The sequence below is a fragment of the Amblyomma maculatum genome, chromosome 7 (assembly GCF_055883805.1).
Source record: "Amblyomma maculatum isolate TAMU_Amacu chromosome 7, ASM5588380v1, whole genome shotgun sequence".
In the NCBI taxonomy this organism is placed as follows: Eukaryota; Metazoa; Arthropoda; class Arachnida; order Ixodida; family Ixodidae; genus Amblyomma; species Amblyomma maculatum.
Window position 1 is genome coordinate 126,116,569 of NC_139350.1, and position 144,179 is coordinate 126,260,747.

Consider the following 144,179-nt stretch of genomic DNA (forward strand, 5'->3'; position numbering starts at 1 on the left):
GCACCCACGCTTAGCCGTGCGTGGCATCGCCGTGTCTGGGGAAAAGGGGATCCTGGTGGTTGAGCCGATGCCGAGTGTTTGGACCTTTAAGGCCCCTCGGCGGAGGCAACACACCACTTTGGCCCACCCTTCCCATAGACGGCACCTCCGGGCTGACCCACCCGGGGGGAACCGGCAGTCGCCTTTTCCTATCCTCCCCTCCATCTTTCACTTTCCTATCTTCTATCCTACAGCTCTCCTGTCTTCTTCTCTCTTCTTGGATTCTTCCTTCTTCCGGGCGGCTAGGGTTAACCGTGTGTGGTGTAACTACACTGGGTTACCCATATTAGGTTATAGTTACTGTGTACAGCTGGCGAGGGTAGGACTTATTTATTTAACTCCTGCCCCGTCCCCTTGTTGGGCTCGATGGTGGGTGGCTGGCACTGTGACCGAACAGCAAACTTACTTTATGGCTTCTTCAAGACAAAATGATCGCCAAACAAAGAAAAGGCGGACCGAAGTAACCTCTCAATTCTTTAATGAAAAACTAGAAATATTCCCCAAGTTCCACGTTATCCACAGTGAAAAACCAGAAAAGCCAGCCCGCATGGTGTCTCCCTTCATCGTGTCCAAGTCTCTCACACAAGCCCTGGGTCCAGGATACAAAGTATCCAAGCTGGGCAGTGGGGACCTCCTGCTTGAAGTCAAAGACAAAACTCAATATGACAACATTCCAAAGCTTGAGTCGTTTGGGGACATCCCAATTGTAGTGTCTATGCACACATCATTGAATACTGTCCGTGGCGTGATATCTGAGAGCGATTTCTTGAGCCTCACAGAAGAAGAAATGCTTGAGGGGCTTAAAGAACAGCATGTAACCAATGTCCACAGAATAAAAATAAGAAAAGATGACAAAGAAATACCCACTAAGCACCTTGTCCTAACTTTTGCCACCTCCACACTCCCCGAATCTATTGAAGTAGGATATATCAAAGTGACTGTGCGACATTATATCCCCAACCCCAGACGCTGTTTCAATTGTCAACGCTTCGGTCATGGCTCACAGAGCTGCCGTGGCCGTCCAAAATGTGCAAGATGTGCTGGAAATGACCACACCTCTGAAAACTGTGCAGCTGTGCCACGTTGCGCCAACTGCGATGGGGAGCACCCTGCCTACTCCAGATCATGCCAAACTTGGAAAAACGAAAAGGAAATCATAGCCATAAAAACAATAGAAAACATCAGCTTCAAAGAAGCGCGCGAAAAACTGAAAAAGAAAAACCCATTCGTTTTTACAGCGAAGGCAGACTACTCCAAGGTGGCGCGTGGGGGCGACACGCCACGCTTGAATCTGGCTCCTGTCCAGGCAATGCCTCAGACAGGACCACCCCCGCCCCAGGCAGGGACAGCGAAAGCTTCCTTGCCATCTGCAAAACAGGGCCTACCGGTCTCACAACCGCCAGCCCAAAAGGCTTCCCTTCAGAAGAAGCCTGAAACACAAGCACCCGCAGCTGACCAGCGGACGTCCAGCGCCTCCGAGGAAGCGATGGACACTAGTCTTAGTTCGCCGCCGCTTCTGCGCCGGCACAACTCCCTTGAAAAGAAAAAAAGGGACAAACCCCGAATAACGGGCCCTGAGAGACCCGAAACCTAAATTTTTAACTCTCAACAAAATCCACCTAATATGGCGTTCCTCATTCACTGGAACTGTCGAGGTCTAATTAACAACTATAGTGATGTAAAAGATCTCTTAAACACGTTCTCTCCATTCGTCATCTGTTTACAAGAAACAAACCTAGGACCTGAATATAAAAACATCCTAAAAAATTATAAAGTCTTTCGGTGTGACCGGGAGCAGTCTGGTAGATTATCAGGAGGTGTCGCTATTGTTATCCAGAGTGGTGTTGCAACCAGACAAATCAAGCTCAAAACTAAATACGAAGCCGTAGCTGTTACCACTTTGCTTTTTAAAACGATAACGATATGCTGCTTATATCTTCAACCTCATTCACCAGTAAACCTCCATGACTTAGAGGAGCTTTTAGACCAGCTGCCAGAGCCTTATCTGGTAGTTGGTGATTTTAATGCCCATTCATCTTTTTGGGGCAGTGAATTAACAGATACTAGAGGCCGCATATTAGAAGATTTTATATTATGTAACAACATATGTTTGCTGAACACCGGAAAGCAAACATACTGCTCACCAAGGTCTGGAAAAATGAGCTGTTTAGATCTATCCCTCTGCTCGCCATCGATTTTTAATTATTTTAAATGGGACGTGATAGACAACCCGTATGGAAGTGATCATCTACCTGTTGTTATTGAGCTTTTATCTTCTCCATCAATCATCCCTTCTAAACCACGTCGCTGGAAGCTCCACCTAGCCGACTGGTCATTGTTCAAATCAGAAGCCAATTTAGAAAACATTTTTTCAGACAGCCTCAGTGTAGATGAATTAAATGAGCTTTTCACGACCCGTATCCTTGCTGCTGCTCACCTTGCTATCCCCCAGTCCTCGGGCAAAATACAACCAAATCATAAACTGTGGTACACACAGGAATGTAAGGAAGCAAAAAAACAACAAAATAAAGCCTGGGGTGTCTTTCGCAGGTACCCAACGCACGAGAACCTATTGAACTTTAAGAAAGCATGAGCAAAAGCCAGATATATTCGTCGCAGCGCAGAGAAAACATCTTGGAAAAACTATGTTTCATCTATAAACAGTTCCATCACATCCAAAAGGGTATGGGAACAAGTTCGCAAACTAGATGGTACCTACTCCCCCTACACAGTCCCTCTCCTAACCCCTCCAGGTGTGCAAACTAGCTTGCAGGAGCAGGCAGATATACTCGGTGAGCATTTCTGCAGAGTGTCTAGCTCTAACCAGTACACAGAATCATTCTTAAGATATAAAATCACAGCTGAAAAACAGAAACTCCCAACTAGCGGTGGCAGCAACGAACTGATTAACAGTTTAATCACATTACAAGAAATTCATAGAGTTCTATCTACTGGCAAAAAGACTGCCCCAGGCCCCGACGAGATACATTATGAAATGTTGTCCCACCTCTCTGAGCCATCTGTAGAAGCCCTTCTAAAGTTTTTCAACAAGATATGGGTAGTAGGACAGATACCGGAGGCGTGGAAAAAAGCTCTTGTTGTACCATTTTTGAAGCATGGCAAACCACCAACTTCGGCCAGCAGTTATAGGCCAATATCATTAACTAGCTGTCTAGCAAAATCATTTGAGAGTATTCTTAATATTAGATTAATGTTTATCCTAGAATCCCAAGAGCTTCTCGATATTCATCAGTGTGGTTTTAAGAAGGCATGTTGTACAACTGACCATCTTGTCCGTCTGGAAAATACCGTCAGAGAAGCATTCATACACAGACAGCACTGTCTAGCGGTCTTCTTCGATCTTGAAAAGGCATACGACACAACATGGAGGTTCGGAATATTGCGTGACCTTGCAGACTTGGGCATCCGTGGGAGAATGCTAAACATCTTGCGTGATTTCCTCTCTAACCGCTCATTTAATGTTCGTCTAGGCACAACTATGTCAAAAACATTTATCCAAGAGAATGGCGTACCACAGGGATGTATTTTAAGTACTACATTGTTTGTTGTAAAAATGAATAGTATAAGTAAAGCAATCCCAGAGTCTGTTATGTATTCACTCTACGTTGATGATTTGCAAATTGCCTGTACATCATCCAACATATCATCCTGTGAGAGGCAAATACAGATAACATTGAATAAGTTAGCTACATGGGCAGACAGGAATGGGTTTAAATTCTCCCCTCAAAAAACAGTAGCTGTTCTTTTTTCACTGAAGAGAGGCCTACAGACAGATCCAACTTTATACCTAAATGAAGCTGAACTGCCAGTAAAAAATAAACACAAATTTTTAGGTATAACTTTTGATAAAAAATTAACATTCCTGCCTCACATAACTAACCTTAAGAAGAAAGCTTCTAAGTCCCTCAACATACTCAAAGTTCTCTCAAAGAAGCACTGGGGATCCGATCGAACATGCCTTTTACCTATTTACCGCTCTCTTGTACGCTCCAGTTTAGATTACGGTTGTATTGTGTATGGCTCCGCGAGGTCATCATATCTAAAGCGATTAGACCCAATACATAACCTCGGCTTACGTCTTTCTAGTGGTGCATACAGAACATCCCCCATTAAAAGCATCTATGTAGAAACAAATGAACCACCCCTTGCCGACAGGAGGAGCATGCTTACATGTGAATACATACTCAGGATAAGATCTTTACCAAAACATCTCTGTTTCCCCTTAGTTACAAAGTGCCCTTCCAGAACACTGTTCATAAACAAACCCCATGCTATCAGGCCTTTACTACTCCGCTTTGAAGAAATATGCAAAGATTTAGGAATACTGGATGCACTTCCAACTGTAGCCCAGAGACAGTATCCATTTCCGCCCTGGTACAGCCTTCCCTCTACATGTGACCTCACACTGACAGCCTTCCGAAAAAATCAAACAGCACACGAACACATATTACAGGAATACCTAGCACTACGAGAGAAGTATGTGAACTTCACAGAATTTTTCACAGATGGATCAAAAACAGCAAATTATGTTGGATGTGCTGTCGTGCAAGGCAACAGAGAAAAAGTTGTAAGGCTACCTAACAGTGCCTCAATATTTACTGCAGAATGTTACGCTGTCTATGTAGCTGTAAATAAAATTATGCAACAGGACTGTGAAAAGAGCATAATCTATACCGATTCTTTAAGTGTGCTTACGGCATTACATTCCAAAAATGCAGTTGAGCCTATAGTAGGGAACATCATTCACGGCATAGAAAAAATCACAACGCAAGGCCAAACCATAATGTTTTGCTGGGTTCCTAGCCATGTTGGGATAGATGGTAACGAAGTAGCCGACTCATGTGCTGCACAAGCTCGAACTAAGAAAATAAAGAAAATCCCAATTCCCTACAAGGATTGTATTAAGTTAGTAAAAAGAAGCCTGATAGATAAATGGCAGAAAAAATGGAATAACGAAGAGCAAAATAAACTACACACAGTAAAACCCATAGTAGGAGAATGGAAATCATGTACACAGAACAAACGCTTCAGTGAGGTGATTTTGTGCCGTCTTCGAATCGGACATACACACTTGACACACAATTTCTTACTGAGAAAAGAGCAAAAACCATTATGCAAAGAATGTGGAGGTGAGCTCACCGTGAACCACATTTTGATCTCGTGCACAGAACTTGAACAGTTAAGGAAAAAATATTTTACTCCATTCTATAATGAACGCATCCCATTCCACCCCTGTTTACTATTAGGAGACAACCCGCTTGTTGAAATTTCATCTGTTTTTAGTTTTCTTAAAGAGTTAGGGATCCTAAATCAGCTGTAATTTTCTAAACTTTTCATTTTCACTCATAAAGAAGCTCAGCAACCTAGTGTTTGGCGCATGATGGCCATAGCAGCCTATGTGCCAAAAAACCCAACCCAACCCAACCCATATATATATATATATATATATATATATATATATATATATATATATATATATATATATATATATATATATATATATATGCTGGAATGTTGCATGGCGTCAGCGCAAATGGCAGCACGGTAAAAAAGACCACACGTCAGCTTAACAACTGTCAGTATTTCGCATTGACTGTTTTACATTTTACTTTCTACTCTATGCCAATGAAAGATGCGACTTTCAGGAGCAATAATCTGCTATCGTTAAAATATAAAAGGAATACTATTTAGTGAGAATCAGGTAGACTATTAAGACAGATGTCAGCACTGCGCACAACGTGCCAGATAACAACGCACACTATTTTACTCACCCCATTCTGAACGGAGACAGTGTTCTGTAGATATCTGGCTGAATGGCAGGGAGCAGGGCAAAATGCGCCACGTAAAAGAGGCCACAGACAACATCCTTGCACGAAGGAGATGAAGGATGCGAGCCTGCAGTGTAAGAAACCATACGAAAGTTGCTTGCAGATTGTGCCGCTTCTACCGCACAATGTCCCCAAAATTAATATATACTACACCATATTATGACAGCAGGCGAAAGCCACATTTGACGAAACCAAAAGTTGACTTAGGTGTGCGGTTGAAATTTCGTACCAATACGAATCCCAAAAATGAGCTGCGCCGCAATGATCCGCCTTACATTGTATCCTTCAGATGATGGCTCTTTCGATAAGGCATCACTCACTGCAGCGTACACTGTCTACAAATCGTTTAAAATCAGTACTCACAGAGTGCAATCAAACTCGCAATGCACACGGGCCTCGCAAACAACAGCAGAGGACGAACAAGAGCTGAAACGCCGACGCAACGAGAACTACTACAATCATCGTCGACTTCGTCTTCGAATCCTCTGGACGAGAGAGGCAACCCAAGTAGTCAAGGACGCTAATGAATACTAAAATTATAAGGAGAAAATAATTGCAAATTTTTTTTTATCGCTTTAGTCACGGCGCTTCTATTCTTTCTCTTTTTCTGCGCTGACCGAGGGCTTGGGGATTGCGCCGCAGGGCGCGCATCTTCAGCCGGATAGAATCTTCAGTTTTGATGTCCCGGTTATAGGGCTCTTTTCGGGGTGGGGAGCAGGAATCACACACGAAATAGGGTCAGTAATAGATTTCATCAGAGCTGGATGCCCCTGCTCCCCCGACGGTATTGAGGCTGCGTCTGGACGCCACTGCGATGATCTGGTGCCTGAGGTAGGAAATTATGCCCAAAGCTGCAGGCAACCCTCGCCATCCTCGCAACAGCGCACGTGTAGCCGTCATTAGCGCGTCGTCCCCGCATTCCAGTTTGTCGTTCAGCGAATTTCTGGTATCCGGTTTTCAGACAAAAGGCGACATGAGCAGCAAAATTGTGGAGAGGTCGGTTGTTCGCAGAACCACGCGCAACCCGTATGTCAAGTTCCGGCCTAGGCAATTTAGCCATCACATTCGCTTACCCACGGCCGGTCTCGAGGGAGAGCGCGCTACCGGCCGTGGCTCACTATGTTTTTTTAAAAAAAAAAAAAAAAATTTCGTAGTCTGTGCACCATCACATTGTCGTGTTTGTGCGCCGTCGACGTAGTAAAGACGTACGCGCTACTGTTAAACGGTTAACTTTGTTTATTCGCCAGACAAGAGGGTGCGACCAGCGTCGGCCGAGGCGTAAGCCGAACTGCCAGGCGAAGAACGGAGGGAACGGAGGCCGGAGATGGGGATGGGGCTTGCTTCCCAGAACTAGAGGAGGGCGAGGGAGCCCGCCGTGGGGGGCATCCCGCTGAGCGCAGGCAGGCGGCGAGTTCTCCCGGTGAAGCGCGAAGAGGGGTGCGGGCCTGTCCATTAGCGCGCACTGCTCCGGTCACAACAGAACGGACGAGGACACAGCACTTCGAACACAACACTTCCTTCCCCCTTAAAGAGTTACCTGATAGCGTGCAGGGAGTCGGTGAGGACGCGTGGAGACTGTGCGCACAGGGAAGAACCACTTGTAGGCTGGATGTTGCCCGCTGTGCTTTGTAGGTCTGCCCTGGGTGCAGTCTTTTCTTCTGTGGAGAGACGCCAGGCTATGTGGGAGGATGGTTCAGATCTCCTCGCTGCTGCCGGACCGCTATCGAAAGGTGACATAAATCCACGCAGCTGTTTGAGGTGTAGGTTTGTCTCTGTTCCATGTATATTGACGAGCCAAGAGAGCAGGCCTAAGCGTCTCACAACAGTAGCTTCCTGCCAGCGTGATTTTCTGAGAAACTGGCGGGCGAGGATGCGTTGCCCCTCAACAAGTGTCCAGCAGTGCGGAATCGGTTTTTCTTCCCGGGTCGTCTCTGTTTCTTGCTCGGGCAGAATAGCCGTGAGCTGAGTTCGCATTTCGCGATCGCAGAAAACGTGCAAGGCGGTGCTGCAGCGACCCTGTCTCGTCTTTCTCAAGGGCACGTTTTAGCTCAGCCACGTAGCGTTCGGTTTGTTCGTTTGTCGCTGGGTGTTAGGGGGCCGATGTGTCTGATGAGATCCAGTTGTCGCGATAAAACTTGAGAATTTCCTCAGACACAGACGGCGTTCCGTTGTCCGACACTACGTTACGGGGAATTCCGAACGTTGCGAACAGTGATCGGAGGTTGTCAATGACTGCTGCCGAAGTCGTCTGTTGCATTTCCTTTATCTCAACCCACTTTATGTAGGCATCTACGACCGCAAGGAAAGCGTAGCCTTCAATTGGGCCTGCAAAATCAACGTGCAGGGTGTGCCAAGGTGTGTGTGGCTTTCCCCATTCTGGGAGAGGAGCTTTCGACGGATTGCTCCGGCTGCTTTGGCAAGGTTTGCAATTTCGGACTGTTGTTTCAATGTCGTGGTCAATGTTAGGCCACCACATATAGCTTCTAGCACACGCTTTCATGGCAACGATGCCCCTGTGTCCAGCCTGTATGAAATACATAGCTTATGCGCGAAGCTCTCTCGGAATCACAACTCGGGATCTAATAGGATGCAGTCGCGGTGGGTTCAATCGGTGGGTGCAGTCGGGGTGTAGCTCGCCTCCGGTAAGCGTCAAAGTTATCCCCTTTGAGTTTGTGCACATTGCCTTGTTGAACAGCTGTGTAAACTTGGCGGAGAGTTGCGCACTTCTGCGTAGATGCTGCAACTGTGCATGCTGTAAGCGGAGGTTCTGTCAGTGCTTCGAACATAAGAATGTCCCCGGGTGGAGGCGGTTCGTCAATTGTTACGTGCAGTCGCAGGCGACTTAACGCGTCGGCATTCTGATGTTTAATCCCATTGCGGTAGACCAGATCGTAGTCGTACGCTGAGAGCTTAATGAACCAACGTATCATTCGCGGAGACAATGTCGGTGGCATAGGTTTTTGTGGTCCCAAAATGTCCAGCAGCGGTCGATGATCAGTTATAAATATCACCTTTCGGCCGACAATGTACTGATGAAAGTGTGTCGCCGCGTAGACAATGCCTAGCCCTTCTTTGTCCAGTTGCGCGTAGCTGCGCTCCGCTTGTGACAACGTACGTGAGGCGAAGGCAATCGGGGCCTCCCTTCCTTGGTCGTCAGTCTGCGCAAGAACCGCGCCGACTCCATACGGAGGTGCGTCGCAAGACAAAAGCAGGGCCTTCCTTTCGTCGTAGTGGCTGGTTTTCATGGCGGTTTTTCATGGCGTCGAATGCTTCCTGATGGCGTGGTGAGCATGCCCATTTCACATCTTTCCGCAGCAGCTGGTATACGTCGTTGGCCACAGTAGCTCTTTGTTCTAAGAAACGGTGGTAGAACGTTCAGAGTCTGAGAAACGCCGGTAGGTCCTGTTTGTTTGTTGGTGCCCGTGCTTCGGTGATCGCTCGCACTTTGTCTTCGGTCGGATGGATACCTTCTGCATCAATTCGGTGTCCGAGAAATTGCACCTCTGACACCGCAAAACAGCATTTCTCTTTGTTTAAACGCAAATTTGCGTTTGCTAGCCTTTCAAGAATGTGCTCCAGGCGCACTGCATACTCTTCCGTGGAAGCGCAACTAATTGTGACATCGTCCATGTAGACACAAACTCCTGGGATTCCCAGAAGTACTGTCGCCATGAACTTCTGAAATATGGCCGGGGCCGCAGCTACGTCAAACGCCAATCTCTTGACCTTGTACAGGCCTTTCAGTGTGTTGATTGTCAGTAATTCTGACGTCGGTTCGCTCACCTTCAGTTGTTGATAGGCCTGGGTGAGGTCCAGAGTGCTGAAGAATTTTGCACCGTGTAGTACACTGAACACTTCTCCAGGTGTCGGCAGAGGGTAAGACGACTCTTTAGTCGCAAGATTTACGGTGCTCCGGTAGTCTCCGCAGAGGCGTATGGTTCCGTTCTTTTTGCGAACTACAACCAGTGGTGTGGCCCATTTAGAATATTGTGTCGACTCGATGACACATTGCTGCTCCAGTTTGTTCAACTCCATTTCAACTGAAGCTCTGAGCGCCAAGGATACCGGCCTGGCCTTCAAAAACTTCGGTTGCGCGCTGCCTAACAACTCCAGTGTGACTGGGGTCCCTTCATTTCCTGGAATCTTTTCAGAGAAACCTCTTTCGTGTTTCTCCTGCAATTGTTAAATCACGCTGTGGCTCGGCATTTGGTGTATGCCGCATATCGTCACCCCTAATGGAGAAAACCAGTTCCTCCCTAGAAGGCTTGATCCCGATCCCTTCACAACAAGCAGATGTAGCAAATGGGTCTGGCCGTTGTAACAAACCCGCACGCTGGCAGAGCCCAATAGTGGCAGGTTTTGTCCTGACCACGTTCTCGTACTTAATCAGTTTGGGATGTACGGTAACTTCGGTAAAAATCTTCGGCCGCGTGCCGAGATTCACGGTGTTCAGGTCATACAACGCTAATGATACTGCTCCGTAGGCATCAGGTGGCGGCCTGTTCTGTGAGGCATCGACGCTGTGGTTAGGCTGAGAAGGCGATGTTATCTTGGCATGCTTCCGCTTCGTAATGCACGCTTTCTCAATATGCCCTTGCTTGTGGCAAAAATTACACGTGCTTGACTGGAAACGGCATCCATGGGCATTGTATTTGCCGTCACATTGCCAGCAGCGTTGTACATTTTTCACCGATCTTGCAACAACAGAAGGTTTGCGTACGTGATTGCTTGTTTGATGTACCGGCTCGGTGTTCCAGCGTATCTGTCTTTGCTGGTGACCGGCGCTCTCCGCTCGTACGGCGATGTCGTAAGCTCTGTCAAACATGAGATCTCTCTCAGCGAACAGGCGCTGCTGTAGTTACTCGTCACTCAGTCCGCTCACAAATCTGTCACGTAACATGACTTCCAAGGGAAGCATATGATGTTAAAAGCGGCGTTTTCTTCCTGCCCGGTAGCTGTCCTGGATGTGGCCAGCATCCCAAAACTGCAGTCAGCTGCAAGCTTCTTGAGCGCTGCTACGTAGGCGCTCACAGTTTTGCCTTCCAGCTGATCTCGTCGCTGGAAGCGGGCTCGGCTGTAAACTTCTGATGGTCTCGGGTCGTAGTGCTTTTGAAGTGCTGCAACGAGGTCTTCGTAACGCACTTCCGCTGGTGTGCTTGGCTGAATAAAGGCGCCGACAGTGCCGTAGGTCTGCTGTCCGCACAGCGTTAGCAGGTTGGCCCTCTTCAAAGCTGGGTCTGTGATGCTGCTAGCCTCAAAGTAGAACTTTAGGCGTCCAACCCACGACGACCATGATGAACTGTTGAATTCTCGTATTAACCCTTGCGTAGCCATGGCTTGTCAATAGCGTTTCGTAGAGCGGGTCAAATCCACGTCCTCGTCGCCACTCGTGTTTGTGCGTCGTCGATGTAGTAAAGACGTACGCGCTACTGTTAAACTGTTAAATTTGTTTATTCACCAGACAAGAGGGTGCGACCAGCGTCGGCCGAGGCGTAAGTCGAACTGCCGGGCGAAGAACGGAGGGAACGGAGGCCGGAGATGGGGAGGGGGTTTGCTTCCCAGAACTAGAGGAGGGCGAGGGAGCCCGCCGTGGGGGGCGTCCCGCTGAGCGCAGGCAGGCGGCGAATCCTCCCGCCGAAGCGCGAAGAGGGGTGCAGGCCTGTCCATTAGCGCACACTGCTCCAGTCACAACAGAACGGACGAGGACACAGCACTTCGAACACAACACACATGTAATCTTGTGTCCATACGTTGTTGACCCTGAGGTGTATGCACACTGCTAGAAAGGCACATTACAGATGAGTTCAACCGCATCATCGTCTATGCAATATAGAAGTCCTCATTTCACACACAACAGCAAGGTTATTCAGAAAGCACATCACAGATGAGTTCAACCGCCTCACCGTTCATACAAGAAGTCCGCATTTCACACACAACAGCGAGGTCATCCAACTCCCTAACATCTGTTGAGAATCAACTGGCTCGACTGGCGACTATGTTACAATGCAAGAAAAAACGTGTACGCTTACTTCCCTTTAGCATCTCATTGCAGCGGATACACATTATAAAGGGGGTCTGAAAATGGTATCATACAGGTTGGTATACACCTCATTAAACTGATTTCATGATATTCATACAAGTAAAACGAAACACAAGAGTACAAGAATAAAGCTTAGCAACCTTACAGTGTGCAGAAAAGGGTATCATACTATGTTTTGTACATGAATAAAACTTACTAGCAAGCTCCCAGCGTTATCCATCAAGACACAGGATAGTACATATCCCACACATTGGGATGCAAAATCAGCTCACGGTCTGGCTCTGTCGGCAGTTCGGAATTTTCGTCCCTGTTCTATTCCAGTGCCTGCGACCCTGCGACCTGCGAATAATGCAAGTCACCCTTGGCAGTGCTGCTGGGTTGAATGTCACCGTCTTCAGCATTTTGCAGCGGTAAATGTTGAGCCTCTGTCAGAATGCCGTGGACGATTTCGGGATCTATAGAGCTTGTTATCGCAGGTGGGTATAAGTCATCGCAACTATTCTCAGCCGGTGCGCTCTGTGTGCGAGCTTCGATTCTGTCCTGCTCTGAATCACTTTGAGAGGCCCTTTCTTGGTAGCGCTTGTCTGTGAAAGTTGGGTGCCTCCCTTCACAGCTCCGAACACGAAATGTTACGGGGCCTAGATTTTTCACGATGCGGTAGGTGCCTTTTCATTTTGACCCCAGTTTATGTGACAGCTCCCTTTCACTGTGCTCAACTTTGAGCAAGACCCGATCTCCTGTCATGAACTTTGCTTCCCCGGCTTTTATGTCATATCTCGCTTTCCCGACTATGGAGGCGGAAGCCAAAGCCTTCATTGCCATCTCGTGAGATAGCTGCCGTCGCAACGCCAGCTCTGCACGATAATCGTCCATGACGGAGTACTTGGGACCCCCACATTTCTCAAATGTCTCTTGCATCGTGTATGGGTCTCGGCCACACAGTAGAAAAAACGGCGTCTCATGAGTACTCTCGTGGACGGCGGTGTTGTTTGCGAAATTTACATACGGGATCCACAAATCCCAGTCTTTCTGGTCGCGTGCCACAACATGGGAGAGCAGCTGCTTAAGAGTCTGGTTCAGCTGTTTTACTGCTCCATTACATTCTGGGTGGTATGCTGTTGTTTTAAGCTTTTTGACCTTTAGAAGCTAACCCACTTCTGTCATAACCTTGGAAGTGAAATTGCTCCCTTGGTCAGCCAGCAGCTGTTTGGGCACACTGTGGGGCAAAATGACTCTCTTAACAAAGCTCCTCGCTATTGTTCGTACCTTCTGGTCAATCATTGGAATGGCTTCCGAGAATTTTTACAGATGATCGGGGAATACCAGCACGTACTTGTTCCCATTACTGATTGTCGGTAAGAGTCCGATAACATCCATGGCCGTTCTCTCAACTCACAGCGATATGGGCGTTATAAGCACTGTCTCAACTATTCAAACTCCTGAAGCGGAGCGCGCTTCCTCTTTTTCGTTGTTTTTCGTAACTGGCAGGATTCGCACTGAACGCAGTACTCGGCAATCGACTTTCTCATTTCTGGCCTGCAATACTTCAATTTTTTATCTCATTTTATTGGCCTCGAAGTGACCGGTGTATGGTGCGTCATGGTATGCACGTAACACATCTCTAACCAGGCTGCGCTGTACAATGTATCTTTCTCTGGTAGCCGCATCTGGCCTTTGCGTCGGGTACGGGCGCACGTTTAAGAGCAAGCCAGATGCGCTCAATGCGTATCCCCTTGAATACTCCGAGTCGCCGGCTAGTTTATTCCTAAGTTTTTGAAGTTTCGCGTCCTTCTGTTATTCCTGTTTCAGCGTTTCTTCATCAATAACTGGCATAAAAGCTGTGGTCCTTACTTCAGAGGCTGGTTCCGAGCGCACCCGACCCAAGGTATTCGAGTTTGCGTGCACTTTTCCCGCTCCATTCTTTATTTCAATGTCACAGCCTTGAAACTGAAGGTTCCAGCGTGCCAGTCGTGAGCTAGGATCCCTGATGTTCATAAGCCACTTAAGAGGTTGGCTGTCTGTCACTATTTTAAAGTTGCGACCATACAAGTAGCAACAAAAGTGACGGACTGCCCATACAACAGCCAAGCATTCTTTTTCTGTTGCGCTGTAATTTTGTTTCGCCTTATTTCGCAGATGACTTGCGAAAGCCACTGGATGTTCATTTTGTTCTAACCTTTGCGACAGGACTGCTCCAACTGAGCTCTACGACTCATCGGCTTGAAGGATAAACTCCTTTCTAAAGTCAGGGTACCTAAGTATTGGCGCTTCAACGAGCTTTCTTTTCAAATTCTCGAAAGCAGCTTGTGCCTCGGTAATCCACTCGAAATGTGTGTGCTTTGTTGTTAGAAATGTCAGTGGCTTAGCCACTTGCGCAAAGTTTGCGATGTGTTGTCTATAATACCCCATTAAGCCCTGAAACTCTCGCACCTGTCTGACACCGCTTGGGTCGGGAAAGCGAAGAACCGTTAAAGTTTCTCCTCATCTGGTTGCACGTCATTGGCAGACACTACATGTCGAGGTACTTTACTTTCGCCTTCAAAAATTGGCACTTTCTCGGCTTCAACTTCAGCCCGGCGCCTTTCAGTCTTCCCAGCACTGCTTCAAGATCTATCATGGGCTGCTCGATCATAGAGCTATAGATTATTATGTCATCCATGTACACGTGACATATGTGGCGAGTCAACCCCTCGAGCGCAACGTTGGCGTTTCGCTGCCAGACAGCACGACTGTTTACTAATCCCATAGGCATTCTCGTCCATTGATAATCACCACTGGTCGTGTTAAACGTCCTTTTTTCCTTATCAGAAGGATTCATTTCGATTTGCCAGAAGCCAGAGGCCAAGTCCACAGTACTTGGCCAACCCCGACTGTGACAAGGTCTCTTGGAGATCTGGCAGCGGATACGGGTGAACCCTGGTGAGACTGTTTAGCTTCCTGTAGTCGACTATAAACGGAATGACCCATCTGGCTTTTAAACCAATAGTGCAGGCGAGCCTCATGGGGACTTGGAATGTTCTATGATTCCGGCTTTCAGCATACCCGGCACTTACTTATCCATCTCATCGCGCTGCGCATACGGAATGCGGTCGGCCCTCAGATACACAGGAGATGCGACCCGTGTGTCTATGTTGTGTTTGATTGCCCCACATTGCCCGAAGTCAAACTTGCGTCGAGAAAACACTTCAGCGTATGCCTTGATTACCTTCCGCAGTGAAACCAAGTCCTCCTCAGGTATGTGAGACACATCAAAGAAAGATGGGATCTCATCATTTGTCAATGACTGGCAATGACCTGTGATCGGAAGCACTTTTTCGTCTTTTGGTTCTTCCACAGCGCACAGATATGTAGCGATATTCTTATTTTGGGACAAAGATATTTCCTCTTTAGTGAAGTTTGCAAGGGGGACGGGAACGCAGCATCATTCGTCTGGCTTCACTAGAGTCGCGTACCCTATCAATCCATGTTCCAAAACAGCACCAACTTCGACGACGCCAACCTGCCCTACGCGCACAGGTTTCGCCAACTTTGCCCAGCAAACAATTTGCGACAAGGCCAATACAGCGCAAGGGCACGCCAGCCTCATGGATATGCGTTCGGGCGCATCATCTAGGACAGCTAGCGCTTGAGGGATCTCTCTACTGGATTCAGCTCGCCAGTTTTTATTAGGAATTTGGTACTCTTGTAGATCCATGGCCCCCTCAGTTGTTAAAATATTAATTTGCTGGGCCGATATGATGTCCGGTCCGATTATTCTGTCTACTGGAATTGCAGACACATACGCAATCACAGAACAGTGATGAAAAAAGTTTTTTTTTCTAAGGAAATTTGCAAAAGAAAAACAGCCATGGATGTCGATCTTACTCCCAGTGATGCCTGCAAAGCGCCCATGCGAGCTTACCGCGCTAGTAATTTTTTCAGGACATCGCTCTTGCACCTCTTGAAAGCCCGTTCTGAAATGAGCGAAATGCGCGAGCCCGTGTCAACTAGCATTTCAACTTCACTCCTGTTTATGCGGCTCTGTACTGCCGGACTAGTTTCCTTCGAATATCGTACTACTGTACGAGCATCTCCAGAGATCGCTGTATCCTTGTTTTGTACACTCTATATCTTCCCGTCTACAGCGGATCTACTCACCGAAACTTCCCGTTGCTTTTCTTTAGCCTCTTCCAACCCGGAGTCAAAGGGGCAACCTACTCGTTTTTTGGAATGGACTGTTTCTTGGAGTGTACACGCTCAGCGCAGTTACGAGAAAAATGACCATTTCGGCCGCACACAAAGCATGCGGTACGTGAATAACGCAGCCCATATGGAGCACTTGACTGTGGTGCTGTGAGCAACCGCTCAATGTTCTCTAATAGTTGTTTCACTTCCTCTATCTCTTTGCGAGACGAGCTTTCTTCCCTGTCGACGACTCGCATCTCAGACATGCCGCCGCTGAGGAGTTCGTTCGCTTCCTGGTTGACAGCGCAGGCGACCGCATCGTCAAACGGCGAAGGATCATGTGACATGACATGACATGACATGTGACACAGTCCCTCAGTGCATTCGCAAACTGCGATCTCATTTGAGCCTGCAGCAATTATTTCTTAATTTTGCTTTTCTCGTCGTTTGCTTCAAGTTTATCGGCCATTGTTGCCCGCGTTAGCTTCTGTACTCGCGTTGTGAAGGATCGGACGTCTTCGCTAGGCATCTGTCGGGCATCCATAAACCGCAGCGTACGCAACCTCAACGGCTCCGTGTCAAACCTCGCGATCATAACCTCTTGTAACTTGGAAAATATTGTCGCTTGCCTGGCCGCTGCATCATGCCACACAAACTTTGGCAGCGCCTGCCATCTTACACTTACAGAGACACAGCACATGACTATCGGCACAAGATGCGATGCTGATAACTTGCTCTACGGTATTAAGAAATTTGCGAACAGGTCCGGTACCATCAAACATAGGGATCAAATGGCTAAACGCTAGCACACTCGACCCATGCGCCATGACCGGATCTTCAGCATTCGCTTTCATTTCAATGCCAGCCTAGCCAGTAGGCCGGATTCCGTGTATCCTTCCTACACACCGTGGCAAAGGGATAAGTAGATCCGAAAATACCGCTGCTACCATTGTGATGTCCCGGTTATAGGGCTCTTTTTGGGGTGGAGAGCTGGAATCACACGCGAAATAGGGCCAGTAACAGATTTAATCAGAGCTGGATGCCCCCGCTCACCCGACGGTCCTGAGGTTGCGTCTGGACGCCATTGCGATGATCCGATGCTTGAGGTGGGAGATGATGGCCATAGCTGCAAGCAGCGCTGATGGTGATGGTGTACACGCGTCGAGTTTAATAGACGCGCCGCCAGTACTAGCGAGCCGTCTTCGTATCTTAAGGCAGTCGTCCCTCGGGAGACGAGGCTGGGTTGACTGGCTCTAGAGCATCTCTCATTCCTCTCTACTACTACTACTACTACTACTACTACTACTACTACTACTACTAAGTTCTTTGGTGTATTTTTGGGGCGGGGATACTAGACGCGGGTTATGCCGGCCTATGTCGTGGCGGCACTCTTGGCGTCCAGCGGAAGGGGAGATGGGATGTGGGGAGGGGGGGGGGGTCATCGTCATGGAGCCACTCTCGCCGTCGTCTACCTCTTCGCCAGCACCATGATCCGCAAGTACGGTGGGAAACTAAAGATGAGCAGCCAGGCCGGTCTCCTCCAGGAAGGCCAGCAGGAGCCGGTGGGCTACCAGGGGGTTCTTGGCCGGGAAGAGCACCTGGTCCTCCGTTGGAGCAGGGAGTCCAAGAGCCCGGCAGCCCACCTCCATCTTTCGACGGTGGTGGGCGTGTGCTGCGCACACATACAGGAGATGTCCCAGTGTTCCCGCATCGCCACAGGAGGGGTATGCAGGGGAGGGGGCCGGGCCATGGACATACATCTGCGTGGGAGTCCAAGAGCCTCTGGAGCGGAGGCGTAGGAGAAGAGCTCGCTCCCTGCGGGCAAGCTTGCCGGAGAGGCGGTGGAAGGTCCTCCCCTTGGCGATGCGCCGGTCAGGGTGCAGGGCTTTTACCCCCTTCTTAAGGGAGAGCCTGGGAAAGTCAAAGATAGATACACTGTCAGATGCACTTACCTGATTGGAGTGGGCTGCTCTGGCAAGTGCGTCGCCCTCATCGCTGCCCTGAAGGCCAGCATGGCTCGGAATCCAGTGCAGCGACAAAACGAAGGCAGCATCCTCCAGGGCCTGGAGGTGCGCTCGGAGATGACAAGCCGATAGCTGGGAGCAGGATGGCTTGATTAGGAGCTGCAGCGCCGGCCTCGAGCCGCACAAGATGGCATAGGGGCCTGGGGTCTGGCCGGTCTCAAGGTAGTCCGCCGCCAAGTGGAGTCCCGCCAGCTCGGCTGCAGTAGAGCTGCCTGGGAAGGAAAACCTGCAGGAGTTGGACAACCCCGTCTGTGGGGCGTCATAGCAGCTGCAGGCTCGTCCGTGGATAGCAGGCCCGAGCCATCGGTGAAGAGGAGGGTGCTCCCTTTGCACTCTTCTAAGAGGGCTGCAGCAGCCTGGCCCAGAGCAGCAACAGGGGAGCGGCGCTTGCTGACCACATCCAAGTCGAGGGTGACCTGTAAAGGGGAACGTGTTGGCGGCGGGGGAAGGATGGAATACCCTGGGGTCGGTCCGATGAGGTCCGTGTATACAGCTGTTAGTTGTCCCATCCGTGAGTGGGGGGCACTGCGCAGTCGTCCCAAGAGGGAAGCTCCGTCAGAGGCGTGATGGAGGTGGTCCACATGTGTGAGGCCTTGTGGCATGCCATCGTCGTCTCGGCGAAGAAAAAGACGACCGCCTCAGCACGCCTGCAATGAACGCGAGAGCTTGTTCTACGTGGCTACAGGACTGAATGCCGGCGGTTCGCTTTCTGTTTGTCTCCTGGATAGCGGGTCCTGCCAAAATATATTTGCTGAGACCCGATGACGAGTTTCCGTGGTTAATCTCCACAAATTTGGTGACCCGGAGGTGATCCGAATACGCAAGTTTCTGATGCGTGTTCTGCACTGCAGCCTCCATGCAACTGCAGCCTCTTCACGACCTTCTCTCGGGCCACAGCAAGCCGACAGCTCTTGTCGCTTGTAGCGATACCGCTGACCGCGCATTCAGCGGCATCAAAGCTGCCATCGCCGGCGCCATGCTCTTCGTCCATCCCAAATGTGATGCGCCCACATCCCTCATGGTTGACGCATCGGACACTGCTGTCGGCGCGGTCTTGCAACAGTTTGTTGCTGGCGTTCGGCAGCCAATCGCCTTCTTTTCCAAGAAGCTTCCGCCCCCTGTCCTCCTCTACAGCATCTTTGGCAGAGAGTTTCTTGCAATATATTCAGCCGTGAACCATTTCCGTCATTTTCTTAAAGAATGCACTTTTCATATTTTGACTTACCACAAACCTCTGACGTCTGCGCTGGCATCCAACAGTTCCTCCTAGGCTCCTCGGGAAATCAGACAACTCGCCTATATTTCCGAGTTTACCTGCGACATTCGTCACATCAGCGGCAAGTCGGACATAGTTGCCGATGCTCTTGCTCGCGCTGAAGTCAATGCGAGGGGTAAGGGACGGCCGATCATCGACTTCACAACTATGGCTGCTGCTCAACGAGCCGATGCCGAGCTGCAACGGCTTCGCACGCGTGACATCTCTCTGGTATTGGAGGACGTCTTGCTCCCAGACTGCGCCGTTCCTCTCATCTGTGATACGTCGACCGGTCGCCGTCGTCCCTACGTGCCTCCATCACACCGCCAGACCGTCTTTGATGCCCTTCATTCTTTGGCCCATCCTGGCATACGCGCAACTCAGCGCCTGGTGACGGCTCTTTATGTCTGGCCTTGCATCAATGTCGACGTTCGCCGCTGGTCGCGCACGTGCCTCAGCTGCCAGAAAAGTTAGGTGCACCGACACACTGCGACTCCTCTTGGATCCTTCACGTCCTCGGACGCCCTTTTCAGCCATCTGCATGTCGATATTGTGGGTCCTCTTCCTTCCTGCGGGAACAACCGCTACCTATTAACCTGCAATGTCAGGTTCACAAGGTGGTCTGAAGCGATGCCCCTTCTGAACATAATGGCGGAGTCGATCTCAAGAGCGCTCTTCACACTCTGGATAAGCCGCTACGGCGTTCCTTCCACCATTACGACTGATCGTGGTCGTCAGTATGACTCAGCATTATTTGCTAACCTATTTAGGCTCTTCGGTGTCAACCACTTTAACACTATCTCTTACCACCCTACTTCGAATGGTATCATTGAACATTTTCACCGGCAGTTGGAAGCTTCACTTATGGCGTCCGCTTTCTCTGCACCATAGATTGAGCGCCTACCCTTCGTCCTGCTTGTTCTGCGCATCGCACTTCACAGTGACTCTTCCACTTCTGCAGCAGAGGTAACGTTTGGCGTCACTCTCCGAGTCCCTGGCGAGTTCTTCGGGCCCTCGCCACCCACGCCTTCTGAGGTCACAAATTATACCTGCCGACTACATAGCGTTACGGCAATGTCAGTCCACCACGTCAGCGCCAATATTCCCCTCGTATCTACGTTCCCCCGACCTGCAGCAGTGCATACAAGGCTTTCTTCACCACGACGCCGTACCTCTACCCTTATGGCCGCCATATAATGGTCCGTACCAGGGACTAGATCCTGCGACGGTTCCGTTCGGGGACTGGTTCCTTTCGCCGCTTCTAATTGGTTGATGCGTAACGTCCGACGTGACCCCCAAAACGTCCGGAGGCGGCTCCGCGCTTTTCGCCTAGGTCACGGGCGGGGCCACCGCTCCGAAAGGAACCGTTTTGCCGGCCGGCGCAGGAACCGCGACGAGTTCGTTCGCTTCAAGAGGGAACCACTCTGCGCTCGCTGTGGCGCCTCATGGCCATAGTCGAGAGACGGCGCGCGCCGCAGCTGCTTGAGTACGGCCGTGGTCGTTTTTTGTTGGAGGGGGGGGGGGGGGTGGGCAGCGCTTTGCGGTTTTAGTAAACTGACGCAGTAAAATGAAAAAAAAAAGAGGCTATGCTTTCTACAAGTTTGAGGAGGTTTTGCGGCAACACTGGCTAAGACTGTGCCGATAGCGAAGGGAAGGGGGGATGAAGGGGTAGGCTGGGCTGCCGTCAGAAGCGAAGGTACTCTACGCGCTTCGATCGCTACTTTGCGATCGAGAGCTCTCGGTCAACAGCACTGCGACGATTTGAATCCGGCAGTCGTAGAGACAAATAATTCGCGTCCGTAAGTGCGCGGGCTGGGTTTTTGTCCCCTTCTACATCAGCGGAAGGGGAGCAGACGGTGGCTGACTGGATCGAGCGCGGTCGGATTCCCTGTGTAATCGGCTGCGTCCTACATTGAAAGCTATTCACGAAAAGTTCGCGCACACTCACGACGCTTGAGAGGCTGATAAGGCTACGGACGCTGCCCTGCTACATAGGCAGGCGCGGACGCGGCGGCACGGTGCCGGTATCGAGCAGCTCATTCGTACTCGCAACGGCTGCAGCAACTCCTCGATCATAGAGCTAGCGTGATTCGGACTGCATACTACGGTCGTCGTGACCTTGTTTTTAGGATATTTGCCATTCTGTGCGAAATACAGAACTTACAAAAACTTCACAGTGAGCGAGGAAGCAGACGCCGCCGCGCATGCAACACCATCTAGCGGCAAAAAAGGTAGTCACGAGCCAAGAAAATTGCTCGGCAGTTGTTAACAGGAAGGTTCCAAGAATATTTCGGTCTATATTTCACTAGTTAGCATTATTATGTAATTATTGGATTTATTTTGTGCTTAACACCGCTTTGGTACAAGTATTTGGTAGCAGAAAAAGCCACATGCTCGTGGTGGACACGCCTACGATCTGGCGCTATAGTTGATTGGCCGCTGTCTTTCCCATCTTCTCCGCGAGGTGGCGCCCGCTGTCTTGCTGATGTCAAATTGACGTCATCTTGAAAGAGAACGGTTCCTGAAAGGAACCTCCGCTGGATGCGGTCCCAGGTGCTCAGGTGTACTCCTAAACACTTTCTACTGCATATCAACGGCTGGGCGGACACGATCGTCATTGATCGCCTTAAACCAGCCTACCTTGACTCCGATGTCATCTCAAACTGTGCCACTGCAATCCCTCCCGATCATGCCACTTCTCGCCGCGTACGGTTCACACGTCCAGTATCCGCTTTTCGCCATTCCCCTTCGCTCATGGCTTCATCGCTAGAGGGGGGCCCTGTGGCATGCCATCATAATCTCGGCGAAGAAGTCCACAGCCTCAGCACGCCTGCCAAGCACGCCCAGTTTGTTCTGCGTGGCTACAGGACTGAATGCCGGCGGTTCGCTGTCCCCTTGCCGCCTGGCACAGCGGGTCCTGCCAAAATATATTTGTCGAGACCCGATGACGAGTGTCTGCGGTTTATCTCCACAGCCTCTCTGGAGGAGCATCAGGGTCAGGAGGTAGACACCGGCTTTCGCCAGCGTTGCCGCAATCCTAGAGCAGCGCGTTGCTCCCAGCAGGCATCAAATCTTGCGGGCACTGTCCAGGAGGTTCGCTCTGGTGGGCCTGAGGGAGACAAAACGAAAAGCATGCAGAATGAATGAGGTGGCAGCCGCCTTGAACAGCCGGATCGCCCATGATGTTGTGCAGCCATTTCTCCCTGCAAGGAGATGTTGGGCTGCTCGGCCAAGCCGGTTCAGATTATCCAGGTAGGCCATCTCCGCAGGGAGCCACGTGAGGCGGTGGTGGATCACGAGCCCCAGGTACTTGGCCTGGCGTCTCCAGGGCAGGCTGGTGCGGTCAAGCACCAGGGTAGCAGGGTAGCACGAGCCTCAGCCCGTGCTCCCAGTGGGTGGACCAACAGGGCCTCCGACTTTGAGGCGGATAGCTTGAGCCCCCTGTTGAGGAGGAACTGCTGCACTGAGTCGAGAGCTCGGTGCAAGGATAGCCTGGCTGAGACCATCTGACTCCTTGGGGCCCGGACCCAGAGCGCCACATCGTCGGCATAGATGGAGGTCAGCAATCTGTGACGACGACCGTGTTTGATGGCACTCGGGTGGCCCACCAGTACCAGGTTGAACAGCAAGGGGCTGAGAACAGACCCCTGGGGCACTCAAGGTGTTGATGGGGCGAGGCGAGCTCTGGGTCTGTCCAAGCCGGGACTGCAAAGAACAATTGGAAATGAAGGCCGTTATGAAACGCCGCAGGTTAGCTGTGACCCCCAGGTCTTCCAGTGCCTGTTCGATGCCTGTTTGACCACCTGCCTGATGTGGCAGGCGGTCAAAGGCCGAGTGGATGTCCAGGAAGGGGAGAAGGGCGACGTCTCCCACGTGCTTTGCCTCCTCCAGGGTGGACACTACGTCTGCGATGGAATTCGCGGCATACCTGAATCTCTGGAACCTGAACTTACTTTCAGGGAGAAAGTTTTTTACCCGGGCAATCCAAGAGAGACGCTCCAGGGCTACGGACTCCATGGCCTTGCAGGCTGCGGACATCAGAGACACTGGGCGGTAGGAGGACGGCTGCTAGAGGGGGGGGGGGGGTTCTTTGTCTTGAGGATGGGGACCCCGATGGCCGTGGTCCAGCTCTCGGGAAGGGTGCCGCTCTTCCAGATTTCGTCGAACGCCTGCAGGGGGTGGGCCTTTTCGGGGGTGTCAAGGTTGCGTAGCATTTGAAGGGTGATCCCGTCTGCACCGGGAGCTGTCATTTGTTTAGACCAGTTGAGGGCCCGAGGAAGCTCGTGGGTGGTGATGGGATGCGCCAACTCGGACAGAAAGAAGCTTTATTGAAGTTTACAGCCTGTATGAAGTGAATAGAATACGTTGACCAAAAAAAGAACTGACTGTGCAGCACGTGTCAAATGCATGCAATTGTACATAGTCTAAAAAATATAAATGCTGGAAAGTATGTTACATCTGCATTTCCCTTGCCAAGGGATACTTTGCGAGTATGCTCATTGATTTCAGTATCTTTAATAATTCAAAAACCTCCGATAGAACACCATCTCGGATGGGACATGCAAGAGCTATAAACTAGAAATACATTCGTCTTTTTTAATCCGAATTCGCAGCTCATTAACGAAACCGCTCGCAGGCAGCATATATGCGTGCCTGGGCTGGGGAAAAATATATATATACGCGTGCTAAGGTTTTTATGCGAGCATGTGCAAATCTTACTGAAACTGACTGGAGAGCTTCTGCCCTCAGGAACGTGATGATCGAATTGTGACATTGACGGCGCTGGTTAGGTAACGACAAGGTATGTTGCTCGGCGAGCTGGTTAATCATTGTCAGAGAAAGAACGCGAGCAAGGAACGGACAAGGATAAGGCGGAGACACACATGCAAGCATGTGTGTGTCTGCTTTATCCTTGTCCCTCGTCTGCTAGCGTTCTTTCTCTGAGTTAGGCAACAGCGATGACTATATAACGACGCCCATGCCCAGTAAAGGGGCGCGCTAGGTTCCGTTCGTGAGTCACACACATGAAACTGATAGGATATTCTAGCATTTCGTCAACAACAAATTATGTGGCATATGCTCTGCTAATAATCCGCCGCGTTGGTGCTGTGGTTAGGGCACTCGACTACTGCGCCCAAGGATGTGGGATCAAATTCCTGCTGCGGCAGCCGCTTTTTGATAGAGACGAAAAGCAAGGCGCCCGTTAACTCTGCGATGTCAGTGCATGGTAAGATCCTCAGGTGGTATAAATTTTCAGTCCTCCACTACGGCGTCTCATAGCCTGAGTCGCTTTGGTACGTTAAACCCGAAAACCAGTCAATTTCTTTGCTAATGCAGTTGAAGTGTCTATTTCAAAACATTGGTTCCGCCTCATCCGCGGGCGGCGAACGAGGCGTCAGACGGACAGAGTGGACGGAAACCGCTGGGTAGCGAGTCCGCACCACCCAGCAGCTCCAAGACCGCAAAGGAATTTAGCAGGCGACGGTATTTAAAGCCAACCACGCCGCATTGTTGACCGGGTTGCCTCGATGGCCAGGGAGACGAGGGTATCCACGCACCCTATTATTGACACTGTCAAAGCGCCCCTACTTCGTCAAAAACGAAACGAAAATCCCTGGTTACGTCACTTAGAAGACGTAGTTCTGCTGTAAAAATAGCAGACCACCCCCATATTTTGAGAGGGAAAACGTGCGCTGCTGTTTTTGGCTCGCGAAGGTTGCACCGTCCATGGTCGAGGCGGAGCCAGTAAGGGTAGTCATGTGGCGCTCGTCCACTTGCGGACTCCAGCGATTCCATACGTCTTGTGAATCGGTCTGATGTGATGTAAAATCCTATTTCAAATCAACCCCGCCCCCTCCTATCCACCATCCCGACGCTGCGGCTGCACTTTGAGAAGATAAAGAGATTAATGCAGGCGGTGCCTGAAGAAAGAAAGGATTTTGATACCCTATCAGAAAAACGTGTCGGGGCATACCAGAATAGATTTTAATATGCACAGCTATTACACTGTTTACGAACATGCCTGGTTAGATCTCCCGGCTCATTCTATACTCTTCGTCGCTTGATGAGGCGGCGGTATCTGAATCGCAGGATATACTCTGATCGTCTCGATATCTGAATTACCAACGCTCCCACTAACGCCTTCTTCGCTATACCTCAATTTTTTGCACGTTTTCATGCCGCCTACTCGGAACCTCTAGACTCGACACCGGCACCGTTGTCGCCCTGGTGCAATGGGCTCAGGCCGGAGGGAGACGTGTGACGTCATGCGCGCCTACCGCCTACGCGGGCGCCGTCCGCGGAATGGGAACAAGTGCTAGAAAATAACGCCACCCGCTCATAAATGCGTGAAACAAATACGGCAGTTTCAGATAATCCTACCTTTTGAAGGTAATTTCAGCATTTTCAAGCAAGTCTTAATTTCAGTGCAGTGTACCTTTGCGCTTCGCTTTAAGAACACACGCGGTAGAGCCTAATTACCACCATCGTTACAATCTGCAGGTATTCAGGAATGAGATCTGGCACAAAATTTGGCAAAGTGTTAAATGTCTTTACATTGTTTTGGGCTGAATAATCTGCGCAGTATCTGTCTCACGTCTCAACGAACACCCGCTATTCCTCATTTAGAGGTAACATTGCCGTAGGTTGAAATCCTTATCTCAAAATAGCCTTCAACTTCAGTTTAAGCCCAAACTTCTCACTCTCTTCTTGTACGCGCATCAGAAGTCTCTTGAGTTCCACTTCCCTTTCCGCCATTAAAGTGAAATAATCCGCATACCTAAGGTTGTTGATATGTTTTCCAGCAATCTTCACTCCAGCTGAAGACTCGTCCAGACCGGGCTTCCTCATGATGCACTCTGCATATAGGTTAAATAGGCAGGGCGACAGTATGCAGCCTTGCCTCACTCCTTTCTCAATCGGAAACCAATCAGTAAGACCATGCCCAGTTCTGACTGTGGCCTCTTGCCCTTCATACAGGTTCCTAAGGAGACAGATGAGCTGAATTGAACTCCCATCTCTTGGAGAGCTTGCCACAATCTGCTGTGATCTACGCAGTCAAACGCTTTCGCATAATCAATAAAGCAGAAGTAGATGGGTTTCTGGAACTCTTACTTTTTCCATGATCCAGCGAAGGTTGGCAATTTGGTCTCAAGTTCCCCTGCCCTTGCGAAACCCAGCTGGCACGTCTGGAAGCTCCCGATCCACATACTGCTGCAGCCTACCTTGAAGGATTTTCAACATCACCTTGCTAGCATGCGAAATAAGCGCGATCGTGCGGTAGTTGGAACAATCTTTGGCACTGCCTTTCTTTGGAATGGGGATGTAAACCGACCTCCTCCAATCCTTTGGCCACTGCAGGGTTGTCCAAATCTTTTGACATAATGTATGCAGAATGTTAACAGCGACGTGGTTGAGGTTTTGAAGCAACTCAGCTGGAATACCATCAATTACGCTAGCTTTGTTCTTAGCAAGGCTGGCTAAGGCCCATTCAACTTCACTCTTCAGGATGCCCGTCTCGAGATCAGTAATCACAATTGTCTTATGTTGGGTTTGCACATCCGGGTCCTTCTTGTACAGTTCTGTGTATTCCTGCCACCTCTTCTTTAACTCTGAGGCTTCAGTGAGGTCCTTGCCTCGTTTGTCCTCTATCACGTCCAGCTTAGCACAGAAGCGTCCCTTGATATCTTTGATTGTCTTATACAGAGCTCTTGTGTTCCTTAATTGGCTGTTGTCCTCAACTGCTTGGCACTGTATGTTCAGGAAGGCATTCTTATCTCTCCTTGCTATTTTCTGAAAATCCGCATTGAAAACCTTGTATCTTTCTCTTTCGCCCATAACTTTTGCCATCTTCCTTTCTCCAGCTATTTGCAAAGCCTCTTCAGATAACCAGTTTGCTTTCTTGCATTTCTTTTGCTTTGGAACTACCTTAGTAGAACTTCTTGTATTGTATCACGAAGATCAGTTCACATCTCTTCAGGCTCTCTGTCTTCTAGGTCAAATTCTTGAAATCGATTCCTCACTTCCACAGCATATTCTGAAGGAATTTGATCCAGATCATACCTGAAAGGCCTTCTAGTTTGCTGCGTTTTCCTGAATCGAAGCTTAATTTTGGCAACAAGAAGGTGATGATCGCTGCCACAATCGGCCCCAGGCCCTGTTTTTACTGCTTGTAAAGCGCTTCTCCATCTCTGCCGGCAAAGAATATAATCGATCTGATTCCTGTACAGACCGCCCGGTGAAGTCCATGTGTACAGGCGCCTCTTGGGCTGTTGAAAATGAATATTCGCTATGGTCAGGTTGTTTTCTTGACAGAACTCTACTAGCCTCTGCCCAGCTTCATTTGGCTCACCAAGACCGAACTTGCCTGTAATTCCATATATTTCTTCACTCCCGACCTTAGCATTCCAGTCTCCTATGAGAAAAACGATGTCTGATGATGGAGTGCGGTCTAAAAGGCATTGCAGGTCCGCATAAAATCTCTCAACGTCAGCTTCTTCTGCAGTAGTGGTTGGTGCATAGACTTGGATAACTGTTATGTTGAAAGGGTGACCTTGGATCCGAGTGAAATTATTCGGTCGTTTTTGGGGTTGTACCCTAGCACTGCTCTGCCCATTCTTCTGTTCACTATGAGAGTGATCCCATTCCTTCTCTTGAATTCGTGCCCACTGTAAAAGACATAATGGTCGCCGGAGTTAAATTCTCCCATTCCGGTCCACTTGAGCTCGCTGATACTCAAGATATCAATGTTCAATCTGTCCATTTCTCGCTTGACGACATCCAGTTTGCCTTGCATCATAGATCTTACATTCCATGTTGCTATGTGATATATCTCCTTGCAACAACGAACTTTCCGGTCGTTTCTCGACACATCCACAACTGAGCGTCCTTTTGGCTTTAGCCCAGCCGCTTCATTCGTCCTGGTGCTACTAGGAATCGCCCTTTGTTCATCCCCAGTAACATGTGATACGCCTTCCAACCTGGAGGGCTCATCTTCCGGCGCCATATCATTAATGCTATTGTGACTGGCCATAGGGTTTTCTTGGTAGGAAATACTCAAGTGGGTTGCCATTACCTTCTCCAGTGAATCACATTTTGTCAGAACTCTCTGCCGTGGCCTGTCTATCTTGGGTGGCCCTACACAGCAGAGTTCACGACTTCATCGAGTTTCGCAAACCCCTCCGCCACGACAAGGCAGTGATCCATGAAGGGGAATACCTAGGGTATTCCCTTCTACCTAGGGTACACACTTCCTATAGTCGCTTCAGCGTCGCTAGCTCCTTAAGGTGATAGTCGCTGCAGAACAAGGTCAATCATATATCAGATATGCAGTGACTGGTCTGAAGCTGTCTGAGAGCTGCTTCTTTCGCTCGTTAGGCTACTTGTTATGGCACTGCCGGGGGCTTAGGAAGGTTCTTGGTTATTTGCATATATAGTAAACTGAGAGCTCTGAAATTTCTCTGCAGGCCAGGATTTGCCACGTTCGGAGGAAGCTTAAATTAGTCGCATGGAAGAAATTGTCGGCGTTCCGGCTGAATACATTTGCCGACGAGTACATCACTTCCTAATGCGAAATTTGAGCGCAGCTCATTAGCTGTTTCACCTTTTCGATAGGTTGAGGCAAAGATTTTGAGCAAGACATGTATGTACAATTACAGAATTTTTCATTTTTCACACATATTGCTTCAATAAATACTCCACTAACAGTTTTTGACTGTAATGAAGGAAGCATGGGGGTCGGAGAAATGAATAGAGCAATTAAGTTATCGCGAGGTCGAGGGAAGCAGTGAGTGGGCCCACAGGAAAGTTGCGCGGCGAAAAGATAGCAGCGACTAACTGATGCCGCTGTCGCCGCACGTGGGTCTGCGTTTCGGCATGGGATGCACGGACCGTGAACCGCTGATTTCGACCAAGCTTCAGCAACCAAACACCTTCGCCGACACGCAGGAAGAGGGGGGGGGGGGGAGAGGGGCAAGGAGCGCGGGCTGCTCCTGCTGCAGAGCTGGTTACGAGGGACAACGTCAATGGCGACGGCTACGACGATGACGAAGCGAAACGCAGGAACCGGGGCCAAAGAGCTGTGCTCTAAAAAAGTACTTCGCTTAGAAGCGCGGACGAAGGATAGCGTCTGAACGAGCGACCATGCCCCGCAAGCGGAAAAGAATGCAAACTGAGGAAGAACCATCCCGACCACAGTTCATGACAGCTCTGACACAGTAGGAGCAGTGTCTGTCAAGAGTTAACTAAAAAAAATGTATTTTCCATATAACGCAATTTCTTCATTTCAGCTCATTAAAAGAGAGGCTTAAAACCAGAAATGTGATGCGCATACATAATACAAGAGAGTACCAAGAACACCTCGTAATTTTTTTTGTCAAACTGACTGATATTCACAAAACACTGGCAATCAAAACGCACTCAAAAGTGAAGTAAAGGAGCAAAAGTTGGCCACAGACAACCTTATGACCTTTGTAGTTATGCCATCGGAAGCAGAGGGTGCGATCAAATCTTACTCTCAAAGCTCTTACTGCACTCTGGGCCACCTCTCCCTGAACAACGTATTCTCTGTTTCCTTGTGGCGCCATTTGGCTTGCGGTGTTTTTATGCCTGCGATCTATGGCGCTGTTGCAGAAAGTTTGTTTCTATGGCACCGTCATCGGGTAATACATATGAATTTCGATTCCTTCCAACAAGCTTGAATCAAGCACCTCATCCGAATACCACACCAAATCTGCGGCATCTTTGGGTGCTTCTTGCACTTCATAAATGCGTGCATGCTTGCTTTACATGCGTCGTGCGTATTTGCGGCTCCAAGGGCTAAAACGCTCTTCGACATGGTGTTCATGACTTCCATTTCGAATAACTCTCCAGTAACAACAAATTCTGAAGACATTCAAACTATTTTGTCGTCAGGCTATTTCCACAGCCTGCCGCGCCACCCTATTCGTAATTGGTTGGCGCCTGATGGCCAGCTCGCCAACGCCTTATACTACGTTATACTCGGCATGTTGCCGAATCGCTCAGCGCTCCACCAGGGCCATACCGACTGCTACCTGTCTTTCAGGAGCATTCCTACAAGCGATATCTGCTCTCCAAGCAACGGTGAGTGGGCATCACCACCGGCCCAACACATATTTTCCTGGTGGTGAGGTGGCCTCGTCTTTGACGGCGCGAAGGAAGGCTTTAGTTCGGCTGCCACATGCGACCCTCTCTTCAGCGAAGTTAATGACGATCTCCTCACAGTCGGCCTGTTTCGCAGCTCGAGCTGTGCGGGATTCCCGCCGCCTCATTTCTTGTTTTAATGGTGAATTGGCTGGCCACAACTTAAGGCCTCTAGAGAAAGTCAATTCCGTACCACTTCTATATCAGGAGAGGAAATTAAACAAATTATGTGAACCAGCGATATAAGGCAGAAAATGCGCTAGACAAGTAAGACAAGTGGCACATATAATACTGCGGGTCTGCGCCGCCCGCGTCAACATGGTGGTTGGTTGGGCGTTCCGCCGGTAGGCGACTTCATGCCCTCCTTGCCGACTGAGTTGCCGTTTAAGAAAATATTCCTATACAAACGCTTGTGAGTAAAATACTTCTCCAATAAAGATAGAGGTTTGCCACAATTAGCTTAGATTACAGCTGGACCAAAATAATAAAACTTGGCGAACCCTCTTTACAAATGCTTTCAAACTTTCTAGAATGCAAATGAGGACGCAGCGAACCTATATATTTATGCACAGCGCACATGGATCTCATGCTAATGAAATTCCTAAACTGACAAGTGTTCAGTGTTTGGACGTATCTTTTAGCCTTGCATGCAATTTGCATGCCCTTTGTTTAAAGAAGACGATCCCTTCAGGAATCAACAGCTCTTTGTGTTGAACTCAGTTAAACGTGAACGGCGGTTTGATTGATATACATTAGATTTGAGCCACGGTTGCCCTCTATATATGCACGATGACATATAGTTTGTATTGCGGTTTTCATGGGCGACTGAATAAGTTTTGTGTTTCTGGGGCGTAGTGGAAGAACACAATATTCAGTCCAGGGCCATGTGAAGTGTCTGAAATATTGTGGTATGGTCTGTTTTTCATACTTATATTCAGCATTAAATGTCTCGGCTCTGGCTTGCGGACAGTTGTCATCTTACTTCGCGCCACTCCTTTAATTAAGCCACCATTACAATAGTAATGACAGTAAGCGGAGGCAATGCACTGAAAAAGTACGGAAGGGTTGCCACCACCCGCTGATTACCCTATGCCAAAACTCTTGAGAAACTGTTCTATCTTTTCTTTTCTATCTTTTCTTTTCTTTTCTATATTATCTATCTTTTCTGCGACTGCAAAACGTCACATTTTTATATCACCATACTTATCAAAGTTGGCGATACAGCGCTGCAGTTCAAAATAGCTGTGACTGTCGGTCATCGATCCCGCCGCTAGTCTCTCTGCAACCATGGTATAAACAATTACTCTTTGAAGTTTGGGTGCAGGCTTCCTCATCCTGCAGTTACTCTTCCCGCCTGCAAAACTAGATTTTCGGATATTAACGGTCACCGTTGATCTTGAAAAGACTAAAATTCGCTTATAGGGCCCACTCATTTCAAGAGAAAGAATGCTTCAAACCGTTTGGGCACATAGTTAAGGTGCTGCTGTAAAATACATTGTGAGCATCGGTAAAGATTACCGGGCAGTAAAAAAAAAATTAGTTGTGGCTTAACTCTCGTTAACCCTAGTTGAATTGCGATAGCAACGGCAGAAGCTTCTTCGGCCTGCTACATTATACCCCTATCACACCCTATCAGTGTAAGGTGCTACATAACTGGGAACACCTAAGCTCATCCTTTAAGAGAATGATGCGAGAGCGTATGTTAGCAGTCTTCTTCTTTTTCGTCTCCTCCTCGGCTGTTTAAAGTCAAGCGTGGCCTCCGCTGGGACAACGCGACGGCTCGAAAGCTGGCGCAGTATTGCTACCACAATAGAAGGAGCGAGTCTTTGAAGCAGCTTGATTTTAGTGCTAGAGTCCCTGTCTGTGGATGTGTAGAGTCACACTGGCTGGGCTCTAACCACAGTGCATCGAATGCCGAGTCACACAGTTCGCACAAAGAACACTCACATCATTTGCCTGCTTTTATGCTACAGTATAACTCTTAATACCGCGCAGCGCTGTGCAGTATTCCACAACAAAAGCATTGCCAGTGTCACACTGAATAATTTAGTGCACGCATTGGCGAATTATTGCCTCGAATTTTATTGCCAGCTAAAAACTTGGGGCCCTGGCAGTTTAAGCATCAGATTCAATTGCGTATGGTTCGAGGCGCAGCACTTGGGCAGTTTGTTCAAGACTGCCTCGCGTCTGTTAATTGCAAAAGTTTTGTGATTTAGAACCCGGCTCCCAATATTTGTAACAGAGTGCGGAGAGGGTTATATTGGCGGCAGAGGAGGAGGAACAGATGTCTTAGGTATTCCATACTGCAAAACTTCCCATAGGATACAAGCATCAAAAAAGGCGGTTCGAGTAGGCGAAACTTCGTGTGTTGACAAATTGTGCCAGTCCCAATGGCCAGTAACGTAAACCGTGCTAGAGCACCAAACTTGGATGTTATAGATAAACGTATTACAGCCCGTTTACGCCAAAGTCATTGAAACAGTTCGTTAACAAACTCATAGATATACCTATGTCACACATAAGCAGCTAAGTAGAATGCGAAACGTAAACACTTTGCAATACATTATGGCGATTACGGACATCGGTTTTTATAGGGCGCTTCCGTATAGCGCCGCCATGTGTACACACCCGGAAAGTGGCGAGGAAGACTGGTCACTTTCTAAAGCAGAGTTTCTCAACTGATATCATCAAAGACCTCTCTATAAGGGAAGAATGAGGCGTCAAATACTAGGGAAAGCTAACAGGTAGGAGAGGGGATAACTGGAAGTGCAGAGGAGGTGACTTATGATCGGAACTAGATTTGGATGGAAAAATAAAACTTAAATTAGATTCAAGAAGTGCACCTGAAGTGAAAAAATAAGAAAATGAATTATAATTGGAAATCTGAATGCATCACCTGGAATTTGGAGAAAGAATTGGATAAAAAAAAACTGGACACGTGCAAAGAGATACCTTTGTGAAGCAAACCCTGGCTGGGGGTGGTGGTGAAAACTTTTATTGTTTAGAAGAGGTGACACCGGGTTCCGGTACCGCTCGCAGGCGTCCAGGAGCCCGATGTCACCCTAAGAGGAAAGGGTTAGTAGACAAAGCGGTTCGCCGCTTCGGTTGCTAGATGGACAATGTTGGCCTGTGTCGCCGGGTCTTCGCTATGAAGCGCGGTCTCCCATGCTTCTGCGTCCTTGAATAAATTGTAGCCCGAGGAGTGGCTGCACTCCCAGAGGATATGTTTTAAAGTTCCTATATCGTTACAGAATTTGCAGAATTGGTCCTCCGGATTTCCACTTTGCGTGAGGTATCTCCATCTGGGAGACATGTGGTTCTTGGCTTGCAGGCGGCGCCAGGTGACTGCCGTTGTGGATGTGAGGGACCTATCTGGGGGTGGATATTTCCGCCGTCCTAACTTGTAGTGCTCCATGACTTTGTTGTAGGTCGCGAGCGTCTCGACCTTAAAGTTAGGTTGAGGCCGGCGTCCCCCCGGATAATGAGTGCTCGGGCAAGGGCGTTGGCCGCTTCGTTTCCTAGTATGTTGGTGTGAGCGGGGGCCCAGGAGTGATGTTATGTTCGTTGTTCGGCAGGTACAGAAGCAGAAGACGAGAATAGTAAACGATGATCTGATGATGGTCAGGAGGAGATATATATTTACAGATGAAAAATATTATTTACATTGGCAAACAGTTACAGTAACAAGTCACACAGACAACTGCAACTTAAGACAAAATAGACTCTCACACAGAGAAGTCCCTTACAAGCCCTTACTTTTCTACCGAGCATTTCGGTTAAAGCCTAGGGACTGTAAATACGTGCTAAGCACGGAGCCTCAAACTTGACTGACAAACATGGTCCGAGGACCGCTTTTTGATGACAAACATCAACAAAGGACCGAGGGCGGTCACCTTCGGTGATCCGCCCCGAAAATAAAGCAGCCAATCAAATTATTCAAAAACATGCCACAACCCCCGTGGGTTGGGAATAATCTCGGACCCAGGTCCTTAATTACTTCAAATAAAAATACAACATTCAAAACACACACTCTCCGCTCGCCGGTCCCCAAACCCTCTCACACGGCACCTGTCTTTGCCTCCCCTCCTCAGCGTGTTTGCGACGCGACCTTGCAGCTGTGCCTTTGTGAAAGAAACGCCGCGGCGGATCTCGAGGCGAGGTCACTCAGCCGTTCCGTTCGAGGAAAAGGGAGTGGGCGGGCACTGTCTCAGGGCAGTGTACAGTCGCCGTCGCTCGGAATGTCCCGGGCACAGCGAGAGAACGCTGGGCTGATTGCCTACTTCGGGGGGGGGGGGGGGGGGGGGGGGGGGCAAGTGTCGCGCCTATTGTCGCCCTCTGCTGACCGTAAGCTGGTTCGCAGAAGCGTGCCACTGTTGATCCCGGCTGCGTTCGCGTCTTGGCGACGCCTTGGGGGAAAAGGAGAAGAAAAAAAAAACAGCGCATCGACCGCCAGCGCGACTCCACGTGCGAGTCGCTTTTCACTGCGGCCTTACACGCCCCTCCCAAGAGGGTAAATGAGCTTGGAATCCGGTCATTTCAGCTTAATACAACAAAGGCCGCAACAACCCGCGAAGAAAACAAAACATGTAAGACACTTCGCACGTGAATGGAACACCAAATGAAACTCGCGACACAAGATGGGTAAAACACAAAACAGATCACACATTCGCATTGGCGGACCGGACAGTGTTCGTGAAAGTTCCGCGCGCGAGCAATTGGATGTCCTCACGTCAACTTCACGTGCACTCCACCGGTCACATCACACACTGCACTGTCTTTACACCACTTTTTAGTGCCGCCAAACAGTTCCGTGCACGCCACCCGCTGGGTAAGCAGGAACCCTCACGCCTGGTGAGGCCAGCATGGCTATGCCAAACAACCAGATACAAAATTGGACAGTGAGGCTTTCTTCGTCCCTGTACTTTGCGCAAGATTTGTACGGGGGCTCCAATGACGAGGCTAGCCCATGCAGTTTCCTGCGCTGGCGAAGTGAGTTTAGCACGCTCCTGCTGCTATACGCCGGAACGCTATACATCTCGTGCGCACCTCGGCGCCCGCGTTGTCGTGTAGCAGTGGCCTTTAGCGCCCGCTGCACATCGTTGCCGCCTCTCGCGGCGCCAGCACTAGAGATCCTTGCACTCACTGTCAATGGGAGACTGCTTCCCAAAACAGAAACGTCTTCGCGCCTTACCTTCGGCGGCCTCGACTTTCTGTGGCCGCGTACTGCTGTCGTGCCTACACGAATTTTGAGAGGGCCACCTGCGTACTCCTTGCTACTACTGTGCTGTAGTTGAGCGCGTACGCTCACCTGATCAGAGATATCAAGCTGTCCAGAATCCGCTACTGCGCCCTCTGTATCAAATGGAGCGGGCGCCCTCACCGTAAGCTTAGCCTCGACACCTGTTGCGCGTAGATCCACACACGGGGCGCACTCCGTCTCCGTCGGCTGATCAGCTCGCACTTCGGAAGCGAAATTTCTGTGCGCGGGATCCACGCCGTTGTTGTCGGGCTCCGACGGCTGATTGTCGCTATCCCGCACCGAGCGATATGCTAAGCCTTCTTCAGATGGTAACTTCTGCTGGTCCCCGTTCATTTGGATTAGCTCCGTGTCGAGATCTTTTCGAACGGACTCAACAGACTCAGCCATAGCTGATACTGGCAAGGGGTCGTCAGCATCTTCGCGAATTTCTATCCGCGCCACGAAACTGCTCGGGCAATTCGTTTCGCCGCCTAACGCTAGCTCCTCTAGCTGCGCCTGTGGGGCTGCACTAGCAATTTCCGCCGCTCCCTGCCCTGAGCTAGCAACGCTTCGCTCGTCCAGGCTATCTGTATTCGTCGAATACCGGGAGGGGCAGCCCTCAACTGCACTAGTGCTTTCTGCCACGGGGCCAAGGTCTAACTGTCGCTGCTCCGTTGCTTCGGACGCAGTTTTAGCCTTTCCGCCGCCGGCGTGCTCACGCATGAGCGCTCTCATCAATCTCTCTTCCTCTCTTAGAATTTCCCGTTTTTTTCGCTCAAAATCCAATTCAAGTTGCCGAATTACTAGACGCTCTACCTCCGTCAGGGGATATGCGAAAGCTTTGCTTTCAATCATATCTGGCGTCCTTACTGCCTAGTACCTCACTTTCCCTAGCACAAGCCAAGCCAACCTCGACCAGACGCGAGAAATCCCACTCACCCGTCACCAGCGTCGCTGCGGGTAGTAGCACCAAGCCCGGGAGTCACGCCTTGGCTGGTCGTCCTCGGCAGGTAGCTTGCAGTCGTCCTTTGGCTGCCGCTGCTGCTGCCCGAGGCCTTGTTGCTTGCTTCTTTGTGGTAGGGCGCCGAATCCTGTCGTACTGCGCCAGTGATGTTGTGCTGTCTTCGAATGCAGTGAAGAGCTAGTGGACGATAATCTGATGATGGTCAGGAGGAGATATATATTTACAGACGAAAAATATTATTTACATTGGCAAACAGTTACAGTAACAAGTCACACAGACAACTGCAACTTAAGACAAAATAGACTCTCACACAGAGAAGTCCCTTTACAAGCCCTTACTTTTCTACCGAGCATTTCGGTTAAAGCCTAGGGACTGTAAATACGTGCTAAGCACGGAGCCTCAAACTTGACTGACAAACATGGTCCGAGGACCGCTTTTTGATGACAAACATCAACAAAGGCCCGAGGGCGGTCACCTTCGGTGATCCGCCCCGAAAATAAAGCAGCCAATCAAATTATTCAAAAACATGCCACAACCCCCGTGGGTTGGGAATAATCTCGGACCCAGGTCCTTAATTACTTCAAATAAAAATACAACATTCAAAACACACACTCTTTCTGCTCGCCGGTCCCCAAACCCTCTCACACGGCGCCTGTCTTTGCCTCCCCTCCTCAGCGTGTTTGCGACGCGACCTTGCAGCTGTGCCTTTGTGAAAGAAACGCCGCGGGGGATCTCGAGGCGAGGTCACTCAGCCGTCCCGTTCGAGGAAAAGGGAGTGGGGGGGCAAGTGTCGCGCCTATTGTCGCCCTCTGCTGACCGTAAGCTGGTTCGCAGAAGCGTCTGTTGATCCCGGCTGCGTTCGCGTCTTGGCGACACCTTGGGGGAAAAGGAGGAGAAAAAAAAAACAGCGCATCGACCGCCAGCGCGACTCCACGTGCGAGTCGCTTTTCACTGCGGCCTTACACCAGGTTAGGGTGATCCCTCTGTCTATGTTGCTTTTCGATAATATGTTCAATGCGTAGTGTGATAGTTTGCCTTTGCAGAAATTCCTTATTGCTGATTTGCTGTCACTGATCATCACCTTCGCGTTCGTACTAACGCACGCTAGGGCGATCGCCGCTTCCTCCGCTGCCGTGGCGTCTACTCCGCTTGTATATATCTTGCCTTGCTCTATTCCGGACCCGTCGACTACCACCGAGACAGAGTTCCCGTCATCGTAAAAAGCGGCGTTTGTGTAGGCAACCGTCTCGGGTGGCATTCTGCTTAGTTTTGTTACCAAGTGTTTGGCTCTGTGCTGGCGTCTTTCCTGATCGTGTTGTGGATGCATGTTCTTGGGTATCGGTGAGATCGTGAGGGCTTTCCTAATTTTGGACTCAATGTTGGAACGTCTGGTGTTTAGTGCCTCTGTTCCCTTGTAGTCCTACCCAGCTTAGAATTTGCTGCCCTGTCTCAGTTAGACTTAGGCGTTCGAGTTGCGCCGTTCTCGTTGCTTCCGCTATCTCTTCCGATGTGTTATGCACCCCCATTCCCTCTAGTGCCAGGGTTGAGGTCGAGATTGGGAGCCCCAGTGCTCGTTTCGTGAATTTCCTTATTATGGCGTCTAACTTGTTTTTGTCTGCTTTTTTGATGTTAAGGAATGGGGTTGAGTAGCAGATCCGACTAAAGATAAAGGTCGGGACCAGCCTCAACTTGTTCTTCTCCTTTAGCCTTCTACCTCTGGCCGAGATTCTTCTAATGATGCCTACCACTTGGTTTGCATGAGCGTGTAGCTTAGCTATATTCGTGGGATTGTTTCCTGTTTTGCTTATGAGCATGCCCATAATTCAGATCTCATCTACTTGCACAATTTCTTTCCCGTTCAATTCTATCGAGATTCTGGGAGGAGATGCGTTGGCTGTCCTCGTCCGAGGCCTGATGATAAGTAGTTCCGACTTCGTCGGGGAGCAGCTCAGCCCCTTATTTTTGGCATGGAGGTCTATGATGTCGGCTGCCCGCTGGAGCCTTTCCTCGATAGACGCATCGCTGCCCTCATTGAGCCAAGCGTTGACGTCGTCTGCGTAGACGCTCGTTTTTAGCCCTTCGATACTTCCTAATTTGCGCGGGAGGTCCTTCATAACTAGATTAAATAGGAAGGGGGATAAGATGGCCCCTTGTGGGGTGCCCCTGTTTCCTAATTTAATCTCTTCCGAGCTGAGGCTCTGCATATGCAGAGTTGCTGTTCTGTCTTTGAGAAATGATTTGACGTAATCAAAGGTCCTCTTCCCTACGCTAATATCTGACAGGCCGTCAAGGATTGCCGAGTGGCTGACATTATCAAACGCTTTGGTTAAGTCAATGCCCAATATTGCTCTTGTATCTTTGGCCTTTTGTTTGTCTATTATATCGTGTTTGAGCCTTAGCATGGTATATTGAGCGCTAAGGTGCGGTCTGAAACCTACCATCTCGTGGGGCCAGATGCTGTTTTCTTCCGCGAATCGAGTTAGTCGCGTCTGAATTACCTTCTCCATTAATTTGCCTAGACACGAGGTCAGTGAAATCGGCCTGAGATTTTCTATACCAGGGATTTTGCCCTTCTTATGGATTAAAATTATTTTGAGATGTTTCCAGTGTTTAGGGACGTCCCCGGATTCCCAAACTTTGTTAAAATATGCTGTAAGGTGAACTATAGAGTTGTCGTCTAAGTTCCTAAGCATACCGTAGGTTATCTTGTCTGGCCCAGGCGCTGTTTCTTTTGAGGTCAAAGAGCGCGGCTCTGACCTCTGCTGCTAGAATGGGTTCGTCCAGTAGCGGATTCTCCGCCCCCTGATATTCTTTATCCACTGCCGAAAATGCGGGGCCTATATATATGTCTTTAAGTCGGTCGATGAGCTGTTCATCGGTTCCGTCAAATTTGTATCTGGCCTTGATTTGCTCAATGTTGGCGTGGGTTTTTGTGTTGGTGGGGTCTATGAGGTGACGCAGCATCCGCCACGTGTTGGGATGGCTCATATTCTTCTCTAGCTCGTCGCATTTTTGATTCCACCTTTTCTCTACTAGTTTGAATGCGTGGCTCTCTATTTCTCTATTGTGGTCGGCTATTTTCTTCCTGAGCTTCCTGTTCCATTTCTGGCGCTTTAGCTTATTCTCGAGAATTGTTTTTCGGTTCCACATATTTCTAAGTTTGTTGTCTAATCGGAATGGGAGGTCATCTCCCTCTATTGTTTCGTTGGCCTGTTTTACGTGTGAGACAACGGTTGACGTCCACTCTATTATGTTTCCGATTTCGCCTAAGTCTGCTGTTGATCTGATATCCCTGAATTTGTCCCAGTCAGTTACAGTGGCCTGTTTTGAATTATGTACGGGCACCCCTAGTTTCCTATCAATTTGGATTTCGATTATAAAGTGATCGCTGCCAAGATTTTCACCCGTGTTCTTCCACGACGTTTTGCCCGTCCTGTATCCTAGTGTTAGGTCCGGTGATGTGTCACAGCAGATGCTGTTGACCGTTCTGGTTGGCTCGTTCGGATCCGTGAATAGCGAGCGGCCTGTCTTCTGAATCGCTTCCCACAGCATTCTACCTTTCCTATCGATTTTGGAGTAGGCCCATTCGTGATGATTTGCGTTAAAATCCCTCACTATGAGCAGAGGGCATGATTTTGCTGTCCTCAATGCTTTCTTAAATGTCGCCTCAAACTGTGCCTTTTTGTGACGAGGGGGCTATAAGCGTTCAGGACGAATATGCTTCCCCTATTCTTTTTGCCGGTGAGAATTTCTACGAGTACGGCCTCCACTTCATCCGTACTTGCGTCATGTTCAATTGCCGCAATGTTATTCTTGACTAGGGTGGCTACTCTAGATTTGTCCCCTCTTCCGCTGTCGAATGTGCGATACCCTGAAATTTTGACTGGGGGTTTTCCTGTTTCTTGTAACGCCACAGCAAGCGGAGGCTCTCCTTGATTTAGAATGTGCTGTTGCAGCAATGCTTTTTCTTTTTGAAGCCCCTGCAGTTCCACAGCCAAATTATGGTCCCTGTCTTGTCTATGATGAGTGAGAGAACGGGGCTTTCGGCCTCGAGGGAGGCTTCGGATCGGGATGAGCTCTTTCTTCGCCTCCTAGCACGGTCAGAAGTGAGTTCATTTGATTTGTTATAGCCTGGACTTTCTTATCTATGATATCGCTTAGTTTGCTTAGTATGCTTTCCTCATGTTCCTTGAGGCGTGCTTCTAGTTCGCTCTCGTTAATGTTTTTGTGCATCTTTTTGTTACTCTCGGGTTGAGCCGTCTCATGATCCTTTGCCTTCCTCTTTGCGATGCCTACCGTATCTACCTCCATGCTGCCCTCGTGCTGCGCCTGTGGGGCGGCTATTCTCTGGACAGGGGCAAGGGGTCTTTTTCGCGCCGCCTGCGTAGCTCGCACTGTAGTGTTCGTTAGCTGCCCAACTTGCTCTTTGAGTTGGTTTACTGTTACCGTTAGAGTTTTAATTATTTCTTTTAGATGGCGATTTTCCTCATCTCTCTTTTCTATCTCTTTTTTAAAAATATTGGCCTGTGCCTCTAATTCTGGTGTCATATCATGGGAGACCACGCTTGCGAAGCTGACAGGCATACCGGAGTGTGTCCTCTTTTCTCCTGGTTCCCGCAGGTCCGGCCAGTGGGTCTGGTTGTCTCTGGGTGGCGGCTTGGGTGCACTTGTGTCCCTGGACTCGGATCGTTGTTTTTTGGCCGCAGGTGGAAGCATGACCTTCGTTGGAGGCCTGCCTCTGCCCGTGGTCGCTCCTCTCTTGTCTTGTTCGGCTCTAGCCTCGGCCTTGGCCGCGCCGCGTTGTTTAACCCAGTGAGGCTTCCTGTAGAGTTCCCTGCATGTCGGGTCCCCTAACTGACGCTTTTTCCCGCAGAGAAGACACTTCGGTTCGCAGGCATGCTCCTCTGGCTGATTTCTTAGCCCGCAGCCTCGGCAGCGGGTGCTGGTTGGATCTGGGCAGACGTCTTGCCTGTGCCCAATCTTGCCGCATGCGTAGCACACGTCGTACTTTTTATTATAGGTTGCATGGAATCCATTGACTGAAGAATTTTACGGCCCTTGGTAATTCCAGTTCTTTGAAGTTAATGATCACTGTTTCAACGTCCTTCCTAGTCTTCTTACTGCCGTATACGTTGGGTTCCGTGGGTTGTCCAACGCCTTGTGTATTTGTTCTTCCGTCAACTGCAGATTAATCCCGTAGATGACGCCTTTGCCCCCCTCGGGCATCGCCGGGTGGCCAGTCATTTCGACATCTTCTTCTCCGACTCAGGTGTTTTTGATTTTGGCGAAAGCCACTGCCCTTTCCTTGTCCGGGGTTAATATTAGGATCGTCTGGTTGTTTTTGTTGAAGACAATGTCCTCTTCTGCCATGGGGGATAGACCGGCCGCCTCCAGTATAGCGTCTCCAGCAAAAACCCCCAGCTTCTTCCTTATGTTGTCGATTCCTCCCGCTGGTCGTAGGACAATCTTCTCTGTTCCCGATGGTAGGCGAACTTGCAGCTTGTCGACCATCCTCTCTGCCATGGCTTTGTTTTTCTTCAGGTTTAGTGTTTTTCGTTCCCTTCTTCTTGCTAATACTTCTGCCACTTTTTCCTCTGGGACGTATCTGCCGCCTATGGAGCGGCACCAGCCCCCTTGGTCTTTCCCTTTATCGTCGAAAGCGCCGACGTCCATCTTTTCATCATCCTCTTCGCCAGCGTTAGGAGCACTTTTTTCTTCTCGATTTGCAGCCGACAACATTGACTGTTCGTGACTTCCGGTAGTTGCCGCGGCTGATACGGCTCCGTTTCTTCTTTCTGTTGGCGTCTCCGCCGATGCTGCAACCGCTGCCCGTGGTTGTGTCATGTTTGGGCCGGCGCAGCAGCTCTGCGAGCTGCTATGCCGTTGCGTTCCCTCGGTACTTCTCTCTTCTGCCGGCGTCTCCGCAGACGCTACAACCGTTGCCCGTGGGGCCTCCATGCTTAAATTCTTCGACAGCGAGCGGCCTCGGGTAGGGCCCGCAAGGACGCGGTCGGCCCCCTAGGCTTAGCTCGTCGAAGCGTCCGTTAGGCTTAGCTACTCCACGAGCGACGCGGGTCTTGAAAAGCCAAAAAATGGTGAATAAGAGGTCCACTTGCCCAAAATAAGTTGTCATTGGTAAGAATGAATTCAGTTCGTAAACACGAACCGCTCCCGAAATAAGAAACACGTGCTAATTCGTTCCTCTCCGCTCCTATCGCACTGATCGTGTTCAAGTTTTTAAAGGCGCGTGCTCCCAAGCAGCTGAAATTTCTTAGTCCTTGCTTGGGAAGTCATCGATTGCCAATGTGCTGTCATGATTGGCAAAATGTTAGGCACGAATGAAAGCTTGTAATTTATTGCATTGATAAGCCAACCAGAGTCACGCTAAAAGAGGATATATTTTATTTATTATTTTATTTTATTCCACTTTCTGACAGTACATAAATACAATGCCTGATGCAGGAACAGGAGGTAAAGGCAATAGATGTCTGATGAGGCCTCTGTTCCTATGCAGTTAGGAATGATGCTGCATCATATATTTAAATAATCTTTTGTTTAACAAGACTAGGTATATAACGCAATGCTGCTCTACAGTTACAAAACCTTTCCACACGTACAATAGCAAAAAACAAGGCGTCACACATTACATGATATTAACTTAATTTCGATCAACATATGGCAAATGTAACTGTTGTGTACACAAACAAACTAAGACGCATTGAATTTGTAGATTGTGACAAAATTTACACGTAATGTAAAATAAACACAAAAAATAAGCTCACAAAATAACGTGCGTAGTAAACTATTTTTGTGTTACACAATAATTAGAATATTTTACAAAAGAAAGGAAGTTCATTTCTGTGCATATTTTATAGCAGAGGACAACAATGTATCAATAATATGGCACTTAAATACACGTGCTATACATTCGAAGTATAACATTCTTTGAAATTTATTTAGGGTGGTAGGTGTTTGATCATCAGAAAGCCCTTAGACCATCATAAGACCTGCACTCTCATCATCATCATCATCATCATCATCATCATCATCATCATCATCATCATCAACAACAACAACAACCTGATTATACCCACTGCAGGGCGTAGGCCTCTCCCATATTTCTCCACTTAACCCGGTTCTGTGCTAGCTGCATCCACTTAACCCCTGCAAACTTCTTAATCTCATCCGCCTACCTAACTTTCTGCCGCCCCCTGCTACGCTTTCCTTCCCATGGAATCCAGTTTGTTACCCTCAGCGACCATCGGTTATCCTCTCTTCGCACTACATGTCCTGCCCATGTCCATTTCTTCTTCTTAATTTCCACTACAATGTCGGTAACTTGAGTTATTTCTGTGACCCACTCTGCACGCTTTCTATCTCTTAATGTTACCCCTACCATTTTTCGTTCCATAGCCCTCTGGGTTGTCCTCAACTTAAGTAGAACTCTCTTCGTTAGCCTCCACGTTTCAGCCCCATAGGTGAGTACAGGCAAGATGCAACTGTTGTATACTTTCCTCTTGAGCGATACCGGTAAGCTGCTAGTCATAACCTGCGAGTGCTTGCCAAATGCGCTCCATCACAATCTTATTCTTCTTGTTATTTCCTTTTCATGGTCCGGATCTGCGGTTACTACCTGTCTTAAGTAGACATATTCGCCTACTACTTCCAGTATTTCGCTACCTAATGTAAACTGCTGTTCCTTCCCGAGGCTGTTGAACATTACCTTAGTCTTCTGCATATTGATTTTCAAGCCTACCTTTCTACTTTTTCTGTCTAGGTCATCAATCATTATTTGCAGTTCATCCCCCGAGTTGCTTAGCAAGGCAATGTCATCAGCAAATGGCAGATTACTGAGGTATTCTCCATCTACCCTTATCCCTAACTGTTCCCATTCCAAGTCTCTGAATACTTCCTCTGCACTCTGACACATGCTAAATCCGAGCCGCTTCTTTGGTTAGGCTAACGGCGTATTCTTTTGTATAGTTTAGGCCTTCTGTAGCATGCTTTTTTTTCTGTTAACAAGCGGTGTGTTGGCCTTAAGATTCTAAATGAAGAAAAAAGTCTTGGGCCACCACTTGCCACTTATATATCCAATACATACAGTCCTAAAAGGTGGCGTCATGATAAGCTTTTGCTCTTCGCGTGGTCACGAGCATAAATTTATTGACAATAGATTTCATGCCATTTGTAATGAAGTAAGTTCACCACAACGTATCCACCCATCGAATTCGTCATGATAATCGCTCATCACGGTGGCCGGCAACCTGAAAGTGCAAGCTGGCTCAATCTCCTCCCCCCCCCCCCCTTTCCCCCCTGCCCCTTGCGGATTGTGGACTGTATGCCTGCAATTAAGGTACGTGATCGCGCAGAAGAAATATATAGATATGCCAAGGCTTCCATTGGGACTGTAGAAAGCGTCTGTTGGTTACCAAGTATCGCGAGAGTTTCCTTGCACATCTGAATGACTATATTTTAGGCACGTTGTGACGCCTCAATGTTTTCCTGCTTTTATCGCGTCTAAAGAATTTCGAACGGATGGAAAAATAAAACAGTTTATATACCACTTCTTTTTACTAGGTAAAATGAGCTAGAGACGTTTTTATTTGCGGTCGTAGTGCTGTACAAGGTATATTTAAAGCAGCAACATGCTCAGAAAAGCAAATAAAGGAAGCTCCAAAGACGAGAGAGTCGCATGTTCCGGGCAGAGAGAGTAAAGTGTTCGTCAGAGATTTTTACTGCGTAGATTATTTGACAAGCATATCAGGCCCCTTTGGGGCCTGATATGCTTCTTTCGGACGGTTCAGTCAAAATGCTTAAGGGAACCTGAAACAATATTTGTAGTAATATTTTAGCATACCACACATGAAGAGCGCACACCTGCTCATGCTACAGGATGCTGGGGATGCCCTGAAATATTTTATTCATGCAAATGAAGCCTGCACTGCACTCCTGCAATAGCATTTCGTAGGCTGCAGTATGCACACATAAATAAATATCAGAGAAGCTATCTGTTCACGTGGACAGCGTTGCGTGTAAAGTGTTAGTGTACCGAGTTCGCCGAACTCACCACATGTAAAATGTGCGACGCAGCGAATGCAAGTTAATTTATGGCGAGACGCAGGCGAAGGACGAGTTATTTGCTACATGGGACATTAAGCTTTCCCGTGCGACAGGCTCCTAGTTATACTGCGTTCCGCTATTCAAACGACCTCCTATTCTGCCTTTGTTAAGGACAGTCATCTGTATGCCTGCAGAGCTGTCGTACACCGACCTGCAACACAAATAAACAAAAATGTTTGAGCAGGTACTCTGTTGGGGAAAGAATTATGACGCTATTCGCCGCGAGGTCGACCTAGAGGTGGCGCCACCGCCGCTAGTGTGGATCGGCAGCCAGCGGCGCTCGCAGAAACGCACGTGGCGTAGGTCTGCTTTCAAGTTTACAGCGTCTTTGTTGGTGAAGAAAACGTGCCTTCAGCAATGCATCAGCGATTTACTGTTTAGAGTGTTTTAATATTGACGAAAAAAAAATGAGCTGGGCTCATGCTGCGGAAAAGAAGCGCGGATTTTAGGAAAACAAGGCACGCAACCATCCGTCCTTTAGATTTATGGGCTTCGTTTTGCACGCTTTTTGCTTTGTACCGCCCTCATGGGCCTGATATTGTTGTTGGTTACTACTTGCCTAATGACAGATTTGTTTTTCATATCACCTTTTCAAAAATGTGCGTGTTCTTTATACGAATGTCAGAGAAGCAAATTCAGTTTCAAGCCCACGCAGATGCAAGGTTCGTGCTCTGACTTCCAGTGCTATAGAACGAAATATGACACAGCTTGTCTTACTTGACTCGAGGATTAAGCCGGTTTAATGTAGCACCAAAATCATATCAAATGAAATGAATTTTTTTGCAGCTAGAAACTGGATGGTCCCATGGACTAGAAGCTGTACAGTCAGCTTGACGAACGCCCAGGCAGACTCACAGCGTGCTGCCCGGCGGGTTGCCGTAGACTCAGTGCACATCAACTCTGGCTGGACAGTCAGGCACAACTGTTCCCCAAAAATGAATTTGCGCTGGCACTCAAGAGGAAATCTCGCCGCACAGGAAAACTGTCACGTGCACAGAGTGGATTAACTTGGCCGTGCTTACGACAACGCGAACGCTTCTTGCGGCCAATGTCAAACAATCTGATAGTGTAGCAGCGCGCTAATGAATAAAGGATTTCCTGAAACCGAGGAACATAAGGGATTTCTGCAGTTTGTGGTGTTGGTAAATAAGTAGTATAATGATTGTTTACAATAGGGCCAATAAAATTCACTATATGAGAGAAGCTTTACGAACTTGAAAACACATCCACACTGCGTAGGGTTGAGGTGGCGACTGTACTCGAACTTGAGGCCATACCAAATGCGTACTGGAATTATATTTGCCCGCCTGAGCCATTATTTATTTTTTTTGGGGTCCCCAGCCCCCGACTGGTTTTGTTAGAGAACCCCTATGGCGAATTCTGCTCGGCAATTCGGAACTGTCTCCTAATCTGTGAGAGACCAAGTTGTCTAAGGAGTCTAGAAACCGCAGGCCCGGGGTCCACGATCAATTTGAGGACTCAGTCTAAATCGCCCACTTTGTGGAGAAGAAAACATGCTGCGGATCGCACTTGGGAATTTCTCATTTGTCTCACGCTTAGCGAGAAACGGCTCGGCTCGTAAACACTAGGACGCGATAACATACATGGCACTTGCAAGCGAGTGTTTGCCTCGCATTCTCGCCCTTACATGCACTTTTTACTCAGCACATATGACCAACTAGCCAAAACCTTTATGCTCGATCCTTCACCGTCAGGGGGAGTATTGTTTACATCATGCATTCCGTAGATGCGTGGGTCTTGCAGCCGGAATCGAGCCCTGAACTAATGTTGAATGCTGTAGCCACTATTCCATGGGTGCTGTATTCTGTGTAGGTACGAATTAAACTTGCTATTCGGTCACAAAAACTACTATCAGGAAAAAAATATTAAAAAATAAAGAGGGGGATGCGACAACAGTCGCGTCCTTCCTGCGTCTCTCTAATAGGTCAAACGCCTTCGCAGTTCTGAATTTCTTTCCCTGGCTTGGCAGATAGTTGCAGCCTCTCTCCTGAGACATGAAGAGATTAAGACACGAACGTTGGGGGGATATCAAGGCATGGGTGTAAAGACCTCCTGGTGGCACTCGTGTAAGCGATAACATCTCTCGTTAACCTGCCTCCGCGTCGATAAGGATGTGCGAGAGCGACAAATGTAAACGCCGCAGTGCTAGAACTGATTTTTTCCTTTCCTTGTTTATCTCTGGCCGTGAAAGTGTCCCTCCATTTTGTCCTCAACTGTTTCTCTTCTTTGTCTCATCACCGTTCATCTCAATTAATCTTTCTTACATTGCAACCTAGGTTGCTGAACTTGGACGGACGTCATCCGCACGCCGACCCAGGATGTGCTCTGTGTAACGTACTTGCTGTAGGTATAGTGACAAGAACAGTGTAACGGTATAACGGCGTAAAACCAAATAATAAAGTCTGCACAACACGCATATACGCCTGCTATGGATACGTGTTTTACCATCCTGTTGTAAGAAACCTCGTAACCTTAAGTTTACAAAACAGGCTGTTGTTCCATCCGTAGAAGGCAAAGCAACCGAGAAGGCGGCTTAAAATGTGTATAGGTTTTAAAGCAGCTGCTTGGCTTGTTAGTGGACGTTTCATAGAAACACTGCAGCACCACGTAAGACCAATGACTAAAAACAATCTCTAACGCAACTTTAGGCATGTTCCATTTTTCTTGCTGAATATATGCTCATTTTCTTCAGAGTCGCTTTTTATATTTTTTGACGCCGACAGGATCACCTTCTTTCTCGCGAACTCGCCATTGCACAACCTAAATAAGCTGCTATTTTCGTGATCTGTAGCATTCGATAATACGCTCTGAAGTATGCCCGACTGGGTGTTGGCGGTGCAAAAAAAAAAAAAAATTATTAGACTTCACATAATGCAAACAAAGTCTATGTGGCATGAGCAATAAAACTAGGCACCGAAATCTCGGTCATTTGCACGTTTTCGCTTTCCAATTCGTTCATTCCGCGCCTAGTTCAACGTGGTGGTCTCAATCACGCTAGCCACTGCGACGAGCGCCAAGCGCTCAGTAGACCCCTTTCCAGAGTTCATACACCCCAAAGTGCGGAGAGCTTTCTAAACCTGGCATCTTTTCCGAAAACACTCACGATTCAGTGCATTAAACGAAAAGCAAAATTTGCGACTTGCGCTGGTTATCAATCGCTCACTATCAATGTCCACTTCATACTTTTTCTCACATCTGTATTCATAAATATGAGAATTCCAGTCAACCCACTGTTGCTATGGTTATTCCACCTGCACATCTGCCGTTAGGAGCCGTGGTAGAGCGTTCACAATCATGCGTATTTCACAGCTGCACATTTGGAGCATTCGAGCCTTGAGCCTTCAACCCATGCCCACGCATTTTTTTATTGCTTTTTCTTACGACATTTTTCATATGGAGCTGCTCAAATTCCTGCACGCTTTTTATATGTTTGTTTTATTTCAGACACATTTAAAGCCCGACAAACTCTGTAAACGCCTGACGATTAAGTGCGATGCTTGCGAAAACCACTGCGCCGGAGATGGCCTCTGCGTCGGGACATGAGCCACGTGGCTCAAGCGTATCTGTTGTCCTAGAAGACTGCGTTGTCAAGTGTCGAGTCTCAGAAGCCACCATTCCAAATGTCGATTTTGTAACATTCTTCTCCGATGCCTGGCAAAAGTATGGGGACCGACCAGCCTTGGTAAGTTAAGCATTACGTTTAGAGCTCTTTGTTTTGATCTTAGTTTCACGAGTATTGCTAATCATGATATAACTGAACGAAATAGCCAATAACCGCCCATATTCATACTTCAAACGCGAAATAGTTGTAGTGTTTGCTGCGCCCTTTGTGCAGGAGGACTCATGAAGTCACTAGCAGTGTTTCAAAATTACTGTACGAGGTAGTTCTAATTTGAATACCTGTCGGATGTTTACGTAAAAAAACAGATAGGAAGGTCTCGTCTCTTTGCCTCTGATTCTTAGCATTAAACTCTCAATTAGAGTTTTGATGTATTTTATGTGAAATGCTCACACTGCAATAGTTTTATCTGTCTTCCTTCTCATTGCCTTAGCCAGCACATATGTTTTGTTAGTTCCCATCATTGGAAAGTGTCAACGTATAGTCAGTTTTTGCATCAAGTATACGTTGTTATTGCAGCAGTTCGTGCAACAGAGCATTTTGCTGTTCCACGAACTAGCATCAGACGGTATGCCACCTGAATTTAGTGGACTTCCTTGCTCAATTAAGGCGAATACAGCAATATTACACGAGTACAATCTCTTGTTACTGTGCAGGCATCTGAGGGAATATTTATAAACGCATGTTTACGCTTTCTTTCGAGTGCACAAAATCTGAATCAGCTTGACGTCTCTGAGCGTGTCTTCCTTTGGACTCCGTGCCTTGGAGGGATAGTCCTCTACGAGAACGAATAGCCGAAAGCGTCTCGCCGAGTGGCTTTGATACATGTATGCGTGAACCCTGGGCTACCTGCTGTGTGCATGTTTAGTTTTGCGGTAGCATGACATAAGGCGGATAAAAAGGGGACAAGATAGCAGATGCTTCTGTCTTGTCCGTTCTTGTTCCCGTTAAAGAATGTCAATTACTCGCTAACTCAATCCTGCAATTTTTTTAGCGTTGGCACTGTAGAATCCGACTCTTCTTCGAAGGTTTTTTTTATGATATCGGTTGTGTTTTCGAGCTCCCATATTGGCATTCTGAGCATCGAAAGAGGATGTGAGTACCTGTCTCTGAACGCGCGCTATATTTTGAGCGGTTGTTGGAAGGTAGACTCATGCAACAGCCATGAAATTTGTTGTCCGACTAAGGCGACACGAAGCACCTTACAAGTGATCTTCCGGAAAGATGAAAATAGCACGGCTTTAATTAAAAGCAGATAATTTAGCTAGCATCTACAAATCCTTGGTACGGTACACATCGCGGGTAAGATAGAGAGCGAAAGACTGAAGACGAGAGGTTCCAGGAATAATTAAGTTCATAAGAATGCGGGTGCGCCATTTAACCTCTGACATATAAGCTGGTTATGTAACAAAATGCAACAAGATATGAAATGAAGTGTCATACTAATGGGCTAACAGGGTTTAGGGCATAAACACTACGTAATGAGGTGTAAAAAGGCTAAATTTAAAGTTTGTCAAGGAGAACAATGCCGTTTAAATACAGAAATTGAGAGTATGATTGCACGTCTCAGCTACATTTGGAAGGCTAAGAGTTCTATTTCGCAGTCCAAAGTAACTTTGACTAGAACTTGGGCTTGGACAGAGACATTTCGCTGATGACTCCATGCAATCTTCATAGTCTGCAAATTCGTCGGCAAACGCTGGGAAAGCCATCGGTATATCACCAATATCTCGACTGAGTAGCAGTTGTCAAGGCGTGAACTGTTCATTTGTCTTAAGCGAAACGTCGAACTATTTGTAATCGTATATATCCTCAGACAAAGTCTATGGTAAAGCAGTGGAATGACGGAATAGGTAATGGGCCAAGCTCCAAAGCTGGTACGTATCTTGGCAAGAATACCTTATAACCAGATGGGACGCATTTGATTTCAGGAAGAAGTCGGCCTATAATTCCGATACTGATGACCACTGCGGTATCCTTCGTGCGATTTTAAATTGGACATGATGCCGCGGCGAGCTATCCACTGATTCGGGCCCAGGGAAATCAGGCAAACTCGGGAAAATAAATATTAGTAGGTTCAAAACTCTATTTAACGAAACCCGATTTAGCCAAACTACCTATTTAACGAAGGTCGCCCGATTCTCCTTCAGAGGCCCATAGTTTCCAATGCTTTGGATAACTCGAAATAACAAAAACAATTTTGTCATTAGTCCTGGTTTCACGAACCTTTGCTTCTTCTTTAACAATGAAGATGAATATTTCTAATTTTCCGTTATTTTCTACAGAACGCCCAAACATGTTTTGATTGCGAGAAATGGTAATATCGCGAAGGGCTTTCTTCCTCTTTTTACCATACTGCGCCGTGCAAAACCAGAGTTTTCATTTTGAATCTTACTCACTAGATGGCGGTTCAAATGTTGGATGCTCTTTATCTGCTGCGCCAGTTTGCTGGAACACATGAGGGGACGAAAGGCGTGCTAGAAGCACTTAAAACTTCAGAGGAATCCTTGCTGTCGTTGCTTACAATGCGCACGCGAGCAAAAAATCACCGTCTTCTTTGCTGGCAGGTAAACTTGCAGTCCTGTGAACGGGACTGTTCTTCTTTAGGTAACAATTTTTTGTTGTTTCTTTTCATACCTGCAAGTGGTGTCGGTTGTTTCCGCGGGTATCAATTTCACGTTTCGCGCATTTACGCTTTGCCAATATGAAGCCGCTGTGGCTTTCTGGATGCCACTGCACCATATAATCTAAGGTACCAAATAAAGCGACTGCTGAAAAATGCTTCGTTCAATTTTCCGATGTTCCCGATGTAACTAATTTTTATTTATTTATTGCAGTCTGTAGCAAAAATACAATTTTTTGCCGTGGGACAGAGGCTAAAGGTGACGTACAAGTCACCCGACTGGGCCTTCGGCACCACAAATGACATGTGCAACACAACGCAGCAGGCACAGAGCAGCACAATATAGTCAGCCATATGTGAGAATGTAATACAAACACAAACCAGGGGCAAAACACATAAATTTCAATCTTTAACATACATCAAGGTAACAGTGTCAACAGTAATTAGTATTACACAACGGAAATAGGAAACAAATAATCACGTATGTTCCAAAAAGCACATCTTAATTTTTTTTTAATGTTAACAAGGAGGATGATTCTTCAAGTAGATAAAATATGTCAGGATAGCAGTTCAAGAGGTTAGAGATTTGCCAGTGAATTAACTGCATACCATACCCGGTTCTTATGCGAGGTTTTATAAAGTTCACATTTCTAAAGACGTAATGTGGATCTGTGTTGATAAACGTAGTTAAAAACGCATTACTGTCAGTTTTGTATTGTCGGTATATAAATTCGGATAGTCGTTGTTTATAGAGGGCTGTAATACTTAATATATTACTTAGTTTTAAGTATGCAGACGCAGAATCATATCTAGACAGGTTGTGAATAAACCGAAGGCATTTCTTTTGCAAAATATAAATCTTTTCCATGTTGGTTTTTGTACCCACTCCCCATACCAACAGGCAGTACTGAACACGAGACTGGACAGTGGAAAAATATAGTTGCTTCCTCAAGTGCATTGGCAGAAGCGGGCGAAATTTATTCAGTATGCCTATGTATCGGGCTGTTTTGCTGGATAAAAAGTCTACATGATAAGACCAGCGGAGGTTTTCGTGAAATAGAACACCTAAATACTTATGCACTGAAACACGTTCTAAGGAGACAGATTGGAACGAGAGTGTGATATTTTTATTTATTGGTTTATTGACAGCGGAAGAAATTATATATTTCGTTTTATTAACATTTAACATCAGCTGGTTTGCACAAAGCCAACTCGACAGATCTTCAAGCCATTTGTTAGCTGCAGACACTAGAGAGAGTAAGCTTGGCGAGGAAAAAAAGGCGCTCGTGTCATCGGCATAGACCAAGATATTGGAAGTTCCAGGGATAGCAATTATATCATTTATATATAAAAGAAATAATAGAGGGCCTAGGATGGAACCTTGAGGAACACCGTATTTTATGAATTTAGGATCCGAGGCAAAATTATTTATAACGACAAACTGAGAACGGTTTGACAAGTAGCTTTGGAGCAGTTGAAGTGCGACGCCTCTTATTCCGTAGTGTGGCAGTTTTTCAAAAAGTACTTCATGCTTAATTGAGTCGAAAGCTTTGTTGAAATCCAAAAAAATTCCTATAGTACACAACTGCATGTCTATATTATGCGCTATCTTATCTTTAATGAATAATAGAGCAGATTCAGTTGACTTACCTCTCTGGAAACCATACTGGGCTGCAGAGAGCAAGGCAATTCGTTATGCCCCTCAACATCGTTAAAGCGAGCTTAAACTGCAAACGTGTCATTACTCCCTTACAAAAATGCATGTAGGGTTTCTATAGAAATTCGAAAGCGTTGTGTCAATATACGCTGTTGAAAGTCTGTCGATAATCAACAACATTTTGGATGATGCAGTGTTGACCTCTTGTTGAGCGCTTATGAAATAGTGGCCCATGTGTTTCTTAAGAGCGCTTTTGGAATTCGCGCAACTGAAATTCTGTTGATTTCAGGCTCAAATGCTTCAGAAACTCTGCAAGTGACGCTTTTTGATTTTCTGCTACCTTTCCACTCCTGAACAACAGAAAATAGTACACGACCATCGGTTTGCCAGGAGCAGACACGGGGTGATTTTCATTAATGCAAAAGTAGTACAGTACATCTCCTAGCTGCGATAAGTCACCACATTCTATGTTCTGCCCGACCAATCAACAATCCTGTCTGATCAGTGCTGGTTAATGATAAGCATAGTGAGGCATAAAAGAACAAAACAGATCTTGATCTTTTAAGCCCCATTATACTTACTCACTCATTAACCTACACTAAACTGACTAAATTGTTGATTGGTCGAGCAGAACATAGAATGTGTTGACTGACCGCAGCAAGGATATGTGCTGTGCTACTTTTGCATTAATGTAAACCACCTCGTGCCTGCTCCTGGCTAACCGTTGATCACGCAGCATTTTCTGTTAATCCGCAGCGGAAAGGGAACACAGAATAAAAAATGCGCGTTAATGAGAAAGAAAAAATATGCATCTTTGGTGAACCCATAACATGAGCTGGGTTGTTTATTTGCTTTATTTCAATTCATGTGCAAGGTATGACGCCAGGCTGTTCTTTGCGTAAAACGCTGATACGTCCGGGAACTCCTCGCATGTGATGCTGAAATAAACAATATAAATCATAATTAAGTTGCGGTATATACTAACCTAAAAATAGAGCAAAGGCATTTGTGCGCTGCTCCACGTCATAGCTCAAGAAATTTCTTGTCTAAAATGAGTTGTCACTGTCTTTCACTGCTTAGACGGCATCGACCGCCGCCTCCACAGCTCGGCAGCACTACCACATCGTTCATTTCTCCCTGATAAACAATATATGCTGCCGTCAAAGATCCCATCGTGAATATAAATAGCAAAGCGCAGGTCACAAGCATTACTACCCAGAAAACTTGAAGCAAAATTACCAACTATAGGCACTAAAATGAGTGGAAACAAAAACAAACACTGCAAAAATGGCGGAGCTGCACAGATTCAATAATCCACAATGTGTGACAGAGGCATATTATGATCTCGATAATGTGTCCGTCTCAGCGCGAGTAGCGTATCGAAAGAGTACAGCACTGTGCCGAACAATCCGTCAAAAACGGTCACCGGTTAAAAAAAAGAAAGATCGAAAATGTCGCCATTCCAGCTGGCGTTCAATCGGCCCCAGCGTCCGCGTAGAGACAAGCCTCGTTCTCTCTCTCTCTCCCCTCCCTTTTTTTTCCGACGAGGCTGGTTTGTCTGCTAGAAATATTTACATGCGGGCTTCACCTTGTAGCACACACAGTACAAGACTGGCACAAACACGAATAGGAAAAAGTAAAACACTCACCAAAGTGCAGACGCTCCCTCCGCCCGCGCCGGCTTTTCGCCTAGAATCCAAAACGCCTGCGACTGTTGAACTTCTTAAACACGTCCTCCTTGCGCAGAAGCTGCCGCCCAAGAGCGGAGTCCTCCGAAGACTTAAATTCGTACGTTCGCGCTCCAAATTGAACAAAACGATCTTCGTGATAATCACCAGCGAAAAACCTACATACGGTGCTTCGTTCACAGTGCAAGATGCGACCACGGTGGCGGGAAAACGCCAACTGAACTGGCACATCGCCGCACTCAGCGTACCCGCGTCTGCGTGCAAAGAAAACGGGGCGCAGAAGAAAAGCTTCGGTGAAAAGCCGCCACCCCCGCTGCGCGACTGCTGAAGCCAAGGTCATCTCCGTGAAAACAAACCGCGGTGAAGGCAGAGAGCGGAGACCAAGCGGGAGCAACCCCTCCTCCCTCCCCCTTTTTTCCCCCCAGCCGACAGGAAGCGACCCTCGACCTCTCCGGACATGCTGGCGCCGTTCACGGGGCACGGGGGAAGTGGGATGCGGACAGGGGCAAGGCGGCGGCCGAATGCTTCTTTGAAAAGAAGAGTCGCCGTTAGAAGACGCATGCAATCTTGTTTTTTTTCTTCTTTTTTTTTTCATACGCGAATGTTTTTGCTATGCGTGTTAACTCTATAGTATGCGTGGGATCAATCCGTAATTATTAGAACCCCTCAATGTTTAAAGTGTCTTCATTTTAGCATGGTGTCCACTAAGAAAGGAAGGAAAAGAAAAAAATAACAGTAAAATTCTCCAAAGACATACAGCGGTGGAGGAATCCAATACAGACTGCACCTCATTTTGCGGCAAAAAGCTACGGGCAAAAATACCTATGCTTGGGCAGAATGTCAGACCCTGAAGCATATATATAGTGAACTTTGGAACTGGTTTAAAAAAGCTCTGTCCTGCCCTACATGGTAGGTTCAATCTAGGATCCTGTTTGTTAGTATGATGACTCACTGAACTTGTTTTATGATAAATATAAAATATGTCCTACCACTAAAGTTACCTTCTGCGACATACAGAAGCTGATCCATTACGGATTCTGATTGACATTCAACGATGTATTTGCATTATTAGTGGAGGCTTTGCCATCATGAAGTTTTTAGGGCATATTTTCACTGTGTTGCGAAGCTTGAGCTAAGTTTGCACCGTTAATATGTACTTTTATATAACATGAACGAGCACGCAACTGCATGCTGCTCTTATATTTCCCTTTGCAGAATGTGGCCAATAGTTGATTACAAGTGAGACCAAAAATTCATAACGAAATTGTTACATCATGCTCTTATCATTTGTGCCTAAAACTACTTAAAAACATGGGCCAGCATGAACAGTACACGCTAATTGTTCGTGAACGTTGAAAACTGACAACAAAAAGCACATAGAAAAAATTGCACGAAAAGTCTATTGGGTAGAACACAATGAAAATTCTGTTGGCCCTGTAAAGATTGCATTCAGCTGGGGTTGAATGTCTATCGAAATTCAATAAATTCAAAAGGCGGTCAATAGTCCAACAATAGAGTTTCAAAACTCATTTTTGTAAGGGCTCTACAACAATCAATATATCCGCTGATCCTTTTCGGCAGGTTCATCGTTCTTATGCTGTTTCTATTGAAAACTCTTCAAATAGGTTTTCTACGGCAGTCTTAATTAGTAAACGTGAGCGCAGGAAACCGTTTGGAAGAATAATGTAGCACTCCTACGAAGCTTGGACCATTTCTATCATTATGTTCATGAACGCCTCTTACAATAAAGGACAACTTGCTCACAACATTCTCAAAACGCAGCGCTTCTGATTTCTATAGCAGTCTTAATTATTCGTTGCTAGCGAAGGAAAAACTTCAAAACCAAAATTGCCAATCTTTTCGCACGCATCGAAAAATTCTGCCATTTCTGTTAGTGGGGTCATAAAATTATTTTAATATATTATACAGTTGCTTAACAAATGTTCACTCCCCCCCCCCCCCCCATCCCTTTCTTAGGCAGTCTTATTCTCTCGTTTTGACCGCATGCAGGACAAACGTCAGAACTTTTTGTATGCCTCACAAGCGGGCACCACTTGCATCAACACCTGCGTAACAGTATGTTACAGTATCACACGCTCGCCTAAAGAAAGTAAAATAAAACGTGTGTCAGAAAGCGAGACTGGATTTATAGGCTTATGGTAATGGCGAAGTGATGTAGGCAGCCGAAGTCAAGAAAAAATTTGATGGCAGCTGTTTTTCTACAACGCATTGGACAGGAGGATAGCGTCGCTTTGAAATCCGTGAAAGAGCAAAGGATGGGGAGCAGGATATAGGACAGAGTTGTTTTCACGTCATGAAGTTGCTCTGTCGTAGAGGGTTCGCTGCAGGCGATAGGAAAGGGTTTGGCTTGTTGAGGTCTCATAAACCAATTGAAGAAGAGTGCAGATAATTTTTCGCTGCACCAACAAAAAATCCTGCGCGGTTTTTGGCAGTGCACCTGTAGAGAGAGCAGAAATTCCAATCGTAACATTAGAATGTCATGTAGCTCTAATAGAAATTTACTACAGAGGCTCAAAGCATGATGCTCAGAGTTTGGATAAACTCCGGATCTCCGCGAGGCTTGTTAATGCTTTCAGATTATGAACTAATGCTGTCAAGGAACGAAACTGAAACCTCCGAACGCCTCCCAATTTTATTGGTTTGTCGAGAGTCACGCTTTAGGTATCAATACTTGGGCATCGTTTCATGAGCTTCGTGGGTAGTCCACAAAGTATGAGTCAATTGATCCCTCCTTTCGTGCATTCTTTCACTTACCTATCGCTCTATACTCAGTGCTGAACCCGGGCAAGCTAGTCATAGGTAAAATATTTATAAGTTTTTTATCACGTGCTTTATTGTACTTTACAACGTTTTTACAGCGTCCAATAGATTCACATGAATGCGCTTTAGCGAAATATTTAATTTATTCAAATTTTGCTCTGCCCATGATAGAACGCTAAAACCGCGTGATCAGTGAGGGCTGCTTTTATTACACAGAAAAATTTGACGGGGAACACAGCCTCCGGTTGAAACGTAACCTGGCCGACAGCGCACGTGCTTTGACGGAAGCGACGACGCTTAAAGTCACGCCCCGCTGTGTATGACGCTGGCGGAGAAGCGGTGAATGCTATCGTGCCCCTTAACGCCCAGAAAAAAGACAAGCGGCAGCCAGGTGTTATACGTGTTTGCTCCTTTTTCAATTCTTTTCCTAGATCACACTGGCTCTCTTGTTACTACTGCCTTCACCGTGTCAACCTTCCAAGTCGAAGGAAACTTTACTTTGCTGTTTGTGGCATCGACACATTCTACAAAGCTCGTGATGCCGTGGAGAAGGAAATTTTAATGAATATAAGAATGCCCAGCCGGTAGGCGGTAAACTGAGCGAGCCACTGCCTGTGCACAGCCTCATCAATAAGCTCATCGCAGATGCCACTTAAACCACAGATCACACCGCGTTGGTGGACTCTAATGAAAATGCATGTGTAAGCACTTTGTGACAATCTTGCTCTTAGACTCTATGGGGCCTGGTACTTAGTCTTCGGAGACGTTAGTCGTTCTCCAGCTCGTCGCACAGGCAGTGCGGCAACATTTTCGACTGGCGAATATGACGCTAAAACACTGCGCCGGTCACATTGACTTTTGCCTCAGCTCGAAGAAATGGGCTGCTGCTGCGTCCGCCATGACAGTAACGAGCTGAATTCGGGAGCGTGAGGTGTAAATGTTATGCGCGTACATGTGTTTATGTAACAAAGGCCTGATGCGCATCATTCAGCGCTTCTTAGCAGCACATGAAATCGCTTTAGCCTAAAGACCAGGCCATGGTCAAGCACATTGTTTCTTGCCATTGAGAGTCTGCTCTTCTAGCCTTGAAGCCAAAGTCATATTTTTGATAGCATGTAACTGTCTGTCATGTCCCCTGAAGGGTTTCAATAAATGGTTTTCCAAGAGTACAGTTTCATGTGTGTTCATTCTCGTTGAATGTTTGACATGTCTTAAACATTCTGAAAGCAAGAGAAAGCAGCTGTGTTGGTCTCCAGCCCATACTGCATATTTTGGGAAATGCAAGGTCTTGATCATTTCACTGAGCATTACTTAGCCACGCAGTACGTAGTAAATAAAATTTCCAAAACGAAAGGAATCCTATAAAAGTGCGAAATTAAAAAAAGGTGCGAAGGTAAAAATAGTTATTTATATATACCCATTGTGAAAGGGTGTAACTGGCATAAAACACATTTCCCAGTTTCTGCTGAAAAAGGCAGAAATTATGAAAAACGTACCCTTTATAAGGGTAGATTTCAACCTAAAGGGAGCAAGGGTGTTACTAATAGACACTGATATCCACCATTACATGTGTATTTTTGTGCACAGTGTACGGTCGGACAACGCCCAAAATGCTCGCTGACTGGAGCAAAGCCATGCTCTCACGCACTGATAATCTTGACCGTCGAAATTTAACCATTACTGCGGGCATCGTATTAAATTCATGTGAGTATCTTTATTGAACAAAGATGCAGTATCTGCTGAAGCTGTCTTTTTTTCTTTACCTCGGAATACTACGGCGTAACTGCCCTATAGGAACCTAAGCTCAAGTCTTGCCGCGCGACGGCAGCGCTGCATTTCTATCATGGTGGCAAAATTTGAAACCACGGGGACGTCACCGATGCAGACGCTCCGGTAGCTTGCTGTGCACGCGCGGCAAATGAGTGGCACCAAGCGGTTTTTTCGCAATACCGAGATGCTTCCGCCGAAGCAAAATGGAGGTGCAAAGTAGAGTTGTGTCGCGAGGCAGCGAAACAGCTCCCGAAACGCTGAATGACGAGGTTCATGGGTGAAACTACGCAAATTTTTTTGTCAGCTTTTCCGCAAGACCTGTTTTCCAACCGAAGCATCTCGTTCCGAGACCTCTCGCATTCTTTGTAGAAACGAAAATATCCAAATTCCCCCTTCAGTGTAAACTTGGAAATTTTTCTAGTTGACAAAAACTGCTTGGAGCGGCATTTTTGGAGTACGAAATTTAACTTATTCTGTACTATACGTCTGTTTTTAGTTAAGTTGTTTGCCCCCTAGAATAATTCCCTAATAAGGCAGCTTTAGGTACAGTGTATAAATGAATAAATATAAATAAAACATCTAGAAAATGGCTGGGGTGGAGGAGTCTCCTTCGCCTCGATCCCCGGGTGTGGGTTGTTTTGCTGATTTTCTGTGCTCTGTCCCTGCTTTGTGAGCGCTCTGAAACCTACCAAATCAATAGATATCAAGCGTGCGACGACAGCAATCGAATCGCATAATGTGCCCTAAGGATCACCTGCCTTAGCATTTCTACAACGACCAAGAAATATCGAGGAATGAAACCTTTTGTTTGGAAAGCATGCCTGAATTAGAAGCTTACTTACCTATTTCCGTAAAATTTTCGAATAACAAAAATATGTCACAAGCGCCATACAACGACGCACCTGTGGGTCGATTTACGCCACTCACATGAAACACGCCATTCTCTTCACAGGTTTCATAACAATAAAGCAAACAATGTCACAAAGAAAGCACCATTTAAAACTAACAGAAATAGATTAGACAAGCAGTATACCGGCTCGGATTGAGTTGGAATTTCACTTGCCTCCCGAGCCAGCTAGCCAGTTATGTCCCCTGTAGAGGGCAGAACACGCATATCGCATACATTACCGTGTTATTTAGTCTACTAGCAGTCGAGCCCATGAAGAAACGCTTCTTTCTTACTGTATACTTGATCTTCGAGTGCAAGGTTTTATTTAGTATCGCCGTGATAGAAAAACAAAGCCATATATATATATATATATATATATATATATATATATATATATATATATATATATATATATATATATATATATATATATATATATATATATATATATATGTGTGTGTGTGTGTGTATATAGCCACTTTGTATTGCCAAGTGGCGCATGGCTAAGTATGACGGCCAAAGAAGTTGGTAGGACGACGAAATGTCGCTCGCACTTGCGCGTCTCTTGCTGGTTGCCGCAGCCGCTGTCTGGCCTGATCTCCTGCTATATATATATATATATATATATATATATATATATATATATATATATAAGGGGGAAATGAGGGTTCTCGTTATAATACATGAAGGAGAGAAGCCAACAGTCGGCGAGGCCAAGGAAAGCGTTGGGGATGGTAATTTATGTCTTTTGTTTTAATGTTTGCTTAGATAATCACAGAAATTAGTAATGTAATCAGTTTTGGGGAAAGATAATTAAACACAAAGTAGAAGGAAAAAACAACGTGCCGTTGGTGGGGACCGAACCCACGACCTCCGAATATCGCGTCCGGTGCTCTTCCAACTGAGCTACATCGGCCGCTGTCCCCCCTGCTACTTGCTTGGGTATTTATGTCGTCTGTATACGAACCTTGAGAGTGTTCACCAGCGCCACCCTCAGCCATAGCGGCGGACGTAGAACGTCCTTTGTTCTAGGACGTTCTACGTCCGCCGCTATGGCTGAAGGTGGCGCTGGTGAACACTCTCAAGGTTCGTATACAGACAACATAAATACCCAAGCAAGTAGCAGGGGGGACAGCGGCCGTAGAACGTCCTTTGTTCTGGGACGTTCTACGTCCGCCGCTATGGCTGAGGGTGGCGCTGGTGAACACTCTCAAGGTTCGTATACAGACAACATAAATACCCAAGCAAGTAGCAGGGGGGACAGCGGCCGATGTAGCTCAGTTGGAAGAGCACCGGACGCGATATTCGGAGGTCGTGGGTTCGGTCCCCACCATCGGCACGTTGTTTTTTCCTTCTACTTTGTGTTTAATTATCTTTCCCCAAAACTGATTACATTACTAATTTCTGTGATTATCTAAGCAAACATTAAAACAAAAGACATAAATTACCATCCCCAACGCTTTCCTTGGCCTCGCCGACTTTTGGCTTCTCTCCTTCATATATATATATATATATATATATATATATATATATATATATACATATTCTACACCTAAAACGATGGTCAACGTGTGAGCCGCTTCATTTCACAGTGTGGAGAATACTTCTGAATATTTTAAGCATATTATATACGACAATATAATTACACAGCGGACTTATCTCGAGAAGCACTTCCTACATGATGTTTTCGCGCACTTAGGAAACATATTTCGCGGTCAATAGTGACTAATTGCCGTCCGTCATCTCCTCTGTACATAGTGCACACGTGAATAAAACCAGTTTTACGCCTTTAATTAAGTTTGCATAATAGAAATCTCCGCAAGTCTACCCAATCTTCCAGGCGGAATGCAGGCGGTAGGTCACGACGCGCGTGCGCGAGCGCGCGCACGTGCAAGACAAAGCGCGCGGCCCACGCGGCGACAGCAGCAAGCGGAGCCAGCGACGTCGCAGCTTGTTCTTTTCTGTCACAGATGGCACTGCAAATCATCAGGAGCTGCAGCGCCACCAAGCGATGCTTTGGGAGCCTATATACAACCTACTTTTCAGCAGTCGCAACGTCACTCCAGATGGTTCCAAGGCGTGAGGCCCAGAGGACGACGATACGAAGCGTTGCTAATAAGCACGCCCTATTCTCTAACAAAAAGATGTCCCATCCGTCAGTATGCATGGTCATCCTATCAAAGGCTAATAAGTATGACAGCGGGGAAAAGTTGTCGCCGCCATGGTAATGTTTCTCCACGGCCACTCCGATGTATGGCAATAGCCTTTTAATTGCCAATGAAATTGAAGGAATTGTTTAGTGTCGCCACTGAGAGGAGGAGATCGGCTTCATTGTAAAGAAAGTTTGACACGTATGCAGTGAATGCGAAGGCATTCATAAAGCATTCTGTCGACTGAAGTCCTTCCCTGTGCGTAGTTTCAGCCCCGGCACGGTGTTTATTCGGGACGTGTTTTTTTAGATCGAGCGTGCATCTAGTAAAAATCCATGTGTTGTTTCGCACTCTTGGTTCTAAAATGTCTTTTTGCGTAGCGAAGGGAACCGGGATACGTAGTTGATTTTGTAGCACTGACAAAAAAAAAACATGAAGCAAACAAAATCATCACGTAGCAGACAACCAAAGTCCTCTCGAGCGAAGACGATGAACTGGAATGGAATACAGTGCCTCCGGCGTTATATCATCCTAGAAGGCAGCTATTATAGGAATAATATACAATATTCCTCGTATTTACGGCACGTTCGACTTGGCCGCTTGGAAGCTGGGACTCATTGGTGCCCCTCGCGGCAAGTGCCGATTTTTTAGCATTCGCCTCACGCTTCGCTTTTCATCAAATAATGCTTGCACAGAAATGAAAAACAAAGCAGCTAATTACAAAAATAAAACATTCGTAATATTACATGCTTTGATTTAACCTACTCGAAATCAGGGAGAGGGTTTGTGCGAAAATGAACTGCATGTGCGCTCTTTCCCCTCGAGTAGGGATAGGGGGATAACTTAAAATCGGACAATTTTTCAACACACCCGAAACGGGCATTACAGGCGGCTTCCAGCTATAGTGTGTAGATAGATATTGGCTAAGTCACAATGTTATGACTTCGATGTTACATTGAGAATAATAAGTTGTTCTTACATGTTTTATTGCTCACTATGTAATACTTGAAATGAGGGAGCGGCAGTCGCAGGATGCGATCGTGTGGGTTTTGTCTCGTACTTTTATTGTCTGCAGCTCTGCAGCTTTCGCGCTTTCCGTGATGTCTGCGCTCACCTACTGCCGTCGCGCTAACTCGGATAAAACGCGGGCAACGCAGAAGTCATAGCACCCGGCATAGCGGGGCGGAACTACAGGCTACAAATAATTACTAAACAAAAACTTCGAAACTACAAAAATTGTCCGCAAAATGACAGAAAAGTCTGACGTTGCATTAGAACAGCGGAATATTTTGTCATATTTTTGGAAGGTTTCTTTTTTTTTTTTTTACCGGGAAAGGCCACAGAAAGATCCTCTGAGAAGTTGCGCCATCGATGAATTCATTGGTGCTCTGAGAATACTTTTTTGAGAAACAAGACAGAGCAGCTTCCAGAAGCGCAGACTGCAGCATTTGACTCTGGGCATTTACGCCAGACATAAACTGCTCCATAATGAGGGGAGGGAGTGTCGTAAGAGTAGTGGCCAATGGTTACGGTAGCAGTTTGTTCAAATAAAAGAAACTTAACAGATTAAAGGCAAATAATGTTGTTGCCGGATGCGGCAACAGCTATCTAATAACGGAAGCACCGAAGCCGTGGCCGGCGGAAATGAAAAGAACAAGGAGAAGATAGCGCGGAGAAATACAGAGGGGAGCTATATTATTAGGGGTGTAGTCGAATACGTCGCAAAGACGACAATGATGTTTGGACGATGAGTGAAAGGACAACGACGCTGAAGCTTAGGCTGTTGTGTTGGGGAGCACTGGTGTCTCGAAGGTGCTCTTGACTTTGACGGAATACTCTTGCCACTTGGCAACGCCCCGTAACAATATGAAGAAAAGACGGAACCAGTCATTTTTATAGATAAAGGAGGCTCAGGAATATCAGAGGTTGGCTAAAGCCAGAATTCAGAGCAGGACTCCAGAGCAGAAAGTCAAAGCAGGACTCCTTACTGTGTTGTAGATGTCAGGGACGGCTTCGTATTGTTTCACGGGACGCGATGACATCTAGCGTAAGACATGTTGCTTTTGTCTCTGTCCCTGAGGTAGAACGCCCTCTTAGGAGGTCAATACAAGTCCGCAGGCAGTTGTTCATGCGGCTTACAGCATTATATTACTTCTCGGAAACATATTGTAAGGAACCGGTGAGCAATATTGTGACATTGCATCAACATCAGCGTTTCGAAACAGAATCTCAGGTGGCAGTTGAAGCTAATTGTGCTCACATCCAGGAATCCGAAAGGAAAGTTTTAGCAGCCCTCTTGTAGAGGATATTTAATCCGATTTACCAAACAGAAAACTCTGTTCATATCATTGCTACGGGAATATTTAGGTCATTTATTTATTTATTTACATTTGTGAAGCGCCGTGAAGGCATAATTGCAGGGGTGATGCATACATACACGAATTATTCATGCAGCATGTGCTAACCATTCGTACAGGATGGAAAAGAGTATATGATACATGAAAAAAATAGTATCAACTGTGCGTTCCCATCAGCCAATTTTCACGGGAAAAAGGAAATAAGAGGACAAGCAGAAAGTAGCAGCTGAGAATTCATGCACTTTACATGCCCGACAACAGTGCTCGGAACTTAGTCTCGGACTAGCATTGAACAACACAGTGAGGCAGTTTGTTCCATTCATATGTGGCATGTGGGAAGAAAGACCGTTTGAAGACATCAGTACGACATTTCATTTCACGTATTGTCCATTCGTGGTCGCGCCTTCTGGATGCAAAGTGCGGTGGCAGCATATCAGTTTCACGGTTAACAGCAGTTTTTTTTAAATAAATGTGGTGAAAAAATTCTAATTTGATTCTTAAATTACGCTCTTCCAGAGAGTCCCAATTCAGCACCTGCTTATTACTGATACTTCGATAATTAAAACAATATTTGTTCGCGACAAGCGGCGCTACACAATTTTGCACGCGTTCTAGCATAGCCGAATAGCTTCCGACACGAGAGTCCCAGACTGCAAAGGCACACTCCATAATTTGTCTCATGTTAGTGAAATATAAAAGTTCCCTAACCTTCTGAGGAGCGTCCTGGAAGTTCCTTTTAAAAAATAATCAGCATTATTGATGCCTTACTCGCTATATATTCAGTCTATTTTTTCCAGTTCAGGTCAGCCGAAAAATAAATACCGAGATATCAAAAATCTTTCATTTTAGGTAAAAGCTGGCTGCTTAAAAGATAGTCCGACAAACTACGAGTACGCCTGCTGGTGAAAGAAACAGAATGACACTTTGTAGCATTGAAATTCATGTCCCATTTATCGCACCAGCGTTGAATGCGGTTCAAGTTGTGCTGGAGGTTACAGGCATCATATGGGGCTTTGATTGATTCATATAATACACATCTTCAGTGTAGAGCCGCACAAGACAGGTAACATTTTCCGCTAATGCACTGATATATATCAAGAACAGAAGAGGCTCCAAATCGAACCCTGCGGAACACCAGAAGTGAAGGAAGCCTTGTCTGAAGATTGGCCGTTTACCAAGACACGTTACTTGCGTCCTTCAAGATAATTTTTAATCCATTGAAACGCTTCTCTTGACAAACCAATAAACGAACGCTTATGAAGTAACAAAAGGTGGAGAACTGTGTCGAAGGCCTCTTTGAAGCCCAAAATATGTAGTGAAGCTGATCGTGGCTGTCGAAGGCAGATAAAAGGTCATGACCGAATTCAGCTATAGTTGTGTTACGTATGAACGGCCAGTCCTAAAACCATGCTGGGAGTCGATTATCTCATTTATCACATTCAAGATGTTTAATCACAGAGCTATAAATGATATTTTCAGATATTCTACAACATATACAAGTAAGGGAGAAAGGTCTGAAATTAGTCACACTATTTCTTCAACCAGCTTTGTGAATCGGGTCTACGTTGGCTACTTTCCACTCGTGAGGCAGAGAGCTAGTCTTAAGAGATTTATTAAGCAAAATAACTAAATAGTGAACAGAGACAAGCGTGCAGCACATACAAAGGAAGACCATCAGGGCCACTTACTAAGCCCTGTTCAATATTCTGAATGAGGTTTACGACACCGCTGTGTGAAATAACGAGGTCAGGTGTAACCGTGTTCAGGGCCTCGGAAACTTGGGGGGAAGGGGGGGGGGGGTACCCCCTGATTAGGGCTGAGGGTAAACAGACTGGAAATAAGTGTTGAATGAACCGGCCTTCTTGTAATCGTCATTCACCATAATGCCGTTAGAGGCTACCAAGTTCGTGATTCCTACGGTATCTCTTCCATTTCACTAAGAATTTCCACATTCATTAGAATTTGTCAGCAGCTTAGCTTCCAAGGCATCAAAATAGTTGAACCCGGCTATCTTGATCTTAATTTTTATTTCTTTACTAAAACGCTTTATAGAGTCATGAACATTACGATCCTTTTTTCTTTTGTATCTGCTCAGGAGGCGGTGTCTTTTGTTGATAAGCAATCTGGTGTCGCCAGTTTCAGCTCACCGTTTACGAGACACGCATTTACTAGGACTGTGTTGGTCAATTAATTCTGAAGTATGTTTTTAAAAATTATCCATAGCCCATTACAGTCTAAACTTAGACTAACCGCAGCGAATTCGGGCAAGAAACATTCAAGTTCAGTGAAGATGGAAGTGTAGCCTCCCTTTTCTTAGAAGTAAACCTTTATGGAGCCCGCATGTGCTACCCTAGAACTAACAGGCGTTGACTGTGCAATAACGCAGTCATGGTCGCTCACTTAATCCAGGAGGAACCATAACGTCTCTAATGATGGATGATCTGTTAGTAAAATTTAAGTAGAGCACAGAAGCACTGTTACTTCCTTATTGGCTCCATACCAATTTGATACATGTCATTGGCTAGTGTAAACTCAGAAAACCCTGCCGACAAGGTGCTCGAATAAGTCACAAGGCACTTATTATTGTCACACTGGAAGTTGGGCATATTAACATCACCACCTGTGACAAACTCTTGGTTCAGTGAAGATAAAAAGTTCGACAGAAGTTTAAAAACTTCAGGATTAGAACATGCGGGGAAGCAGTAAAACGAACCAGTGGCTAAATGACGACCATTATCTAACTGCAAGCACACCAAACTCATTCAACGCATTCCAGGGCGAGACGATAGCGTTGAAAACCGTAGGCATGCATCCACAAGCAGGAACACGCCTCCACCCCGGGTATCCCTTTCACGACGATAGATTTTGAAGCTCGCTGGGAAAACTTCAGTATTTTGAACCAAATCATGGAGCCAAAATTCCGTGCCTCTAACAATATGTGGCTTAACGGTAGAAAGCAAAGCTGCAAAGTCGTCTGATTTATTTTTAATACTTCGGCAGTTTACGACAACAACATTCAAGGCCATCGATACAGATGCTGAATTATCATTCATATCTCTTGTTTCTAGCTAGCTCTTAGTGTCGATAATTTGCTTGGGCTTATGGTCAAAGAAAAAGCATTTGCCGTCTGTTGCCAATATATCGTGTCGTAGCTTAAAAGGCTTCGCCGAGTCACAGGTATACTGCAAAAGTTTAGAGCGCGCATGCCTCACTGCGAGAGTAAAATCCTCACGAATAGCGATAACTGTTTCCTTCAGCCTAGGCTAGCATGAAAACACTCGCTTCTTATTTTTGTAATTAGAAAACCTAACCAAAATCGTACGGTTTCTAGCAGTCTGATACTGTCCCACTTGATGAGCATGCTCAATGCTGCTTGGAAAAACCAACTCACCTAGGCTTGACTCGAAAAAAGACCGAGCCTTTTCTTCTGAATCAACTCAGCCCTCATCCACGGTGTCAGCCAAGCCAAATAGAACCAGAGTATTTCTGCGCAATTGCTTATTGGCAGCATAATCTGACGACGACCTCGTCTGAGCTACCTCGCGGGCCAGATAGGGAGCTGTACCAGATTTCGAAGGCAGACCAGGCCCATTTTCACTCAGTGAGCGCTCTAGCACATCGACCCAACCCGCCAGTTTACTCAGTGAACCTGTCATCGTACTATGATGTTCTTGCTCAGATTTGACCTTACGAAAGAATTCTGCCTGAACGTTTTCTAACCGTGTCACAATTTCGTAAAAGTTATGCATAGTGATTTGCGGTGTAATCATGTTATGAGGACCGGGGTTGCTTCCTTTAACATCCCCGCTAAGCAACAGTAACAACCGGAGAAGGAACCAAGTGCAGCCATGCAAACACTATTTAACACATAATATGCACTCAAGCACGTTGTCGGGGCTCGACAACGTGATGTGGTGCCCGTCTGCCAAAGAGGATAGGATACTTCGTAATTTTTTCCTTGTCCAAACCATAAAAACACATTTTTTGGCGAAAGGCAACGAAATTCAGTAGCCAAAAAATACATGATGTTCTATAGTTGGTTGGTTTGTTTGTGGGACTTCAGCGTCCCAAAATGACTCAGGCTATGAGAGACACCGTAGTGAAGGGCTCCAGAAATGTCAACCACCTGGGGTCATTTAACGTGCACTGCCATCGCATAGCACGTGGGCGCCTAGCTTTTCGCCTCCTTCGAAAAGCGGCCGCCGAGGCCGGGATTCGATCCCGCATCCTTGGGCACAGTAGTAGAGCGCCCTGCCACTGCACCACCTCGCCGGAGCTAGTAATGCTGTCTTAGGATGTTCTTTCGTGATGCAGCCTGCAGTTGCCGCGCTACAGACGAAGATATCAGTTCTATAAATCACCATACTTAAAACAAATACTAGTTAGGACCGTAATAAGATGTTACAACTTTGTCGATTACAATTACGAAGCTCAGCCAAGTGACTTTTATCAGAATAGACAAGTGTTTAGATTTCTGAGAAAATCACGAAATCACCTTCCGATTCTCAGCACCGCTAATGCCTCTAACAAAAACTTGTGCCTCTGTATAATAGCATCGAATTTCCTGAGCTAACTGTCATCAGAGGAACCCCAACTGGGCAGCGCAGACCGGGAGAAAAAAGCCCCTATGTAGAAGAAAAAAATTAAGGAAGTCCTGCCGACGGCAATCGTAGATATTTTCTCTGAAAGTCGGCTCGTTTGTTTTTGTTAATGAAGGAACTTTAGCCAGGGATTATCCAGCGATATGAGCCGAGCCGGAAAGAGATCCATAAGCGTTAACAGGAGAGAGTTGTCAGTTCTGTTCGTTTGGCATTGCATTTATGTTTTATAGAAAACATAAATGGCTACTGAAAGCGGTGGGCGTGTGCACTGATGGTTCGATAAAAGCAACTTTTTTTTTTCGTACGGTGCAGCCTTATGACTAAAGGCTAACGCATAACAGCGTGGCATGTGGAAGGTGGTGCACGCATTTTCATATAACCCTATAATCTCAGGTGGCACACCTTCAGCGGGAAATGTCAATTTTGGACAAATGCTTCATTTTGCAACGACACAGACGGCGCTGAAAAAGGCCCACTCTAGCAACGCTGAAAACACCACTGAAAAAAATTATGGCGGCTCAACTCGGTTAAGGCAGGTCATGGGTAGCGAACCTACCAAACGGTTTGTTCACAAAAGTCCGACTCGAACGTTCTCGTGGCCGATGCACTGGCGGCAAACCGTATAGTTTGATCTGCGATTCGGGGCGTCTTTTTGGTGTCTTCGAATCTTAATGCTCCATTTGAACTACTACTACTACCTCTTCTTCTCTTTTTCTTTTCCTCCTCCTCCTTATTTTTGTTCATTTTTCTTTTTCTTTTCCTTCTTTTTCTTCTGCTGACTTTGCTTCTTCTTTTCCTTCTTCTTCGTCATCTTCCTTTTATTCTTATTCTTCTGTGGCTAAAAGGCACTAGTTACCATGGTTATGCGCAGTAGTGACTAGCACCTGAAATGCGCCGCTGAATAGCCTAGTGTAGCTTCCGCTACAAAAAAAAAAAAAGTAATTGCATTTACAGCTTCTTCAAAGTTCATACAAACAGGGTAGCAAGCATTTGATTTCTTACTCATCTCTTGTTTCCTTTTAATCATTTTTTGGCTACCTCCGTACATACCTCCGTACATAGGGCACGCTTAATTCTTTACATTCTGACGTCGATTACTTTACGATTATCGATTACATTTTATAGCCGTCTCAGTTTTCTTTGAGGTGGCTTAGCATCCGTCATTATTTGATGTTTTTAATGAATTATTTAGTGTCCTGAGATATACTGCCATAGGCTACCTAACTACCCTGTCTCTTACTGCGTTACCGCACTCTGCGATATACCTGAGGTCATCTGCAATCGGTTGACCAACAAGCTCATCGCCAACGGCTAAAGCCAAATGTTTCTCCCGCAACAAGATCCTGATTTTCTCTACTTTCGTTCTCACCGCTGAATGCGTAACTCTCTGAGGAATTTCTTAGCACGTTCTCCGCTAAAGAATAGTCTAATTTTAACCTTCAGTCTCCTACGGTCATTGCATCGTACCCTATCTGCACCTCAACATCTGTACGACACAAAGCTTAGAGCACATTAAGTACTTTAAGGTGAAAGCTGCATTGGTTCCTTTAAGAGAAAAGTTGGCAGAGTCTGTAGTGTAGGAGCATGGGGTTACTTTATTATTAATATATTCTTTTATGAGCCATTCATATGGCGTGTTAGGTTACATTTTGACGATGGCAGAGGGGCTTCAGTGCCTCGGGGCTTCAAAGCAGAATTTGCCGGCGCGTGATCTTTCATCCTGCGCATGCACTATATCTTCGCGCATGCGCAGGCCACGAGATCTTGCGTCGCGACTGTCATGCAGGAGTCACTGGCCCCCTCAGTACAGCCTTATTTACACTTAAGAGATGCAGCTCACCCTACAAAAACACGACGACTTTATTGAGACAAGGAATGGTGCAGATCAGTTGCACCTTAATAAGGAGAAAACGTACACAATGTCCACCAAAGCAATGCAACGCAAGCAACGCTTATCTAAGCAGACGCTCTAATACACGGAGGACTAACGACAGCAGTATGCTAATGTACGGCGGAAGCAAAAGCAAATAAATGTCTAACTGTTCACCGGGCACTGCGACAGTCCGATGATTGCAGAAATCATGATGTGGTCTCTCGAAGCCTGGCTCGCGCTTCCTCGCAGACCGGTGGCTTGCCGATCAGCGGGCTCGTCCCAGGAGCCGGACAGGAGCACTTCGACAGAAGGCAACTGCGGGGTTGGTGGTAGTGGTATATTAAAAATAGTAGCTAAGAAGGAAGGAAATTATTTTTCTCGGTCGAGCATCTAATATCTTAAAGCACCCGAGCTGTGTTCGGCGGAAAAGGAAAGAGACAGAGAGAGTATAGTGAAAAGTACAGAAAGGTGCGCTTAGTACACGTAAGGCTACGCGCTTCCCATTTGTGAACAGAGTTTTTCGAACACTATACTGGCCACCGCGCGTGAACCGGAAACGTCCGGTAAACCAGTATAAGTCTCCACTAGCATGTCTCCGATGTGGTAAACTTCTCTACAACTGCGTTGGCAAAGCGCAGCGCCGCCGCTGAGAAGACGCGGCAAACGCAGTTTATGTATTCTTCGCCGCATTCCCAGTAGCCAGCACAGCCGTCGTTATGAGCACGGTGTATTCTCATAACAATACGTGCTCGATACTAACGCTTTACTCGCCAGTACTGTAGTATGATGTAACAATAGCAACAATAATAATGTCGCCATGGTATATCGCACAATCCCCGCAATTTCTGGAGGGACTATATTCTGCTGCGCAGTGAACTGCACCTTCACAGTTCTCGCCGAATTCGAAAGGCAAGCTTGCCCAGTTTGGTTGGTTGGTTGGTTTGTGGGGTTTAACGTCCCAAAGCAACTCAGGCTATGAGAGACGCCGTAGTGGAGGACTTCGGAAATTTCGACCACCTGGGGTTCTTTAACGTGCGCTGACATCGCACAGCACACGGACGCCTTGCTTTTCGCCTCCATCGAAAAGCTGCCGCCGAGGCCGGGATTCGATCCCGCGTCCTTGGGAACAGTTTGAGAACAAGCGGTACTTACACAAACCTCCCCTCGCCCCTTTTTTATTATTCGTGAAAAATGAAAGAAAATAAACCACAAACGAGGAAAAGAAAGAAGAAATTTGCTGACAGGATTCAAACTGCTAACCTACGTGGCGTCACAAAAATTTATTCTAGGCACATTGCGCCAAAAGCCAACGACAGACAGAGAGATGAGAGCACGGACCTAGGCGCGCTAACAAACTATCTTTTATTTTCTGTTGCGAACAATAATTACATGCTTCAAAGCCAAAAACATACGGGAAATATGTCCCATCATGCAGACCAGACAAAAACCCTACGATACAGTGCAGTATTCTTTTTAGCGCACTAAATCCCAGGTAGGCCACTTAGTTCGCCAATGGAAACACTGTAGGCTCGCTGACGCAATAATCACCGCTTTTGTTTATTTCCATTGCTTTTGTCTCTTGCTAACTGATGGTCAGCTCTTTCCAGGACGCAGGCATTTTGTAAGGTTAGGTGCGCCTTTATGTGTTGTACAATGAACTCTTGTTTGCTGGAAATTTGATTTTTGTTATTTTACCAGTTCTCATATAGTTTGTCGTTTAAGCATCTCTCTGTTTGTCGAACGTATGCCGCAACACACGTCAGAGAAACTGAATAAGCAGTATCATACAGCTAACAGATTTATTAACATGTTTTTTATAACACATCTGCTTCTTATGCACTGCTTTCATTTTTTTGTTCATATGAGAATGCTTGTAAATGTAGTTAAAATCTGCGAACGTAGAATGGAAAGCTAACATCGTGTTACAGGAAAGGCATGCGTGCAGGATCATGCGCAGCCGCAGTTTCAAGCGCCATTTTCTTAGCCTCAAAAGATAACCTTTTGAAGCCACATGAGCAAAGCCAGGCGTATTGCACGCCCCATAGTGTTTATTATTTTGTTTGCTTTTTTTTAGAATGTGACGACTCACAAACCCTTCTGATAGCGACAAGCAAAAATTGCAGAAAGGTTTAAAAGAATCCCAGAGCTAAATACACTGATCAAGCAGAGTTCTCTAAATATGGTTTGCTGCCATTTCCAGTAATTACACTATATTCCACAGTTTTCAAAAAAAAAAAAAAAAGAAGGGCGGGTTCTTGCCAGAGTTATATTTTTCGCTTCAAACCGACTTGGAATGATGTTCGCAGTGCTGAATACGTAAGTTAAAAATTGATTGTGATCAGGTAAAAAGCGAGAAATATTACCAGAAAAATAATTGCTATATGCAGTCGCAGTGGCGTGTGCCGCTGTATATATCGAATAAAACGGCGATTATTAAATTATAGACTGCATAACAATAGTTACAAGGATAAAAAGTAACTTTCAGGCCACATGGGTGTTCTTTGTAGTTCATATAAGTGCACATATAGCTTCACGAAGACCCATCGTCACGAAAAAAGCTGAAAATTAGATTCTAAAAGAGACACTAGGCATAGTTTTTTTAAACAAATAATCAGCCTAGTGAAATGATCCTTTCATGACACAACACATTCGCAATTTTGGTTCATCATGTGTGTTTTTCAAACATTGTGCAGGCTAATTAAAAATATTATGGCCAAAGGATCCTCACCAAATGGCAGTGCATTGAGATATCTTATAGAATGCAGTGTCAAAGGAAACCTTTATTTCAATGTTCGCTGCAAGACATCCTACAGCAGTATCGCACCTTTGCAATTGTTGAAGGAAATCTATATTTTCTGAAACTTCACGGAGGCGGTAATATACCGGAGACACGAAAAAAGCTCTTTGAGTGTGACCATGAGCTACCGCTGTGCATGTTGGATCAGCTTCTCTGGAGCTACGTGGCATTTCAACATTATTAAGCTTGGGAAGTCTCGCTGCGTCACAATGTCATGCTCGCCCCACTCTGTCTTCATTTTTCGTCGCATGCATTCTCACAGGTTGATGCCAAGTCTGGCTGCCGGTACACTTACGGCGAACTGCTAGATGCATGCCGCCGGGTGGCTGCGGGGCTTCGCAGTCTGGGCCTACGCCCGGGAGATGTGGTTGCGTTCCACGCATCTACCAGCAGCGAGCTCCTAGTCGCCATGTGTGGTACTCTCTTTGCTGGAGGCACCGCCGCTCTGATCAAAGCCAACCTCACCGAAGGTGCGTGGTAACCAGAAAGTCAAGTCTTGACAACGACTTCTTAACCACTGCTACAACTTCTCTGAAATTGGAATGCCGCTTTTTAACTCTCAAGATATAGATATAGAAGTGTAATAATTACCTTATACGCAATGTTAATAATAATAACGATGTGCCTGTTATGCATTAGGTTTTGCTTTCTTGCAGGAGAATCTCGGTACCAGTTTGAAGACGCCCAGCCTAAGTTTGTTTTTTGCGATGGAGATGACATCAAAACAAGTGAACAGGCTTGCAGAGGAGTCTCTTCAGTTGAGGTGACTGCTTGGGTTTTATTCTGCAACCCACTATTAAGCTTCTTTATTTTTGTGATGATGCGCCTGTTTATAATTCCTATCCCATCCGTTGAAATGGACCTCTAAATCGCGCTTAGAATTCTTGGCTGTCTACAATACTACATTCCAGAGCATTTCAAGGCAAAAGGGAAGACCCGGCTTCAAAGCACAAAATAGGTTCGTTTCATGCCATGGAGTGCATTCGGTTTCCTATATTTAAACTTTCATTTGTGAACTTCTTGAGGCTCGATTGTGTCTGAAAGCGCCATTTTCAGCTTTTTCCTTGCTTACCTCTACCATTCTTGTGCAAATGAATGCTTCCAGCATGCATGAATGGTCCAGAAAGCAGACCCCATCATTTCCACCGTTTGATCTACAGTTCTTAAGAGCACGTGCACATATTACACTTATTAAATTACTTCTTTTGCAGATCGTGCAAGATAAGAAAAACCACTGCGACATGCATACAGTGCGCACATGCAAAGCATGTCCGACGCTGATGCCGTAGCTATCCAGTGCGATGCTCCGTGGAAGTGGCGAGGGTCGAAACTTCGCATTTGGCGCGAGAGGAAAAATAATAAAATTTAGAGTCTCTTAGATGTCTCTTAAGAGAAGAATGGCGAAAGCCTACCCTTCCTATCCTATTTGCCTCCAATCGTTAGCCTCCTGTCGGCATTCGTTGCAGTGCTACATGCAAATATTATTGGTTTACAGGAAAGGAAAGGCGCAGCATCTATCACACTTTCTCCGACAAGTTTGAGTTTGGATGGTACACCATCGCTCCTGTCGCGTGGCGCTCCTTGGTGCGCGTTCAAGTGCGGCATTGCAGATGTCAGGAACGCATCCCGCCTAGGCCAATCAGAACGCCGCAAAAGCGGGACACACTTTGTCCACGACAGTATGAGCCATTAAAGGCTTTCGCCTTAATAATAGTTACGTCGGAGTCGCATCACTTTGTCTTTTTCTCCGCCCGGTGTGCATCGTGCTTCCTCTCATCCTATCCGTTCTAGGACTGTAAAACGGGTACGCGGGCGCTTCTATATTGCAATCTTCTCTCTCCTTTCACCCTAAGACTCACCGCGGAACAGAGCTTCGTTTCATGGGAGAAGAAAGGCCACTCGCACTCAGACCTTAAAATCTTCACTGGACATAGAGGTTTCTTACTGAGCTCATTGCCACTGTTCAGGATGAATACCAGCTTCGCATTCTATTATTGGAAGCCGGTGATTGTATATAAGTGTAAAGTGTGATCTCAATATCTGAACGGGGCCTCGTAGCTATGACGAGACTAGGTAAACGCAAAACTCTAAGTGCTGTGTCTGGACAATGCAAACTGAAAAATAAGCCGCCCGATAATGAGATGCGGAAAACAAAAGGAACTTTAGAAAATGCTTACAGTTCTACACTGTTATGTTAATGTGCTTACGTGCTCGTTGTAGTACTAAACAAATTAGCTACTTTAAGCTGCAAAGCATCGTTACGTGCTGGTGTATAGGGCTTATCGTTCCTAAGCGAATAGGCTATTAAGAACGCTGTAGCGGGGATTGTGGATAATTTGCAGCAATGCAATGACCTTATGCAGTACGAAGCCTGGCTATCGACCGGTATCGAACACGAATCCTTGGGATCAGCGGTAGAGAGCACTAACCACTCAGGCACCACGCTCGGCAAGATGTGTATGTGTGCATTGAGGAATAAGAAGGCCGTTGCATGCAGAAGAAAAAAAGTTGCTGATGGTTTAGCTTGGTTAAAACTAATGGCTAGGTAAAAGCTTCATTAGTAACGGTTACACGTGGTAAATTTGTTTATTCAGATAGCAAACCGATCAAATGGAGAGGATATTCAGCGCTAACGCCGACGAGTATCCGGCACATGGTGCCCGGTGGTCTCTCACCCAACAATATATGAAGCTTGGACGCTGGGACCGCATCATCGTTCCCACCTGGACGTCATTGCATCAGCCAACGTTTTTTCATTTATTTGACCATACTCTTCATCCTTCATAACATATCCTATTATTCCCCGAGGTAATAAACATCACACACACACAAAAAAAAAAGATTCGGAAGACGCCAAGAAGAAGACAGAAGAGAAGAAGACGGGAATAAAGAAGATTCGGAATGCACCAAGAAAAACAAGAAGGCGACAGAAGAAATAGAAAGAAGACGGGGCGGAGCGCAAGCACAGTTATGAGCTGCGCCCGGCATGTTGGCCTTGGCATCGCATGGCGTAGTGAAGCTTTCGTTAAAAAAAAAAAGCGGGACACGCATGAGGCTCACCCATGTTCGAGAAGTGACATATGAGAAATGTCCCCCGCCGCGGTGGTTCAGTGGTTAGGGCGCTCGATGTGGCATCGAATCCCGGCAGCGGCGGGCGCTTTTCTGTGGAGGCAAGAAGTAAGGCGCCTGTGTTCTGTGCGATGTCAGCGCACGTTAAAGAACCCTAGGTGGTGGAAATATCTGGAGCGCTTCACTATGGCGTCTCTCATAGCCTTAGACCATTTTGGACGTTAAACTCTATAACCTAACAAAGCCAGATGCGAAATAAGTTATTTTGATGCGCATTAAGATGAAACAGGAATCTAGCCTCCTTTTTCACACACGTGAACCACGCCAATGGTAAGTGTGCCAGTTGACGTATGTGTTGCGCTTTGGTGCGTCGACCATCATATCGACGGGCGTGTGTTTTTGCTTGTATCCAGGGTTTCATCCCTCTAAGCGGGGATTCGAGAGGAGCAACTAGCCTATCGCAGCTTAAGCAGCATCCTGTTGACGACTGTGAGCCTCAAGCGGAGATATGCACAAGCTCGGTTCTGGTGATAATATATTCCAGTGGCACCACGGGATTGCCTAAAGGCGTGCAGCTCACGCACCGCAATGTCATCGCTCAAGCAGTAATGTACGGGTAAGAAAAACTAAGCGTATGCTTTTAAAACTTGGCAGCCCTAGTTTCGGTGCTTCATCGCAGCTGGCTATGAAGCAAATAAAGTTTTCTTTTCCTTATCGCTGTAACCTTAGACACAACCTCCAGAACATTCTCTCACTGATAACTTACGTCGTTCGGCAAAACATAGAGTAATCGAGGTCTGAATTTTATTCTGCGGTCGTAAGATACAACGCTCACCTATATATAACGGCGTCTCTGCTTCTCCTGCGCTTGTTTGTCATGATTGAAATTTTCTCTTCAGTCAGTCATTCGCAAACTTCTCTTTCGTGCCTAGAGCTTTATGAATTACAGCTTTTGTATCTTACTCAGGGCTATGCCTCCCATAGGGGTGCCAGCTTTTTGGAGCCCCTTGTATCGGGAACTGTTTCTTTTTAAAAAGAACAACTGACATGAAGGTTACCTGAGCCCTTAGCCATTAGGGGACAAAATATAAGAGCTGAGTAAAATTGGGCGCAAAACCGTCTTTCCGAAAAAAAAAAAAAGCTCCACCCAGTACCGCAGATCGAGTTCACACATTACCGATACACGCTGTGATTGTTCTCCACGTCTGTTCGGTGGTTGTAGGCGCCGGTATTGAGACCTTCCTCGCTGCATGCCGATTTTATTGCGCAGGTAAGCCCCCGTCCTCAAGCTTTAAGTATGCATGAATTACGAGGTTGCAACTGTAATACGGACATGACAGCAATACACGTTAGGCTTCACGAATATTAAAAAATAACGCAGAGCCTGAAGTGCGGAAATAAAAAAAAAATCAATACAGAAGACATGGCTATAGACTGTATGCTAAACAGTAGTGTCTAAAGGTGCACACGAAAAACATGATGTCGGAAAGAAAGAACTTCAAGTTATCAGGCAAAATCATCATCATCATCAGACTGATTATACCCACTGCAGAACGAAGGCCTCTTCCATATTTCACTAATTAACCCGGGTCTGTGCTAGCTGCATCCACTTGACCCTGCGAACTTCTTAACCTCATCTACCCACTTAACTTTCTGCCGCCCCCTGCTGCGCTTTCCTTCCCTTGGAACCAAGTTTGTTACCCTAAGCGAACATCGGTTATCCTCCCTTCGCACTACATGCCCTGCCCACGCCCATTTCGTCTTCTTAATTTCCACTAGAATGTTAGTAACTTGAGTTATTTCTCTGACCCACTCTGCACGCTTCCTATCTCTTAATGTTACCCCTACCATTTTTTGTTCCATAGCCCTCTGGGTTGTCCTCAACTTAAGTAGAACTCTCTTGGTTAGCCTCCACGTTTCAGCCCCATAGGTGAGTACAGGTAAGATGCAACTGTTGTATACTTTCCTCTTTAGCAATACCGGTCAGCTGCTAGTCATAATCTGCGAGTGCTTGCCAAATGCGCTCCTTCCTAATCTTATTCTTCTTGTTATTTCCTTTTCATGGTCCGGATCTGCGGTTACTACCTGTCCTAAGTAGACATATTCGCCTACTACTTTCAGTGCTTCGCTACCTAACGTAAACTGCTGTTCCTTCCCGAGGCTGTTGAACATTACCTTAGTCTTCTACAAATTGATTTTCAAGCCTACCTTTCTACTTTTCCTGTCTAGGTCACAAATTATGCTTTGCAGTTCATCTACTGAGTTACTTAGCAAGGCAATGTCATCAGCAAATCGCAGATTACTGAGGTATTCTCCATCTACCCTTATCCCTAACTGCTCCCATTCCACAGCTCTGAATACTTCCCCTAAGCAAGCTGTGAATAGTAATGGGCAGATCGTGTCTCCTTGTCTAAACCCTTTCTTTATGGGAATTTTGTTACTTTCTTTATGCAGAACTGTGGTTGCTGTGCTGCCACTATGTATATCTTCCAGCACTTTCACGTGCGGCTCGTCTACCCCCTGATTTCGCAATGCCTGCATCACCGCCGAGGTTTCAACTGAGTCAAATGATTTTTCGTAATCAATGAATGTTATGTATAAGGGCTGGTTATATTCCGAGCATTTTTCTATCACCTGGTTGATGGTATGGATATGATCGATAGTAGAGTACCGTTTCCGAAAACCTGCTTGATCCTTTGCTTGACTGCAGTCTAAGGTTGACCTGATTCTATCAGTGATTACCTTAGTAAATACTTTATACGTAACAGACAGTGAGCTGATTGGTTTGTAATTTTTAAGGTCCTTAGAGTCACCTTTCTTATGAATGAGGATAATGTTTGCATTCCTCCATGGTTCCGGGACCGTCCATGGCACCAGGCAGTGCGTATACAAGGTGGCCAGTTTTTCTAGCACGATATCCCCCCCCCCCCTCCCCCATCCTTAACAAATCTGTAGTTATCTGATCCTCTGCATAGTGGGTGGAACAGCGCGAAAAGAGGAAACACAAGAAGAGACGCACAACAGACGAGCGCTGCGTCTGTTGTGCGTCTCTTCTTGTGTTTCATCTTTTCGCACTGTTCCACAAATAATGCAATTGTACCGACTCGCCCAACTGTCCATCCTACATCTGATCCTCTCCAGCTGATTTCCCCCTTTTTTTCCCTACCGCCAATCTCATTACGATCCTGACTACTTTGGCAACTCTAGAGATCTGTATAGAACTTCTCGGCTACTTTGACTATCTTGTCCATATTCGTGATGACATTATCTGCCTTCTCCCTTATCGCATACATTTGGTTTTTGCCTATGCCCAATTTCTTTTTTACCGCTTTAACGCTTCCCCCGTTCTTTACAGCATGCTCAGTTGCCCCCATGTAATACTTCCTTATATCGGCCACCTTGCGCTTATTGATCAGCTTTGATATCTCGTCCAATTCTACCTGGTCTGTTGGATTGGAAGCTTTCATACTCTGGCGTTTCTTAATCAAATGTTTCGTCTTCTTAGACAGCTTACTGGTATCCTCTCTAACTATCCTACCGCCTACGTCTACAGCGCACTCAGTAATGATATCTCTGAAATGATTGTTTATTGCTTCTAGGGTAATGTTGCCAGCCTCGGTTAGAGCTGAATATCTATTCTGTAATGAGATCCTGAACTCTTCTACCCTCCCCCTCACCGCTAATTTGTTGATGGGTTTCTTTCTTACTAATCTGTTACGTTCCTTTTTCAGATTTAGGCTCATTCGGGACCTCACCATCCTGTGGCCACTGCATCGCACTTTCCCGATTGCCTCTACATCTTGCATAATGGCGGGGGTTGAACACAGTATGAAGTCAATTTCATTTTTAGTTTCCCCGTTAGGACTTTTCATGTCCATTTCCAGTTCTTCCGTTTGCTGAAGAAGGTATTCATGATTCGGAAGTTATTGCGCTCTGCAAACTCCACTAGTAGCTCTCCCCTGCTATTCCTAAAGCGGATGCCATAGTCACCTACTGCCTGGTCTCCTGCCTGCTTTTTCCCTACCTTGACATTGAAGACGCCCATTAGTACACTATACTGCGTCTTTACTTTTCGCATTGTCGATTCTACATCTTCGTAGAAGCTTTCAACTGCCTGGTCAACATAACTACATGTGGGTGCATAGGCCTGTACAACCTTCATTTTATACCGCTTCGATGCCTGCCACCCTCTCATTAATACTATAGAATTCATCTATATTACCCGCTATATACTTATTGACAAGGAAACCTATTCCTAGTTCTTGCCTCTCCGGTAAACCTCGATAACACAGTACATACCCATCCCTCAGTACAGTATATGCCTCATTCGGCCTCCTAACCTCACTAAGCCCTATGACTTCCGATTTCATACCCTCTAGTTCCTCTAGCAGCCCCCCCCCCCCCCCCCCCCCCCACTGCTAAACTAGCTTCACTAGCTAAGGTTCAAGCGTTAAACGTTGCCAGGGTCAGTTTCCAATGGCGGCGTGTCGAGCGGAGCCAGAAGTTCTTAGCACCCCCTGCTGCGTCACAGGTCTGCTAAGAGCTATTGGATTATACAAGCGAAATTTCTTCGGTGTATCCCAGTAAAAACACACGCAACATAAAATGCGTGAAAATAATAAACATCTCTTAGTAACATGTGTCTATATCTGCATGCAGGTGTGTTAAAAGGTTCATAACTGTGCAGTCCATCCTGAATGAGTTTTTTTCCCCTGAGCTCAATATACTCCTAATGTTTTGATATATCAGGAGGCGGGACAATCAGTCCTCGTTTCGTAGATCAAATACATCCGCTGTTATATCCTTCCTAGTGAAAACATCGGCAGCTGTTGACCAACTGTGTTGAGAGCACGGTGGTTGAGAGTACTGCTTTTTCCATTTTGGTTTGCTTATAAAGATTCCTCAACATGCAATTTTCTATAACGTCACATTTAAAATTTTATTGAAAGTCGCCATGTTACTTTCTGGCCTACCAGACTAGCCCAGCTGGTAGAGCGATAATAACAGTGCTAAATATGAACTCACCGCTCCAGATGTAAACTCTAGGCGCACAAAGCCAACACCTTTTTCTGTCTAGTTAAACGGCTTTTTCGTGACTTCCTTAATTGGCATTGTATGTAGTGAGCCATCATGTATGTGGGTTGAACACCTTAGAGCAGAAAAAAAAAATGGCACAGGTTTGGCGATAGTTGAACCTAGCTGGACAAGCGGTGGCTCGGGATTGCATGCTTGTGCGTGGTTCTGGGTTTGTTCCAATTGGATTCTAGACGTCAAAACGTTTCAAACGATATACGTAACACTGTGGCGTATTGTTCAGTTTTAATCAAAAATAACTAATTAACGGTAAAGAACTAAAAACCTTTAATGAGTGTAGTGCAATCGTACTCAGCATAATCTACCACTCTGTAGTATCATCGACATAAGCTATAGTCATATAACACTTGTGTAACTATCGCTTCACTCGAAGGTTTGTTATTCAGACTAAGCTGCCGATCATACGGGCGCAGTCGATCGGTGCTCGACCTTTAGATTGCGTAGATGTTCCGCTTAATTTAAAATCGACCCTACTCGTACTCGAAAATAATAATAATAATAATAATTAGTTCACAGGAAGGGAAAGGCGCAGCATCTGTCACACTTGTTACTGAGGACATCTGAACCGCGTCGTATATAAGGGAAGGGAGGAAGATGGGGGTGAAAGTGGAAAGAGAGAAAGAGGAGCCGTAGTGGAGGCCTACGGAGTAATTTCGACCACCTGGGGATCTTTAACGTGCGCTGACATCGCACAGCACACGGACGTCTCTTCGTTTCGCCTCCATCGAAACACAGCCGCCACGGTCGGGATTGAACCCAGGTACTCCAATTATCCGGGCGTCTTACCACTGCACCGCCCCGGTTTACGCTACTTGCGTGAAGGGCATCAGTATAGGTATTGATAGCCGTGGTTACAAGGATGCCAAAGAGCTAACTATGAAGAGACCTCATGTGCAAACACAACACAAAGACAGCGCGGAAATTTGGTTGTACATTGTTTACTTTCAGACTTCTCGGTCCATCAGTGTTTGACCAGGACGACATAGTCCTTTGCGCATTGCCGGTGGTGCACATCGGCGGTTTCTGGGTGATCTTCAGCAACCTCGGCAATGGCTGTCAACTTGTCTTGCTTCATTCGACTGATACTGGCGTGTTTTTTTCCTCAATCGAAAGGTACAAGGTAAATATTGTGTGAACTACTTATTCAACGTAAGCTCATTTTTAAATAAATTTGTTTCACAAATTTCAGCCGACGTATCATGTATCGCGCTGCCTTTACGAATATCAAGACGTAAAATGAAAGTAGAGCCGAAAAAAAGCCCTGACAAGTTCGCAGAAAAACCTTTATTTCATGTTAGTATCATATAACCCCCCTCAGAGCCTCTCGTAAAATAACAATATTGACTATAGCAACGAGTGCGCGGGTAACAGTCTACATGAAAGTCATGTGTAGAAACTAATGTAAGAGCGCGAATGAAGCAGTGAACGATTAAGCCGCTTTTGTGCTCTACAGAGGCAGTTCTCCAAAGGTATACGGCAGGTCTGTAAAGCGTACGGAAAGGTGCTGGCTATGTACTCGCGCATGAGTTTGCTATTAGGAACCCACAATCCTTTCTTAGCTTTGGCGTTATGAAATTTAAACTGTGGGGTTTACAGGCTGGGAACGATGCAAGAGTTATGAGAAACACGGTAATGGAAAGTTGGGGGTAAGTTATGTCGCATGAGGCTTTTTAAAAGTGCAATAAAAATCTTTTTACTCAAACTAGGAAACGCGCACGGACAACTGGTATTCATCGAACATCTCCGCAGCCCAAAACTATGTAATCTAGCTTCACAAACACCGAAGATGTCGGCAATAAAATCGGCATTCTTCCTCTCTCCTCAACTCCGCGCACGCCGCCGCGGAACAAAAAAAAAATGGTCGAGGCGGCTTCCCAGCGCACCTTGTCCCGCCCACCTCATTTGGGAGCCCCCACTGAGAGAGCTCAGACAGAAAGGCCGGTTGACGTCAACGAGAAGGGGGCAGCTACGAGCTCTCGGTAGCAAGCGGTCACCAGGAGCACATTTTAAAGATTATTTGTAAATTACGGGGGGTTCACGCACAGCTCTTAAATTTGAATCAACATTCCTATAAGTATTGTTTCATGTTTCCTTTAGCTTGCACTGACCTGGCACACCATATGGGCGGTTTTGTAATTGACACTTATTAAAATGTGCCGCTACGGCTATCATGCTTAACTTGACGTACGGTGAACATTAAACAGCCAGTTCAGCGATTACTTTCACATTGTTGCACACTCAGTCATGTTAAACGTCCACCGCATAACTATTTTTTTTTCCCAATTGGCGTGCTTAATGTAGAGTAATTTTCGCTTCATATTCATGACATGTTGCGCTACTAAGACCAAGGGCCCGCCGCGAACCTATTTTAGCGGGATTGAAATATGCAAACAACTCTGTACTTAGATTTAGAACGCAATTCAACAACCCCGGATTCCAGAGGTCTACAAAGACTCGTCTTTTTGCCCTTCGGGCACAAATTTTCAGTCTGTCCTTATAATTGACATAAATGTTTAGTAAGTGTCAAACGCTTTTTGACAGTACCGTATAGCAGCAATGACGATCTTTAGACGCTTCGTAGCTTCGTAATTGCTACTGCCGGCACACAGAGGTAAGATACGGGACCGGAAAGGTGTCGTTCACTTCTTGATGATCAGATTGACGATTCTTAGAAAGAAAATGATATTCGCTCAAAATAGTTTAATTACGTACTTCAATTACCAACACATGTCGTGTTTAAGCACCCTCTTAAAAGGTGTAAGACCTTTGGGGAATTGTTGTTGCCCCGAAGCTTCAGCTTAACGAAAAGCCTACCAAAAATAAAGCAGCTTGTGAAGTTTTGCACTTGGGATGGCTAAGCTAGCTGTGTTCATATTAAAATGCACAAGTGGCTCCGTTTTCGCTCAGCCTGATCTGACATTAAATACACTACTATGGTCTTCGTATGCAGGTGCAGACGATACTGAAATATGATTTGTTTCGTATAAAGCTCCGTAGAGCGCTGTATGGTGATGGTTTTATTGTGGTTCGAGAGGTAGACGTCTCTGCTCAGCCTGGTCCTGGCTTACTTCCGCAAGCATGGTTATGTGTCAAAATGTCTGTTCAATTTCAGTGACAACACAGCAATAGGGTCTCACTGTGCTCACGGCAACCAATTGTAGGCGGGCACTATGATCGTTTGCCTACGTGAGAGTGAAAAAAAAAAACCGAAAAATAAAATCATCGCTTGGATATGTGCTTCATGTCAGTATGAAGAAATCTAATTAGTGATTTTTTTGAAGACGAGCTTAGAATAAGACGGGAACTATGGTCGACGGGCAGTAAATGATCTAGAAATGAGTGATGATGATGATTGGGGCTTTTTATACTCACCGTTCGACTAGTGTTTAAGCCCTATAAAAGTCAGTTATTAGGAAAACACTGCCCTCCTCAATTAGTTTTCAGTGAGGCTTGAGAGGGAGGAAACCGTGTTTCATTGTTATGGTTGCAAAGATCTTGACTGTATCTTTGAGGTCACGAAGCGTATTAAAACATTAGAAAGGGGTACGAAAGTCACTAACTATAGGAGTACTAGCATTAAACGTTTAAGTAAAAAAACAGCAGTAGCATCATTAAAGACAACAGAAAAACGCAATAAGTGACTTTCATTAGCGGACAAATGAAAGTACCAACTGTACATGTAAAAGTAATTCTAAAAAAAGAAAAAAAAAGAACAAATATTGCATTTAGGTCGGCATCAGGAACCCGATTCTTCTACAAAATTTCGGAACGCATTCCAACCTGTTGGGCGCATCCTCTTTATAAAAACCTAGTGACAAGAAACACACTGACTAGGATGTAACTCATTGAGCGCTACCGAGCATCGTTTTCCTGACATAAACATGGAACCTCAGACCGGTCTCATGCAGCCCCTTTGTATTATTATTTCGGGGGTTCAGTTGTTAGGGCGCTCAATTTCTGATTCTGAGGACGTGGACAAGGCTCCATCCGCAGCGTCCGCGTTTGAATGGAGGCAAAACTCAAGACACCGGTGTACTGTGTGATGATAGCGGGCTTCGATTATCCCCCTGTGGCAAGCAACGGGCTGCCCGCGGGTCGTCTGAGCGAGAAGCCAGCCATTTGTTCTTTTTTTTTTCGAGCCGTTCCGTCCATTTGCGGTTGCTGGCAGAACGTGTTCGCTTTTTTCTATAGCTGGGTGGGTGCAGGCTACCCAGTGGCTACCAGGAATGGTCAGATCAATTGTGTATTGTTCGGGCAACTATAGCAGGCGACGGAGAGGTGATGTGGAAGGGGGTAGCATGCGCGGGTATTTTTACATAGACTAGAAGGATGACGGTGCTTCGTGCGACGTTTTGTTCAATCTCGAGGTCGGCTCAGGTGTTTATTGTGGTTGGTCCGCGGTGGGGCATCATCTCTTACGTCTTTTTCAATTGCCGCTGTTTACTTATCTAGTATACGTGCAGCAACATAGCTCCTCTCGCCATTTACAAGCGCAGGTGCATGCTTCATACTGCGTTATTAAAACGAATTCGCAAAATATATTTCTACTGTCGTATTTCTCAGCTTGTTTTACGATACTATTCGAACACCTTCTCGGGTGTGGGAGCGGATTCCAACTTCCAGTACGTGCTCAAGAACGCGCATAATGCATGCATGCACATTAACATTACCGGTACAGATGAGTCCACGACAAAAACATTCAACCAGCGGATGTATTTTCATCACGAGGTTATGTATGCATTACGGGTATGCATTATGTATGTATGCAACACTTGGCCGTTGGTTCCACTACTTAGGGTCCTCTTTTCCCTGAACACGGTGCTGCCAGGCACATGAAAGCGTGGACGCTCGGGGTTTGTGGTGTTGCACAGTGCATCAAATACCTTTTGTAACAGATATATCCTGCGATGGGTCGCAGCCGAGTCTGCTGAGTCACAGCTGAGTAAAAACTGAGCGTTCTGCAATCATAATGCGCGTATTCGGCAGACGCGATAATACGATAACACAGAATACTGTTTTATGAACAGTGCTAGCGAAATTCCTCAGATATGGTGCAAATCAAAAGTTTTAAAGCGTACGTGTAGCTTTGATTAACTCTTCAGTAGTGCGCTTCACAACCCATCGAAGTCCATCGCAAGAGCCGTCCTCAAGCGCGAACAGCTGTTTGTTCTACCCTTTTCGGCGGCCAGTGGTAGCTCCATGCCATTTCTTTCTCATTCAGGGAGCCTATTACCGCCGTCTGCTCGCGCTGCTCTGATACGCTGCCGCACGCAATGCATCGCTGGACAACGTAACTGACCTAACTGGTGGAGAGCAATTCGAGGCGGCACCCCCCCCCCCCCCCCCCCCCCCCCCCCCATTGCATCTTGCCGCCATGGTTATATCGCCGTCCACCGTGAACGTAGGTAGGCTCGGCCGGCTGGCGGGCTCCGGTGGCCGCCAGCCCTTGTGACCACGATGGCCCTTCCTCTCAGAAGTGAATTTTCTGGCAGGCAAGATGCTGCCCGAAGTTGGTAAATCGAAGGCCTGTGCAGGTTAGAGAACTCCAGTTGGTTGAAATTTCCGGAAACCTACATTACGGCGTCTTTCATAGCCGACGTTGTTTTGGGACGTTATAACGTCCCAAAACAACGTCGGCTATGAAAACCAAACCTTAAAACTAAACCTCCCAGGACATGAGTTATACACCTGATGAAAGAAACAACTAGAGAGTGCACATGCCGCAGTACACGCATGTAAAACCGGGAACAAAATGTTCCCAGTGTGTCTTGCTGCAAATACTAACTCACTATTGTCTTTATATTAGTCATGCATTTCTCAGTAAATAAAAGAAAACAAGCGACGTCCGCTCAAAAATACTCCCGAAAATAAATTCGCTTATGGTTCAACTTTGTTTAACAATAGAGGGAAGCGAAAGCTTGATGTACATGACTGCGCTCATTGCGAAGCTTGCATTAAACACATTGTGCGTTTCTCCAAATGTAAAGCTTGTTCTTCATTTGGCTTCGGCGCGTCGCCTTTTCAGGGCGTCATTGAGACGTGCCTTCGCGTTCCGGCGCGCTACTGTAGCAGGGTGTTCATCCTCCTCCATCTCTTGCAGTGTTGTAACCTAGGTAGGAGCCCGGCGGCTGTTATTTATACACGTATCGGCTCTCTAGCGCCCTCTACTTCCACGTGACATAGCGACCGTCAGACCACGTTACCTTGACCTTGACAGTGGTCGCGGGCCACTTTGCGGCTTACGTGACTATGTCCCAAAGTCGCATGGCGACCACCAGGTTTAATACAGAAGTGTGACCTCTTAACCTTCCTCAAGGTGAAAACTGTGCATAACCGACGGCAGCTCACGTGATTTTGACCTTGATATTGGTCACAGGCCACTAGGTGGCCTACTGGACTATGCCCCAAAGTCACATAGCGACCCCCAGGTCACATGACCTTGACTTTGGCAGTGGTCACGGGCCACCTGGGGGCATACGTGACTATGCCCTTGTCACAAGGCGACCACCAGGTTTACCACAAAAGTTTGACCTCTAAATCTCCCTCGAGGTGAAAGCCGTGCATACTCGATGGCACCTCACATGACCATGATCTTGGCAGTAGTCATGGACCACTAGGTAGCCTACTGGACTACGCCCCAACGTCACATTGCGACCACAAGGTCACGTGACCTTGACAGTAGTCATGGACCACTAGGTAGCCTACTGGACTACGCCCCAACGTCACATTGCGACCACAAGGTCACGTGACCTTGACCTTGACAGGGAAAATGGACCATTTGGTTGCCTACGTGACTATGCCCCAAAGTCGCATGGCCACCAACAGGCTTAACAGAGAAGTTTGACCTCTAAATCTTCCTCAAGGTGCAAAGCATGCATACTCAGACTACCTGGCGTAATGAATATTTCGCTTCAATATACCTTGAACGCCGCAAAACGTTACAGCCTCTCATTCCATCAAGCATTTATATCAATGGCATACTGTAATAATAAGAGACGGTGGGATGCAGACTCTACAGTGAGAATTTGGAGCAGCGCGGAGAAAACACTTAGTGGACGCAACTATATTTTGCGACTGAGAAATATGTCCAGGAAATATTTTAGCTATCGACTGCCTTTTGCGATGAAATTAGAAATGACAGAACTGTGATAGAAGATACCATACCATAATGACAGAAGATACCATAACTAGTTCGCCACAGTTTCCTTACGAGAGGATTTCGTGCATCTCTGTACACTTTTCTGCAGTATTGCAGTTCTTTCAATACTACTTTTTCTAGTTTCTTAGTCAGTACTGGATTAATTTTCTGTACTAACTTCACAAAATCTTGTTATTGCTGCAATTTTTCTAGTTTTACTACACGTTTATGACAAAAATGTTATAGAAAATTCTTCTGAAGCGACCGCAAATTTTCTTTTTGTGTTCATTGTCTGGGCTCTCTTGCAGGAATATACTTATTATGAAGTGTATACAGCTCGCGTCATGAAGGAGGGACCAAGGATGGCAGATATCACGCAGTGAACTTTTCGTTTCTCATTATAAAATTGCTTCATTATTACTGCTATTAGGAACGTGTATCCTGCCTGTGCAAAAAAACTGCGAACAAATAGAGGACATAATTTTCATGATCGCTGATCCATAAGAGTGCTTCATAACTATGACCAACGCCAGCATTGCTGAAATCGCGGAATCATTGCACTTGTGAGCTGGCCTAATGGAGACAGTCTACAACACCAGCATTGTTTATCACTTTATCACGCTACATATTAAAGACAACCCGCAGTGGACTATTAATGATTATGCCGAGCCCAAGGACGTAATCTAGAATCCCGTTTGCGTCGGCCGCATTTTGATCGGTAATGAATGCGTAATAAAGTATTATGCTAGTGCTGGATAAAGAGCTCTAGGCTGTACACAAAATTATCCAGCCCTTCACAACTACACACTGACGTTCGTTACAGTTTACGCACCAGATTTGGGATATTCGATCTGACCTACCTGATTACTTTACTTGATGAGGAAGGTTTAAGTAACTTCTGCAACTGAAGAAAACGGTGCAAATTTTATCCTAAGGCGGCAATGTTCTAAGTTTTTAATAACCCTCCTTGTCATTTCACATAAGCGAATATTCAGTGCGCAGAATTTATGCGGAAAGATAGGGATCACTATAATTTTCTACATCGTGCGCGCGAGGATACCACTAAGAACACGTCCTGTAAGAAGATGCGGGGATGCGTGAATAACCTCAGACGAAGGAGAAGTAAGGTGCTGTTTTTGTGCATCCGCTAGTTCAAGTCCAGCACAGGCTAAAATTATTGCAGATTTTCCGCTCTGGATTTCATTCACAGATGAAAAATAGCATAATTCTGGGTGATATTCTAGCTAAATGTGATTGCAAGTTACTAAAAATGGGAGAAAGGGGATTTCGTATTTAATATGCATAAGACATTTGGCATTAAGTGGCGATAGTTTATTTTTTCTGCACATGATCTCCACGCCCCAGCCAAAACTTTAGCAAACAGGAAGGTGCACAAAGTTATTGCACTTGCGCTATGACGTGGCAGCGCCGAGTACCCGCCATGACACTAACCGAGGCGAGAAATAAAACCAGTGCCGGCTTTCTCTCTTCCCAATTATACGTTGTACTTTTAAATTACGAATATGGTATTCTAAAATAAGCATTTAATTGGGCTGTTTGCGGCACTCTGCACCTTTCTGGAGTGTGTATATGCACTTGCCGTATTTGCACAGCGAATACGAACGTTTAAATGCATCCAGTTGTAGGTTTTTGCGCAAAAATATATTTTGTACTGTCTCGGAAGAACTCGAAGAATTAGTTACTGAATGGTTACGAATGCCCATTTCGTACGCAGCGGTCAACGAACGGCCACCCTAAAGACTGCGCTGCATACGTGCAGACTATTCTTCAGCATTTTCAACAAGAGCTCAACGATCAATGGCGCGCAAACCACTACGAATAATGCACTCTGAAATCGCGCCGATAAGCACTTAGGGTTGTACAATACCAGAACTGAGCTGCGCCCATTCCACTTTTGAATGCCTCGTTAAGGGAATCGAAGGTTTATCAGTCCTAATATTGCGACTGTTTCACCACACAAAGTTATAACCGCTGAAAAAAAATGTCAAAGGATTTTTAGCCTAACGGCACCACTCATGTCGTGCCCTAAAATATGCCGTTTTTCTGTGTTGCCAGCCGACAGTGCTTCCGATGTACCCTATGTTTGTCGCTAAACTTGAGGAGCACCCTCTCCTGGAGCACGTGGACACAAGCAGCGTGAAAAAGCTTATGGTGGGTGGAAGCTCCTCGAGCGCAAGCGTACTGCAAAGGATCACAGCGAAACTCGGCTTGAAGGGGGTCATACAAAGTAAGTTGATACATTGTTCCATTTCTCGTCTTACCAACCAAAAGCACGTTTATACACATAAAGAGTACTCGAGGACGCTGAGGCGAACACGGGGTATAAATAAACACACACGGAATACACGAGAACAAGAGCATCTGAAGAGGATTTTTTTTTTTACAGTGTGACAATGCATGCAACGTTTCTTGGAAGAGATCGTTTCAAAATAAACTCCATAAATGCGCGTTGCGGAACTAGACATACACATGAACTGGTAATTATGCGTTGGCACGTTCGTCCGAATCGCGCAAGCATCTCTCTGAGTCTCGACGGTCAGCCTCGTGCTCTAAATTTGGTCAATAATGGTGATGCTGTGACTCAGAAAGTATTACGCACAAAAATGATTTCTGAGACGCCATAGCAAGCGACCCAAAAGAGAACCACGGGCTCTTGCAGACGACGTACGGTGCAGGAGACACCTCCGCCGCTTCCGGCTCCTGCGTCCGGTTGTGCCACGGTGTGAGTTTTGTTGCGCCGTCGTCTGCAACTTCCCGCAGTTCGTTTGTTGTGTTGTTTCAGGACTGCCTTCCATGTAAACCTATGCACCGTCATTATTTTGAACGGCAGTACTATTTGCCAGAAAATGTAGCGCCCGCAGTGCCATACGGGAGCAAATGACAAGCTTGCGTTATTCCGAGAAAAACCCAGCGGATAGAGCGCTTGTTCAGGGGTATGTCCACATGCACAACACGCACCTGGCACTTTCCACAGATACCCTGCAAATGATATAGCAAATTTTGTTAAAATCTTCGAAGCGCTTCCAAACTGTTAGCGGTCTGCCATTTTTATGGGTACTCCTTCACACCAGTAACATATCTCGAAGAGTTTTCTTGCTTGTGATTTTATGGGCCACGCTTCAGTCTCATATATGCAAAGATGACCGACTCTAAAGCAAACGTTTCGAGGTGTTCTAAAAATATGCCTCCATCGAGATGAAGTTTCTTATACTTATGCAATCTATTCTAGGATGTATGCATTTGGTTAAACCTTCCGGGAGGCACGACGTGAGACGAATGATAAAACGGCTCTGAAAACTTTTTTTTTTCATGCAGTTCTTCGCGCGCTTACTATCCTTTACAATCCCAGTCAGGCCAGGCAGCAATCACAGTGCCACCATGTTTCTCACGTCACAGATCGATGTTGGTCTGCTACACAATGAAAAGTTTATTTCTGTACATTTTTGTCTGGTAAATAACTCCACGGTTTAAACATTTACTATGATAGAAATGCGTTCACGTTTAGTAAAATACACCGGATGCGCCTTGTTTTAGGACTGAAGAGTTCCAAACACGCAGCAGCGTCAGCTAGCAGCGTATAATGAACGGTGAAGCATGTAGCGCGGTGAGGGGGCAATGATCCCAGAGCGCCAGACGACATCTGCTTGCGCACCTGTGCAAGAGGGATGTCTGTCGCATGTAGCCACAGTTGGCTTTATCATAGTTATTATGAAAGAATGAAAAAAAAAAGCCAGTCAACCCTTTTGCACTGAATGTTGCCCAGATGGAAAAATCTCCGAGATATTTTAATGTTAGGACTTGTGAAGAGTGCGCAACGCTTTTTTGCACGCGATGCTGTGAAGGCAGTAAGTAAACCAAGGTTCGAAAAATGGTTCTGGTGGAGAGAAGAGTTTTATCTCATCGCGGAGTTGGTCGCAGAGTTTGTGCGGATCACAGCGACTCTACGAACACACGATTGCCATTTTTTTTGTATTGTTAATGTATACCTAAACGAACGGTGTTGTTGAGCAGAGGAAGAAAGCAAATATCCCGCATTGAAGAGATGCAGAGGGATGAATTAATTGAAACTGGTGGGCTTTGGGGATAAATTTATTGCCCCCGTAGTTTCGATCGTAACAGCGGGACGTATGCTTTACACGGCCTGCCAGCAGGTGTTCAGCTCAGTTTTCTGAGTCGCACTTGAACTGAAAGTAAGCTGCAAGCATTAGCCTGCCGTGCGTTTATGGCATCTTTTTTTGTTGGGCGAAAAGAGGATACTCCTCCTCTAAGCTCATCAGCGGCTACCTCCTTGCAAAGTGTCACAAAGCTATCTTGCTCCTCTGCGGCCTCAAGATGACAGGGCTAACGAAACAAGAAATTAGATGTACCAAGTTCCTAGGCTGATTCAACAAGTAGCATCCCTCAAAAAAGGACAGCAGTAACAAAGAAGTCCTGCACTTATTCATGACCCACACGCTTTCTTTGCATTTTAAGCCCCTTTGCATTGCACTTCTATTCGAGCCAGTTCAGCTTAGCGGTCGAGCTAAGAAAAACTAGTTAACTATCTCCACGAAAAGCAAGTATATTTTAACAAGAACCTCAACTAAAATTATACACTCAGGTACAACCCCACAGATGTTTAAAAATATCGGGAGAGGGAACAAGCATGGGCACTTTTCTTGCTGCCGAAGAGCGCCTTGTGTTTGGCTAGTCTGCTTCGTGCGACGCAGTCCGTGTGAAGCAAGTGTTATTGCCAAGTTCTGATAGCCTTGCTTTTCTTTTCAATATGCGGCGTATTTATGAGTCTGGATCCGTGGATGAAAAAGCGCTACGTTCAAGGATGACGAAAGCCTGGTTGCGTTCCGAAGTAGTATCTCCGGAGCATCTCTTCCAATTATTGTTAAATACTTTCTCAATTATTACAAATCTACTCCACCTTGCTGGATTTCCCTAAACTTTGGAAAAACACTACTTCTTCTCCAAGTTATTGGTCGATTCCCTCTTGCACTTTCACCTTACCTGTTAGCTATCCGGGTGAGCCCAGTTGGTAGACAAGGACGGCCACAGATTGGCGGGGTTCCCAGATTCCAGCCACGCATCAGTATTATATATATTGTTTTTCAACTATGAAGCTTCAGTGCAAGCGGTATAGGTCTGTTTTATTTCTGCGTGGTTGGGATGCGGTAGTCACCGCCTTATAGTTAGGTGAATGCGCCATTATCCAGGGTCGTTTGCAATTATTTTTTCCTAAGTAGCGATTTTTTTGGCTTATTAGATTGCATCTTACAAATCGTGATTTTTGAATACTATCTACACCTTACGCAGTGAAGAAAATAATTAGTCACAGCTTCGTGCGGCTGCGATGCATAATAACTGACAATATGCAGGGGTGGCATCAAAATTAATGATATCTGCCTACGGAATTAGGCTACATTCGGCAGCCGGAATTGTGGGCAAGCCCTTTCCCTTCCAGTGATTTATCTCCTGCTTGGTGGACCTACACAGCACAGCACCGGCAGTCGGCGCTCGAGCGGTCTTAGTGAAAATCAGAAAGGCTGCACATGTACGCTTAATGAGGGTCTGGACAGCCGCTCAGAAATGCTGAAAGTGCTTATTCATTCCTGCATCAATTAAGGTACCCCCTTGCGCATGTGCTGCTTCATATATCAGAAAGGGGCATTAAAGCTGTCTAAAGAATTCGCACAGGTGTTTCAAGAAACGCAGCTAAAGCGTAAGCGTGCAGAAAAGAGAGTTAGGCAGCGTTTTTTTTTTTTTTGTTGGTGGTGCTACGGGATTCGGTAATGGACGATTAGCGCGGCTCTATGTAACCTTTGCTAAAGAATCATCTTTTCGCCCACTTAGTAGCATTGTTGTACGGGTAATCAGCGGGCCTCTTTAGTGATGTTAACTCATTATCTTTGAGATATTTTTGGCTGACATCAATGCGAATATTAAGGAAGCCATGCTAAGAAGTTTTTAACTGCGTATTTCTGAACTCATCCAGAGCAACAAAATACATTAGTATTGTTTGGATTATTTTGTCTTATGTGCGGTTTTTATTATTTTTTCAATGCAGTATACGGTATGACTGAGTTGACCTGCTGCACTGCCTACTCGACGCCAGAAATGGTTGACTTAGCGAGTGCTGGAAAACCGGCACCTTTTGTGGAAATTAAAGTAAGTATTTCTGATCAAATATAACATAAAGAGTATGACTCGTCATGCTAGTTTTCTCTCTATCCCCGTGCGCACAATAAAAAAAGTCACAACTAACCATCGACACATGTAGAAAATGACTGTGTGTAATTGGCAATTTTTTGCTACTTTGTTTTTACGTTAAAATAACCACAGTATGTGGAAAAAACATCGAAGTGCAGCTCAAATGTGGATGCACTGCCGCTCTATACGGGAGCAGAGGAAAAGGAGCAAAAAAAGAAAAAGGCAGATTTTGTTTTTTCTTAGTAGTCTTGAGGCGCTGATGGAGCACGAGCCACTTGAATTCGGAAACATTTATAGCTCGGAAGCGTTTAAGGGTGGTAAAATAAGCACGTTAGTAAAGCTCCATGTTGGAGCAGGCACTTAAGAAGGCTGGTTTTCAAATCCATATAGCACATCATATTTGGCAGTTTCTTCCATAAGAAAATAATTAGAAAACTACTGTCTTCACTACCAAATAAACTATGGAGAAAAAAATGTTGCGAGTTACTCTCAACAGTCCTCAGATGGTTTCACTGGATTAGAACACTCCATCATATTAATATATTGGTTGCATTGTGTTGGGATATCCTACATACGTGTGGTAAAAAAATGCAAAGCAGCTGCATTTACCCTCAATGATCACTCATACGATTTTTCTCAAAGCCGAGCCTTCGCACAAATGACTGAATTCTTCTCGGCGGTTCAGGCGGCCGAAGGTGGTCGACAGGCGGCAATCTAGAGGTTAGACGCGCTGATGTCACCCGTGATTGTCTGCGATCCTAGTGACATCGTTCGAGGGCAGTGGCATAGCCAGAAATATTTTATTGCAAAAGCAACACTATGACAGCCAACGCGAGACCTCGTAGCTACGCCTCTTCACGGCGTAGCTACGGTCTCCTCATAAAAAAATCAGCCTGCCATGACATTTGAATTCCCTTTACCCCTATGCCCCGGGCAGGAGCTGCCAACTCGAGTCGCCCCTTTCATATGGGAGGGTGATATCAGAATCAGCCTGCCAGAACCTTTGGCATTCTCATTACCCCTACGACACGCAGGCACGTCCATACGGCTCGGTTGAAGCGTGACTTTATATGTGGGCTGGTAGCCTACGCTCTCGCGTATTACCCTTAATGGATGACCTTAAGTGTCCCCAATAATGTAGCTCCTTATACTGATAGGGCCTGATAGGGAATAATTTAGCAGGCAAAATAAGTTTCCGCCATTGCTTTCGCAATTCAAGTTGGCTTAACCAGAGCTAAACCACAACTATTTTTTTCGGAGGGTGTTTTTCGTGGCCGGTCGAAAAAAATGGGCAAAGAAATGCCGAAAGGAGGTGGATAGTGAAGGGAGGGGAAAACAGAGCTAAAAACATTGGGGGTGTCCGCGGCATCTCCGGTCGGCGCCGGTGGTATTGCTCGTGCGCGGCGCTTCCAGTGTTTGAAGAACTCGATTTAGAAAACAAAATATTCTTCCTGCAGTGTCAAACAGCTTGTACTATTAATGTATGAGTTTCGAGCCATGTTTGGCTCCCGAAAACAACGGCACAGTCAATGCTACTGTAGAGTGGGTAAAAAGGGAAAGCAAAGTCGCCACATTTGCGCATGTCGAAAATCGGTGCCAAAGTGCGAAAAGCGCTCGAGCTGGCTGGCCTTCTTCAACAACGTACACATTGCGCAGTAAATGTTTAAAGAGCAAAATATAAATTATGCAGTGCGTAGTTGGCTATCCTGCGGCGCTTCTATACAGCCTTCGAGTAGTGTCCAATGGCGCAGCAGTAGAGCACTGCAGCCTCATTCCTTCCTTGCAGTATCGTTTACACCGCGTGTTGTTAAATGTAACGTCGAAAAAAGTTCACCTCCAGCCGCATCATGAAAATATATAAGTTCGCGACGTTTGCAGTCCTGTTGCTGTAAGCTTACCGCAATGGCGAAGCCAGCGAGCGGTGCTCTGGTCGTGCGCTACTCCCTGGTCGCTACGAGGCACGTTGTTTCGTATCTCAGCCACGGACAGCTGAGGACGCTTTTGAATTTATCAGTGCTATAGTAAATCCACTATAGAACTGCCTTACTGTGAGTCGTGTTGCTCCATAATGAGAAATAGATATAAATTACTGCACCGTATTAGGAGCGGAGCTAGCGTACAGGTCCATCAGAAGTAAAACCGAACAGGCGAGCGGTGGCAAAACTGAAAACACTGCATGCCAGCGCAATTTATCAGTAGATGTACAGCAGCGAACCAAGCTGCGTCAGCATATTCGGCTGACTAATCTGGCATACCTGATCTTCGCTTCATTACCGGTACGAGCCAAGTCGTACGGCTATCCATCCCTGCTCGCCAGGACCACGCATGCAGTACATACATGCTATTTTTTATGCGTTCTTTTGGGAGGAGCGAAATATTTGCCGCACTTTCCAGAGCGATGCGTGAGTATTTATACTCCTTGGACCTCGAGTTTACCGTAAAGACAAGCGCAAACGGTGGTAATGCAGAAAATAATGATGCCATTGCTGACGAAGCAGAAGGTGCGAGCCGTATTATGTCAACTTTCTTGCAGGGCATGGACAAAAAATACCCCTAAAACACTGCATGAAGAATTGAAAGCGCCCCAAGCGAATTGTAGTGGTAGCAACTAGAAATCGCTCATGCCGGAGATAAGGCGGGCACCAGCAGATAATCGAAAGGAGTCAGCCGGATGCATTGACGCACCCTCGCTCTCTGCCGCACTTCTGCTAACAGAGCGCGCTAGCATGTAGATTTAGAGTGTTAACTCTGCTGCTCATGTTCAAGGTCCAGTTGTTCCGCAAAGTAGAAACAATGGCGGCCGCCAAGGCAATGGCACGAATCTATTACATAGCAACAGCGTGTACCACGGGACCTTGGTTGTAACGAAATTGGGAAAGATAACATTGTGGCAGAACATTATGAATATTGTGGCTGGGTCGCGAGTGCGTGCCAGCACGAACAGATCAGCTTGCCTGGTTCAGGCATGAAGCACTAGGCTTTCGCCGCTTTTTTTTTCGTTATTGCCAGTATTTGACACAATACACAAAACAAAAATAACACAATAATACCCTTGCATGTGGTGATTTTCTAATCCCCATTCATAGTTGGCTTCTTACCTTCAAGAGCCATTTTGGAACTTGATTAGCTCTTTTCTGTATTTCCACAAACCAATGCATGCTTTCGTGGAAGTAGGTTCGGATTTACAATGATATCCAGCCATTGTTGAATATCAAATACTGTGGAGGCCAATAAGCAGTATTGCATCATAAGATACTCTATCGTCAATTTCTGCAGAGAAATCATATTCCATACTGGTCCAATGAAACGTCCTTCTTAATGTTCTTTGCAATACGTCCCATAAGTCAACATCTTTATCTCTAATTATCCCTAACTGCTCTTAGTCTAAGCAATGTGCAACCCACTGGAGAAACAGTCCTTTTTTTTCAGAAATGTTTTCACGGCCAACATTTCAGTGTGTAACTTTTAAAAGAAACTTAAGGCAGCTGCTGGTACCTTCTAGTACCTTCTGGTACCTGCAGCTGCTGGTACCTGGCCTCCACGGTACATGGCCCTCTGCACATGTTCATGTAGCTTAACATCAGATTAATCACAATAGGGGGTTTTACGCTTTACAGAATTTATGCACTGCTGTAAAAATCATAGATAGAAATCTAACAATTATGAACACTTCCCTCATGTAGCCGAAAATTCGTGCTTGCTTGCGCTCAGTTCCGACAACTCATTCCGGTAACTCACGACCCAGCCTTAATTAACAGATTGTACGCAAGAATATGTCACTTTCGCCGAGGAAAAATAAAAACCAGTTAATGATTTGTCGCTAAAAAAAAAAGGCCTAGCCCAAATCATCCGTCCTTTATCCTTATAAAAATATTTGTCCTGTGGCGCCATTCCCAGCGTGATACCCATATAAAAACTGCGAAAACTCGGTGCAATTTCCGCCCATTAACTCGTGAACAATGCCGTACCTGTATCACTTACCCCTTCTTACTTGTGAAGAATAAGTTACATTCTGTAGCGAAAGGAGATAACCATGTTCCTTTCCATTTGCTTTGGCGCTGGTGTCTTCCAGCAGCCCTTTCCAAATACGGTTCGCTGCCGCAATAACACTCCAGGGGAACAACTATGTATTTTCCAGGTTCGCGATGTTAACCGGAGTGCTCTGGTCATACTCCATGCCAAAACCTGATGCCTTTTACCCTGTTCACTCGGCTACCTGTCCAATCACTAAATAGGCTAGCACAATCGATAGCCTTTCTTACGCCGTCATTGTCAACAGCAATCACCATGTCGTCCGCATAAGACAGCAACTTATGCTATCGCCGCAGCCGGTCGCCTAAACTTTGAACATACTCTCGAGCTGCGCAACAAACATTACCGTATGCATCAAGTTCCATCTGCAAAGCTCCTTAATTTAATCTACGTAAATACGACGCCATATACTCTATCTGGCCGACCGCGGCCGAGATTGCGACCTTGTGTCGGGCGAGTCCACCAGGCTGCGCGAAAAAGAAATGTGGTGTAGTGTAGAGGAAGCCACTCTCGCTTTAAGACAGTGACCGCGGCCGTGCCAGACAGGCTGCCGAGGCCATCGAACTAAGAGAAGCCAGACTAGCCCGTTGCTGAGAAGCTTGGCAAGCGTGGAATCGAGCCAAGCATGAAGCGGCATCAGCGACTGCGGCGCCGGCCGATGGCTAATGCTTTTGCTTTGGTTCAAGGATAGCTGGACTCGTACGATTTTTTTTTCAGTTTAGCAACCACTTGCGTGTTATATTTTACTTTTAGTGCACCTGTTCAAGAAGACCGGGTGAGTCGCGATGCACCGGCAGTAGTTGCTGTGAACAGAAGCTGCGTGGCACTTATCACTTCTGTATCCCAGCCCATCGGCACGGGCCAGCAATGCTAAAGCAGGGTTTGTTTTCGACAATACGTTATTCAAGGGAATATTATTTAAAGGAACAACATATTTTAGTGTGCTTTTTTGATGTTGGCATAAAGGATCTACAGACGCCTTGCGGAAGACGTGGCCGGCGCCTTCCGCAAGCCGTGCTGCCTTCGGACCAGCTGGAGTGCGCTGTTGCCGCGCAAGCCGGTTGGCATTCTAGGCAGGGCATTTTAAGCAATTATCAAAAATTCAGCTTTGTTCTGCCGATCACTGCGCCACTTTGTTAGCTATACCCAATTGTTGATGGTTACTGTAACCGAGAACGGTGGTGAGCTGGCTATGCTACAAAGAGTGAGCTGCGATTCGCGTTGATTAAGTTCGGTAAACTCGTTTAAGCGTAACCGAGATTAACCCAGCCAAGTATCAAGAGTATTAAACTAATAACATGCGAGAACGACGATGGAATGACACTGCAGCTGCGGTCGCGGAGATTTATTCGGAATCCCCGCATCGCTCATGTATGTTGATAGGTAAGGAAATGATTGAAGAGCAACACTGCTCATTTTGAAGACAAGAAAACTTTTTTTCCCTTTTCACACAGAGACCCACTGCGCTTCAACGTTTCTTATCCTCTGAGAAACGGTGAAACACTACGCAGTTTTGACCGTAAATATCCGCAAGATCGAACGCTGCGCAAAAAATGGCGCTACAGCCAGTAGGCGCTGTGCGCACTCACGCATAATGTTTGTTCTTCAGTGGCATGAGGAAAATACTTTCTGAACATAGAACGAGGTCTATTTTACAACTGGGAAAAAGAAGCGCACTGGTGTGAGAGAATCATTGCATGTGACTACTGGTCGAACTCGTGGAATCTTTCAACACGAGGAGTCTTTCCCACGGAACGACCGAACTGGAGAAAACAAAAGGCACCGACCGAAGATTGCACTGACCCGTCGATCACCAAAGCGCGGGATGGAGTGAAGTAACCGTGCTATTCGTGCGGCTGGCTGGCCGGCACTCCCCGATTGACGTCACATCCGCCTGCCCCATTTATGGCGTCCCCCCACAATGGCACTTCCGAAAGCGACGAGGGCATGTCCGCGGCGCGTTTTTAACAAGCGATTTGGGCTTTTATTTCCGACAGAATTCAGAAAAAACATTACATGCATGATTTACAAAGCCCCTTCTTTTTAACGCTACATTTCATGCAATTTGAAAAAAAATTTCAGCTTCATTCGAAAGCTACTGTTATATACAACCTATTTTTGTCTACAGTAGAAATTAGCGTCACATAAATGGGATCCATGCCACTCGGCACTAATATATAAGGTCCAAGTAGTGCAGAATCACTCAGTACGTTTCATTTTCAACAACTACAACAGAACAGACATCACTTTAAGCTCACCACCACTATCAATGCGTAGGAAGATGGCTCGTTTATGTTTATTTCATAAAATACTCCACCATCACCCTGTTCTTTTCGCTATATATATATCTGGATCCAAACAGATCGGTTTATTCCATCTCTTCGCGATGACATTCATAAAGTAACCATACCACATATCAAATATCAGCACGAATACACTCATTCCTTCTCGAGAAAAGTAATGATTGGAATAACATACATACAAGCTGTACATTCATAAGTGACGGTAAACTTTAAAAGTGCAATAACCAACGCATTGCTGTTTTCTCTAGATCTCATTTCATTTTACTCTTTTTGCGGCAAATTTCTGCTCCTCCGCATTTAGACATACGTCGAGTTAAAAACGAGCAAATGAATAAATAATAACATTCTTTCATCCGTCGCCTTCTGCGCGCTAAGTTCGCGACACTTCCGGAAATCAGATCCAACAGCATTACGTTTTTTTGATGTGCACTCAAATCTTGACGCTGCGTACTAATGCATAAATCTCAATACGTCCCTTGGAAGTGGTAAGAAATCATTCACAGGTTCATGTAACGAAAATGCCTGAAATAGAGCGTATGCTAGCAGGTATCCACGTTTATCCATACAAAGCTACCAAACTTGAGCAGGAATGCTGCGCCAACCAGCATTTTCGACTTGCAGACTCATCCGTAAACATATCAATGCTGCTGAGAATTCTGTCTTCTTTTCTTGCATAGGTGGTGGAGCAGAACACCAGGATAGCTTTGGGGCCATACGAGCGTGGAGAACTCTGCGTGAAGAGCCCAGGCGCTTTCAAGGCTTACCTCCACAACCCTCAGGCGACGGCTGACACCTACGAAAACGGATTTGTACGTACCGGTGAGGCTATCTTTATGTGCGTTTTCACTTCGGGATGACATCAAAATTGCTACCTGCACGGTCAAGAGAAATGAGGCACCACATCATCTCAGCCTTTACCTGTAACGTTTTGTTTCTCCTGTAAATTTTATACAGCAGTCATTCATTGTGAAAGTTGAAAGTTGGCTGGACACTGTTCGACTGAAAAAGAATGCCAGTTGCAATATTATGGCACTACCTGTTGAACGCTGGTGTTTCGGGACGTTGTCGACTATGTTGATCTCTTTTTGAAAGTAAAGCTGTAGCAAGTATTGTAGACAACTAAGGAATTTGTTTTACTACATCATGGATGGTGTACGTGTCTAGCGAAGAATGCAATACAACTACGATAACAATACAATAGAATTACAATCTAACACTCAATGAAGCGTAGGAAAAGGCACCCCGTATCGCTTTTCGTGGTAACTCGTTCCCGATAGTATAAAACATTTGAATGTGGGGAACAAGGAGTTTTCATCAAACCCCTGTGCCAACAGCAAGCTGTCAAATAAGTTTCACTTTATTTTTCAACACTCTCTGTCGAGAAAATATTAGAACAAAAACTGGGTCTTTCTTCGGAAGCAATAATCAAAGCCCCTTTCAAGGGGCCCACAACGTGTTTTTGGTTCGTGGTTTTGAAATGGAATTACCTGATATAAAGGGTGCGAAAAAAAAAGGCGTTAGATCATTTTACTGCTGATATCATTTCCTTATCACAGTAGAGTGAAAAAATGAATAAATAAATGAATGAATGAATGAATGAATGAATGAATGAATGAATGAATGAATGAATGAATGAATCTCTTCCTGTTGCAGGGGACTTGGGCTACTACACTCCCGATGGCTGCTTTTTTGTGTGCGGCCGGCTGAAAGAGCTGATAAAGTGCATGGACCAGCAGGTGGCTCCCGCAGAGCTGGAAAAGCTGCTGTCCACCGATCCTCAAGTGCGCCACGTAGTCGTCGTCGGCGTGCCGCACCCGCAGTACGGAGAGGCAGCGCGGGCTTACGTGGTGCCCATGCGACCTATCCGACAGGGAAGCATCGAAGAACAGATGGAAGCAAAAAGACTGCAAGAGCTCGTGGCTGGTAGGAACCATCGTGCTGAGTGGCGTTTGCAACGCTTTCGTCAACCAGTGGTGTGAAGCATCGTCCTCATGAGAACAGCACGATGAAAACCGCAGCCTTGAAATCAAAAACGCACATATAATGTGACGGCGGTACATTTCAAGTCCTGAGCATTAGCTCTACGTGATATGGAAGCATTGGCGCAGCTAGTTCTGCGCACGAATTCGTTCTTAGCGCTAACGTGATGACATCATGCTTGACCACTTGACTGCGTGCTTATTCGCGAGGTGGGCGGATCGCTGCCCCGCTCTCTTGAAGATTCGCAACAGGGTGTATGTTAGTCAGGTGGAGCTCCCCTCTCAGAAGAGCTTCTTTACATAATGGCGTAAATACCTCACAACGGAGAAAAACCCGCATGGGCAGTGTCGTCAGCAAATGCGTCGTTTGTAACCGAATAATCTGAGGAAACTTGAAAAAAAAAAGGAACTATTCAGGGAAAATCAAATTGATACCCTATTTCGTAAAAAAGGTTCCTACAATGCAGACAAACAAATATATTGAAACGTAATTTGTGGTTCGTAGAGCGAGTATTGTGGTTCGAACTTAAGCCCGTTGGTTGGGAAACAAACGCCCCACACGTAGGCCACGACGGCTGTTTTTTATTTATTGCAGGCCACGAAGGCGGCATTTCTATAACGGCCTCATTGGTTCAAACATGTTGCGTTGTGAATGCGTTGTCGGTTCTCTTTACCAATTGGCTAGTCTTGAAAACACATACTTGTGTATAATTACGAGATTTCTAACTAGCAGCTAGTAATACTACACCTAAATGCATTGCCATGGAAAGCTATTTCCGTTGTAAATAAGGCCTCGATGTCGCAGAAAAGCCAGCGTCAATAATAGAGGAACATTAAAGAGACGGGCTATTCAGGGAAAGATGGAAATGAAGCTAGAATTAGCAAGTAAGTTCCTGTAACATGGGAAATCAGGAAAATCAAAAGCAAAAATTAGAGTAAATAAGCGCGTGTATAGGGGAGCTAACCCATAGCCTTTGGTTTCGGGACGAGTAAGCTACAGATAGCCACGAAGGCTCGTTGGTTCAGACATGTTAGAGGGAGCCCCGCCGGGGTGGCGCAGTGGTTACGGCGCTCGACTACTGTTCCCAAGGATGCGGGATCGTATACCGGCCTCGGCGGCCGCTTTTTAATGGAGGCGAAAAGCAAGGTGCCAGTGCGCTGTGCGATGTCAGTGGACGTTAAAGAACCCCAGGTGGTCGAAATTTGCGGAGTCCTCCACTACGGCATCTCTCATAGCCTGAGTCGCTTTGGGACGTTAAACCCCCAAAACCAAACCAACCAACCATGTTAGAGGGAGACTTAATTAATGCGGTTTCCGTTTTTTTATCTAGTGGAGAGCCTTGAAGACATATACTTGTACTGGGAGGCGCCTATGGAAAGGGCGCGGAAAAAGGACACACCGGGCGGAGAGCCCCAAGCTCAAGTAATAGCGAACACAACAAAGAGCGTTTATTTTCAGTAGCGAGCTTATATAAGCTACGCCATATGGTTATTAGCACAATAAGTGAGTTATATAGGTTTCCAACATGCGAAGTAAAGAAGCTAAACAGTGAAACACCACATCACTCCCTTCGCAAAAAAAAGTCACAGGTAGAAGTCCCCAGAATGTGAGAGAATACGTCAGTCCCATGAAGACAGCTCTCTTGACCTCAATACCCCGGGTCTGTCGATCGCATGAGATTGAACTGAACTATGTGGTGATCTGGAAGGCTTCGAGGGGCTTTCAGAAACGATTGGGCGCTGGCTTCATCACCCGTGTCTGGATCCTCCGCAGTAGGCAGCAAGCATGGCGACTGGGGCCTCGTCTTGATCTGCAACTTCTCTGGAACCAACACAGATGGGATGCGCTCCAGGTCTTTCCATCCTTCTGGCGGAACGCGTTCTGTCCCAGCTACTTTAGCACCTGCAAAGACTTGAAACAGGATAGCCTCGCCCTTCCTCATTTTGCTTGGAGCCGAACTCGAACGTAGGTTTCCTCTCGGAACTTCGGAGCCTTAGCCGCTGGCCTTTCTTCCGTAAAAGCCTTCATATATCTCTGCCTTGCCTGAACACGGGCACGTAGCTGGCACATAGCCAAACCAGGCTCTTCAGAGAACTACTTGGGCTGCATACTTACAATGTTAAATGAGATTCCTGGGCTAGCGGCGATGAAGTAACACAGCCGGGGATGCTCCTGTAGTAGCGTGCGGGGTCGCCCGGTACAGAGCCAAATACTAGAAGTAGAAATTTGAAGGACGTCCATCCAATTTCAGTTACCTCTTTCCACTAAGCCGTTTGCTTGCGGGTGATACACTGAGGATACACTCTGCTTGAAGCCCCTTTAAGAAATTCTCAAACACTTGGCATTTAAACTGTGGTCCATTGTCTGAGACAAGTTCTTCAGGGTAGCCTTTAAGGCTGAAGACGTCACACAGAGATTTAATTACAATTTCAGGTGTCACTGTATTGGCGAAGTATACTTCGGGCTATTTAGAACGATAGTCTGAGAGATAAGAACTTCGGGCTGGCTCGGTGCAAGTTGAGGGGGCCTACAATATCAATAGCTAGCTTCTTCCACGGCAGCTACGGGAATGTAACAGGCTACATGGGTGCATTGGCAGGCTTTGCAGACTTGTCAGCAGCTTGTCAGCTGCTTGGAAAACATGACAACTTCTCACTGCGTGTTCCACCTCTAAGTCCATTCTGGGTCACCAATACCTTTCCCGAAGTCTTTGCTTCGTTCTTGGGATAAATGGGTGCGTGTCATGTGCGAACACCACCAATTCTGATGTCAAAGTTGAGGGCACCACAATTCTGTCCTCTATAGAGACAATGTTATCTATCGCTGACAACTCATCCCGCACCTCGTAGTAGTAGGGTAGTTACTCTGGGGCCAAAAGTCTTTTGGTGGGCCATTCCAAGCAAGGTATTTAGCCACATTCTGTAAAGTGTCATATTCAGCAGTCGCTGCTTGAGAGTAGTCCTTTGGTAATACAGACAGTACAATGGAAACCACTTCTTCATCTAATTCAGGCTCAGGCTCAGCCGCAGATGTGATGGCTAGACTGGATAAGGCGTCAGGAACTACATTATTACTTCCTTCCTGATACACAACATCAAAAGTGTAGTACAGAAGTCTAGCAGACCACCTTGCAATCCCTAATAGTCTTCTACCAACACTCCTTGTCGATAGCAATGTCACCAACGCTTGATGATCAGTTCGGAGAAGGAACTGTCGGCCCCATAATAAATGTCACAGTGTTTGCATGCGAAGAGGCATGTCAGAGCCTCTTTCTCCAACGCGGAGTATTTCCGTTCTGATGCGGCCAATGACCGGGATGCAAAGGCTGCCGTTCGCAGCTTGTTCCCTGCTTGCTGCTGCAGCACAGCGCCAAGTCCTCTGTCGGTTGCATCTGTAGTTACGACTACCAGCGGTTCTGGGTCAAACATGACAGTAATTGAGAAACCTAAGCTTCCACTGTTTCCACGGCACTGATGCAGGAGCGGGCTTAGCAAGAAATGGAGGCGGCAGCGGGTTGCAATTCAAGCAGACAGCCATAGCTTACCGGCATGGAGTGAGGCGCGGGCAGGCCTGGTGTGACGAACGACGAAGACTGCGGTCGGAGACGGTGCAATTAGAGCTCGCATCCTTAAAGTAGGCGGTGATTCGGGAGGAGGCTGGTAGGCGTGCGTCATGCACAATACAGTTTAACCTCGTCTCCATTTATGGTGTATCACGAGGCGCTCACAAAAAAGGGCGTGGAAGAAAGGACACACCGGGCGAAGAGCCTCAAGCTCAAGTAACGGCGAACACAAAAAGAGACGTTTGTTTTCTGTTACGAGCATATATCCTACGCCACATGGTTATTAGCAAACTAAGTGAGTTATATAGGTTGCCAACATGCGACGTAAAAAAGCTAAATACTTAAACACTACATTGCAGATGCTGTGTATATTTACGAGTATGCTGATTATGAATTAGTAATTACGTCCAAGGCGGCTTTGCCATCGAAAGTAAACTCAGTTTTAAGTAAGGGCTCCGTGTCGTAGGAAGCCCGGCATCACCAGTGAATGCGTCATTTGCTAACCGAATATTGAGGAACCGTAAAGAAAGAAACAATTCAGAGAAAGGTCGAAATGAACCCAAAATATGTAAGGCGGGCCCTGTGTCATAGAAAAGCATGAGCATCGAAAACTAAATATGTGTTAATCAGAGTCGATGTCAGGGGTCGAACCCAGACCGTTGGGTTTCGAGATGTATAAGCTACACTTGACCGCGACGGCTCGCTAGTTCACGCATCTTGGAAGGAGACTTACTGAATAATTTGTGGTCTTTAACTTAGTGGCGTGTCTTGAAAACATATACTGATGCTAACTGTAATTAATGGTACGCTAATTAGGAGTTAGTAAACATGTTGAAAGTAGCATTGCCATAAAAAAATAATTGCTGCTTTGCATAGAATAAAAACGAAAGGTGTGTGCAATCAGGTAGTAACAAAATTCAAGAAGGAAGGGCTATGACGCAATCGTGTTCCACTCTTAAGGCGGACATTAATCGTCGCCCAAGTCTGTCTACCTCATTGGTACGCGTGTGAGTAAAGCCACTGTGGTCAGGCGTCGTTGGCCCGCACATCTTGTTGACATGCAGATAGATATTTGATGCTAGGAAGCTCATCTGTCACTGTGATGATTTCGAGCTTAATTAAGCGTTGTTAAATCTGCATATAACAGTAATGGAGTGTGGTAGCTGGTGCCGACTGAAGTCGTTTTTTAGTAGAGTGTTACTATTAACCTAGGAATTAATTGGCTTTCCTGTTTTAGAACGCAAAATTATTGGTAGAATTTTCTGAACTGAAGTTGAGTAGCATATAGGCTGCCTTAAATGGGACCACATGCGGTTACATTATTATCATGTGTCAATACGATGCTTAATCAAGCTCCTAATGACTGCTGTTTTTTTAAAATATCTGCAATACCGGAGGGGTCCTTTCATATAATACTCCGTAATTGGTTCCGTAAATATTCCGACCGCTTAATTTCTTAGCGCTTATAAAAAGACACGAAACCTTATTATGAATAGCCCTTTGCTCCTCGCATTGTAGCAGTTTTGTTCTCATCTGCTCTGCACTAATTACCATTCAAATGCAAAATGTAAATAAGTATTTTGTTTCGGTCTGCATTTATTAGCATGCCTAAATGTCACCCAAAGGGCAGAATGCAAGAAAAGAGGATTTTGATGCTTAAGTTGCGCGCGTATGGTAGAATAACGTTATAAATTGTAAAAAGAATGAATGGCATTCTATTTCATGACAAAATTCTAATCACGGCAGTGCAATGCAAATTATATAGTTCGAGACGGCGAAACCATGGGACACGTGTTCTCTGGATGTTAACGGATGTTAAGCCGAACAAAATAAAAAAATAAACAAAACACATCGCAGCTTTGATGCAAAGTACAAGTAGATTAAGACCGCTATACGCCTCCAAAGCAACGCGCGGCGGCGCTGTTGGATGGATGAATGGAATATAGGAGCGTCCCCTTTGAAACGGGGTGGTAGAAGATGCTATCATGTTCCTGATGGGAAGCGCCATCTACGGCATAAAAATACAAACTGGGAATATGGGGGCAGCGTCAGCCGCGCGTTCTCCTTGCACTGCCGCACTCCCGCTCCGTTCCGAGCACGTGCATCTCGGGCGCGTCGCAGAGTACCGTCAGCGGCGCGGTTTGAGAAAAATCTGGTTGCTTGACGTTTATTTTTCGTAAATCGAACTTGAATAAAGTGAAGGAGTTCGTTGACAATGTGTACTCCCTTAAGCAGACTTTAGACAGCTACGATACAGCTACGATGGACACTATGTGCGCTCCGGAAGCCAACGATCACATAGCAAACGCCGCGTTATTTGTGTTTGTGATTTTAAACGATAGCTTATACAGCTCGTTCGCTTGGAAAGCAACCGACGTAGTAGTAGTAGTAGCCGCACCATGTGTCAGAGTTATTTAATCGAAGGCTTCGTATAAAAAAAATTGCATCATTGTATACAATGAGACAAAAATAATTTGTGGTTCTAGTGACTGATGATTGAGTGACAGGCGATGAAGAGTTTATGAAAAGCCGCTGAAGTAGTAGTGTAGTTGCCGCACCGCATGTCGCAAATATTTATTCGAAGGCTCCGTAAAGAAATTGTATCAATGTATACAATGATACAAAAAATATTTTGTGATTCTAGTGACCGAAAATTGATTGACAGGCGATGATGAGTTTATAAATTCAATGTAATTAATTGAAGAATGAGAGGAATAAAAGAGGTGAAAAATGAAAAAGGGTGTTTAAAGGTGTCAAAATGCTCAGAATGAAACGCTAGTGCTTCGTGATGCTAATTCAATAATTCAAAAATGTAGTGCAAATGTGTGACTGGTAATAATTTATTCAAGTAATAGAAAAAATATAAAAAAATGCATTCAAAGGTGTCAAACTGCTCAGAATAAAAAGCCAGTGTTTCCCGATGCTAAGTATCGGCATATAAAATTAACAGTAGATATAAAATGAAGAAATAAAAATAAAAAAATCTAAATAACAAGTCTAAAACACCCCTGTGTGTGTGCGAAACGCTATCGCGTGGTATCTTTACCGGCGGATCTTAATTGTCCCCTAATTTTGGTTGATTGGTTTGGTTTATGGGCTTTAATGTGCCAAAGCGACTCAGGCTATGAGAAATGGCGTAATGAAGGGCTCTAGAAATTTTGACTTTTTGGGGTATTTTAACGTGCATTGAAGTCGTACAGCACACGGGAACGTTGCTTTTCTTGTCTCGTGCATCGAAAATCTAATATTTAGTATATGCTCGAAATACTGAACGCTCTATAAGCACTACCAATCGAAGCGCTCAGTGGGGCACTCGATCGATGTTCGGTTCTGTCGAATAAGAAGATCACGCTTTATTTGTTTTCATATGATATACTTGTATAAGTAAACGTTGTGTCTGGGATGAAAGTAAACTTCGTGCTGGAGACAGTTTTCTGTGGAAGTGGTATCTATCAACTGAAAAGCCTTAATAGGTAATAGACACGTCTTATCGATTCATTGAATATACCCCAATTATTTACTTGATCATGAGGCAGTGAAACGCTTAGGCTCTGGAAAGATAGGCTAGATTCGAAGCTAGGCTTGGAAGCTAGCTCTGAAGAAGCTTGTCTCATCTATTTTGGTTCTCACGCCTTGTTTGGACTTGAGAAGTTTGTAATGATATGGACTATATTGGCGGCGAACTGGTTTTGCAAACGCAGTGTTCGGTGCCGACGGGGCCAAACCAGTGCACGCGTAAAGAGCTAAAGTGCAAACACATGCGCAACGATGTTAAGAAAATTTGTATCAAGGTTTAGTGCTTTATGCTTGTTTGTATCCGCTCCCTGAGGATTGGATAGGGATGCTAACATGGTTAGCATATGCTGAGAAAAGTTTGGGAAGCTAATAGCACCTTTAAGAGAGCGATAAAAGTCAATGCTAGCTCACACTTGCTTATTCATAGCAAGGATGGTCATCCCATAAAAAGTGCGCGTTTATTTTTTTTCAGGCGGAAGATACCCTTGCATCTTTCTATGCTGTAACCCCCCCCCCCCCCCCCCCCCCCCCCCCTGCTGTAATTGTAATGCCTTTGGGCGCTGCGGGGTAATCTCTGAATAAAGAAAATAAAGAACAGAAAAAAGGTGTAAATTCGCTTACTTCAAAACGAAGCTGCGATGGGCTTCATTTAAATGATTTCGAAGTAAACTCATCCACCTTGTAGGGTCATAGCCAAGGTTTCAACCTATTTTTTCCTAGTTGGAAAACATTCATGCTATCAATACAGCAATGCTTTCAGGCAAGCACCAGTTCATTTTTAATTAATGGGCAGCTACCACTGTCAGAACGAACCGTTAGCCTGTTCACCTCTCATCTCACCTTTCATAGCTGGCAAGGAGACCTTGATTCTTGAATGGATACCAACTGAATCAAATCTTTTTATCTTTTCGTGCAAAGGCATCCACTGAGAGAGCGCGCGTGCCAGGAGCCACGTTTCTCCTACTCCCCGCTCGGACTGAAGGGCGCGTACGCGCGCAAGCTACTGATGCTACCGCCGGCGTCTGGCCGGCAGCGCAGCATCGCGCTGCCAAACTTGAGCTTGGGTTCTCTTGTTTGTTTTCTTTGGGCCATGTCGGCCTTCGCGAAAAATCTGTTTCTACACCGCTGTCGAAGCAGCACTCCAAACTACCCGTGCAGAAACTGTGCTGCGCCCCAGCTGGACAGAACAGTACATCTGCACGCGCACCGCCTCCAGTGTCAGAGGCCGCGCCGGCGGAGCCGACATCAGCTATTCCCAGTAACGCCGCTTCACCCTCTCGGCGCTGTAGTCGCGCGCCGAAAGTTGAGCTTGGGTTTCCTATGGACCTAAAGGTTCCAAACTTGTGGCGGTATCTTCTGAGGCGGAGAACTGGGGACGCGTATTGGGCGGCCATTAACATTGTTTTTTTTTTCTTATTTCAGATCACCTCGCTGTCCACAAGCACTTGTACGCTGGTGTAGAGTTCTTAAGAAACATCCCTCGTTCGTCGAACGGCAAAGACCTTCGCAGCGCACTAAAGGAGGTCTACATGCAATTACAACGCAAATCGTAAAGGAAATGAGCGTGTTCTAAAAATCGTAAAGAAACTTGTCGTGCTGGTCTTGAAGCTCAGTTCTCTCAATTCCCTTAACCGGTGAAGACATACAGCTTTTGCCAAAAGTGTGCACTACAATATGTTTGCTTTCATTCATTTTATTGTGGCACCCATTGGATGGCACAAGGTGCGCACTGTTGAGGACGAGAATTTCACTCAGTTCTTTCGAATACTGGCCATGAATAAACACCCATACTGCCCAGAAGGAAACCGCTTGTGCTTTTTACTCTGACAAAAGGTATGTTTGTAGTAGAAGGCAATTCACACGCTAAGAAATGTAGTAGCTTTGCGAATAGGATTAATCGTCCGACAAAGAAAAGAAATGCTGTTCCAAAGCTAAACTCATTGAATGCGCATTCAAGATTATTGTCAGCTGTTTTACGTTTTGACCTAGTTTTAAGCCTATGAAAATGAGTACAGAGAATGCCAGCTCGCCTTACAAAAGGCCAACTTGAGCCCAACGTGAAACGCGCTCAGGTATCAATGACACACTGAAAAACGCTAGGACAGAACATGTGAACCTGATGGTCAGTCTCAGTTCGCAAGTAAGGAGCGTTGCCGTGTATTTTTGCATTGTCTTTTTGCAGACTCCAACAAGATTTACCAACTAAAAAGTAGCTAAAATATCTAAGCCCTTTCCGTACTCCCTTAGCTTTTAAAGTCGGTTCTGGGACGCGATCATAAAAGCTAATGATACGTTAGTAACCCCGGATACTACGCAAGATTTAATCCACATCCGTTGTATTTCGCGAGACATTTCGTTCCGAGAAAACACAAAAGTTACAATAAAGAAAAACTGAAGCATTCTTATTAAATTACCTTACATCACGTTTATAACGTGTGGTAAGGTGACAAGTTTAAAACATCCCTGACATGATACAGACGTCATAGAAAGTATCAGTGCTGTGTAATTCAATAACATTCGCCACGCGTAAAATGTTTGCATTGCAGAAAGCATGAACCATGGTTTTGAAAATAAGGATCCAGGGTCGAGACACTGATACTAAGGCGCGCAAAGATTTTGCAGGCGTTTCACATATAGGAGGAAAAAACTTTTCAAAACTATTCAAGCAGTACCTCTCTTTAAGACGACGGAGATCTTTAATTTTGAATAGTTCGCTTTATTAACGCGATAGCGTTAAGGACCCATGTCGCAGAAAAACAACGAAAAATAAAAAGAAAGTAGAGCAACAATGTACGTTTTACAAAAACCCGCGGAGTCGAAAACGGCTCCTTCGCAGTGGGAGGCCAGAACGCAACCACTCAGCCACAAAACCGCACAGCTACCCTCCGAATAACAGCGCACCTGGTTAAAATCAAAGTAGGAGTGAACTTTCACCCTGCACAAAATATAAACATAGGAGCGGTGCGTCACGAGAAGTATGTCGTTGTGAGGCTGAATAGCATGAGAACACTATGAGAGCGGTGCCCGATAACGCTATCTCGCTGAACCCTTTAGATGGCATCCTCGAGGCGCTGCAGATGAAGTTATGTGATGTTAGGAAGATAGTGAAAGCGTGGCGTGATATGGTTCATAGGGTCACGAAGAGTCGGACACGACTGAACGACTGAACTGAACTGAATAGCATGCATTGCCTTATGACTGTCAGCTGATGTTTAGGTGCGTCATTAAGAACAAACTAATTACGAAAGTAGTAGTTAAGCAAGTAGCAAATAACATTTACGCTTTGCTTGTTTGCGATGCAGCGCTCACTGGAAAATTCCTTCGATCGTACTGCGCTTCCGCAACAGGTGGCGCGAGCTGCCGGCTGATTCAAAACCTTATACATTCATCCATCGTCTTCAAAGCATCGGGGATTAAGGAAAATAGAAAAAAAAAATCAGATTACAGATTTTAAGCGGGAAAAAAATAACCAAACGGAGGTTATCTGATTGCTGGTTAAAATCAAAGTAGGCGTGAAATTTTACCCTGCACAAAATACAAATATAGGAGCAGTTTGTCACGAGAAGTATGTCGTTGTGAGGCTGAAGAGCATGAGAACGCGATGAGAACATGGCCCGATAACGCTATCTCACTGAACTCTTAAACATGAAGCTTAAGCGTTCTCCAATTTTGGTACTTGTTCTTTCTTTCTAGGCATACCTTCATGTTCTAAATAGTTACTGGCATCAGAAGAAATAAATTAGATGAAGTCAGTGTTTACCCCGCGTTGCTTCTTCTCATGTGTTGCTTATCACTGGTGCTGTCGTTTCATGTCTCAAGTAGCATGAGCATCGATTCCGAATGGAAGTTTAACCCATCTAATGACCACGTTGAGCAAATGCTCTACGGCTCAATGCCGCAAGCATATGAGAGCAGCAGGATGTGCTGGGTGTCTCTCCATTTAACTGGCGAAAGCTTCAAAGCAAGATTCACTGGACTAAGCTAACCTCACATATGGTACTCGTGATTCTTCATCACTGGAATTTGTTGCCATAGGAGTTTTTTGTGAAAAATGTCGTTTTCATGCCAAAACCCCGCAGACTTCAACCTGCTGAAATATTGGTCGACCGAGAAGAGCTTTGCCTTCAGTTAACAGAACACTGCTGATGGCTGGATGACGGCGGCACAAATGTCCTGATTGCTGCCATTTTGGCTTTCTGGTTCATCTAAACCATGAACGTGGTTAATAACGTTGTTAAACCACGCCATGTCCGACATCACATTTAATTTTCACAAAGCCACGGCGCACTTGAGCTAGTTTGAGCTATTTCGAGGCGTTTTAAAGTTTATGCTGTTCCATTTTGTCGACTTTTAGAGGCGAAGGTACCAAGAAATCCGTAGGCGAAGTAAGTCGCAAAGACAAACGAACTCAGCAGGTCGGCATTATATCGTCCCTGCATATGAAATGGGGGAAAACGCAGTATGGGCAAAATAAATAATTAAGGCCACTTATTTGGAGGAAGTCCTAAAACGTACTGCGTTTATTTTCGAAGAATTACCTCACTGGAGACCTTTACAACTAACTCTCCTGGTTCATTTGAGTTTGCTCTGCTCAGTCATTGTGACTCATACTTACGTTGTTGATTAACTATTTCGACTTATTTTCAGTGGGCGTTAATTTTTCTCCGTCATTTTAGACCAATCAAATTTTTCTGCGTCATTATAAATTAATACTGTGATGGGTTCACTTTCATATCCATTTTAATCAGCAACAATGGCATAACCAAGAAGTGGCTCCTTGAAACATTGCTTTTATCATTTTGGAGCTCACTCGTCTTTACGATGCGTTCTCTGTTACGTTAGAGCACGCGTTCGTTGCCTAACGTCTAACGTACGTCCGATTCCGTTGGCTACGCGTACGTGCACTCGTCAGCATGCCTGTCCAGCAGTGAAGTGGTGTGCAGCGGAATAAAGAATATGAATTCTTTGCTCACTTACCCTATAACCGGTACAATGCAGTTGCCAGAGCAAATTGTATGATTATGCGCCTTCGGTCTAACATCATCACTGTCCCTACAAACCATGCTGCTGCTGCAAAATTTCACTTTGTGCGAGGGCTCTAGACAAGCTTGCTGACTACTGCACATGAAACTCGAGCAGCCTTCACGACTGTCAATGCGGTGCTGAGAAGGATTCATCCATTATAACTTAGTGTCGTTCCCACAATGACGCAGATCACTGTCTTCGCTCGGGGTTGTGTGTGAAAAGCTCCGTTGTCACGCGCACAGGTTGCATGCAAGTGACAGACGTACACCAGCAGAGAAAGGCGCATTCACAAGCAACTTTTCGCACGACACTGTCACCTCGATCTGTCCGTAATGTAAGCGAGCTATTTCTAGCCTCTGCGCTGTCTTTGATCCTGCACCGACCTCTTTAGATCGAGCGTCGGCACAACACGCATAACACCCATCCGAAATACTTTGTAATCCGTATGAAATGCTATGCGATAGCTTTTATTTACATGTAGACAGAGAGAATAGGTCGTTGCTCACTAAATCTTGCTTTCATATTCTACCTCAGATACATCGCAAAAGGCTTGCCTTATGTACTAGCGGCCTACGCTGGTGCAGCGGCGATGACCATGCAGGCCGGTGAGCCTGCCGAGGCGAAGACGCACTGCACAGCAGTGCACGAGTGTACAACCGGAAAACCAGAAGTGCTTATTATCGACACGTTTCAGCACGAACTGTGATGTTCTTTGGGCACTTAGAGGAGGACTAGAGAAGTGCTCAGCCTGCAGCTCACTTTCCTAGTTAAGTTCCGCTTTCGTGGAGTTTAAACCCCCGTAGGTTAGAGGTTATAACGTAAGCCGAGCTAAGGGCACCCGCTTAGCCGCCATCACACACGAGCGGTGATATGCAGTGTCGGTCTTAAGTACACGACAGAAGATCACGTCTCTGCATGGAAATACCCAGGAGTAAATTTGTCGTTCAACGCTGCTACCCAACACTTACAAACAATATAAAACCGAAATAATTTCTGTTTTTCACAAACGTATGTACGTATAAAGCAGCGCGAACTGTGACAGCTTATTGTTCGCACAGTAAAAGTAATACCCGTACCGGGCACCAATCGGCCCATATTTTCGCGCAATGAGTAGACACGGGAAAACGAGTGAATAAAGCTAGCCACCGCGTGACTAACACTTGTGCGATTTTGTCAACTCAGATTTTCTAATAAAGCTGTTAATTACAAGCAATAGTGGATGGAAACAGACCATCGTATACGTGGCACCGAACCTATACGAAAGCCTCGCATAAGTTATACGACGAGTACATCGAAGTTTGAAAACCCCCGGCAAAAGTACAAGCCATGACTCAGCGCGAAAGCGACTGTCAGTATTGACACGGAAGCCATTTGAAATGAAGATCCCGCTTGTCGCTACCGCCAGGTAAGAAGTTCACGCAGTTATTCGATTGTTGAACATATATATGAGCACGGTTAACATACCGCTGTTATGATGGGAGCGAGGAAATACGTGACGCCACATATCAGTAGCATCCACGTGCTGCGCTAAGTGGGATTACACGCATTGAAGTGCTGCTATGTGATGCTTTCCTAGGCAGTTTAGCTGCGCCTTAATATTGCATTTGTTTCTTTATTTATTATACACTTCATTCTGGGTATGTTTAGGATTATTTGATGTCTTAGTCGACTCATTCAGCAAGAAAGCACTTCACCTTGCCAGCAGCCTGCCTAAGTCTGGGGCGTCAAATTTTATCTATTGCTTCAATGACGCGCACTGGCCAGTATTATTGCTGTTGCTGCAGAAATAACTAAAGCAATTAGAGAATCAGCCAGAATTAGTCGGTCGTTGATTACTGGTTATACAAATTATCTGCGAGAAGAGTGGAGCTATATGAGATATGGGTCATCTTCGGAGAGTGTCGACGGAAGTAGCGCCGTTAGGGTGCGCCCTTCAACGTACTAGATTAGGCAAGTTGACACAGAGGACGACACGGAGAAATCTTTAAATGCAACTTTGCCTCAGAGGTGTGTTCCACGCACTGCACTAAAGCTAGATGTTTTCCTAGCCCAGGATAGTTTTGTTGCCCTTTACTTTAGCTGATCACTATCTCTAATGTTTTTGCTCATATAAATTATAAACTTAGTTTTGCTGAAGCCCCCTTAGACTTATCTCGCATGCCGCAGCCAGTGGCGACAGAATCCTTTAGTTCGCTTCAGTGAAATTTTCGTTGCCTGGCATCAATGCCTTCGTGCATAAAAAATTGAGACTCCTTGGCTTTCGGAAGCACTTTCTTTGAGCTGAGACTGCCCCGTGAAAAGGAAGACCGCATATTTTACATCCTATCAGAAGTGAGACTTTATTAGCTTTACGAGTGATAAACTAAAGGACGTAAACGTACCCCCCGATCCTCAGGCTGCTAATCTGCAAATTGGTTGTCTCCAACTCCATAGTTGAAGTCTTGTTCACTGAAATGTTTGCTCCACACATAAAAATGATCACTAGTTTCTTTCCTCATTCGCAGCTGGAGTATGGAAGCTAAAAATGAAAGCGTACGCCAGGTTTCAAAGCATACATTCGACATTGAGGAGCAGCAACGGACCATGACAAGAGCCTAAACAAACTCATGCAAACTCAACGGGGACGCAAGACAAAAATGCGGAATGCTGGCTCGAGCTAACATGCAAACGTAAAGAGAAAGATGCAACTCTTAGCTTTTAAAACGAACAAATTCAACCGAGAGCCTGCTTCAGCAGCAATAATGGTAGTTCCGTGATCGCACCTGCTTCCTTAAGTGGACACTAGATAAATACTTTCCTCTTGAAGAATATTGATAATCTGCCCATCATGATATGGTAAGACTTGCCGAACGCAATGCAGAACGCTCGAAACCAATCTGATTCTTCTGGTTATTGTCCTTTCTTGATCCGCACCTGTGGTAGTTGTTTCCAAACGGTGCTGTCGATAGCGGTCTTGTTAGCAGGTACTCTCTGCGTTATGAGCCTTTTCGACACACAATCTGAGAATTTCATTTTATGAAGCAGTTCAGAGTAGCCATGCCATCTTCTGGCCTGTTCAATTAGCCCAGCTGTTGGCACAACAGTTAAAGTGGTGGCTTTGCACGCATGGTTGAGATATGAAATAAAAGTCCCCAGCTCGCCGCTTTGACACATGGCTGCATTTAGTTTTAGCTTGCGCATGTTGATAGCAATTATCTTTCCGTTGTAGCCAAGCAGACTGTCTCGAGACATCCCTAATTGAAATTTATATCGAGCTAATTGGCATGTTTTTTGCAATAAATACCTGAAAGCAGCAACAAGGCGCAATGCCCGCGCACGAAAGGTAGGTTTATGTTTTTGTTCTTCGAAGGTCATATAAAGTAGTACAGACACTCAATTTTGGTACTATTTTTCTCCTTGCATATGATGCGTAAGACAATCCTGTATCACCACGTGATTTTCGCCTACAACCGCTAAATATTTTAGAACTGAAGTTTATATCCTCACCATTTTCAGTTTCAGCTGCTGAGAGAATGCTGTGACGTCTTATTCAAGTCTAGGTTCCACGTTGCATGAAAAAGCAGCGATATTGCTCAGTTTTCACTTTTGGGGATTCCTGTTCTTGAAACAGGGTGACTTTAGCGTTTAAGTGTATTGAAATGACAAGGGACCGATTATATTGCTGTTTTGTTTCCTTCCCTCACGTGACTTTCACTTCACTTTGGCGTCACAGCCATTGCTAGGCTGGTAATTAAAAGCGAAACCGACACAGGTGAAAGGAAAACTCGGTGGTAAATTATGCAGCGCTCGTAGGCCAATGCCCCGTGGTGATCCATGTACAGTAATGTGCAGTGCGTAATACCTGCATCACCACAAAAAATAAATCCCGAACTGAAAAATTGGCTGTCTATACTCCTTTAGTATCGGCGTTGACAGTAATTAACGTTCCAAGAATATCAACGTTAACTGGGAAGACACTACAGCTGTGAACGTAACTAATATTTGTTTTAGGCTTCTGGAGCCATCAGTGTTTGACAACGACGGTATAGTCCTTTGCTTAGCACCAGGGATGCATATGGCCGGTTTCTGGATAATCTTGGTCAATCTTGGCCATGGCTATGAAGTGATCTTGCTTCATTCGTCGGATATGGGCGTGATTTTGCCAGCAATCAAAGTGCACAAGGTAAATAAATATCGATTCAGTTATTTAATCACATCAAATTCGCATGCAAGTCAACAATGCGGATGTAATTGCACTCATTCTCATGTATTTCACTTTTCTCTACAATTTCAAGGCGTAAAAATGAAGTAAAGCTGGAAGATGGTTCAAATAGGTTTACAGTCATAGTAAGCATATATGTTAGGAGCATGAAATGCCCGCACCACTATGCAATAATAGCAGTAGCGACTAAAACAAGGCAATCATGAAAAACTCCAGACATGACCCGAATGCACAGATACTGTTATAGAAAGCTACATGTAGTGATAAGCGATGACCCAACTACTGCTCTTCACCAAAACATTTTTCCGCATATGTGTCAAACTGCTCAGATGTACCCAATGACCTAAGCTGCGCTTTCGCGCATTGGTATGATGCTCTTGTCCCAAATTTATTTCGCATTTGTATGGCATAATACATTGTAAGCAATTGTGTTCACCATCCGGAAACGACACCTGAGCAATGAGAAACGTCATAACGGAGGGCTCCGGATTATATCGGCTACCCGGAGTGTTTTAACTAGCGCGCGCGCGTACAAACACACACACACACACACACACACACACACACACACACACACACACACACACACACACACACACACACACACACACACACACACACACACACACACACACACACACACACACACACACACACACACACACACACACACACACACACACACACACACACACACACACACACACACACACACACACACACACACACACACACACACACACACACACACACACACACACACACACACACACACACACACACACACACACACACACACACACACACACACACACACACACACACACACACACACACACACACACACACACACACACACACACACACACACACACACACACACACACACACACACACACACACACACACACACACACACACACACACACACACACACACACACACACACACGCACGCACGCACACACACACACACACTGGTTATTTGCGCTTTATACGGGACTTATTCAAGCTAAACGCGCCCTTCTAATACTTTTTCTACGCTGCACACGTCACGTAAGGAAAATTCGGCAAGCTGATTTGTCGGATATCTCAGGTGAAAAAAAAAAAACGTTTCGATGCAGACCACCGCGACTATATTTAAAACGAGGTGAAATGTGAAGAGGTCCGGGCACTTAGATTTAAAATCAAATTTAGAAAACGCGATGCCATAAAAATTACAGAAGTTTCCACTAAGCGTTCCCTTGTAACATACCGTGCTGCATTTTTTATTTGAAATTCAATGGCTTGTAATTCCAGCTGGTACAAAGGTTAATAAGTGTGTGCCGCGTTTAGGATGTTGTACTCAGCGTACCGGACCAATTTTAGGCGAAAGTCTAAATAAACATAGAAATGGGTATAGCAGAGAAAGTTTCAGTAAAAAACCGTGTATAGCCGATATTTATTGAGGGCGTGCTTCCAAATGGCGCGAGTATCCTCACGCCTTGTCCGTCATGTCGGTGGTCCTGATGGCATCAGCGCGTGTCGGCTCGTGCAGTAACAGGTTCGCTGTCAGGTGTCCGCTGCGTCCACTTTTCATTGCGGAGCCCTTTGTGCGCAAGGTGTCTGCAGCTTTATTTTCCTGCCACAGTGCACATAACAACATTGCGCGTTCGGTGTTAGAACCAGGCGCATTAACCAGTGCAACCACTCGACAGCAAAAGTGGCCGGCTGCGCAACATGACTTGAAGTTCATCAAATCCGATAACGGTTACCTGTCACTTACGCAGGGAACATCTTGATGAGAGCGCGAATTATTAATTGCCCGAATTCTGACACTGGCGTGGTCGCGAAACACAGATATCTAGCGGAGGTAGTCGGCAAACTGCCGATCAAAGCTTTCACAAGTGCTGCTCCAGCAGCAAAGCGAAGCAACTCAGTTGCTTAGTTTGAGTGTCAGAAAGACCATTGAGCAAATGCTTTCGGGCGCTCGCAGCATAAACGGGTCACCCAGCGAGAATGTTTTGCAAATTTAGTGTCACCATCGTATATCTAACATTGTCTTGCTAAGCAACTCGGAGGATGAACTGCAAATAGTGATTGGTGACCTAGACAGGAAAAGTAGAAAGGTAGGCTTGAAAATCAATATGCAGAAGACTAAGGTAATGTTCAACAGCCTCGGGAAGGAACAGCAGTTTACATTAGGTAGCGAAGCACTGGAAGTAGTAGGCGAATATGTCTACTTAGGACAGGTAGTAACCGCAGATCCGGACCATGAAAAGGAAATAACAACAGAATAAGATTGGGATGGAGCGCATTTGGTAAGCACTCACAGATTACGACTAGCAGCTTTAGCTAGAAAGAGGAAAGTATACAACAGTTGCATCTTACCTTTACTCACCTATGGGGCAGAAAAGTGGAGGCTAACCAAGAAAGTTCTTCTTAAGCTGAGGGCAACCCAGAGGGCTATGGAACGAAAAATGGTAGGGGTAACATTAAGAGATAGAAAGCGTGCAGAGTGGGTCAGAGAAATAACTCAGGTTACTGACATACTAGTGGAAATTAACAAGAAGAAATGGGCATGGGCAGGACATGTAGTGCGAAGAGAGGATAACCGATGGTCGCTGAGGGTAACAAACTGGATTCCAATGGAAGGAAAGCGTGGCAGGGGGCGGCAGAAAGTTAGGTGGGCGGATGAGGTTAAGAAGTTCGCAGGGGTCAAGTGGATGCAGCTAGCACAGAACCGGGTTAAGTGGAGAAATATGGGAGAAGCCTTCGCCCTGCAGTGGGTATAGTCAGGCTGATGATGATGATGATGATGATCGTATATCTGCTTGGAATGGGCAAACCTGGAACCTAGGCTCGCAAACACGCGATGTGTAGCTTTAAGCCTCGACACAGTTGTAACAAGTAACTTGAAGCTCGACACAGGTGACAGTTTGCTCTAGCTAAGCGAACAGACGCGTCGCAATTTACTCACACTCTAACGCACGTGCCGCTCTTGGCCTCGCCCTCTTGCCAAAAAATTAAAACGTTGTCATGTATTTGTACGTTTTCGTTTCTTCGCCTGCCGCAAACCTAAGGAAGCACTTCACTATCCAGGCCCCGATGTTGGAGAATTCAACGCGAGACAGTGTCTTGTAGTATGCCGCACACCCCGACGAAGGTACCGCAGTCGTAGGAGCCGACGTTTCCACGAAGTCGAACCTTTTATTGGGACTGTCGTTTTCCTTGCTCCACAGAGCCAACGTGGGTATCCACTCACTCTCACTGTTTTCGCTGGCGCACGCAGAAATTGCGACAAGATGCGACAGGCGCGGAACCCACGGATCACAACGAGCTGAATACTGGAGCTGGTTGCTGCGCCCGTAGACACCACCACGCACATCGTGAATACCGCGCCGGCCGCTAGCGCCCCTTGGGGATGAAGTCACGTGAACACCACTTTTATGTTTAAAAACTAACAGGCGATTGCGCCGTCGAGCGTAGCTAAAAGCGAATATCCGCGGAGCAGAACTATTTGAAGGAAGATAACGATGACAACTACTTCAAACACACATAACTCGAGGCTACTAGTTAGTGCACGTTCCACAAGTATGTGCGACGGTGGTTCAGTAGTCCCAGACGTCGAGAGAGGAAAGTGCAGTGTTCACTTCAGCCTCTTATTAAAATAACAATATCTTGTAGACCTTTGCCGCTTTCTACGGCATCATATGCAGGGGGAAGACCGTAGGTTTTCGCTATGTTCATGTGGATTTTTACGCCGTTTCCGGGCAAGTTGGTGTTAATTAGAGTAACATCATGCCGTGTTTAATAAGTGTAAAGCGATGCGGAGCCTGTAAAGATAAAATATATGCCCCCCCCCCCCCCCCCGAATTTTCTTTAAAAAAAGCAAAAAAAAAAGAAACGAACCTTGAAAAAAGAATGTATGCAAAACTCAGGTGACTTACACGGTAACATCGTTTGCGGCGGCAGCTCGAACCGCTCGCAGTGACAATAGACAGGGCATGAATGAGGTAAAACCAATGCTATCTTCTTGCCTGATCGATTATGTGTATTCGTTTCATATTTTAAGGCGAAAGCCTTTCTGGGCTGATGATGAAGATCTCGGGGCGGCAAGATTTCGCGAGATACGTTCGCGATATTACGCGAGACGTGTCCTGCAGGCATCGCAATAGGTTCGGACGACGACATAATTTCCCCGTTCCGGCTAGTTAGGCTTAGTGCTTACAAAAAGCCCCGCAGGACCACGTTTAATTATGTTTAGTCTCTCATGTCGAGGAGAGGAGTCCTGAGATGCACAAGTTGCCGACAATGAAAGCAAAGAAATTAAAAAAAAATTAAATTATAACAGGTACACAAACTCGCAATATAGAGGTAGGAGAGAAAGGGTAGAGAAAAAGAAGAATGAAAGGCTTTCACCACTAAACTTTTAGGTGAAGGCAAATGGAATCTTATACTTTATTTCGAATGTATAATAATGCACCGACAGATAGGAGTTGGATATTTCCACCAGTCTGTATCATTCCTTCGTTTGCAACGATACATGTTTCTGCCGTATTTGTTAAACTAATCCAAATATTTTATCTAATGGAGTGCTTAGTTTCAACTGGGAATATCCTGGTGTCATGTTATACGCCAGCTTGCTGAATTACTGCTCTACTGCTTGTCTCTTAAGTCACTTATCGGCTGTGCTTATTGCCCTCATTCCGTACACATCGGTAAACAGAATGGCACCATAAAGTGCGCTGCATACGAGGTGAATATTCTTGCCAGATTTGCTGTAGGGGCCAACGCTTTATGGTATAAACAGCATAAATGGTGCTACTTTTATTACAGCACTGTGCAAGCGAGCCAATGAGCACTTGTCACCTCATACTATGTAAAGAGCTGGGGCTACTCCACGGAGGGAACGAAGCTTGCTGTTGCCTCGCATATCTTCCATTTTCACTGCTGAGAGCTTTTCGTCAAATTTATGTCCGCTCAAAAAAATTGAGGAAAGAAGGGTTTCAAGGTTATATTTATAGACAGGGTGCAAAATAAAGCATCGCTGTTTTCTTTCTTCGCAGCAAACATTGCTTCCGATGTACCCTACCCTTGTGGCTCAATTTGAGGCACCTCCTCTCATGGAGAATGTGGGCACAAGCAGCGTCAAAAAGCTTATGGTGGGTGGAAGCTCTTCATGTCCACGAGTACTGCGCAGAATAGCCCTGAAGCTAGGCTTGAAGGGGTTCATACAGATATGTTAAAACACTATTCCAGTTGTAAACTTATAGATCCATGCCGCGTTTACAAACGTAGGGACGCTCGCGGACGTCGCCTACTGCAGGTGTGAAGTAAGGTTAGTACGTTTTGAAAAATATACAAATAAAAGTCTTAAAGAATTGTTTCGGATTTCTCAGTCCGCCTGTGATATCATCCCTAGAAGAGATTTCGAAAATACGAAGTGCTATTTGGACGGCGGAAGAGCGACGCATAGGAAGACATGTAAGCAAAAAAAAATAGTTGTGGTTTAACTCTGGTTAACCGTAGCTTCTTTTGGCTGCTTCATTATTCCCCAATCACGTCCTATCAGTGCAAAGTGCTATATTACTGGGGACACTTAACCTCATCCTTTAAGGGTATGACACGAGAGCTTAAGCTACTAGCCCACATATAAATGAGAAGGGTTCAATGCTGCTGAACCGAATGTGGAGTGAAAGCATTAGCTGCCGGTGACCGAGCGCTCTTCTTGTTATTGTTTTTGTTGTTCTTCTTCTTCATTTTCTTCTTCTTTGCGGCTGTTCAAGGTCAACCGTGGCGACTGGCCGTGGGCTACGCGACGGCTCGAAACCTTGGCGGAGTATTGCTATTGCAATAAAATCTTCGAAATACTTTTCATGCTTCACAGAGTACTCATAGAGACAGCCGTTCGTTAAGGCTTGATAAGCGCTTTGGAGGGAAGAGTAGCAACGCATGCGACTCTCATCATTTCGAATGTATATGTTCAGGAAACGCCACGAAATTTTGATTTGTGAAACTCGATATACCCCTTAACAATAAACGCCTTATCCGCTGGTGTTTCGCGTAATATCGCAAGCTTCTCGTGCACTCCCGAAATGCTGTCGAAATGTCTATATTTCCTCACGAACACTGCCATTGCAACTGTGCAATCACGACAGTATTAAGCAACCATACGTATAAGAATCATGCAGTGCTGCAGGGGGCGGTACGAATGATACCTCATGCAGGCTGTCTTGGGCTGCGGCATCCGCTGGCGCCACGGTGTCATCGTCTGCTTGTCTGCAAGGCTCGCTTGGGCTATTTTAGGAGTTGCTTAAAATTAAACATACATGGAATTTGCAGTTTGAGCCACTGTTTCTGTGAGCAAATGTAGCGCACACGGTAGCATGCCGTAATACAGGAGGAGGTCACGCGCCCAGAGAAAATACCCAGCGGCTTTCGTGAAAAAAACCTGGTTTCACAACGCTCATTAATCACGACGTTAAGGATACACCTTCAAAAATGACGCCACATATTTGCTCGCTCTATTTTTCTAAGCGCTCGCGAATGTTTATGGCCCACCACCACCACGGATACTAAAAAGAAAAAAAAAGACGCTATTTTGCAACGCTTTGCTTATACGTGCTCCTGAGGGTCGCGCTCCCGCCTCGTACCCCCAACGGGTGCCGGACTCTGGCACACACAGACTCTCGGTGGTGACGCCCTAGGCCCTACACAGCGATGTCGCAGCGTGTATGGAGATGTACACGGGATGTTTGTTGCCGGTAGGCAGAGAGCCTGCCACCGACGAAATCGCAAAATTGGATAGGAATGGAAAGAACACCGACCCTTGTAGAGCGCACAGATCCAACGGAGAGGACCGAGAGAGAGCCCCTTCTATGCGCACGCGAGTAGTGCGCTCGTCGAAAAAGCCTGCACATAGAGCACAATGATCCCTGCCGTGTCTGCCCCTTCTTCTGTCGTGAGAATTACCGCAAAGTGGACGTTCTCAACCGGTATCGATACATCAAAGAGCAGCATCAGTGTGACCTGTTGCGCCGATACGGCATGCTCGAGTGCGGAGACAACGTCGGCGATTGAATCTGCCGTACAGCAGAATCCACGAAAGCCTGTCTAATCTTCATCAAACACGTCCGTCTCCGTGGGCCGCCCATGCAAGCGTTGGAGCTCCATATGTTCCATCAGCTTACATGCCGCCGACGTCAGTGCCACCGGCCGTGGAGCATGAGGGAGAGAAAAGACTGCTACCCGTACTGGCTCACAAGCCGTCTCTGAACGGCAGAATAAGGTGATGGGATAACGCTCTACGTGCGCGAAATCGATTCAGCAGTGAAGCGAAAAGGCTGCTTTGCCGGAGCAGCACGCTGGAAGCAGACAGGAATTCGCGTCGCTTTTACATTGGCAGCTAGGCATGCGTGACAGCTTTCTGCCGAGGCCCTGCTTCTCGGGTTAGCATACAGGCTAATCCGGGGCCATTCGGGTTCTCTGAAGAAGAATAATGTCGTAAACGACGACGAGACCAAGACTGGGCAAGATTACTGCGGCAGCGGGAATCAACGGAGGCCGATGTCGTGGTTAAGAGACAAAAACAATTGAAAGTATACAGAGGCAGTACGTACTGCGATATCTTCAGCAACAAACCAATGAAGAACGGTAGTGGCACACTTATATGTTTTTGTATATCAGCCGCGGCCACCGCTTTTCCATCGAGGCACCCGTGTGTTGTGCGTTGTCAGTGCCCTTTAAACAACCACAGGTAGTCTAAATTCCCCGAGAACTGTGCTACGGCACCTCTCATAGCCTCAGTCGCTTTGGGACGTTACTCTTAACCCAAACGAAACATCCTGCATTAGAAAATTATGTTCTCGTAGAGCGCACGAAGGCCATGTCACGCTGCTTCACGATAGAGAACTGGTTTTGCCAAATTTATTTACAGAGTGTTATGCGAATGCGATGCCGTTCTGAATAAAAGTAGTACTTCTGCGAAGGTCGCCTCTGCTAAGCACATCCAACGTATGGTCAATAAGCATAGGCACCAGATTAACTCAGAAAAACAATGTTTAATGATTGATACACAACAAGCATAACCATGTGGAAGCGCACTGCAGCTACACGATATTCCGTGAATAATCGAATTTCAGCGCCTGTAATTCTTCTCCAAGTTTTGTACATGGTAAAAGGATTAGTGCTGTAATCGGTTACTATAGCAGAAACGGCATGCGTTTGGCCAAGCGCGCCAGGTGCGCTTTGTTGTAAGGTTGCGAGAGTACAAAAATTTGGGGGGTTTAAGAATGGTTTAAACCAGCCGAAGCTCTGTTAAGCACGGTTTTGCTTTGTGTAGTAAGGTTCTAAATGATTTGAATGAAAGGGACGCTCAAGCTTCGACTTTAGAGAAGACAAGATAGCGCCTTTAACACTCCTTTTTTGTTGCCCCAGTTTATTTTTCACATTTTTGTTTAGAATACTTTAGGAGTAGGACGGCTCAGTACCCGTCTCACTTTCCGGTAGACATCTACATTTAAATAGGTCAAAGTCACACAACCTTTTCGTTCTGTGCTTTTTTTATCTATTTCTTGTTCAAACCGGTTTCCATATAGGTGGCTCCCGTAAAGTCGCGCATCCGTTATTTCTCTAGTAGCCCAGACGCTCTGTCCGCAAGGAGAGCTCCCAGGAAGGTAGCCCCACGCTTGCGGCCATATTGCGTTAGACTCCGTGACCATTCTGAGTAATTTCCATGCTCCTGCAGACAATATCGTGCATTAACCCTTGACATGGGGTCAGTAGCTGTCTCCAAGCAACTGTAAGACAAAATATAGAAGTGCGCACGGCTTCACTGCGAAGGAACTGCGTCGTGGTGACTGACGGTCACATGAAAGGTGCCGCCATCGCCTGTTCAAGCATAATATGGCGAGAGCTTGACAAGTTCCCATAACGGTACTTCCTGTCAGAGCGGAAGCCGCGACCAAACAGGAAGTAGTAAGGGACTGGAAAATCGAATATGCCTACTATTGTCGGTTGCCGAAGCCACGGCTTCCAAAAGTCTGTAGGAAGCGACCACCCCATTGGCTCATTAGTATTCGCAACTCAGCTTTGGTTGCATGGCAGAGCCAGTGGTTATCCGGCACGTGCGGCGAGGGGTGATGTCTATCGCCGGCGGCGGTACCCACAATACCTTTTGATTTTTGCTCCAGTCGTAAACTACCACATTATGTGAAAGACCATCTGAAGTATGTTTAGTTCCTAGTTTTAACTAAGCAGTACGAGCCTCCATGCTTGGCTCTGGAATTTCGCGTCTCACTCGAAATCCAATTGGGTCCCAGTGGCTTCGATTCCCGTCCAGGCGTCACATTTCAAAAGAGATAACCGAGTTTACAGCACCTGCTATCTCGGCCATAACATATTTTTTCGTGACGTCGCTTAATCTGCCTACCAGTCAGTACTTGGTCATGTCCCCTGCTAACTATGACCTGCAGATCCATGTACGTAATTCTTCCTTCCCAACGCGATGCTGACGCTGGAGTTTTTTGCTGCTCTAATCTCACGCCCGTCGCAATGCCCCTAAACTTCCCCAAGTAACATTGACCATGCACTGACCGCGAGTTATCAATCCAAACATTAATTACCCTTCATGATTGTGACTATGAGTTCTCTGCCGATCATCAGTATTCGATGCATTTGGCTTTCACAAAAACTGAAACTCGTCACTAATTATGATATGGAGTATGATTTGGAGGCGGCACTTTCATATACTGAGACTTCATGAGACTACATGAGAGGCAGTAATGAACAGCTCCACATAGGTTTCATCAACTGGATCGTTATTATGTATTATGAGGTAGCGTACACGGGAGCTCTGCAATACTCCTTCATTGATTGGGGCCCTTGCAGCCGGATGGCTATAAAGGTAATTTTTGCTTAGAAGCTAAAATTATTTTCGCATTGCCCTACCGCGGCCTACGCGTCTGACATGATAGCGCTGGTCTACTCCAGTTATTCATGCGATAGTTTTAAAGGCACCTCTCTGCAGAAATATTGTCGTTGTTTTGCGCAAAAAAAAAAAAAGCTGTGGCATGACACTGCCAGGTGATGGTTGGCAGATAACATGCCATGGTACTGTTTGCAAGGGTTGTGCGACGTCATGCGAGCATGTGATATTAAGTTGCCAAGATCTGCCATTCCTATTTTACCTTACTTCAGATGGGAGGGTGAGGTCGTAATCAATCCATCAGGATCATAGATTCCCTTGTCAGACACGTTGGTTGGTTTAGTTTGCGGGTTTATCCCCCCAATGTGGCTCAGGCTGTCAGAGACGCCCTAATAGAGGACTCCTGAAATTCGACCATGACTGGTTATTTAATGTGGACTGACAACCCGCAGCTCACGGGCGCTATCTTGTCGCCTCCATCGATGCGGCCGGCATTCGATCCCGCATCACTGGGCACAGTAATTAAGCGCCTTAACCATTGCACCGCCACAGCGGGGTGGTCAGAAACGTTAACCGTAAGCCACACAGGAATGTTCATAATGCTTGGCGAACGCGGAGCTTTATATCTTAGTTGGATTGTCATTCATTATACGAAAAGGGAGCCGCAATGCTTTCGCCCTCTCTCCCTCGCCCCTCTCCCAACTTATTTCACCCTTTCGTAACAATGGCGCTTCCATTCGCCCATGTCTGTCTTTAGGCCTTCCCCCGATTAACTATAGTCATGAGGCCGTTATAATTAATGCAGTTATGAGCGAACAATACCAAATATTACATTGACTCTAAGCCTCGCTGGTGCTTCGCGAAATCCTGAGATCTACGTCAGATAGCTGACGCCCCCTAGTTGACCACACCCAAGCATGAAGAAGAAAACACGCTTTGGAATGCCTATACCAAGCTACTGTGGTAGGACAGGCATGGGCAGTATCGGAGATGTATATATATTTTATACAATCTTTTGGTGCATTTCGTGCGGTGGTATAATCTATCACTTGAAAAAAAAAAGAATGTTATTTTAGTTAAGTTTATCGGGATTAATGTTCCAAAAGCTACTCGGGCTATAAGAGACGCCGTAGGGAGGGAATCCCCAAATTTCAACCATTTGGGGTTCTTTAACGTACACTGATGTCCAGCGTACGGGCGCCGCGTTTTTCGCCTTCATCGAAAAGCGGCAGCCGTGGCCGGGATTCGATCCCACAACCTTGGGCACGGTATTCGAGTGCCCTAACCTACAATCCATCGCATCTCTTCTCCGCGAAAAGACCGACGAGGCGGCGCTCCTCACCATGACTGTGCTCAGTCCTCCACATTTTGTACCAGCTTCCTCTTCCATAGACCAGCTCCGCAACTCCAACGACGTGTCTTTCTGAGCTTCAGCAAACGCAATTCCTTGCCCTCCTTCAACAGCTTTAGCTGCTCCATCGACTCCATCAAAATTCCTTGCGCCAAAGTTCAACTGTCACTCATCGCATCGACCCTGGAGACCACGCATTACTGTGGCAGCGGCCCTACGGTGTTTCTGCAGCAGAGCTCCAGGTCATTGAAGAGTAAGTAGACCAGATGCTCCAGAACGGCGTCATTGAGCCCTCAAACAATCTTTGGGCTTCAGCTGTGGTGCTCGTTGGAAAGAAGGATGGTTTCATCCGCCTCTGTGTAGATTACTGCCGACTTAATAAGACTACGAAGAAAGCATCACACACAGGACGCAGAAAAGTGAGGCGAACACAGGCTCCTATCCATCGGCCGCTTCTCCATCGTGTGCGCTTCACCGCCAAGCATCACACTTCGCCATTCGCGACAACCTTCTTTATCGCCGCAACTACGGTACCGGTGGCCGCAAGTGGTTTCTAGTCATTCCCCGCCACCTACGCTCGCACGTCTGCAACTGCTTCCACGTTGACCCACAATGCAGCCATGCGGGAGTGTTCAAGACATACCCTCGCCTAAGCTTACGATGCCACTGGAGAGGCATGTACAACGTTGTCCTCAAATGCGTTCGCTCATCCCTCACCTGTCAACATCGCAAGTCCCCTACTCATCTTTCTGCTTGCCAATTGCAGCCGTTACTTTAACGACCACGCCCATTTGATCGCGTCGGTATTGATTTATACAGCCCTTATACTGCCGCTGAAAACCGTTGAACCATCGTCGCGATTGACCACCTGACGAGGTATGCAGAAACCGCTGCCCTTCTATCTTCCACAGCGTCAGACGTAGCCTCATTCAATTTGCAGCGATTCGTCCTTCACCACGGCGCAGCTCGTGAACTACTCGGTGACAAAGGACGCGTCTTTTTATCTGACGTTGTTAAAGCTCTACTGAACAAGTGCCACATACTTCATCGAACCTCTAGCCCCTATCATCCGCATAATAACAAACTCACCGAACGTTCGAACCCGCACCCTTGGGGACATGCTTTCTAAGTACGTCTCCTCCGACCACTCTGACTGGGATCTCCTCCTTCCATATGTGGCGTATGCATACAATACTGCTACACAATCAACTACCGGTTTCTGTACGTTCAATTTTCTTTACGGCCGTCACCCTTCTGCTCCACTAGACACCATACTTCCGTACCAACCAAACGCATTTGAGTATACCGTTGCTTCTGAAGCTGCCCGACACGCACTGGAGTGCCGTCAAATTTCCTGGTCTCTCACAACTGAAACCGAGTCCTACCAAAAATCACTACACGATAACCATCAGACGACGCCGCAATTCTCTTCGGGCAGTCTTGTGTGGCTCTGAATTCCATCAGCAACTCCCAGACTATCTTCAAAATTATTTCCAAGTATCACGGCTCCTATCCTGTCCTGAAGTGCATCTCTCCTGTCAATTGCATTGGGGAACCCCAACGCCCTCACCTGATCTCCGTCGACGCGGCCGCGAAGCTGTCCACGTCCAGCGCCTTAAACAATACTACGACCCTGTCATTTCGTCTACACCGTGAGTCGCCAGTGTGGCTCATCTTCTTCCCGGGGGCCTTCACATCAGGAGTCCCTCAAGGAAGTGTCCTAGGCCCATTGCTTTTTTTATATACATAAATGACATTACCACTGCAGTCAATTCCACTGTGAAAATCGGTTTGTTTGCGGACGATTGTGTGCTCTTTCGCGAAATCATGTCACCAAATGATCAAATTGATTTAAATGCTTCTCTTGCTGGCATTTCTGATTGGAAAATCTGGGGAATGAGGCTTAACACCGAAAAAAACTGTCTTTCTTTGCTTCTCTCGTCAAAAAGCTCCATTATCCTTTACTTACACGTTAGATTCGTTGCCTTTGCGGGAACAAACCAATTATAAGTACTTGGGTGTCACAATTGCTAACAATTTATCATGGAATTTACACATTGATATTATCTGTTCTTCGGCCCTACATAAATTATATTTTTTGCGGCACAAGCTTAAAAGTGCTCCACCTAACGTAAAATTCCTTGCCTATTATTCCTTAATTAGACCTAAACTTGAATATGCGTGTGTAGTTTGGGACCCATTTACAAAACAAAATATTAAATGTCTCGAAAGGGTACAGAGAAAAGCAGTACGATTTATCTATTCCAAATTCTCTCGATACGACTCCCCTCAGAAATAATGCGTGATAATGGCATTGAACGTCTTGAACATAGAAGGAAAGACTTACGATTGCGGTTACTTTCCATGTTTTGTAAAGGAAATTTAGCATTTGGCTTTTCATCTTATCTGTCTCTTTCAACATCTAGGCTTACTCGACACCATCATCCGAATTCACTAACACCTTATTTTGCTAGGACGGATGTCTTCAAATTTTCGTTTTTCCCCCGAACAATTGCAGATTGGAATGACTCGCTGTTGCCTGTTTCCATTGATTGATGTATTGCTCACTTGTAATATTGTTGTATTTTACCACCCTGCTTGGACCTGAGCAAGGTCTGCATTATCTAATAAATAAATAAAATAAAATAAAGATGAAGATGTACGCGCGAAGATGAAGGAGAAGCTGCCTTGCACTGTCGCCAGTGACATCGCTATCGGTGAGTGCTCTGGACCTGCTTGTACGTGGACTGTCCTTGATGTGCTTCTAGATCGCGTCCCAGTACCTGTAATAAGCCCCACCCTACAAGGAGTACGAACAAACGCGCTTGCGTGGACTAGGAGCAGCGCTCCCTATTCAAGAGTCGCGGAAAGCTAGATTCCCATTAGGGCCACTATAATAAAGGAAAAGCTCCCAGCACCTTCCACATCAGCCATGTCTTGTGGTATCATGACGTAATACCACCTGGCGACTAATCAGTGCCGACTACCAATTGCCGGAGGAGATGCCCGGGATTATACGCTCACAATGGGGAAGAAAAAGCGAACCCGGATTTCCTGCAGAACGGCCGGAATCTTTAGTAAAAGTGGCATCTAAATAAGAGAGGGTACCGTTATACGTTGCCTATAAAACATCGTTTAACGCTTCCTTGCTAGTTTTTTGTGCTGAGTGTGCCCCATCAAATGTGTTTAACAACAGTGCTGACTAATATATCCGCCTTTACCAAAGGCGCGGAGGTTTTAGTTTTATCTCCGGGAGGCAATGGCCAGCTGGTTAAAACTTTGATAATAAGAGGAAATTATCTGAAGTTGTAGCTTGTGTGTAGTCACGCGCTGACAAGCCTGTTCGCACGAAGAACGTCGCTTTAAAAAAACTTTGGAAACCGCTTTTGGAAATGGTCGTTTCAACTTCACCGTGACTTCAGTCTATACAAGGGAAAAAGTACCTTTAAAATGAGATAACCTTTTTAAATACTCTCATGGAATTTGATGAAACGTTGTTAAATTATACAACAAGATTAAGAAAAGGCGTGACATTATTTTTTTTTCAAAAGTAACTCTAAATACCTTTAAATTTTGGTTTTCACATAAACTTGAAGTACAGATGACGCTGCTTCTACTGTCATCTGAGAGGTCTCAATGCATTTCATAGCGGCAGCAGCTCAGCTTCAAAATAAGCGTCAAAATCTGTTCATGGTATGAAGATGGCTGCTCTTCTCCATGATGAATAGCAATTCTATAACGCATGTTTTAAAATACATTTAATGAGGTGAATGAGCCAATGTGTATGGCAAGGGTCCTTACTAAAAACACTCCTCCGTCGAATGACAACTGTTCTCAGTGCGAGCCTGAGATCCGTCAGCTTCGTCTTTTTTCCGAGCGTCGTATTCTTTTGCGCTGGCAGCTGGTGCTCCGAGCTACCACTAGCCATTTTAAGAGCAGGCATTTATCTTGCGTCAGGTACAACTAAGATCGCAAAACGTATTGTCACCATATCTGTGTTTACAGGCAACACCAGTAGGCTGTACCTGTGTAATTGTTCCGTTTTTCCAAGGTTCCGGGCGTCCGTCTATAGCCGTGCTCTCATCTTCATTCTCCGACGTGTACAGCTTTTCTCAAACGGAAGGATCAAATAATCAGAGAGAGGCAGCAGTGGTAGAAATAATAAAACATAATGTCGACAATAAAAAATTACTTTCACTTTAAAATTATTGTCTACAAATAATTCATTGAAATAACAAATTACCACAAAATAGCAGTTATTCTTAAATTTGAAAATAATAAAGAAGGAGCTATTGTAGTTGCATTATAGAAAATTAATTACTGTTATGTATTCTTCAGTCCAACGCTAACGTTTTAGCACAACCTCGCAGCGCCAAAAGCAGAGGTGAAATAAATTGGAGCATAAAGCACTCCGCCTGACGGAATTCGTTTGAACTCTTTCAAAAACAGTTGGGTATACCGACTGCGCTAAATATCTGCAAACGACAGAGAAGTTACTCTATTTTAGCTCATCATATAACCAGATTTAAAAATAGAGGCAATTTCAGAGAGCTATAATACCACTGGCTGTAGTTCTCAGTATCTGTATGGAAAATAAATTTCTCCTCTGTATCTTGTACCGATATCGCAAAAATCACTTTCTGAGGTATCGTGTGTTGGCATCAAAGATGCTTTTCGATGTATCGTTCACACTTTCGGGCAAGATATCGTATGCTCATGTTAGCGATCTTCCACTGGCTCAAAGCAAGCTTAGTTGAAAGATGTTCAACGTTTTACAGAAGTCATATTTTGGCACACAGACGTTAAAAAGAGTTTTCAGGAAGCTGTGAAGACGGATAAAATTAATTGTTTTGAAATTTTCTAGATGCTTCAAAGGGACACACTATGAATAAATTGTTTTTGTGTTTTTTTATAATCCCTGACTGCACTGTGGGCTGAAGTTATTTATTGACAATGACCGCACTTGTGTGACAGCCACGTTATGCGGGATAAGGCGCTGTCAAAATTTTTATTGTTACAGTATGTATTGCGCCTATTACACGAGATCGTTACCAGCTCTTTGTGCCAAAAAGTCCTTGGCGTTGCCGGAGCCTAGTGGGATAGCTTTCAAGGAAGGTCGAGTCAAAAGCGTGCCGGAGAGAACATGTGGCGCCGGCATACGGCGGCCACCGTAACTCCGTGACCTGAGCTTGTGTCCCCTTAATTTTTCTCGAAAGATTCTTTGCATCTATGCTTCACTTCATCCCTGCTTTTTCTAAGCCCCAAATTGGAAATGCGGTAAGGGTGTCATATCGGCTAGAATCTTTGTAAAGTGCTTTGATTAAGCGAGAGTCGTACTGAAAAGTAGTAACCGTCGTCGTGCCCCAGTCTGAAAAGGAGCAGTCAAAAACGTGCCGGCGAAACTATGTGAGACATGCTGCAGCCACCAGGACTCCATAGCGACCTGATACGTCGTTGTCAAGATGACGAGCAAACTGCGCGTCCACGCAGATCTTTCAATGTCGAAGCACCTGAAAGAGCCACAAGCCTCCGTCGTGTTAAGCACGTGTTCAGAGTTCCTGTAATTTTTTTTTCTTCTGAGGAGCGCTATGGTTAATTCGTTTTCTACGCGCCTTGCGCAAGAAAGTCCACTCTATGTGGCTTATTTCTAGGGAAGAAACGCATGAGCCTAATGGCGTATTGCAAACTGCTATTTGGCACAGGTATAGCAATTTGCTAATGAGCAAGATATATCCGTCATGATATAGGCATTACTCACTATTTGAATCTAAATCACCCATTGGAGTACATACTTCGGTTTCGGCGAGCAAGAGAGCTTGCTCGGCATCGGTGCTTGTAAAGTGTCAAAAAATTGGTTAATCACATTTGCGCTGATATCATGCAGATATGTCATGTTAAGGATCCCATTTGACACCATGAGAGACTTTCCCTGGCGCACTGCCTGTTCTTAACACAAGCATAGGTGAGTTGTGGCCTTTGTGGGGGCAAAAATTACATTATGATGATTTTCTGTTCTCTGAAACGCAACTTTATTTGAGAAATTGTGGCAGCGAAGTTATTCAATGTATAAGCAGCCTTAAAGTTTCCAAGGAGGCTAGCTGTAATTTAAACAAATAACTAAACGAGAAATTTATCTTAACGATTGCCGTCATCCCTAAGTATGTTGAGTACCGTACAGCTTAATTTATTGCAATTCCCTCAATTTGTTACAAAACGAGGTTTTTTCTTTCAAAGCATTTTGCTAAAAATAAAAACAAGGAAAGAATAAATTTTAAGCTATCTGTTCCACACAATTTCATCCTTTTTGTTCTTTTCTTATTTAATAAAATTCTTCTTATACGCGGCCTAAAGTGCATAAGTTCGTAAACAAAATTTGCGTGGTTGCCTTCCGCGCGAACGGTAATATTATGAATATTAATGAATTATAAGGAGAAAAAACAATAATATATTCTAGAAAGCAAAACTGATAATAAAAATGCTAGCAAATCACCCGAATGTTATCAGAAAGGACTTAGTACAGTCCTGTTCGGAGCCTTAAAGGTCCAAAACACTTTTAAATAACGTTATGGTGGCGCCTGACTCCTAGTTGAGGACTACCAGCCACAATGTGCCATAAAAGGGGCACCTAAAGATTCTTACTATATCTTGGCGTCTTCTGCTTTGATGAACTGTGGAGATCTGTTCAGTGTTAAATTACCCAAACGTTTATTTCTTATTTCAGGTCATCTTGCTGCCCACAAGTATTTGTACGCCGGTACAGAGTTCTTAGAAAACCTTCCTCGCACGCCGACCGCCAAAGAACATCGAAGCTCACTAAGAGAGGCCGACATACAGCGGCACTGCGAGAGCGCGAAGAAAGAAAGCAGGGAGTAACACCGCAAGGAAACTTGTCACACACCACAGTACATCCAGTTCTTTTCACAGGAAAAAGCGTACGTCGTTTCCTAAACGTTTAAAGATCAACGCGTTTGCTTTCAAAACCCTTTAGTGGCTATTGCTGCACCCATTTTTGTCCTAAGCTTAGCAGAGGCCAGAAGAAGAGTTGCTCTAAACTTCAAGATATTTGGAACCCTTGCGATGCTATTAAGACCCGTACTGAATGTCCTGTAATAAAACATTTTGAGCTCTTTATTTTCACAAAGGGTGTAATTGTGGTACACGGCAAGAAATGTACTCTTTACCTGCACCTAAGCTGGTGGTGAATAAAAACTGCCGTCCTCTTGAATATATCGAGGATTTCAACTGAACTTCACTGAATGTAGATTCAAGCTCCGCCGCGAACCTACATTTACTTCTACCTGCTAATAAGCGGAAGATGTGTACACAAATGCCGGCGGAAAAGGCTGCTAGGTCAGTGCATGAGCATCTTGATTTGCGAGTTGCGCGCTCATCATCATCATCATCATCATCAGCTGACTATACCCACTGCAAGGCGAAGGCCTCTCCCATATTTCTCCAATTTACCCGGTTCTGTGCTAGCTGCATCCACTTGACCTCTGCGAACTTCTTAACCTCATCCGCTCACCTAACCTTCTGCCACCTCTGCTGCGCTTTCCTTCCCTTGGAATCCAGTTTGTTACCTTAAGAGACCATCGGTTATCCTCGCTTCGCGCTACATGCCCTGCCTATGCCCATTTCTTCTTGATTTCCATTAGAATGTCATTAAGTCGAGTATGTTTTTCCTGACCCACTCTGCACGCTTCCTATCTCTTAACGTTACCCCTACATTTTTTTTTGGTTCCATAGCCCTTTGCGTTGACCTCAACTTTAGCGGAACCCTTTTCGTCAGCCTCCAGGTTTTGGCCCCATAGGTGAGTACAGGTAAGAGACAACTGTTGCATATTTTTCTCTTGAGCGATGCCGGTAAGCTGCTAGTCATAGTAGGCGAGAACCAGCAAAATGCACTCCATTCCAATCTTATTCTCCTACTTATTTTTCTTTGTTGGTCAAGATCTACGCCTACTACCTATCCTAAATAGACATAGACATATTCGCCCACCAGTTCTAGTGCTTCGCTACCTATTGTGAACTGCTGTTCCTTCCCGAGGCTGTTGAACATTGTCTTAGTCTTCTGCATATTGATTTTCAAGCCTGCATCGCTGGGTTTTCTGTCTACGACACCAATCATTCTTTCGAGATTATCCCCTGAAGTACTTAGCAAGACAATGTCATCAGCGATTCGCAGATGACTGAGGTGTTCGTCATCAACCCTTATCCCTAATTGCTCCCATTTTAAATCCCTGAATCTTTCCAATCAATAAGATGTGACTACTAGGGAGACCGTGTCTCCTTGCCTATCCCCTTTCTTTATGGGAATTTTATTACTTTATTTATGCAGATATATGATTGCTCTGCAGCCACTAAATATATATATATATATATATATATATATATATATATATATATATATATATATATATATATGAAGGAAAGAAGCCAACAGTCGGCGAGGCCAAGGAAAGCGTTGGGGATGGTATGTTTGTCATTTTTTTTTTAATGTTTACTTCGATAACCACAGAAATTAGTAATGTAATCTGTTTAGGGGAAAGATAATTAGACACAAAGTAGAAGAAAAAACAACGTGCCGATGGTGGGATCCGAACCCACGACCTCCGAATAACGCGTCCGGTGCTCTACCAACTGAGCTACATCGGCCGCTGTCCCCCCTGCTACTTTCTTGGGTATTTTTATGTTGTCTGTATACGAACCTTGAGAGTGTTCTATATATATCACGTATGGCTCGTCTGCATCCTGATTTTGCAATGCCTGCATGACTGCAGATGTTTTTGTTTTAAATGATTGCTATGTATAAGGGCTAGTTATATTTCGAGCATGGATATGATCGATAGTAGAGTACACTTTCCGAAAAACTTCGTGATATTTTTTTTATTCAAGCGTAAGGCTGTCCTGATCCTATTACTTAATGCTTTAATAAATACCTTATACCGTTCATAAACTGTGACAAAGCACATTATCACACATAGGGGCCAATACAGAAGTTTGAAGAAAAGGGAATAATCAAGCCTTTCCTCTGACCTTACTTGAATTTCGACCAAGAGGAAAATAGCATTTTCGCAGCGTTAATCGAAGGCCCTTTCATTATAGAGTGCTTCTGGAATATACGCCTAAATTCCTTACAAATATATATGAACCCTGAGCTACCTATGTGCAGACGCGTGGTCCGAGCTAAATTACGCCAAATGCCAAAGAGGCAGAACCGTTGTCATTATCCGTGGGCACCCACCCAGCCTTGCCGTTATACCTCAGCCACCGCCTACGAGTATGGAACAATTGCAACCGCAGTCACCGTGTGGAACCACCCCATCCCCCTCCCTGACCCTGCTTTGAATTTTGAGTTCGTGAACATCTCCTTGGTACTCATACAGGTTCCTCAAATTTGAAACATCACTTACATCTGCAGCAACTCCCAAGCCGCATATAGCTAATGCCAGCAAAGTATCATGAAAGGGTTAAGCTTGTCGGAGACGTACAGGCGCTGACGTGTACCGGTTTGCGGAACCCTCCTCCTTGTGGATTACGACATATTAGGGACGGGTGTTTTGCAAGGCGAGGTGTATGTTGTGCCGGCTACGGGAATTCGATCTGCAAACGTCGGTGCGAGATCGAAGAGAGCACAAATGCCGATGAAGCTTGCTTAATTTAAGAATACATCGAGGAGACATACTACGAAACTGTATTGAAATGGAAAGCAAAGGCAGCGGGGGAGTATGCTTGTCTTCTGCGTACGCTGCATCCCTGCCCCCGTCGCATCCGTGAAACCCGTGCGAGTGACAGCAGTGCTCGTCGCACGCAACCGTAAGAAAGAGAGGATCTGCTTCATTATGAGAGAACATAGACGTTAGATTATGAGTGATGTCTTGTTAACACTTCCGCAAATGTCGCGAGAGCTGAGCCTACACGCGTAGCAAGCAGACTGTACGCATATACACGGTGGACACAAGTTTAGCCAAGGTCGTGCACCGAGGTCAACCCTTACATTTAACGAGGCTGGAAAGTCACGTCGGAAGCACACCTTCAGATACGGACTTAAAAACAGACTAATCAGGCTGCTATTTATAAAACAAAAAGAAAAAGTTTGCACTATCAAGGTTCTCAAATGGCCCTAAAAGGTGCAAGTTCATTGACTCCTACGAACTGGTGCGTGTGCATGGAAAACGCTCCATATGCATCGAGTGCTGGCGGAGGACGAGAAGAGCCGAAGCGAAAAGCACAACGCGGTGAGTGTCGCTACTTTGAAATTACTAAAAGGTTTTATGACGCAGTCTGGTTGCGAGGATACACTAAATAATCACATGAAAACCTTCAATTGTCCGAACATGTGAATTCAGCAAAATGCAGTATCGCTGAAATGTTAGGGCTGCTGAACAGAATTCAAATTTACCTTCGAAAGAACCTAAAACGTCATCTATATTTTGCTGTAATTCATTTCCGGTTGACTAACTGTCTACTTCATTGGGGCGTTATTTCGAAATCAAACTTTAAAAGGTTATGTCTGATGGAAAAGAAATGGTTAAGATTCATTCATGGCATATGGCGCCACTCCTTCCTGAAATCTTTCACTAAAAATAATTATGACACGCAACTGCAAAACTGGCAAATTCGCCTAAATCTTTTCCCGCCTTTAATCGAAGTCATTGATTGTTTTTCCCTGCTTTACTTCAGGAGAAAGGTAAAAACTTATTTTGTGCACAATATGTAAGCATAATTACAGGCTTTGGTCAGTAACGTTGCTTATCAATAGCTTATGATAATCCACTGTCATCCTGTAGTTTTATCATCATCCACTGCGTGAAATATGACTACTGATTAGTTTAGTATTTGATTATTCAACTTATACTCTTAATTTCTTCTGTACATAATTGTATAATTTGGTTACTGAGTGCTGCTTTCATCGTTACTCTCTTTTATTTCCTTGTATAAGCGATAGATTTCTTCTGGTAATGCGCAAGTTTGCTTTATATGCGATCATTGCTATGTGTTGTGCTGTTGTGCTGCACGTTTTTGCAGGGACATTGGCCTAATCAGGCGATAATTGCCATAGTCTTTTGTCTCTGCCCCTTGACACTACTCATGTATTGCCTCAAGCAGAATAAAAAAGATCATGAAGAAACAACAATCTCCCCCCCCCCCCCCCGCACACACACCTCGCGCAGGCATGTAACCCGCATGACATAAATTCTTAGTGTGGCGCTTGTTGCACCACTGAGTCTATAGGTATGGAGGAGGCCGCCTGCGTAACAATGATCACGTTTTCGCATGAGCTGCGTCCCAAGCACGGCTTGCGTACATCGAAACACACACACACACACACACACACACACACACACACACACACACACACACACACACACACACACACACACACACACACACACACACACACACACACACACACACACACACACACACACACACACACACACACACACACACACACACACACACACACACACACACACACACACACACACACACACACACACACACACACACACACACACACACACACACACACACACACACACACACACACACACACGCACACACACACACACACACACACACACACACACACACACACACACACACACACACACACACACACACACACACACACACACACACACACACACACACACCACGCACACGGCACACATAACGGCACGGTCGTACTGTACAAGCGAAGTTGCTGTTTGGTTTATTTCACTTTCTATTATTAATTTTTGGCTCGTTTCTGAGGAATTTCTTTATTGTGCAATGTCTCTCTGGCCGTAGACTCCCACGTTGTGTTTGCGTGCTATGTATATTGCTGCGAGATGCGCAATAGTGCTTGCGAACAAAGATACTTTTATATGACTGAACGCCAACACGAATCAAGGATGGTTGGTGTGAGTCTAGCAGCCACAAAACAGTGCAAGTAAAGCTGGAAAACAACGTGTGAAAATATACTTAGGAAATGCCTGGTTAACGGCGAAGTGACCAATGATCGAGTAGACCACACAAACGCGCGAGAAGATCTTGCTGGTGCGGACTGAAGCATGGCTCGAACCTAATCATACGAACTAAAGCTCTGTTATGGATG

General features: G+C 45.8%; 2 protein-coding genes across 2 annotated transcripts; one reads left to right on the forward strand and one right to left on the reverse strand.

Annotated features, from left to right (window-relative positions):
* Positions 1-17,058: 17,058 nt before the first annotated feature.
* LOC146184682 (uncharacterized) lies at positions 17,059-19,914 on the reverse strand. Its single transcript, XM_084608598.1, has 3 exons — positions 19,745-19,914; positions 17,851-18,666; positions 17,059-17,764 (listed from the first exon to the last, which is right to left on the reverse strand). Exons 1-3 carry the CDS (start codon positions 19,912-19,914, stop codon positions 17,455-17,457), a joined length of 1,296 nt encoding a protein of 431 aa, XP_084464724.1. The 3' UTR covers positions 17,059-17,454.
* Positions 19,915-49,382: 29,468 nt separating this feature from the next.
* LOC146184683 (uncharacterized) lies at positions 49,383-113,383 on the forward strand. Its single transcript, XM_084608599.1, has 10 exons — positions 49,383-49,557; positions 74,943-75,150; positions 75,337-75,443; positions 78,163-78,365; positions 83,792-83,963; positions 92,058-92,229; positions 96,058-96,158; positions 103,213-103,354; positions 104,189-104,458; positions 113,016-113,383. Exons 1-10 carry the CDS (start codon positions 49,396-49,398, stop codon positions 113,144-113,146), a joined length of 1,668 nt encoding a protein of 555 aa, XP_084464725.1. The 5' UTR covers positions 49,383-49,395; the 3' UTR covers positions 113,147-113,383.
* Positions 113,384-144,179: the final 30,796 nt, after the last annotated feature.

Excerpts from the sequence above, each read along its gene's own strand:
- LOC146184683 (XM_084608599.1), top strand. The coding sequence starts at position 49,396 with ATGGCCTCTGCGTCGGGACATGAGCCACGTGGCTCAAGCGTATCTGTT. Across the intron at positions 92,230-96,057 it reads CTTGAAGGGGGTCATACAAA|TATACGGTATGACTGAGTTG; the intron begins GTAAGTTGATAC and ends TTTTCAATGCAG. Across the intron at positions 96,159-103,212 it reads CACCTTTTGTGGAAATTAAA|GTGGTGGAGCAGAACACCAG; the intron begins GTAAGTATTTCT and ends TTTCTTGCATAG.
- LOC146184682 (XM_084608598.1), bottom strand. The coding sequence starts at position 19,914 with ATGCAGATGGCTGAAAAGGGCGTCCGAGGACGTGAAGGATCCAAGAGG. Across the intron at positions 18,667-19,744 it reads CACCAGGCGCTGAGTTGCGC|CTTCCCTCTTGGGACGACTG; the intron begins GTATGCCAGGAT and ends CCTCTGACGGAG. Across the intron at positions 17,765-17,850 it reads TCTTGGACTCCCACGCAGAT|CACACGCCCACCACCGTCGA; the intron begins GTATGTCCATGG and ends ATGTGTGCGCAG.